Here is a 121,896-nt window from a genome sequence, read left to right on the forward strand (position 1 = left end):
TGAAGGAAGGATCAGATCATGGTAGATGTTTTAAAGATAAATGCAGGGAAGGAGATTGAGAGTGTTTGGACATTGAAAATAGAGAAGGAGCAGGGATGATGTTGGTAAAAGAATGTTTAGTTTGGAGCAATCAGGAAAGAGGGGAGAAAAAAGACCAAAGAGGAGAATCACCAATGAAATGAAGGAAGACATGAGGATGGTTGGTTGGTTTGAGTGAGGAGGATTCAGATGATGGGATCAGATGGAGGCAGGTGATTTACTCCTAAAAGGAGTTTTAAAATAGACTACAGCTTGAGAGCATCCATTATTTTGAACAGGAGATGGACGCAGAGCTGCCCTTTCTCATGCTCTGCATCTCTTTAATGAGTTTTTTTTCCCCCAATCTGCCATGTTGATTCCTTAGCTTCTCAGACTTCCTTCTTTTCGTTTCAGTAAATGTTTCACTTTCTCTACTTTTGTAACATTTATTTTATAGTCAACACCTCTAAGGCTGAATCCGAATTTCCCCCTACCTCTATGGCTTTTCCCTACCCCTCCAATTGTTGGGGGATTTGGAGGCGTAGGGCTGTCCAAAATAGTTTTTTTGAGGGCCAAAGGATGCTGAGCCCTCCGCCGCGAGAGTTGTTTCGCATTGCGCTGTGCCGCGGAGGAGGAGAAGAAGCGCTTTCTTCACATGGATGTCCTCTGATGCACAGAAGTTTACATGTAAATGTGAATAATGACTTTTTGTTTAGACATGACTTTTTAAAAGTTATAATGTATTTCCGAGCACAAGCTGCTCTGCGCTAACGTAGCTGACCCGCGACTATTGATAACGTCATCAAGTGGAAGCAATGTCTCAATTTGAAGACACAATTTTTGCACAACTCTCCATTTGGAGGGCTAAATGTAGGGGAAGGGAGAAGCCGTAGGGGTAGGGGAAAAAATTGGATTCTGCCTAATTCCCATCTATTCTTTCAGCCATCTCAATCTACCTTTCTTGGCTGGTCTAACGCTCCTTTTTTCTCTGCTGTCCTGAATTTTTCCTGGATCCAGACAAAAGAAAGCTCTGAGAGGTGTTTGTGATCACTGCCCTCCCCACAAATACACAAAGGTAAGAAGTAAGACTAGGGGATTGAATGTCGCAGCAAAAATGAGCTTCTTGAATTAACAAAATGTATTTTTTAGTGTGCAATTCCTCTTTTCCGAGTTTTCTTCCCTCAAATTAGTATTCATGCAAAGCGTGACCAATTCAGTGAAGGTTTCTCCAAGAAAAACCTCATAAAACCTGAGGCTTTTGTGGAAAGCTCTGCACTAAAGCCTTTTATCTCAGCCTTTATCCTGACATCTTAAGAAACTAAAAACATTTCATAGGTTTCATCCCTCTGCTTTAGTGGAAAATTACAGATTTTCCCTCATGCTTATGAATATTTAAAACAGTTTTGTGTTGAGGCAAGCTCCAAATGCAAAAGCAGTTTTAGCTTCATCAGGTCATGAGCGCCATGTCTCCAAAAAGGAACAATGCTACCCCTGGTGGAGGTCTGGGCATGATACATGCAGCAGACTCAGCTCATTCACAGCAGGCATCGGGTTTTAACAGAATGAAACCACGAATTAAGATATGAATAAAATCCTCCTCAGACAACCCTCATCAAGTAAAACAGAATGTGTGACCTCAAAAACAACCATGAAAACAATGCCCAGAGTTTAACAGCATGACCTGACCAAGCCAATTCAATCCCATAATCCCGCTTTACACAGAGAGGGCTTGTTACTGAAAATCTAATAGTCGAGAGACAGAGAGAAAATTAGAAGCCAGCAGCAGCCTGCTATATTTTTCGTTGAGCATATACAATAATTAACTTTATATACGTCCCCAAACCCAATCTTTAGTCATCCCCAGCTGCTGTATTTTTAGTGCCAGCGACCAGACTGAGGCCACTGTCATTTCCCAACAAGGATCCAGCCTTATGCTGCCTGGTCTCATACGAATCCTTCCAGCTTTTACTGCCACACTTGTCTCAGTAAACCAAGCCTTAATGACAGGCCTGTCTATAGTTGGAGTCTGTAAAAATGCCCTGGGTACTTCTATGTGTCTGTGTCTATTTCCTATATCTTCTGCTTTAATTTATGTGCACTTTTATTTTACATTTGCAGCTTTTTGCTTCTGGTTATGGGCGAAAATGTTATTTCAGCTGTTTAAAAGAAGAAAGATGAACACTTGTTTTTCTCCCCGTTTCCTGCAAAATTAAAGATGCAGTCTAGGTGCGGTGTATGCAATTAGATTTCTCTAACCAGGAGATTATTTTGAATGAGCCCATTCTACAAAACTCATTAATATCACAGCAGAGTCTCGCTTGCATTCTGAAGCTGAACTTCCTGCAGAAATACAAACAGGACAGAAAGACACAGATGGACTTGTGAGATTTCTCAACGTTTGGCCCCTGCTAGAACAGCAGGTCTGTGTGGAGCCAGGGCTCTGCTTTAAGAAGGTGATCAGTGTTGCTTATTTCACTAAAAAAAAGTCCATCTAAAGGGTTCATTTAGAGATGAAAGGGGAGCCTTTAACTCTTTCCTGTACCTTCAGCTCAACCTCATAGCTGTAATTTGTTTACTATATTATTTGCAAAAATCATCTATAATGCTCCTGTCTTCCTCATTATTAACAGTCAACATTTGATTATTCCACTAAAAAAATAACTGAATGGGTTCTTTTTAGGTACACTTCCTCACATTAGGTCATCTGCACTGAATGTTACTTTCCTTGATGGAGGAAATTTCAGTAAATGTTCCGGTTTTTAAGTAAAGTTTTTGTATAAGGATTTTAAAAAATAATTACAAGGGAAGTATTTTTTCTTATTAGTAAAATGACTCTTTTGAAGTCCCACTCAGAACACCTTTGATCTATTTTAAACCTGTATTGTTTTCTTGGACATAGTTTCTGCAGAGCTAATTAGTTCATTAGAAATATACCTCTAAGCTGTGGGCAGGACTGTTTGCAAGGGGTAAGGCCGTCCCCATTTCCCGTCATCCATCTGTTTACACGCTCCTACAACCCCAACCCAACATTACCGGTGCAACAAAAACTGCCAGAAATATTGGAGCTATCGAGCCACACAGTTTGGAGCCAGATGCCAGCTCGGACGACAAAAAAGAAAATGTACATGAATCTATTTGTCTGCAGGTGGATGCATCAGGATGGAGTGGGGCAGGGAGCTTGTGGCCTCCCCATAGTATTTTCTACACAAAAAATACGATTTCTATTCTAACAGCATTTATTCATGTGCTCCTGATTCCACTGATTTGGATAAAGACACACTCAGAAATGCTATTTTGAGTTTATTTTCATAAAATATGTCTTCTAACGTTAGAAAAATACCACAAAAACATGTTAAATACACCAAAAGCACAACTTTCATTGGAGTGGTTCAATAAAAGTCATCGTTTTGCACCTTTATTAATACAGCAAACTGGTTTTAGCTGCCCCAATGTTTTTTAATCAAGATTTTGCTGAAGCTGCAAGATTAATTTTTTTAAAGAGTCCATTTACCTGGGCTGTCACTTTCACACCACAATTCATTTTTTTAGATACTTAGCAGGTGTGAAAGCACAGCTAACTCTGCTCCAAACTGGACATGCAAGTTCATTCAACCTTACAAAGAGGATCTGCATCATATACAACACAGCTCTGTGGTTTATCCAAAACAAAAACAAGTGATAAAAAAGTACCAATTCCTGTCAATGAGTGTATTTCAATAAGAAGAAGTGGCTGTTAATGTGATTGTCAGATACAGAATCTCATAAAAGTGAGTACACCCCTCACATTTCTGCAGATATTTATTAATAACTTTTCATGGAGCAACACTGTGGAAATGACTTTTTATGTATTTTGACACAATAAACAGGTTTCTTGTGCATCATCTTTAAAGAAGGTTTATTTCTGAGGAGAAAACACATGTTTGAGGGAAAATAAATGAACAGTGCTATACTTTTCATTGTGTCAAAGAGTCATTTCAGCTGTGTTGTCACATGATAAATATCTGCAGAATTATGAGGGGTTTACTCACTTTTAGGAGTTACTGTAAATGACAAAACACTTTGTACTTTGTCCCCATACTTGTCAGTGGTCATTTTGTGGGGAAAATATGGTTTGGCAAAGATGAAAAAAATAATTTTGAAAAGAATCTAAGTAGGGATGATCACCTGACTAAAAAAGATAACCTTGTTCCTATTGCTGCAAAGAAGCGGGGCAGGAAATAAAATACATTTACAGTTGTTGTATTAATGGATGTTACCTTATTCACACATGTACTACATTTGTGTTAGAAGAAAGAACATAAAAGGTGGTTAAACTAAACATGGCTTCGTAGAATAATTCCCAAAACCAGCAAACTGGCACCATGTCCAACAGAATCTGAAACCACGAAAGAACTGCTGAGCACACAAAGTCAGAGCTATCATTACTGAGTCATTTCGTCTAAAAGACAATGTCTGTGACCCTTTTAGCATTGGCATGTTTTGATTTTCTGGCTGTGCTAAGCATAAATGCCCTCCAGTAAAAGTCAAGCTCTCAGTAAAACTAAATTACAGAACAAGTACATTCCTAACACGAGGGGTTAAGTGTATAAAAGCCGTTCCATGATGATATAATACATCGATGACAGATACCAGTTAAGTCCAACCAGCAAAACCTACAAACATTACATTGAAAGTTCTGCAGGCAGCCCTCACAGGAAAAGCAGCTTACTGCAGAAAGTCTCACGTACAACTGGTTGAAAGTCCTTTCTGAAACAAAACCCCATTCAGGTCAGATTAAGATCACTCTGAGGGAGGACAAAGGGACCACTGATCTGGGCCCGCTGGAAATGGAGAAGGTTGCCTTCCTGACTTGAGCATGAGATGCATCTCCCTTCTCATGACTTGAGGCGACTAAAGGAAGAATTACACACACTTAAGAAAATCAATCCAAATGCAGTTTGCCACCATTTCAACAGATGGCAAAAACATAAGATAGAGTTCAGGAATGTAATTTATTACAGCTTTAAAGAGCTATACAGGTTCTGCTGCATATTTCATACATAGGCATCATTTTTTTTAATATCATCTCTAACATCTAGCAACATGTCATCTTAAATGCACATTTTGTTCTTTGGGTACATATGGTACTTATCCATGTACATTTTGTGTTGCAGCTTGAGAGGATGTGATCTTCAGAGATTTAGCATAAATCTTTGAGGTTTCTATCCAGAAATCAATCAAGAAAACCATCAAACCTTAAGATCCCAGAATAGGCATGTCCAAAGTCTGGCCCATGGACCAAATGCAGCCCTAATTTCTACTGGCCACCGGGCCCTGTCAAAAAATCTATAATATTTGGCTAAATTACATTATAACCCATTGCAAACCTTTGGCACTAAACTGTGGCTACTTTACCCTCAGAGCCTGGAGGACCAAATGAAAAGAACAGATTTATTTGTTTCTTCGATCAAAAGCACAGTGGTTTGCACTTCTGAATAATATAAATATTTGTGTTATTTTCCTCTTCAGATTATTTAAATTTAGAAATTTGCAGTGAGTACATACAACATATTTATAATCAAATAAATATGTAACTAAATAATAACATTTTATGTGAACTCAAATTTAATGTTAACAAATAGTTTTCTACAAAAATAGCGTTGTTTTTATTTTATTTCTGGTCCTCAATCATGAATTCAAAGTAGATTTAATACAACTGTTTTTTATCCCATCCAAAAAGGCCATTCAGTGTTATCATAAAGAATGCTGGCTGGATTCACTAAATCTGTCCCTCTTTGCAAAAAGTTTGGACACCCCTGTCCTAAAAGAACCACATAAGTTATTTATGTGTCAAAGTTATTTAAAGACTTTCTGCACAAACCAGTCATGACTTGCACTACAGGAAGGATAGAGGAGGGAGATTTGCTTCCTGACTTGGCTAGAAATGGCAAACAATTTGTCAAAGTGGGGGAGAAAAACACAGCATATTAAAAATACACAATGTTTAGAAATCAAATGTTCTCATCAACAAATTTGCAGCCCCCCGTGTGAATGTGTCCAAACTATAACTAACTGACAAAGTCAGAGAAAACGAGAAGGTTTGGACACGTTCAAGGGAGGGAAAGTGAAAGGATGTTGAGGTTGGAGCTTCCCAGAAGGAAGTCATGAGGAAGACCAAAGAGGATGTTCATGGATGCAGTGATGGAGGATGTGAGGGTGGTTGGTGTGAGTATAGGATACAAAGGAGAGGATTAGATGGAGGCGGATGATTTGCTGCACCCAAAAAGCAAAGAGGATTAGAAGTCAAATAATTTGTCCAATAAATGGAACATGAAAAGGGCACCACATTTATTATTGCACATATCAAATCAAATCAAACTTTATTTATATACCACTTTTTCTATGAAAGCATAATAGTGCTTTACATAAAAACAAAACAAATTAAATAATATAAAAACAAGCACGAAAATTAAATGATGTCAGTTACTATGTCAATGGCACAATTAAAACCTGACAGTGTGTTGACCTAAACTGAACTGTCACTTGTTGGAGATTTGGCCAAGGTGACTAAAAGACCAAAGAAATATGGTCAAAAAACGGACTGAGCAAAAAGGTAAGCTATCTTTATCTTTAAAGATATATCAGACAGATGGTAACAAAAGCCATCTGATTCCCCAAGGACACTCTTAAATACACTTGGTCAGCCAAGCCTTAAAGCAGACGTTTTGTGGCAGTTAGTATGTAAGAAGCTGTTGTATTTTGTAGGAGAGAGTGTTGTTGACACGGGATTATTAATGATAACAATTTTTTATTTATTTTTACATTTGGAGCATGTTTGATATAGAATGAAGAAAGCTACCAAACGTATGCCATAGTAACTGCAACAAATGTAAAATTCCAAGCAGGGGAACTTTTTGTCAGACTAACATGAGATAAAAGGAGATCCGATGATCTCACTAAATGATACCTAAATATCTTATTTTCGGATACAAAAAAACAGAACAAAAACAGAAATCATTTTTTGGTTTGACAGGTTCAAATTTCAAACAAAACCAATCTTTCTGTGCAAACTCCCTGATCTGCAGCTAAAGTCACATCCACCTTACAGCAGACCTCCAGAGAACCTCAACATCTGGTAGAGCACTGGGGGCAAAATGAAGGAGAAGATCTTGCAATGCAAAACCAGAGCCCATCAACAAACAGCACAAGCCTCTAATGACACGCGATGTGATACGCTTCATTACAGGCCCAGTCCCCACCCAGCTCTGCCTCCAAAACTCAAAGGAAAGTCACTATTCCAGTTCTCGGACAAAACCCACTTGTTGCACCGAGCAGCCATGTCGTTTCTTTAAATAATAGAAATTAAGCATGATTAGAGGGAGAAATCAAGAAAGATTTTTTTGGACACAATTAAGATGAAGTTTGTTTATTTTTAGTTCAAAGTGCTTCCTTCTAATTTAATGAAACAAATCTCCCTAAATTTGACATCAGCTCCCGTGTTCTGAAAATTAGGCCTGAAAGCAACCCTGCAGGGATTGACTGGCTGGTTAAAAATACAATTAACCCTTGTGCTATCGTAGATGACCCCACCCTCACTTTGACGTGTTCTCCCTACCATGACAAAGGTGGATCAAGGTGAAAAGATTTCATGAAATCCATGGACACCAGTGAAGATCACAAATCATTGAAGAAAAAAGGTTCAGCGCACTGTCTGGTGGATCTAGATCAGTGTTTTTCAACCAGTGTGCCGCGGGAGATGGTCAAGTGTGCCGTGGGAAATTCCCCTCATTCACTGATCTAAAAACATTTCCCATCATTTCAGCTCTCTGTTCATCCAAACACGCCCTGATAAAACACTGAAGAGTTAAGAATATAAAAGATCGTAAAATACTTTTTCTTTGCGTTTATTTTATTTTATTAAAGACATTATGATAAGAATAACGGTACAGTACCGCGATTCAGCTGCAGCTTCGGCTGTATTTTGGAAAAGTCCCGCCCCTTTAACTGTCTCCACCACTCATTTTTGGGGGGCTTAATCACATGTCATCAGTCTGACCAATCTGAAGTGGTTAAAGTCTTCACTTCCTTGTCCCGATTTAGCTCGTAAAGTCGCTCAGTTCCAACAAAAATACCAGCTAAAGCTCGTCTTTAGCGGTGTAGCTTTCCAAAGAATCCGGTATCAGACCGTGGAACAAGTGAACAAAACATTGAAGCTCAGAGACGCGGTCTCCGGCCGTTTTTTGCACTACATCTCCCATGATGCATTGGGTTGTGAGAGTGACAGCGCACAAGGAGATCTGTTGTTAAACGTCTTGAAACCAACGAACACACATCAAACTGTTTTTAAATCTTCTAACTTAACTTTTATTGCATCTTTTAGAAAAAAACAGATGCAGTTTCCAGCTTTTTCTGCAAAAATTATCTCAAAAATGCATGTGAGATTGTGGAGGGGCTGTAGATCAATACAGACTGTGAGTTTCTCTTTTTTTTTTCAAGTTTTGGATGCTGGTGTGCCGCGGAATTTTTTTTAAGGTTAAAATGTGCCGTGGCTCAAAAAAGGTTGAAAAACACTGATCTAGATGACCCAACTCCCAATGTTAAAGTGCCTAGGATAGCACAATACATGACGCACATTGCATTGTGACTTTTCCACAGATTGATAACCGAATGTCACAAATGACAAAGATGAATAAGAAATGTTATCCTTTTAAGATTTCTCCAATGTTTTCCAAAAGAGACATTAAAATCCACAGATATTACTTGTAGGGAAGGATTTCTCCAATGGCAACGTCTACCTCTGGCTTGACTGATGTGCTGCCTGCAGACCAGATGGTGGGAAATAAAGAAGGGTTTTAAATGTTCATGTGAGCACTGTAGAATTATCAGCAACCCACAAGCAAAACCCTCCCCTCCATTTGTGGTTTTTTTAAACACATTCAAATGAATGCATACAAATTAGAGAAAGCCATAATGCTACATCAATAAAAATGAGGTTTTATTCCATAGAACTAATTCTTTTTAAATGTTTTCAGTCAGCTTTTCTTTGGAAAAAATACAAATGTGGCATTCAGATATAAAACATTCTTATAGTTTATCTCAAAATGTTTTTGAATTCTTCTGTTTTCAACTGATATGTTTCAGTTGTGTAAATATGTACACAAATATTTGTTGACAGCTGTTTTTCGGTGCAAAATTAAACTCCTTTGTGCCTTTTTTTAAGTTGAATTACTTTTTCCCTCAACTTTATTAACTCCTAACCCTGAAATATTGATTACAGCAGGCTTTTTCCTTTTTAATCACTTTAAGTCATTACAATTATTTCAAAAATCTCCCAAATGTTTACATTTGCCCAATTTGTTTGAAACTTTTTTAAACCATTAAATTGTCTCTTTTCTTCTATGATGACTGTCATGTAACTGAAGACTGACAGCTGTAAATTAAATGCTAAAGGGTAAACCTTTCAGAACTTCTAGTGTTCGATTCCCTTCAAGCTGCTCCCTCTTGCGTGGCTGGAACTAACTTGCCCGCTTTGTTAAAAGTCTGCTCCTCTTCTGATAAAAGTCTCCTTTGTATTCTGACATCATTCATGTCACGCAATCTAAGCTACTTTCAGCATCACAGTCAACAAATCTTCAAGATGACGGTCTTGTGCTGAAGCTTTTGTAGTTTACACTCTTTCCTCACTCAACTTGGGGTGAAAAGGATTTTTTAAAAGCCTCTCCAACTCAATGGATTTTTTCTGTCTGAGAACATTTCTCATCAGAGTGCAGGTCTGGGTGCCAACAGTGTTCAATAACATCGCTTTTATTTTGTTGGCCTCCACACTGCAAAAAACAGTCCCCCTTAGAAATACAACAAAACTATCTCAAATTTGACAAATTTGAGGAATTTTTGCAAAATAGCAAAAGAGAAAAATCTGCTAATGGGGTAAGAATCATGTGTAAACTTATTATGGTGCTGGGATTCAGCAGTGTTACAAGCGGTGGGGAAGCCAAATGAGAGATGAGGCACAGGGGCCCCGAAACAGAACGTGATTGTGGACGCAGCATCTGGTTTGGGCAGAATCTGATGAGCTAGACCCTAGGAACCTTAACCTACAGATTCAGAGTGTCAAAGAGCCGCATCCTTCCGCCGGGCCGGTAGGGGGCTCTTAGTAGCCCAGTTAAGACTCTTTACCCAATTTTATACTAAAATTATTTTGCTTTTGAAAAACTTGGATTTCTTTCCCCCCTGCAAGACAGAAAATAAAACGATTTTTTTTAAACAAGTGTCTTTTTTATTTTCTTTAAGATTCAATTGCACAAATCTACTTACCTTTAAAAGGGACCCCAGTTCTCACAGTCTTCCTGCCAGGACTCCATTGTAGCAGCCATGCAGCTGAAAACATTTTTGTTTTTTTGCAAAACTGTACCAGAAAACTGAAAAGGCACAAGCATTTTCTACCCAATGCAGACATTCATCTTCATGGCCATTGGTCAGAATGGAAACCAGGGGCTACTAAGAAAAAACCAAATCAGCCCCCTTGATTTCCAGAAAGAGAGTTATTAGGAAATCAAGATGTGCAGAAACAAAAACATCTATACATCTTTGGCAATTTGGCTCTGAGTCGATGACGTTTTGCATTTGTGTCATACACTGTTGACGAATATTCCTCACAGCCTAGACCACGGATGGGAAACTCCAGGCCTTGAGGGCTGCATTCCTGCATGTTTTCCGACATACCCCGCACTAGCATGTTCCAAATGGCTGGACAACCTTGAACCTGGGTCATGAATAGGGCTTGGATATTTGGACATCATGCAGACACCCATAGCCCCCGAGGCCTGGAGTTGCCCGTTACTAGCCTGGACGCTGGACAAGGACCAGGCCATCCCAAAGTAGAACGGGGGGGGGTGTTTCAAGATAAACATACAGGATTTTAAATGTGGAAATAAGATGCTGATTAGCTGAGAAGAAAAGGCGGGCAATTTAGCCATTGGTTCAGGATGAAGGCGAAATGATGAGCATATAGCGGTTCCCAAATCCAGGCCTCAACGGCCGGCCTCCTGTTAGTTTTACAGAAACCCTTTCTTATCTTCTGTTGATTGCTTGGATCAGGGGTGTTGGAAAACATGTAGGACACTGGCCCTACAAGGCATGGATTTGGGCACCTCTGGCGTAGAGGGAAGTTACAGCAGCAAAGCGTTCCTGGAAGGGAGGTAGATGTTCCTTATTGAAACTCCACCAAATTCCACTAACATCCTGATGCACAACATCTTACTGGATAACAGCTCCAGGTAAAAGTCAAATCTGCCTGATTCAAGACCTTTTGGGCACCTTGGGTAGTCTCTATAGGCCCTGCAGGACAATTCACTAGAACAAAAAACCCTTTTGTGTGGTTCAGCAACAAAGTGAATATAGAAAACCACTCATGGGTGATTATTACAGGAGCAGGACTTGCTACTTTGATTCTTTGTGCCTATCTTGTTGCAACATCTCAAAAGTCCATTGTAACTGTATGATATTTCCACGCTATGAAATTAAAAAAAACCAAACCAGATGAAAGTTAAAGTTATTCTGCATTTAACCAAGTCTGCCAAACTCCTAATGTGGAAGATATTTGCTACTCTGAAGTTCTTTGTCTGACACCATAATCCCTCTTTGAGCCACTGCGCAGAGAAATCCATGCATGTAATACATAAATAATGCATGTAATATCCTCCAGATGGAGGTATTTTTGGCAACAAAAAAATAAAAGGTTTAGCAAAACTTATAGAATCCACAATTAAGAAAAAAACTCAAAAAGCAGCTGCACCAAAAAGCAAAAACTCCTCACTTGGCAGAGCCACTGAAACCCCAAAAAGGAGTTTAGAAAGGGAAAGGAGCAGAAACCACTGAGGTCAAAAAAGAGAAGGTTTGTCCCTGAGGTTGAAGCTCCTACGTAAATGAACGTCGACTGGAGGCCACATGAATGCTGAGCCGCGGCTCTGAACACAAACCTCACAACAGTGTATGTCAGGATTGATTGCCGATGAATAAAAATTAGGCCTGCTCGTTTTCATGGCCAGTGTGTATACACAAATGCAAAATTAAGATGTGAGGCCAACTCCCACTAACCAACCCCCTTAAATCAGCGTCCGTATCTATGCGGTCCCAGTTCTGCAGCAGAAATGATCTAAACAAAATGGTCTTTTCTGGTTTGGTGAAACTTTTTCGTTCTAGGTGCCTCTCTCTGAGCAGAGCTATTCATTAGAGCTCACCACCCACATGTCGTTTACTTGACCTCATATTAACAATCTAAGGAGCTGTCTTCAGAGCATGTGTGTGAACTGTGAGTCTGTGGGCTGCTTGAGGGGGACTGATGCTTTTTTCTGTACCTTTCATTCAGTTTTCACTTTCTCGTGGAAATACCTTCAAACATTTGGAGCAAAATACGTTGAAAAATGAGAAAATACGTTGTTTTTTATTTTGCAACTCTTGACATTTTTAAACACAAATTTTGATTTTAGTTTATTTAGTTTTTTTTTGCTTTTATAAACAAAAATTGAAATCTTTTTAACATGCACAAAAATGTTTGATTCCTACCATGGAGCTATAAATTAAATGGAAATCAATTAATGTTTACTAAACCTGCAATATTTTTAAATGTCATTGATGATTATATTGTATGTGAATGTATTATTAAAAGTAATTCTGCTGCTACACTGACACTAACCTTTTCACAAATTACATGAGTCATGTTTGCAAAAACCCTAAGATAACAAAAACTTTACATTTTTTAATTTCAGATTTTATGCTGTACATTAGCATCAAAGTTACTTACTTCATACAGGGGGTATACCCAGACCCAGACTGGTTTCAGCTCTTTCTTGAGAGTTGGACTAATCTTCAGACCCTTCTGACATGGAGTTCCACAGGGTTCCTTCCTTGTGTCGCTTATTTTCTCCAGTTTTACCAGAACCTTTTTGCACAGACATATTTATTTGCTACTAAAACTGATTTTAGGGCTCTCTATCAAAACTTTGGGGTTAAAAACGTTTTTTAAAAAGATGTTGGTATTGTTTTGAAAAATAAAGACTAAAATGTCATTATTTAGTTTTAGTAGGATAAAAAAAGCTTCAATTCTGCAGTCAAAATCTCAGAACAGTAGGGTAAGCCAAGAGCCAAAAATGAAATGAAAAAAAATCTTCACTGTAATTCAAATATTTTTATTTCCTATTTTAAGTTGTTGGCAAAGGTGAAACCCATCATTTTAAAGATGCATTTTAAGGTAGCCATCAATGCCAATATTACTACCTGTTTTGCGAGTCCTATGTTTGCATAGTTGACCTTTTTCCCCAATACAAACACTGCTGGATTTCCTATTTGACCAAAAAGAATTACTATTATGTGATAGTGGATCAGTGCTTCAGCAATGAACAACTCCCAGTTTTCTTCTTCCTTGCTTCCTGATTTTGTGTGGTGTGTGATGAAATCATAGGTTCACCATGTAGCCACAAGGTGGCAATGTAACCATGCAGTTGTCTAATGCTTTTTATGTGAGGTTTTAAGTTGGATGACATGTGTGTTTTCTCAAAGAATACAGTAGATGTACCTGCAGTGCATTACCCTCTTCTTCCATTTGAAGTCTGGAAACTTTGACAGCTTTCTTCAAATTATTTTTTCCCCCAAGAATATGTCAGAATATAAAACAGAACAATGCTACTCTTTTAGTTCTTGAACTTCTTCAGCTTTGCTGTCACATAGATTCACTAATTCAGCGTCTTTTTAAAAACTTAATAAAAATCAATTATTATTTTAGAGGAACTTAAAGTGTAAAACTAATATGTTGTTAAGATAGTGGACAGGAAGTTGGCAACTATTTGATATTTGGGTTGTATCTTTAGGCTTTGTTTATCGGTTATCATCTTTTAAGATCTGAATGTGTAGCTTCTAATTCAGACCACTAGAGGGCGGCACTGAGCTGCTGCGAAGTCTGCACCAATCAACAAACCACAAGTCCTGTTCCGTGTTCCTGGACCTCCAAACAGTGTCACGTGATTATAAATCTGCTTTAATTACAAGTTAGTGTAAGAAATATTATTTTATTAACAAACATGTATTACAAATAGTAACCAAGAAAACATTGGAGGCTAATGCTAACAAAAATGTGATATCAGCCTTTGGAAATACACCTAACTGAGAAAAGGAGATGCATGTTTTAATTTAGTTTAGTCTAAAATCATGACGGAAACAGAAAAAAAAAGTTGTTAGTCAGAAAAAAAACCATTAACACTGCTTCCTCTCTAAATTATATTTATTTCCAAGTCAAATATTTTCAAACAAATTCCATTAGTCAGCCCACTGGAAAAACATCAAAATATAATATTAATTCATAAAAGCTACAAGCTCAATCTTTATTTATGTAACTTTTCTCAAAGAACGGCTCACAAAATGCTCCACAATTATTAATTAAGATGAAACTAAAGTCTTCTTCCACTTTCGGCTTCTCCCATCAGGGGTCGCCACAGCGAACGAGTCGCATGGTAAATTTGGCAATGTTTTACGCCGGATGCCCTTCCTGACACAACCTTCTCAAACCGGGCATGGAACCGGCAGAGGTAGAGAAGGGAACAGGGAGCAGCCCGGAGTCGAACCCGGGTTTCACGGACGGAAGGCGCCGCAAACCAGCACGAGCTAAACTGGCTCCAAGATGACACTAAAGTAATGACACAAAATAGCACAAGACGCGTAAAGCAGGTAAAGCCCAATAAAACATTCTCAGGCATTTAAGTAAAACACAAGTAAAAGATTAAAAAATGTCAACTAAGCTCTTCCAAATAAAAACATTTCAACTTGAGTTTAAAACACTTGACTGAGTCAAGTTTACTTACCTAAGAAAAGTCTTACTACAAAGCGGACAACATTTTAATCTGTGGATCTCCTTAAGACATGAAGTATCTAAAAATTCCAGTATATAGCTCAAATTTTGGTAGTACATGAACTATTAAACGGTAATTCTATTTTAAATTAAAACATTTAAGAAGAGACGAGATTTAAGGAGATAACAGATGAAATGTTTTTTCAAATTTTCTAATTTTAACGCATTTTAATCTGGTTTCAACAGTTTTCATAACATCTGCAATGCCTCATTTTTCAACCTGAGAATGATATGATTTGGATGTTTATTCATTTACAACCTAATATCATACAAACACCCTTAAAACTAACTCAAACTGCAGAAAAGTTTAATCATACACAGAAAAAAATATTTCAAAAAGGATTATAAATCCTTTCATCATAACAGAATGTTTTACATCCAAATTGAGAAAACGCATCATCTACTTTAATCAAAACTGACATGATTTTATAAATGTCAATTAAAATAAAAACTGAAATAAACTAAAAGAAACTGTAATTCGTGATGTGATTTTCTTTAATACCATTTTGGGTTTTCTTTTAAGTTGTGACTTTCTTTGCTAGGGTTGCTAAACTGGTTTATCTGGTAAGTTTCCAAATGACGAGTGGAGACGTGTTGGATTAGTTTGTCATGAATAGAATTTCCACTGTAGGTTTTAGAAAGTCAAAGCCAACTCAATAAACTAATGCAAAATTCTGCCTGCAGTCTCACGAAAACATAAAATGTCAGCAAGATAAAACAAAAATAAGGTTTGAAAATGTTGCAGTTTAGTTACTAAATGACATATTGTTGTATCAAAAACTTTAATAGATCTTTTTTCAGCAGGTAAAAAAAATAATAATTTCAAAGTGTCAAAATTTGTGACCCTAAAACTTGCTAATTTCATGTCCAAACTTTTTTGGAACACAGAATGAAAATTGCTTTTTGAAAAAAAGAAAAATGAAAAAGGCAGAACAAGTAAAAAGGAGGTAAACAACAACCTTCATTCCATAAAGTCCAAACTTCCTTGACAAAGTGAAGCAGGTAATTTTTTTTCACCTTCAACTCAGATGATGCAGACATACATCACCTGATAAAAGTACAATTACATTATTGAAACTCATTGATCCTATCTATTCTATGTGATTCTTTGTTGTACAATATTCTTGTTAGAAAATTGTATGATTTTTCTTTTTACATATTTCCTGCTTGTTTATTTGTTGAACACCAACATGACAGATGGAAATTAGCCTGAAGCAATTATCTGGAATTTGTTGCTGTTCAAATAGCTTCTCCTCCTACAATTACTACAAAATAAGTCAAAATTGTCAGCACCACGAGAGCTACAGACCAACAATACATCCTATGTGAAATGTAAAATGGACCATTAATACTTTAGTTTTTACCTGTGACGTTTTAACCTTTTTGTTTTTAACACTTGGCCACCCCCACGTTTTTTTTTTTACACGTAGACATCACATGATTCCGCTTACCTGTCAAGGAAGTTGTTGAAATTTTCAGTAATGCGGTGTATTCCAGGATCTAAGCATAAAAACAAGCAGGTTGACAGAAATTCAAACTACAGTATGTGATTTTTTTTACATTTATAAATAAATGTAAAAATTTAATAGGGAGCATCAAACAAAATATAAAAAAAGATATTTTTGGGCTTTAATACTGTCAGATAAATGCATCTAGACATTAAAGAAAAACACAATAAGAAACTACAAACCACAACAAGAATTAAGTTAATTATGCACAAGGGAGAATAGCAAGTGTGATGGAAGAAAGTCCAGCTAAGGACAGTGGTTCGTAAAACCCCCTCATCCTAGCTGGGGTTGAGAAGCAGATGAACAAACACACAACTGTTTTCTAAAAAGGTAAAAAGGTCAGTCTGAGTTAACATTTAAAATACATTTAACCATATACATTTAAACAATGATTATAATAAAACAATGTCCTTCACAAATACTCACTGAGAGACAACAACCAAGATGAGATGCCTGTGATGAAAACAGATTTTGACCACTGCTGCCCCACGAGAAGGAAAGCAGGAACAGTGAGATAAAAGACGAAACATATTCTTTATCTAATCTGGAGACCAAATCTGGAAAAACAAACTGAAATGTCCAAACCAAAATCCACCTATCTTGATAAAAGGAAAATATGTGCTCATCTAATAATGCCGACCTTTTGACTTTTCACTGAAAGCATTAAATGTTTCTTTTTGTTTTGTTGTAAGTTTGATACCAATCAGGTTTGAAGGTTTTAATGCCACATAAATCAATTTTTTTGGAACAATTCTGATCTGGGGGAGTCCAGCGTGAAGAGAACCTACAAAGGTGTTTAGAGGAAGTTAAAGCTTGGATGAACCTAAACTTCCTCTGCTAACATGAAAGTAAAACCGAGGTCCTTCTGTTTGGGAAAACGGACCTCCTGACAGAATGCAGCAGTGCCATTGGGTCGTTAGACTCTAACCGGTCTTTTATTAGGAATCTTGGGGTTACTTTAGATTGTAGTATTCAATTTGACAAACAAGTTAGTGCAGTGGTCCAGTCCAGTTTGTATCATCTTAGATTAATCAGTAAAGTGAAGCCATATCTCCCCCATCACACCCTGGAAAGGGTTGTTCATGCATTCATCTTCTCCAGACTGGACCATTGGAACTCCCTTTATTCCGGGATCGACCAGTCTCTCCTCTGCCGTCTTCAGCTGGTCCAGAATTCAGCTGCCCGACTACTAACGGGGACCAGACGGCGTGATCACGTTACACCAATACTACGCTCTCTGCACTGGCTGCCTGTTTCTTTTAGAATTGATTTTAAAGTTTTACTCTTTGTTTTTCAATGTTTACATGGTCTGGCACCTCCTTATCTTTCTGAGCTCCTGCAGAGCCATCGTCCTCGTAGAGCTCTGTGATCTGTAGACCAGATGCTTTTAGTGGTTCCAAGGACTCGACTTGTGACCAAGGGGGACAGAGCGTTTTCAGTGGCTGCTCCTAAACTGTGGAATTGTCTTCCCCCGTCAGTGAGATCTGCCAGATCCTTAAATGATTTTAAATATCTGCTAAAAACTTGAAATTGGCTTTTAACACCAGAGAGAATGATAATTAGGCAGCTTTTTAGTGTTTTCCTTTATTGATGATTTTACTGTTATCGTTTTACTGTGGTTCTTTGAATTTTACCTATGGTTTTAGTGTATTTATACTTGTGCAGCACTTTGGATGTCTGGCAGATGTTAAAGCGCTATATAAATAAAGATTGATTGATTGATTGATTGATTGATTGATTGATTGATTGATTGATTGATTGATTGATTGATTGATTGATTGATTGATTGATTGATTGATTGATTGATTGATTGATTGATTGATTGATTGATTGATTGATTGATTGATTGATTGATTGAGCTTGTGGAAAGCTCTAAACATCTCACCATAGATACAGTCTATGGCTAAAATAATGTTTTTAAAATGCTGACATGAATAAATTGGAATAATTCACATGTTCGGCTCTTTTTTTAACTTCATAAGTTAGTTTAAATAGTAGGGTTTGTATGAAAGGACATATTATTCTAACCAAAGTGGATTCGACCTACTTTTTAAACATTGTTGTTTGAATATTACAATTAAAAATGACAATATGTACATGCTAAATTCTTTATTTAAAAAATATGTTTTTATAGAGGACAAACAAAAAAACAATGTATTTAAGTTAGATTTCCCAGATTCAGCACTAGGTTGAGTTGAACTCAGACTGGATGAAACATCAGGATGTTTTGTGCAGGTTTCTCCATATTGTATTTATGTTATTTATACTAGTATGATAAATAAAAATGAACTATTGTTTGTCTTTTGGCATAAATAACACACAAATAGCACTTTTATGAAATATGAAATAGTATATAACTTTTGGCAGAGGCTTCCATTCAAAATAAAAGACATCCTGTGTCACACAGGATCATCTCAGTTGCAGTAAATGTAGTAGTAGGTGGTGAAATATCAGGAGTGGTTTAAAAAAAACAGTTATTTTACTGTTTTTATGAAATTCATAAAATAAAAGCTAATTAAGTGAACCTTACAGTATTCTTTGAGCCATAAGGTGCCTTTAAAATCCTTTAATTTTTTCAAAAATATAAAATCGGATTTATAATTTTTTTCTGTTTTAGTATGACTTTAGTAAATGATGGATTCTTGGAGAGTTGCAGCTATCATAGTCAAGAACATCATGGAGTGGTACATACTGTCTTTTAGCTGATAGTAAGTGAGATAAACAAAGTTTGAGTTCGCTTGTTGTTGTTTTCTTTACTTTATTACTTCTTTACTTTAGTTACTTTATCAAACTACAAACTTTTTTTATTTATTTAACCAGAGAGCCACAATGGAGGGGGGTCAAAGGGTCACATGTGGCTCCGGAGCCGTAGGTTGCAGACCCCTGATCTATGACATATATTAAAATAAACCTGCTGAGCTGAATCACCTGACTAAACTGCACATTCCCTAGGACTTCCCTTTATTTTTAGACAAGAGAACCACAAGACAAGTCAGAACGTGTTTGTTCAGTTTTCCTTTGAACACCATCGTCTCTTATGGTATGATTTGAAAGAAACATTTTTAGTGGGCCTAAAACATCTCAGTTAATAATTTTTATGAGTTTGTTTTTTTTGGATAATGACAGAAGGTGTTCAGGACATTGTGTTAAGACAACTTTGCCTATAATCAGTGCGTTATCATTATTATCAGCTGGTCAGGGTGGTAAAATCATGTACAAATACAAACTGCTAAAAAAACACCAACCTAAGACCCTTATAGTCTTCGTGCGGTTGTCCGAGTGTGAGTAGCTAGAATAAACACAACTTGGGAAAAGCCACGACAGTGTGAATCATTACAACTTGTTTGCTTTCACTTTCTTTTCTGCTTGTCAGCTGATTTGGTACGTCTGATTTTCCACAGATCCACTTCTTAATGTCATTTTATGTACTTTTCTGACCGGCTTGGATGTCCACAAGAGATGCCGCAGATTTCTGTACAGTAAAGGTCAGGTTGGATGAGGTCATGTGTTGAGTGATTTTCATATTTGATAAGCGAGCTGGAAAAAACAACGTCATAAAAAAAGGCGGCACTTATCAGAAAAGGAAAGGCTGCATGAAGGGAGGGGAATCCCAACGGCATCTGTTAAATAGGCTAGTCTGGTTGAAAGAACAGGACTATTTTCGAACACCTAAAGCGAGAATCAACTCAAGCTGTGAAGCTCTTTCTTTCCTTCAGTGAAAATGGCCCGCCAGGGTGAGTTTTAAGCTGTTTACATTTACTTTTTACATTTCAAGTAGAACTGTTATCTATGATTTGTTACCCCGTGATGTTTTTTTTAAACTTTATTTTACCTTTAAAGTAAACTTTTTATGGTGAATGCTACATTTTCCTTATTAGACTTTAAAAACATGTTATTTTTTTTGTCTATAAAAGTGCTGTTTTTATCAGTTTACCTGAGTTTTAATAATGATATGTTTTTGATATAGATAAATGACATATATTGATTTACCTACTGGTGAGATTTAGATTTATGTAAATAAAAAGATAAACTAGGACAGGTTTACTGAAAATTCCCATTTTTCTCCTCAGAAATGTCAGCTTCTAAGGCGACTCCTACTACTCCTACAACAGTCGATCTCTGTGCGCTCATGCTGCGACAAACCGGAGATGAACTCTACTGGAGATACAAACTGCTGGAACTGCTGATCAAGCACTATCAAAGCATGAATCAATGTGGATGAAAATTCCTGGCCAAGCGCGGGATGAAGAAAATTCAAAAATGGAAAGCCTTAAAGAAAAATGGCAAAAATGAAAACGGAAACAGAGTCGTCTGTGAGTCCTGGAAAAAGTGGCGTTGCTCCCAGCTGGATGTACAAGGGTTGTGGAAAACACCGAGGGAGTGGCTGCTGTGATGGATGGATTCAAGACAGGACAGGACAAGACAGGATCTCTGTGGAAACCAAAGGTGAAGATTTGTTTCTCTGACAAGTCAGAAACCCCGCAATGGAAAGTCATCTGGAAAGACTGTTAAAAAAAACATATAAAAATGTTTACATTTATTCATGTTGTAGGTTCTGTGTTTGAATATTTATGTTTTCATGCCCAATCATTTTATTTTATCAAATGGAAAAACAGGTACACTGTTGAAACTATTTAAAGTGAGCAATATATGGTTTTTAAACATACCTCTGTGGATTTTAAATTAAAAAATCCATAACATTCATTTAATTGTGTTCCTGCATTTCTTTCCATTTTATGACCAAATGTAAAATCTTTGAAAAACTCGCTCTATAATTATGATTTTAAAAGCCCTTCTCATAAAAATAGAGCAAAATATGTATATTTTTAAAGAAAAGGTTTTAGGAGTGGCATCAGTGTTTGAATGATTTAAGAAGAAAATCAAAAATACTTTAAAAATACTAATCACAGAAATTTGAAAAAATAAAATCTGTGTCAAGATTATTTAACTATCTAAATTTGTTTTCAGTTAGGATGACCCGTGTCAGCTGATTTTTCAGATGACACGCTGTGGTGGAGGGTTGATTTGAAGGGAAAAAAAAAAGAGCTGACTGCCAGGAAGTGCAAAGCAGTTAACACAACCACCCACGAGGGGGCAGTGTGACTGGTGAATAAATCACAAAGAAGAGAAGCTTGTCTTGCTCCTCCCACCAAATAAATTAGAGGCTCTTTTTTTCCAGCCTCTTACTGAAATGGGCTGCTTTAAATTTATGCCCAAACACACACACACAAAGTTTCCTTAGTGATGTGTGTAACTGAGCTGAAAAGCATTTAAATAAAAGAGAAAATAGCATTTTGTTGTAATTATAAAGCTGGTCTATTGAGGCACATAAGAGTTCCTTTGAAAATAAGAAAATAATAATGAATTTAATATTTATTAAAATGTGCTACATCTGTCATCCTTTCCTTTTAATGTTAACCTAAATATAAATGCAACTTCATTGGTTTAAGATCCCCTACAATAGGTAAATAAAGTTCATACTTTTTTGTATGTATTCTAATATTTAATAGAGCTTAAAGAGCATCAAACTTTTTACTAATATATCGCCTAAATTTAGAAATGGCTGCATTCTGGTGGGACAAGGCCTATACAACTTTACAAAGTTTATCATTATATGAGCATTTTATTTTTAATCTTACAAATCTAAAAAACTAACTTTAAAGCAATGATACAATCATTTTCTTCAGCCAGAGAGCCCCAAAGGAGGGGTAAAAGAGCCACCGGAGCCTCGGTTTGCAGACCTTTGGACTAGCTTGTTGCATTCATTTTATTTTTCTTCCCTTTTCTTGTCATTATAGACAATACCATCCTCAATAAATCAGGCTTCAGGCAGTTTATTACATCAGTCCTGGTTCTGCTTTTGAAAGTGCTTTGCCTTAAAGCAATGTTTATCTGAATTTTCTGCCTGACTATATAATGTTTCTGAAAAAACTTCCCAAATGCAAGAAAGCTCATTATAGAGTGAAAGGGATTAAAATAACCCCTCATAAATAACAATAAAATAAAAATAAAAAACATCAAGACAATCTTGCTGAATGACCTGCATTAGCGGTTAATAATTCTTCTTTGAAATAAGTGAACAAACCGTCATAAAAGGCGGTAAAATATCAAATAAAAACATCAGCAAAACGGTGTAAATTCAGGCACTTAAAGGATCCTTACTTTATTTTGTGTTGTAATACAAAAAGCATACAGAATCAGAGGATAGCAGAGAAGATCCCTTTCATCGAATTCCAATAGATCGTACACATTAAAGGACTAATAATTACATACAAGCCTTTTTTTTCTCTGTAGCTACATCCGCAAGTACCCCAGCCCTCCACCAAAAGCATGCATCTCTTCCATGTAAACGGAGCTGACGTTTTTTATACCCCTTGATATTTTTGCAAGTAGAATTAAAAATTAAAAAAAAAAAAAGAGTGTGCAATCAAAGGTTGTAACATCATCCAAAAATATATCAACTGAAAGAGAATTACTTTTTTAATTCATAAATATAGGGTGGAGTTAAATAGAACTGAACTAGACTGTATTTGTTGTTAGTTTGAGCTCCAATGCTTTTATTTAGACTCATTTGGACCCGAGTACCCACCCCCCACCCCCCGCCGCCTCTACATCTGTATGTATAAAAAAATACAAGATGCCCACTGGACTTTCTTTTTTTTTTTCTGACAGAAGAAGCTGATGGGTGAGGAAATGTACAAACAGACTGAGACACACACCAGCAGCAAATAGAAAGGGGGTCGACCCGATTGCACATTTCCACGCTTTCTCCTGGTGAGGATTCACGGACGCCGTTCCCCCTCTACGACGAAAACACGGGTGACTTTTGAGGACCAGTCAAGTGTGAGTTAGTGTGCGAGGCGTGGTCGCTTTGGAATTTTGCAAACCTCCAAAAGGAAATTACAAAGAAGCAAAACTCAAAAGCTCGACCAGACAATTTTGTCTAGACACCACCAGTGTTCATTGGGGGAAATGTTTTTTATTTTTGAAAATAAAACAGAATGGATTGAACTGAAACTAGCCGGTTTGGCTGAAGACTCCCAGCCTTTCGTGTAAGGTTCATAGTTGCTCTCCTACAAGATGGTCACAGACTAACCTGGGGGCTTCTTTGCACATTTATCCACAAATAGAAATGTAAGCAGATGCATTATTAAATGTGGCCAAAGGAATGATTTTAAAATATTCACAGAAACACTTATAGCTTTTTCCATAGCCGCCAGGTTCATCATTTTCAAACACTGCTGCGTGGCGCAACCCCCCCAGAAAATGCCTATAAATACCGCTCACCTGCTGGGCTATTGACTGTGCAAAAACACTTAAGAAATGGGAGGCTACTCCAAGCAACATTGACTAGCAACGTAAATAGAAAAAGGAAGTTATGTTCTTCAAACTCAGAGATAACTCCTGTGAAAACAGCAACATAAAAATTTGTCTTGGACTTGATTCTTCATTTAGGTTTAAGTCTCTCAAGGCCAAATAGGCTCACTTTTTACGCATCGGGAACCGAGCTGATGGTTTTAGTTTTCTTATTTTCTTCTTCTTCAAAAAAAAAAAAAAAAAAACAATGAAGGAGAAAAAAATGGACAAATTGTAGAGAAAAAAGCAGAGAAAACCAGTAAAACATTCAGTAACCAAAAGCATGGTTTCCCAGAGGGGAATGAGAAGGTGGAAGGAGAGGGCGTGTGCCAGCCCAAAGCATCAGTTTGCTCTTTTCTTTCCTCCTCGCATTAGCATGTGAGACGGTACAAAAACCAGTCAGTCTGGCCAGATGTTTAGGAAATGGAGAAATGATGGGGTTTCTGACATTTTTTTTTTACAAGCAAAACTTGGCCCCAGCCAATATCTTCATATTCACCATGACTACTGCTGCCATAAGCCTTTTTTTTTGTATCTGGTGTTATCGTACAGGAACAGGGAGCCACGTGTTCGTAGTGTCGACGTCTTTAGATGCATCCGACGCTGCAGCAGCGCATAACTTACCTCACTTCAGTGAAAGCAGTCCCCCGTTTTTCATTCATTCCATCCAATCAACTCTTAACTTGGTGAAGCCCACCACCGATCAGACTGCACTGTGTTAATATGGTCTACCACCAAAGTAGATGTATAAACAGGCTCCACAACCAGAAAAGATTGTCTCATTAAAGTGAGGTCTGTCTCATGAAGTCCTTCAACCGATTAAATAACAGACCAGAACCGGATCTTTCAGTCCAACCGAATCGGTGTTTTCATTTGGTGAATGCTGCCACGACAGCCCACATTAGTTCATTGACGTTGGGCTTTGTGCTCTCCTTCTCGGGCTCCAGCTCTAGCAGGGAGTGGACTCTCTTCATGCACAGGTCATACTGGTCGTCTTGGAGTGGGGCAAAGGCGTTCTCGAGAACATCGGACGAATGAGCCAGAAGGATCAAGGATAGGACCCTCTTGTCCATGCGATGCGGATCGTTCACCCACTTATCCAAAACGGAGTCCTGGACCTTCTTGATAAGGCGCTGTAGAGAGCACAATGAGTGTGTGGGTTACATCGACGTAAATCCGTTTTAAAAACACCAGATAAAGAAAAAGTGAATCAAAACTCTTCTAATAATTATGTTAAACACTAACCAAAAATCTAAGTGAGGGCTGAAAGTGTAGTTACAATCAGCCAGGTTTGGGACAGTTTTAAAAGCAAAAGTAACAGAAATCAGTCTGACCAATCAGACGTGGTTAACGTCCTCACTTCCTGGTGCCAAAATGGCTCAAAGTTTCTCAGTTCTAACAAACAATAGCACCTCAACATCGTGTTTAGCTGTGTTGCTTCCCACGGGATCTGTTGTCAGACTGTGTAAAAAGTGTATAAAATAATAAAACTTAAAGACGTGTGCCTGTCCAGCTTCAACACCACTGACAGCACTACATCTCCCATGATGCATCGGGTTAAAGTGACAGCATCTCTTACTGCGCTGTTGTTAACTGTCATGAAGCACAACAAACACAAACAGGGACCAAATTTAGTTTCAGACTTTAAGAACTTTTGATAAATTTGAAGTCAAGTTTAAATAAAAGTGATAAGATAAGAAACAGGATTATGGTTAAGAGGCCAAAAGACACATTTGAACTAAATTAAAAAGAAGTTATTTAATCCAAAAACCTTTTTTTAATTAGAAAAAAAAAACCTGAATGGACTTGAATATCATAATGCTGGTCTTTCTTGTGTAAAATTTATCAAGCATGTTATAATTATATAAGGGAATATTCTTTTCTTTTTTTATAATCTCAATGCAGATATTCACGGAGATCAAAATGAAGAAAACCCATATGTGTCTGCCAATGTCCAGACGTTAACCCCACTGAGAACTTCAAGGTCATGCTGAAGAAAACTAGAAATTATGTCGCAATCAAAGCTGAAGAAAACTAGAAATTATGTCGCAATCAAAGCTGAAGAAAACTAGAAATTATGTCGCAATCAAAGCTTAAGGTGGACTGACAAAACAACCATAGGCTAACATCGAATCTTTGGCTTTAAAACAACCTCATCTGGGTTTCTATAACAGTCTGTCCCGCCTTTACGCCCACCTTTGGAAAAGATTATGGCTCAGTGGTATAAGAATGCAAACAAACCCCAGATCGGAAAAACTTGCTTCAAATGGGCTCAAAACAAACCAACAGATAAGATCAAAAAGCGATCTGTGCAGCAATTTCCTGTCACTGCTTAGAATTTCAAAGAGAGAATTCCTTTAACATCAGAGATGTCATGTCCCACAAGTTATCAGGTAAACTTAATTACATGACAAGAGTTTTGGAAGCTGCCAATGTTGCTTGTTTAAGGCCATGTCACACAGCCACTACGTATATTTTGTGCATATAGCACGGATGAGAATTGGTCGTACGTCAATATGTGAGAAAAGTTATGGAAACTACGAGACATTTTCATAGATTTATCAAGAATGAAACATTAAAACCATGGAAAAAGTATGAAAAAAAGCAACAACACAAAGGACACGTAAATCAGTGTAGAACATGAACCATCCGTGATTATTGCACTGCTTATATGCAATTAGTTTGTGATTAATACGGCAATTACATAATTTTAATGAAATATGTACGCCGTACACGCAATATAGAAGTTATACATCTGTGGTACATGCGTGAAAACTCCATTAAGCATTTGTGGACATATATGGAACGGTTGTGGAAAGCCACAAATTTGCCACAAATATCTAGCAAAGATCACGCATAATTGCGTATGATTTATGTAATAATTTCATATAATCTATGTAAAGTATGCGTAACTTGCATGATTCTTAACCGGCCTATAATTTTGAACAGCTGAAAACTATATTTACATAAAGTTGGCAGGTGGACTTGACACGTGAAGAAAGAACTTTATGTAAACGTCAAACACTCAAGTCCACCTATTTTATGACATCTTGTCATTTTATAAGCCTGGCTGGTAGTTACACATTAACATCTCCAAGGAGATAAATCCTGTTTTGGTTTCCTTCTTAGAATTAATAAACCAAACTACGGGTTTTTTACAGTTAGGGCTGGGGTTAAAAAAAAGGATAAATGTGTCAACTTGAGAGACAAATTATGGCACAATAATCCTTAGATCAATTTTCTGTATCAGTACTTTTTCTGCACTTAGGCCACATTTGCTAAAAATAACATATAGCTCTTTATAGAAAAGCTAATGTCTCAAAAATAAATGGTATTTCTTCAAAAGGCATATAATAAGTGTGTAATTCATAACCCATCAACTCCATAATTCTGAGTTGTAATAATCAAAAAGGTTTAATTGAAAAGATGGTCATGGTTACAATATAATTCAAATAGAACAACTTTATCTACAGCTTTATATGTTGTTGGATATAAATTTCTTTGCTAGAAAAAGTATAAATGTGTAATCTAGTTAGCTCTTTAGCTCATCCAAATAAGTAATCAAATACGAAACAACCCTGCGACAGACTGGCGACCTGTCCAGGATGTCCCCTGCCTTTGCCCATAAGTGGCCAGGATAAGCTCCAGCAGCCCCGTTACCCCGAAAGGGAAAATATGGATGAAAATGAATGAATGAATACGAAACAAATAAAAATAATAACATCCACTCAAAGAGAACCTAACAGGAAATGCGAGTTTGAGAGCTATCATGCGCATACTACTATCCTTTCAGAAAACACCAGTGTTTAAAGAAGAGGTCAAACCGGTTAAAAATAGAAGTAGGGCGTGATGGTTCATTTTCCTAAATGTTTACCTACTCTTAATTGTGTTATTTGTTACTCTTTTTCTATCTAAAATAGTTTTTAGATTAACTCTGCCAATTGAAAAAGCTGAGTGCTCACTTGTCGTACCTGCTTAATGGTGCTATTGGTGAGCGGATGCGTGGTCATGTCGAAGAGCAGGAAGTTCTGTTTCTCTGTGGTCAGGACCCCTTTCTCAACTAAGTTCTTCGCCAGGCGTTCTCTGACATTTCTCAGCTGGTAGTGCAGCTTCAGGGGATTCCAGGTCTCTCCTAGAAAACACCAGACAGTTTTAGTGAAAGGCCAAATCCAAGGTATAAAGTTACCATCGAAACACCTTCGAAAACTACACAGTTATCATCAGTGAACTCTTAGGCTAATCTGTTCTAAATACACCAAGAACATGGTGTATTTAACACCACGTAACAAGAACAGCACAGCGTATGCAAATAATAATAGCAGATTACAGAAGGTTTTTGCTTCGCAAAAGCAGAAGAGCTTATCTCACCACTCAGCAGCTCTATCCAGCTCTGGACAGTTTCTGGAGGCTGGGTTTCTTTAATGTGCTTCAGGGCCTCGTCCAACAGCACGTCTCCCGTTGGAGCATCAGACTTGCAGATTACCTTCCCGAAAAAAAAAAAAAAAAAAGACAAAGGAAGATACCCGTTAGTCACACCCTAGAAAACGTACGCAAAACAAATAGTGAGAAGTAGGGCTATTCCTGGTTAGGATTTTCCATTTCATTTATTTATTCAGTTATATTTAAACAGGTCAATTCTCAACACGTGTTTGCTCAAGGCGCTACACAAAAGGAAACATCAATTATTTACTATTATTATATAGGTTATAATATTTATTCATTTTGAATATTTCAACAGCTATAGTCAAATTCAACACAGATAAGTCAAACAAAAAAAAGAGGAAGGAAGGATAAAGGGACGGAGAGGAGTTTCCTAAAAAAAAAAATTAAAAAAATAGAAGCCCGAGGGCAACAATCTGCCATAAACAGTCAGAAGGATAACAAAGAAAAACAGAAACAGAAAATCCAACTATCCTGAAATAATTTAAATTAATGTCATTTAAAGTACATTTAAAGTTCCAATCATCTTTTGATGTGTTGTTTCTGGTACTCCTTTAATTGTTATGCAGTTTCTAGCCCAAACCCCAAAACCTGTTGTTTTCCAGGACATAGTTTCTGCAGAGCGGCAGTATTCATTAGAAATCCGCCTCTGAGTTATGGGCGGGGCCATTGCTATGGAGCACCCCCCCCTTCCCAATTACCGACAGCTTTCTGTTTACGTGCTTTCCCACTAGCTTACAGCCCCTCATATCCCCCAACCAAACATGACAGGTGCAACAAAAATGGTGAGCAATAGCCGACATCCAGCCAGACTCCAGCTCTGACGAGGGAAAAACACAGACGTACACTGATCTAGTCGTCCACAAGTGATAATGTCATAATAATGCATCAGAAAGGAGGTCTTTTTTAAACCATATTTTTTCATCTGCTCCTGATTCACAATGATTTTAGGAAAGAAATACTCAGAAATGCAATTTTAAGCCTATTTTTTTCTTTATAAATGCCCTCCATTGTCAGAAAAATGTCACAAGAACATGTTTAAAAACAACAACACAATTTTCTTTATCAGAGTAGGTTTTGAAAACACAGAAACATCATTTAGTTACAGTTCAGGAGGAAATCCTGAAAGATTTGACGCTGATTTCATAATTTATCTTTACCTTTCTGGCAAGAAGGCTTTTCCTCCTGACCCCACAGGGCTCCAGATGTAGCCTCCCCCTGAGGGCCAGCTCCACCAGCATACACCCACGGAGACCGGAAGAAATACAGTCGTTCCAGAAAGACGTGTAACCCTGAAGGAGAGGAGGAAGAGGACAAAACACGACTTCCTTGTTAACAAACGTGTTAAGCAAGTTGAGATACATACTGTCAGGTTGTGGCAAAAAAAGAACACAGTCGGTTTGCTCAAACCCAAAGACCCAAGCAACTCAGTGAAGTTGTCAATCAGCGGGAAATAACTTTTGATCCGCGGAATCTAGTTTATCCAGACAAAAAGTAGAGCCAAACGGCCGCGGTGAGATTAAAGCCACCTACTACTAGCCGATTGACACGTTGCACTGTGACATCATAAATAAATACGAGATGCCCGTAAAACATTTTCCGAAAAACAATTTCAAAATCAAGCTTAAAAACACAAATGGAAGTCGGCGGCACTGACATTTATGCTTGGGGAACCAAAGTAAACACTGGTGGTGTTCTACGGTTATGTTAAACTAATTGGTGACTAGCTAGCTTAGTCGGCGAACAACACAAACAACCGTCACCTCTCTATCCTTGAGGCCCAGGAGCAACACTTCCTCCATTAACGTAAGTCTGGTTTCCTTGGAGTCCCCTTTGTCGTCGTCTTCCTCCTCCCCGCGGCGGGCCTCGTCGTCCTCGTCGCCAGACCCCTTCTCCTTGTCGGCGGCGGCATTGCGACTAGCCTCGGTCTTCCGTTGGACGAGGCCCGAGGTTCTCTGCGTTAGAGAAGTCATCCCTAAAAGACGGCAGCTTGTTCGGATTCGAAGACAAACAACGGATGCAAACAGAGGTAGGCGCGAGCCGCATGTAACTTCACTCTGTAAGGTGGGTTTAAGGGGGAAACAGTGAGTCGGATCGAGCCGAAACGGCCGCTGACGTTAAGCTCGGCTCGGGATTCCTGCAGAAACTCTGCCTACTTCCTGATCCAACATGGCGGCGAATGCAGTGACGTCAAAGTATGAGCCGTGAATGCGTCTCCGGTGTTACCTTCATGGTCATCGGGATTTCTTTTGAACGATATATGTTGCCAGGTAGGTGAGTGGTGAAATTATCCATAAAACACAACAGGATAATACACTTATGATTAAGCAACATTCTTTGTTTGTTTCATAAAAAGCATCGCAGGATAAAAAAATAATATTTTTTTATTGTAAAATTGTTTTCAGCTTTTAATAAAGAAAAACTATACTTTTTACAAGTTCAGACTGATTCCAGTATACAATCAATGTGTGCAGATGCAGATACCATGACATTAAAGGTGTTCATAATACAATTACCTTGATATTTCAGGGTTTACTCAGAGTTTTGTGGACTCTCAATGTAGCTGAGGTTACTCCAGTACATTGATAATTGTGTTTTTGTGCCATTTCTTTTATCAATTGATGCGAATAAGGAGAAGATGAGAAAAAGCAGTTGGAAACAACCTGTAGCAGTGACTGTGTTACAGTTGGCAGGCTACAACGTCCCTGCGCCGCTCCCTTCGGATGCATCTATACTTGCAAACAAAAAGATGTATGTACATCTTCCTCATCTGAGCTGGCGTCTGGCTCCAAACTGTAAAGCTGGATAGATCCAATATTGCTTGCCATTCTTTTACACCATGAATGTTAGGTTGGGGTTGTGAGGGTCTGTATGTTAACAGGATAGAGTATAAAGTAAGGGATAATGGGAAATGAGCGAAGGCTCACTCTGCACCAACAGTCCTGCCCACAACTGAGAGGTGAATTTTTGATTTACTACTGCTACTCTGCAGAAACTATGTGTAAGAAAACATAAATATATATTTTCACTGTGGCTAAAAATTGCATAATAACAATTAAAGGACTACCGGGAACGCTTTGACAACATATCAAAAGATGATTGGAGAGGGACTTTAAGTGACGTTAACTTATTTCAGTTGTATTATTGGTTTTACTGCAACAATCCAGGGTTTTTCCTGGTTGGAAAAATAACCAGTGAATTTCTGCCATTGTTAAAAGGTAAACAGTAAACAATTACTACAGAAAGTTTTACATTTGCTTGTTTTTCTGAAGATTATGTAATACAATTGCACTGGAGTTTTTTCCCCTCACAGCATGACACGTCAATATACATTATCAACACTAGGTGGCAGGACTTGATTGTGAAATATGACCAGGCATCTCCTCTGTCTTTGTTTTTATTATCAGTGTTACCAAGGAAACCTAAATTATGTCTACTTTACTTTGATAGAATATCACAACCATTAAGCCCTTCGGAACATTTGAATTCAGCAACAATCTTTTATGATTCACGCCAAAGTCATCTCCTGTTTTCTTGTTTTCTTAGAACATAAACTTTGCTCATGGACGGTCCACAATGAGCCAAAAGGTTATGTTGTTGTACTGTTAGACAGTCTTTTCATTGGCAGACGTCTGTCAGAGATACACACTGTGCAAATAAAATCCTATATTTCTCCTAATTGCAGTTTTTTTTTCTATGTTTGTCATGCATAAATCACTTGTGCAAGCTAATGCAAGGTAAATGATGTCTTTCTTGTATTATTTTATTTAATTTGTAGTTACTTTTTTATTACAGCAAAATGAACACAGGAAATTCGTTTTTTAAGAAACATTGATGATTCAAGTAGCGCATTTCTGTTCTCATAAAGTTTGTCATTCAAGAGTTTAAAGTTTAAGTTACTTTAGATTTTTTTGGTTATCATTAATACTGTTTATTACACGCTAAATTGGTTGTTAGGCAGTAAACTGGGGCATACTATCTGGCCTGCACATCTGGGATCAATTTTCCAGCTCAGTCTACTCTGAACACCCATACCGTGGAGCTGGTTATCCAATATAAATCTGTGCAAGTTATTCAAACCACAACCACATTCGATAGAGGTGACCCCCCAACCTTCCTTTTTTATTTTTATTTTTTTTTACTGAGGTACGGTCAACACCAGAAGATGCTGAAATGCTTTTTATTAGAGGCATTTATTACTAAAAAAGTCAACAAGCAAAAGTTACTCAATCAGTTTTGAAAACAAGCACATCTTGCCTCAAACAGTGACAGCTCAAGTATTTGTTAGTCATATTTTGAGTTCATTGATGTTAATTTATAAAAGAATACTTTTATTGTTATGATGGGAATTGAGGCTATAAGGATGTCTGTTGAGATAAATAGTGCCTTCGAACAGAAGTCTTGACTGACTTTAGCACAACTTTTCTGTGAAAGTCAAGTAAGCTTCGGTTTCGTTTGTAATTTTAGACATAACTGATCATCGGGAAGTGAACATATACTGATATAAAGTCTAAAGTTTAATATGCAGAGCTGCTGATGCTTGATTGTACTAGTTTTTCTGTGGCTCGATGTAGTCATGTTAAAGCTAGCTTTACTAGTTGTGAATGCCCAGGCGCAATAAGTGTCTACAGCCTTGTATTTAAGAGGAAATACTTTGCTGGAGCTTGCTAAGCTATTATGAAGTGACTCAGTCACATTTTAAACAATTTACAATATCATGAACATTGTAATATCTAAGCTTTTCTTTTTGGTAGTCTTGTGTGTTGTTAAAAATGCATGGCGTTCATTGATGACACGCAGAGGGTTAAACATAAAGCAGATTATGAGTGCAATGTTTCTTAGTTTCAAGTCTTTTGCAACCGACAGCTGTGAGATTAAGGGATTTGAAGATGAATCCGGAGGGAGTTACATGTGTATGGAACTGCAGCAGCAGGTGAGTGTGTGGCTGTGATACTCCAAGATTTCCTGAATAGAAGCAGAGTGGGGAACAAGCTCCAAGAGACTGCCCATAACCTCTTCCTGAAACACAATGAAAGCATGTCAATCTGGAAGCTAGTTTATGAGTCCCCCCAATGACCTGCAGGTGTGATAGAATCTGGAGAAATCCAGCTGGGATCAGCACTCTCAACCACCTACTCAGACTGAGAACACAGTCTGGTCTGGGGTGCCATGCCACCTTTTTACTGGTTGACAGTTGTGATAATCACCACATAACCAGGGTTAGTAAGTAAGCTAACTTCAAGTTAGTGATGTATTTAACATGATTTAACACACACAACTGTATACAAAAAGACTCACAGTAACTGAAATGAAAACGCAACAATGGGGCCTTTCTGTCAGCCTTGATTCTATGTGCAGACAACTTGTCATCCATCCATCCATCCATCCATCCATCCATCCATCCATCCATCCATCCATCCATCCATCCATCCATCCATCCATCCATCCATCCATCCATCCTCTACAGTCTCCTCTCGATAGAGCAAGCCCAAAATACTTCTCCAGTGAGGCATCAGGGCCAGCATAATTATATTCTCTTGATGTGAAAGAGCAATAGCTCTACTCTGAGCTCCTCACCCTATCACTAATGCTACCCTTTGGCAACATGTGTTCAAGTGGCCACTTCCAATCTAAAGTCTGTGTAAACGTATGTAAACGCGTGTTTTGGGCTTCTGCGTTTTAAACTGTGTTGCTCATATATAGCTACGCGAGTTTTTACAACAGTTTTTACGTACAAAATGTGTAGCCATTGAATGGGTGTTGAGAGTTAAACCAGCTGAATTTTGATCAGTAAGGGACTCGGATTTGGTTGTGACGTAAGGGTAAGGTCCTTTCATATAGTCCTTTCATATGTGAAATTTAAAAAAAACCTGGAGCAAGATTTGCTAGGTTTGCACCACTTTGACATTTTGTTCCAAGCCTTTTCCAACTGGAGGTACATGCACTAGTATCGGGTAAGCAACAAGTCCAGTGTGAACACTGTATGCTAAAAGCGCGTTCAAGAACCCGGCTTTAGCCCGGTGTGCACGTAGCGTAAGGGAGGACCCAGCCGCCCTGCAGAGGAAACTCATTTCAGCCACTTATATCCAGGACCTTATCCTTTCAAACATAACCCAGAGCTAATGATCATAAGTGAGGCTAGGAACACAGACTGACTAGTAAATTAAAATTGTTGCTTTTCAGCTCAGCTCCTTCTTCACTACAATCTAGCAGCTGTACCTGTCGCAAGCCTTTCCTCACTTGTTACCGGTTACTTTAACTCCTCCATCTGGTACAGCAGCTCTCCACCTCCCCAGCAAAAGCAAACTACTCCCTGTCAGACTCCAACATTCATTGGAAATGGATCTGACTTACAAAGCAAGGTCCTGCTCAAGTTGTATTGAGAATAGATAGCCCTTAGTAACCCAACTATTCAAAAATTTTTGTAAACTAAAGATGCTTGTATAAATGCACTTCTATGGTTTCTAGTTTGTTTATCTTTCTTTAAAATATGAAGACAGTAAATCATGTGGAGTTTCCATCTAACAAACATATTCTGCTTTCCTGACACAGTGGAGTAGCACTGTGATTTTTATAGAGATGATCCTCCAGACATTTGGAAATCTTCTAAATGTAAACAATAATCATTTAGCTTTAAAGCCATGACAGTTAGGGTAAATACAGCATTTATTCTGAATATCTGTACACAGTCCAGGCCACAATGACAGAATCCAGAAGCAGTAGGATCGTGTAGAAAAAGTCTCATGCGTAACCTACTTGTGCTGACGTCTTGGAATACTGTACAATAAAAGAATTCCTTTTCTGAGCTGTCATAAAATACTATCAAACAAACATGTAAATCATATTTATATGGTCGAATGACCTAAATGTTTTTTGGCGTATCAGCTCATTGCCTGCTGCCACTTTGACACGGTTAATAAACCTTTTGTTCCCTGCGAGGCCTGTCAGAGACCTATGGTTTCAAATGGCTAGAACAAAACATCTGTACCTTTCACTTTGGACATTTTTACCCACTGATCTTGGCGTTCTGGTCTTGACACAGAGCTCAAATCACTCCCCAGAGCTTTAAAAGAAGCCACACTCAGGTCCATATTGGAGCTATTTCCTGTCTCTGGAGTGGGCAAAAGAGTGACCCTTAGTGACCTTCCCATATAAATGCACATGGATGCACTCTCTTAAACATATGTGCCCACTCATTTGGGAAAACACCCCCACAAAGAGTTAGCCGAGGAAGTCCCTCAGATTTGCGCTGCAGCCAGTGAGTTATAGATGCACTTAGTTGTCTGGTGCACAACATCTCATAGGAGAATAACGACTGGAAAAATATAATTATGTTTAAAAGCTTGTAATTGTCAAAAGATTTCCTTAGAAGCCTGACACAAAGCAGAATCACAATTTAGGAGTAACATGTGGAGGACTTTGAGAATGAAGGTCAGAGTAGATTTTCATCAGGTTTTTGCCATGATGTATAAAAAAGAGAACTTTCTGTGTGGAAATAATTCGAGATTAAAAGGTCACATCTGCAAACTTCTCTGTGGTGAACATTGTTTTTCTCTTCTGGGGTGGTATACGCTAAAACGAGGAAACAGAAGCTCACTGCAAAGAAGTGGAGGACAGCAATTCCAAGGACGCGACGCACAGGCCTTTATGGCCAAGATTTGTCTGTGTACCATTGAGTAGTAATGATGATAGTAATGGAGAAAGAATAATGGAGTGAAACAGAAGCACAATAATGTCTGTGAGAACATCTGCTCCTGTTCTGCACAATCACAGGAAGGGCTTTGCTTTTGCCCCATTCACTGTGACATGAGCAGAAAGCACAACAATGAGGTCATGCTTTGACAATCTTTAATGCAACTATCCAGAGAAACTTTGCTGCAGAGCAAAGTACTGAATACACGTATTGAAAGATTTGAATCGGCTATAGTCCCTGGACTAAGGAAGTGTTTTATCACATGCCTGTAACTGAATAAAGCTGTTGTTTACGGATAAGCCAGAAACAAAATAGCATGACACTTCAAAGAGATTTTTTTTTTTGCTATTTTGAGTACATTTCTGTTATAGTTTTTAAAAGAGCAATAACTAAAGTTGGTTTGTTTTAAGATGTGCTTAATAAAAAAGAAAAAAAGTGAAATTCTATTATTTCTTGTGGCAAGTATTATTTGTAATTGTCTTTTAGCAAAAGAAATCCTTAATGTAGTTACAACTGAAAACCCCCCAAAATTAGAATCAAACTAAGGTTTTAAATTAACATTTTGCATAAATTAAAAACTAAAAAAGACAATGAACAAAAAATGCTGGTACATGCAACCTGAAAGGCTATTGCACACCCTGTTGAGGTAATCTTTGCAATCATACAATCTCTGGACCTGAAAGTGAGATTTTTGCAATTATTTTGCGTCACATCTCATGAGCAAAAATGCTCCAGTTGTCTCATGCTGGAGGGGGCCTTCTTTAGACACCGTCTTTTAGAAATCCTTTTATGGATTTTTAGTTTAGATTAGGGGTTGTAGAACAACATGAACTGAACTCCTGTCTGTCTCCAGCAAATAACCTTTTTATGTTAAACTGTTCAAGTGAAAATGTATAATTGTTAATATGAACATTAACACAAGGACAAAACAAACTTTTACACTTGTTTTATACTGTAGATTTTGGTTGAAAACATCTTAGAAACTCAAAACAGTGTTTTTCTTCTTTTCTTTTAGCCTCTTAAAGATGACCCTCCTTTTCCTGTTCGGCCCCTTCTAAGTTTCTGCAGGAAGCCTCAAACAATGGTTCTGAAACTTAGCTGTGAGACACACATTTGCAACGTGCGCAGACAAACTCAACATTAAGTCACACGTTCTCATATACAGTAAAGACAAGCCTTTGTTGTTTGTCTGGCAAAAACTGTGTTAAAAAGAATCCCTTGTGGTTTAATGAGGCTTCACATTTGTGGTGACAGAGAAGTCCACGACTAAGCAGTGCAGCTGACCCAGCTTTACTTACCGTACTATTTACTGCATATTGAGATGAAACTAATTACTCAATTAAATTATTGTGGTGCCTCGATCACAGAAAGACAAAAGACATTCTTCATTTTCTACTTTTGAAGTAGAAATGTAATTTAGGCGTAATTGTCTGTGTCTCTGAAAGTCTAAAAGATAAGCCTATTGGCTATTATGGAAGCCCCTTGGCCTCTATGAAAAATAATTTTGGTCCCAAATTTCACCAGGGCATATATTTTTAATGTACAAGTCCCGAGCTTTGTTTTTATTGCTAGAAGAAAAGGGGAGAAAGTGAATCTTATATTAAAAATAAGCTAAATACTGATAATGCATTTCTTTAGTCAAAGCCAACACATTTTAACAAGGTTTCTTCACAGCTTATCAAAATGCTATGGCCAGGGTACAGTGAAGACACACCCTTCTTATTGGAGAAACTTGTTTTTATATTAAGAAGCTCCTGGTGTTAAACATTCTGTAATCAGCTAACAGTTTCCAGAAAGTTCTTTCACATTGGCAGGACTCTAGTGTTCTGGTTGTTCTGGATGAAGACAGCTTGGTACTGTCCTGAACAAATACTGGCCAGGAAGGAAAGAAAAACCCCAAAAATGTGTCTGTTGCTGCCGGTCTTCTGGCTATGACATACTGATAAGGCCCTTCACGCCGCTAAACTAGGTTTGGAAATGAGACGTTTCATGACCTTTTCGTGTTTCACGCTTCCTCAGAGTGACCTGTTTTGTTTACTGGATATTTTTATGCCTTTTATAGTCAACAATATTCATATGTATTCATTTATTTTTGACTGTTTTATCCCTTTCGGGGTCACAGGGCTGCTGGAGCTTATCCCGCCCACTTGTGGGCAAAGGCAGGGGATACCCTGGACTGGTCGCCAGCTGCAGGGCTACAATCATACATCCATTCACTCTCACACTCAGACTCACACCTAGGGACAATTTAGAGTTGCCAATTTACCTATGAACATGTTTTTGGATGGTGAGAGGAAGCAGGAGGCCCCGGAGGGAACCCATGAATGCATAGGGAGAACATGCAAACTCCTCACAGAAAGGTCCCCCATTGATGTTCTGTTCCAGGTCCCCCAGCCGGGTCTTGAACCGGGGGCCTTCTTGCTGTGATGGCAACAGCGCTAACCACCGCGCCACCGTGCAGCCCAACAATATTCATATATATATGATAATAAATTATCTTTGGTATGCAAAAGAAAGAAACATTTTTTTTTTAAATGAGTTATTTTTGCGAGCTATCTTCCTACCCTGAAGGAAGACGACTGGATCTCTGAGGCACCGGCTTTCGCTCCTTGTGGGTGTGGCCCCTTTCATGACATCAGGCCCTTTTAATTTTTTGTGAATGATGGAAGGTTTGCTAGAGATTATCAAAGTTCTGAGCATCCTGAGCCAAATCAGATCAAGCATCATGTTAGGCGACAACAAATAAAGCAACAATTGTTTAGGTTCAGAAGTGGCGGCAAGGCCATTGGTTTCCCCAAAAGCAGAGGAATAGCATTGAAATAAGCAAATCAAAATTAACTGCTACAAAACAAAAACCTGAAACACGATGTGATCTGGCAATGTACATCTGAAACTGCAGTCAAATTTACAGAGCATTAACAAACAAAAAACAGACACAGCTGGTTGGTTGCAAACTTAAACCTACTGTTCTGTGACTGAGGGAGAAAACAAATTCTAAAAACAGAACATAACTGAACAAAAGCACAACTATAGACAAGAAAATTAACGGTATAAACAACCTGCAATGAATTCTAATGTTTTATTGTTGAGTTTCACAGGCTCATGTCAGGCCATCAATACTGAGCTGACAGAATTCTAATTATAACGTTCTAAACATGTTTTCAAAGTAAGGTGTGAACGATTTCCTCACCAGTAAAAAGGGAAAGGTGCTAAAAGAGTCAAATGTAAAACCCTTTACTGCAAATCTGAGCAACTAATAATCCTGACCAGATGACTGCTCACGCTGCTCTCCTGTTGTGGTCAAAGGCCAAACCACGTTCACCCCAAAACACGAGATTTGTGGCTAAAGAAGTCAAGTGAAAACGAACGTGATGAGGGTGAATAGAGACCTCATGATCTCAATCATCATGGTTGCACAGCAGGAGCTCAGCCACAGCTGGGTTAAACGCGCACACATGCACACGCTGAGCAGAAGCTTGGGGCCTGAACTAGACTTTTAGAGTCCCTTAGAGTTCTTGAACTCATCAAAACTAGTCTGTCAGTGCCAGTGTTCAGGCTGAGGTCTCTCATTGTTTTGTCACGAGAATTCATCAACAAAAAGCCAACTTGCAGTAAAGTCAAAGCCCCTCTGCCTTTTCTTTGATTGAAGCATGATGTTCATGCAGGATGTCATCGAATATGCAGTTCTCCATTTCACTGTTGCTACATGTAGGGTCGTGTTTCTGATACGGGTGTGTTATCAATTTTGCTGACGCTGTTGACTTTACTGTGTCTGACAGAATGCCAATAAAAACACCCAGCAGTTCCAGGGGACTCCACTTTGAAGGGTAAGGTTAAGCCTTTAAAAAAAAACATGTTCGGTGTCATGGCATCCATTTAAAACAGCAACTGTCTCACTGCACTAAAACCAGGCGATGGATAATGAACTCACCGTTTAATAGTTACAACACTAGACAGCCCATATCACTGTGAGACAGTCAGACCTAAACTTTATTTCCTGAAATAACATGGGTTTCAACAAAGACGTGTCATTTCGTTGATGAACGTGAAATATGAGCAAAATACTGCTTACAATAGTCTTTTGTAAGTTTTTTTGTATATCCACCCGTCCATTTTCAGAACCGCTTTCGGGGTCACAGTGTTGTTGGAGCCCATCCTAAATTGTTTGGCAACGGTGAGATACACCCTGGATAGGTCACCAGTCTGTGGCAGGTGTTTTGTACATCAACAATTTAACAAGTTTGTTCAAAAAGTAGAAATTCTTTTTAAAAAGTCCAAATAGCCAATTTTGTGTCGAGAACGTTTTTAAAATACTTTAAAATTCATAGGGGATGGATAAAAGGCAACCTTTTTAAGAATCTGGTAAAACAAAAACAAAAATTCAAAAACCCATTGGGAGGTTAGCAGGGATTACTTTAAACCAAAAAAAAATACTAGACAAAACAAACTCATCTGAAATTCTAAAAGGTATGTTTTTATCAATGCTGCATATGAAGATTTGCAACTAAAGACACTGATTGTAGTATCTCACAAAATAAAACATTTGAATGAATTTTCTTTGTCTGTAGGGATGTGGTGTCATTACTTGAAAGTAAAAAGTGCATTTGGCTCTGTCTTCAGTTTGTGGGTGGGCTCCTGGGAAGCTGAAAATGTCAAGATGCATGCTGTTTTACACATGGAGCATGGACAACTATGTCTTGTTTGAAAGTATGAACATCCTGTGTCTGCACTGTCAGATGTCACACAAGAAAAATGTCCAAATAAATCATTAAGGCATTGAAGATGTTAAACTATTAACAGAATATCTTCCAATCCTTTAGCAGGCCAAAAGAAATCCAATGATATTAAACCAAATTTCCTGTGCACGACACTATTGTCTGGGGAACATTTTGGATAGATATCACATTCCTGTCATTGTTAGCCAGTCTGAATTTAAAAAATGGGTTCAAACTTTGGACTTCATCAACAATGCAGCTTTTTAGGGGACAGAGGAAAACAAATAATCCAGAGGCAAGTTAGCTGCTCTGTGGGGGTGAGAACTAAATCTCAACGTCAACATGACTCCACAGCTGAATTACAAGTATGGAACGTTTGACAGGAAATATGGCTATGGAGTTTTATTATTTTGTAAATAGTAAAAAATAATATTGAAAAGTAATTTTAAGGAGTTAATGTCTGCTTTTCCTTCTGCTTTGGGAAAATGCAAATAATTGAAAAATTAATTGGCTGATTTTAAAACAGTGTTTCACCACTGTTGTTAGATATGTCTGTTTATCCGAGAAAACCTGGATTTTTAAAAAGAAAAACACACTTTTTTATACTTGAGATTGACATTAACCAAGATTAAGGGTAGATTAACTATTTATCCACAAAATCCTGAATATTACCTATTTACTAAGCGTGTCTCAGTAAACCAGGAAGTGCTGTCCTTGCAGTCATTGTCCATCATCAGAAAGTTGTTTGCTGTTGTTGTTTCCAGCTTTTGCCACAAATAATTATTTTGCAAAAAGCAGATTTTTCTGTCAGAATTGGGATTTTCCTAATCCTCTACTGTGTTGTCAAAAGCAATGTTTTTGATAAGTGTGGACTTTACTCCAGTTTTCTCCAGAAAGCAGATCATAACTCAGCTGCTTCAGCACATGCAAATGCACCCATTGAATGCATATAAAAATGTCCATCTTTACAACAAAAACAAACCCCCTCTCAGCCTGGTTTAAGTCTGTTTCTCTGAAGATGAGGGCTATTACCATGAGGGGTCTTTAGTCTGGGAAAAGCTGGGCTATGTGTGTCAGAGTGGCCTTCACATCAACAAATTACTCAACAGAACGTTACCTTGCCATGATTGTTATTTTTTTCCGTCAAGGTGGTGAACAATGGCAGAAAACCACAGACGTCCGGAGATCTGAATGCAAACATGTGTAAAAACATATAAAGTCTCAGTGTTGCATGACCGTTCTCAACAAGATGAATTAACTATCCTTATAACGGGAGAGCAGGGGACTCTGGTGGGTCTTTGACTGAAAACCAGTGGTCGAACTGCAACTGAAACTGCATTGCTGTTGACAGAGTCAGAGGGTCCCGACCCCACAGTGAACTTCAGTGAAGCAAGGCAGCAGATTCTGTCTGACACTCTGAAACAAGATACTGATGACACCTCCAATTACTGCTCACATGCTTTAGATTGATGTTTTCATCTGACCAGGTAGTGATAGCTGGGGTACTTTGAAGATAAGACACTGGGCTCACCACTGGTTCAAACTTTGCAGTCTTTACATCCCACTCCAATCATCTTTGATCTATTTAAAAAGCGTTCACTGTTTTTTTAAAATCATGATTATGCTGATATTAGCCCAAATCAAAAACCCAGATCATTTTCTAAGACAGTTTCTGCAGAGCGACACTGGTTCAAAAGAAATTCACCTCTAAGGTGTGGGTGGAACTGCTGGCATGGAGAAAGCCTGCCCCATTTCCCATCATCCCTCTGTTTACACATTCTTTTGATAGCTTGCAGAAGGAGTGGGCGATCCTGGGGATTTGGGTATTGATCCTATACCAAATAATTACAAGTACAACCCATTTAAGATCATCTAGATATAATTTAATGTACACCCTTTTTTTTTTACTGAGCCAATAAGACAGAATTCTTTTTCAAGTAATGCAGAGAAACATGACAAATTAACATGTTGTCACTAAAGAAAAATCTGAAAAGAAGGATCTGCTTTGTTTCACTGATCTGTCACAGGACTCAGTCTTTTCTCCCTGGAATGCAACCTAAGTGGCTTTGATGTGATTCCTCCAAGCAGCCTATTTGCTACTAGCGCCAAGAGGGGACTTTCCAGGACTAAGGTGCCCATTTTCTGTAACACAACAGAACCAGAACGTCTCTATTTAGCTATAAAGTAATCAGCAGCTCTGGAATATAAATCCTGACAGCATACATAGAAAGGACTGCCAACTGTTGTGTTCTTTAAAGACCCTCCTCACTGAAAATGATGTTTTTGGTGTTTTTCACATTTTCTTGCAACATTTTTCTGATGATGGAGGACATATAATAGTAACATTAAATTCAAAATTGCACTCCTGAATTCCTCTTTATTCAAATTGTTCTGAATCAGGAGCAGACGAAAAAACAAAAAAAAGAACACTTTTGTGATGTTTAAATACACTGGGTGGGCCACAAGCCACAAGGGGGGCAGGGTTGCATCAACAGTCCCGCCCACAACTCATAGTTCCGATGAACTACGACCACTCTGCAGAAACTGTGTCATAGAAAATGACCTGTGTTTTTAAATTTGGCTAAAAACGGCAAAATCACAATTAAAAGACTATGGGAAACACTTTTAAAAATAAATTAAAGATAATTGGAGTGGAACTTTAACTTGAAGACTTAATAGATTTTACACTCTTAAACTGTAAATATGCTTCTTTTTAATTAACTTGTATATTATAATATATCAAAAATAAGCCTGATATGCAAAGTTACCTGGGTTTTTTGGAAGAAAAATATTTGTAAAATGCTTGGTCCTTTTAATTGAAATGTGTTACATTTTGAGAGTAAAGAAGGCTTGTTCATTCTTTTCTTTTCTTTTTTTTGCCTTATTTAGTTCTTACAACATGCAGAGTAAACTTTTCATGTCTTCATGTGAGCTCTTTATAAAGAAGGAAAGGTCTGACGTCTCAGTTGTTTATCTTCATTATCTGGTAACGGAGTAGGTGATCTCAGTTTAAGGACATAATTTATACAAAACTTTATTTATTGTCATAAACTCCATAGATGGTGACCACAAATGCTTAGACAACACTGTTTTGCAAACTGCTACATAAAAGAACTTCAGAGTAAACTTTGAGCAATCTCAAGCCTAAGATGGCCATATTTGGTTGAGAAGGTGGAGCGTGAGAGTGTGTACTCTTAAATATTCTAAACTAAACTACATAGTTTGGATTAGAGGACTGAATCTGGTTTATGACACAAAAACAGACATTTATATATACATATATATATATATATAAAAAATGCACAGACATTGCTTTCCATCTAAATCTGATGTAGTTCTCCCATTTTCTTAGGTCTTTATGGGAAGTATTTGTTATTGGAAAATGACTTGTGTAAGTTTACACAGGTACACTTCACAGGAAATCAAAGACTTTCCTCAAGAATAAAAAATCAAAACTGACTAGTGCTTCACATTTGAAGCTCTTTCTGTTGTTGTTTTTCTTCACCAATAAAACTGTGTCTGCTTTAATGACTATCCACTTATTAGATTAAGAATGATTTACCATTTAAGGTTGTCAATTTTGTCCCCAGTACCACTCAGAGTGTATTTTCCTCATAGTGATGTGAACTCTACACAGTCCTATAACATCCTTACAGTAAATGGCTTTCGCTAAATATGATGGATTGTTATTAGTGGAGGAGAAACGATGCTTAATACTCAACCTTCGCATAAAAATACTGTCTGTTTTAATGTAATTACCAGGCGCACTTATAAGGAATTCAATGAAATAAATTGCTCTTGGTAATTTTTTTTGCCATTTGTCACTCTTTACAAATAGTGGTGCTTTCTGCAGACTGTTGTCTTTAAAGGCGTTTCCTTTACAAACCTAAGTGTTTTTTTGTTTCCTGGTATTTTTTGATAAAGTTAGACAAATCTAATAAATAAGTCTTAAAGATGCAGTGAGCTTTAGCTATTTGTGCATTGCAGTCCATAATCTATATTTCACGGAGAAGATTAAGGAGACAGAACAGAAAAACGCATTAGCATAGACCTACATGGTCTAATAGAGGAATATAGCATGTCAAAGTGAAAGGCGATGCGAGACGGAAGGATCAAACATGAAAACATAGATTGCCATTAGTGCTCCACATTGTTATCAGCAGAAAAACAGGAGTGGACTGAGGCATTTTGGAGGATGAGGAAAGGGGGTAGATGGGTGGGGAGGTGCATTTAGTGCATTGAAACTAATCAGAGTCTTCCTGAGTCTCAGCTGGGGATGTCTGTACGGTTGAAGACAGGAAAGACTCCTGTAAACTGTCTCATTTGATGGGTGTTTCTGAGATCCAGTTCTGGGCAGATGGGCTCCTCTGTTGACATTAAAAGTGTAGCTGTGTTGTGTTTGCTGATTCCATGTTCTGTTTAATCTTCATTTTCTTCCTAATGATATGTCCCCAAAGACATTTAAATAGGTTGTACTGTCATTTTGCACAGAAGCTTTTTATTTTGCCTCTCATGTTCAGTAGTAAGATGTACACATAATAATAATTCAATAAAAATAACCACTTTAAGAAATGGACATAAGTTTTTCTTTTTTACTCAAACAACCCAAGGCCAGCAATCAACATGGTTATTTAAGAAAGTCAACAAATTAAAACCCAGCTAAGAAAAAAAGCCTCTTGGACCTTACAAAGGAATAGAACAAGACTAGTGGTTGTTCGTTTAAAACAATATGAAGGAAGAAATCAAGTTTTATCATTGATTTTATGAAAGCACTTCAGTGGCTCTTGTGAAGCGTTATACAAATAAAGTTTGATTGATTCAGGTTTTTCCATACAGACAAAAGAAACCTCCCTAAAGGAAGCCTGTCTTTATTTTTTTCTGATATTTTAGCTAAATATCTTGCTAAAGTGTTAGATTTTTATTTTAAAAAAGAAAAAAGTTTGGCGGGAAGATCAGAATTTCAAAAGGTTTTTATCATGACCTTACAATTGTTGCTCACCCCCTCAAAATAACAATGGTACAGTTTAAGGCAAATCAAAACATGGTTCTCTTTTGTAGGACTTGTTAAAAAAATCTGTGGTATAACTCTCAAAATGCAGGAACCCATACTTGGTGGCAGAAACGTAAACATTTAAATTCCCATGCTGATCTTTTGATTTATTTTCCCAGTGGTAATTTAGTCACGATTGTCGTTTTAAGGCAAACCTGCTTTGTTTTCGGGACATCAATTCTGCAGAGCTGCAGCAGTACATTAGATTTACCTCTGAGTTGTGGGCGGGGCTGTTGGCTCGGAGCAACTCCGCCCTCAGAGCGGAGCAGAGAGCTTGTGGCCAGCCCAGCATATTCTCTACGACACAAATGAGCTCTTTTGCAAACGGCATTTTTTCATTTGCTCCCAAAAAGCATACTCACAACAGCCATTTTTAGCTTAATTTTCTTTATGTCCTCCATCATAAAAAAATATCACAAGAGCATGTTAAAAACACAATTTTCATCAGTGTGGGTCTTAAAAAATAAACTTATGGTAAGCTAAAACCTATGGAGCAAAAAATGGGATGACAACACAGATGACCTCTTAATAAAAAAACCGAAAACCCAGACACTTAAATACACTGAGGGTCATTATCACAAATAAAGACAGCTGTGGGTGATTTACAACCTGAACTGAGTATGACTGACACGGGAAAACAGAACATGTCAAAAACTAAAGAAACCTTCACTGAAAATCCAAACTAGAGTGCACAATCCTCACAGGTCTACTATTCAGCTGCGGCCTGTTTTTTCTTCTCTCTAGAAAATGACCAATAATGAGAATACCAGCCAAGACAGAGCAAAAGTGTCCATAGTTAGTCAATGACTTCTGTGTTTGAGGGTGAGTACTTTTATTGGAGGATTATGGGTAAATCTGTGCAAATACCGCAGGGGTGTAGTAAAAGTGAGCAGGCTTACTGAGTGAATGTTCATTGGGAAAGCTGCTCTTTGCATCAGGTACTATTACACTCACATCTATGATTGGAATCAATGATCTAACTTCAGGTGTGGTGAATATTATCCGCTATCCTCCTGTCATAATACCCAAGTGATCCTTCCTGGATTTTTGTGATCACGCTCCAGATGTCTGGATGTGACTGACCGGTCTCAGAAGAACGTGTGTTGTCAACTTGCAAAACCTCAAAAATTGCCTGATATGTCAAAGTAATGCATCTGTACAGCAACTCTCTCTTGATTTAGAGAAGCATTATAGAATTTAGGATGGGAGAAGCCAAGTATTGTTGAAGACAATGTGGCAAAACCTTTACTAATCTAGCATTCATATGTCATATCACCATACAGATCCACAGTAAATTCAATGAAAATCAGTTTAATATAGCATAATTACTCAAATTTTAATTGTCACTGGTTTAAGTTTCAGGTGGTTTCTGTGGTTGGAATTGAAGTTTTCCTTAATGGTCCCAACATGGGCAGCAATCTTACTTTCTTTTGTAAACAAGAAGTTTGAAGAAAAAAAATCAAGCACCAATCCAGAGACATGAGGTCATTATAGTCCCAGAAAAACATTTTTGGCATATTTTATGGCACTTTGGTTTATTAACTCCTAAAGAAGACGTTTTGCCCAAATTTGTCTTCTACTTTTTGTGTGTGGAACTGGAATGACAAATAAGAAACATTCTTTAAATGTGACAGCTTGCACGGATGTTGAAAGTCTGTGACATATTACACTGAGTGACCCCAACTCTCAACACCAAACCCCAGCTGCTGAGTGAACCTGCTCCCCGGAGGGAAATTTCAATGGATGGTTGAGTGCCAAAGGGTAATTTGACTAATTTTATCAGGGAGCATGAACAGCACTGTTGATGTTTACAAAAAAGTAACATTTCTTTCCTCAGGGAAATGTTTTTTTTTTTTTTTTAAATGTTCTCAGTCACTACATGTCTGCCTGAAGTTCAGCACTAAAGTTAAATTTTGATCATTTGTTTCATTTACTTATGTAACTTTTCGGGTAAGAAAGTATACCAGTTATATTGCACCATACTACTTTTTCTAGAAGAAAAACAACTATGAAAATATATGAGAAGAAACATAACGTGTACTTGATTGTATTAATTTTAAGATTTTTTTAAAAGTTCTATTGAACGTTGTTTTAATGAATCATATTTCCTTCTTTTAAGAAATTATATAAAGTGAAAACATTACATTTATAAATTTTTCAAAATAAAATGTCCTAAAGTGGGATTTTTGTTTGTATTTATAATTTTTTTCTGAAAAACTTCAGAAAAGTAAATGATTGCATTCATGTATTCTTATTACTTAAACTTTTTAAAAAATGTGGTATTTATGGTGCGTTTTTATTTATGAAGAACATAATGCTGCTTTTATCTCATTATAGGTTCCTGTAACGTTTGAATAAACCATTTGTGATTTGTTTGAAAAGACAGCAATAAATAAAACACATTTAAGGAAGTACATCCCAGTTTTATAGAATTTTTTTCATTTTTATACATTTCATTTAAAAATATTTTAACTTATATGAGTATTATTTTGTTTGAGAGTATTTCTATATCCCTATGTGCGTTTGTGATATGTGAACACCCCTGTTCAGTGCACAGCTCTAAGCAAGTCCTCTGTAAGTAAGATGCGACCCTTTTACGCAGTGATTGTCTGCGTTCGTCTCCAGACGTCCTTCTCATTTTCTGAATGTTACATTTCACCCCCCTCCGGCGGACCCTCCCCTGGAACTTATATGGTCTTGTGAGCTGTGAAGTTCTGCAGCCCGCCCCCCTCACATCAGATCTTAATGTCAGTGCGCTGTGCTGAGCGGGCGCGACGTGGAGCAGCATCGGGACTTTGGTTTCTACAGCGCGGATGCTGAAGCTCTGGAGATGTCTTTTGTCCTTGCAGATCTTTTAACAAACTCCTAGAGGATCCGCGTTTTAGGCTGACAGCGGCTTCATAAAATCTGTGGAATTAATACGACGCGAGAGGGAAAGGCAGCGCGCGTCAGTCAGGATGCTCCGGTTCAGCCCGCGTCTCACGTTGACAGCAGTCATACATTTGGGTAAGTAGAGTCTTAGAGGGAGCTGGTCGATTTTATTTGACAGGAGGGCAACTTTGCGCATGCAGCCTGAATCGATCAGGCAGCTAAAAGCATCCTGCATCTTTTAGATGTCATCCCGGCTGCCTGCGCGCACATCAACAGTCGGTGGCACCGCAGTCGTCCGTCAAACTGTCTCTAACTGTCTGAGGCAAACAGCAGTTTGGTGTTTAGAAAGTCTGCATCACAAAAACTCACATTACAGGAGCTCAGGCGTGAAATTATCTTAAAATTTGTTTGAAACTACATGGATGTGTATGGATGAGGAAACCCCATCATCTGTTCTGCTTCCAGATGACGAAAAGTGCTCCATTCACTTTGATAAAAACACGAAATAAAAGTTTGTTTTTTGGCAAAGACAAAGCAGATGGAGGAAGCAGGCTCCCTTAATTCTTAGATTCCTTTGCTTACATGTGATTCTGGCTTGTGATGGTCATTAGAAAATTGAGTTAAAGATAAATGGAGTGAGTCTGTGTGACCTTATCATTCAAGGATCATCCACACTTTTAATGATGAATCAGCAGTGAAAGATTGTTGGATTTACTCTAAAAAAGTACTTTAATAATAATATATGACTGACATGGAGACAGGTACAGGGAGATCCAACTGATGTGTACATTTTGCACAAAGCCAGTGCAAAAACTGAGCCGTTTTGTTTCTCTGCATCACGGCTGTACACAAAACAGTTGTCTCTTTTAAAAAAGGTCTTTGGTGGGCTATTGTTCACTTTCCATACGTTAATTAGTGGTGCAATTTAGCTTAAAATGTCAATGGCAATTTAATGTTTTAGATAAAACTGGTTATAACCAACATTTTGCTGGTACCATGTGCAAATTGTATTGACAGCCCTTATTCTCGGGAAAATCTGACAGAAGATGGGGCAACAGGTGGTTTGAGTTTGGCATTGCATAGGATAGAAGGACATCTGGCTTCAATAAGTATGTGCTTGACTGGAGTAGCAGTAACTAGAATGGCAGTGAACATGTGATACTATGGGCACTTACACAATTAAGGTTGTTTAGTGCGAACTTGATTTTGATTCTTTTAAGTGATATGCTTTTTTTTGGTCAGGTGTGAAAACTCAGTTGAACTCTGTTGTTGTTACGGCTGGTCAGAGAGGATAAACCCAGAAGCAGGAAGACTCAAACAAATCCATAAAGTTTTAAGCTTTTACTTGGCCCAAACAAGACCCAAACAGAGAAGATGCTCCAACACAAAACACAGAGAGAACAAAACTTAAATAGGAAGCAACATGATTGCAGGCAGCTGTGATCAATTAGTGAGGGACCACAGCTAACCTGCCAGAAATGCAACCAAAAGAAACACCACTAGAGGGCAACCATAACATAACCCCCCACACTAAGTCCGGCTTCTAGACGGACGACATGGTTGATCAGGATGGTCCCGATGAAAGCGATCAATTAGATCCGGGTCCAGAACATGACGTCCCGGAACCCACTGTCGATCGGCAGGACCGTACCCCTCCCAATCCACGAGGTATTGGATTCCCCGACCAACCCTTCTAGAGGCGAGAAGACTGCTGATGGTATAGACTGGTCCCCCATCCACAAAACGGGGGGCTGGAGGAGACGGAACAGTGGAGTGGAGGGAACTGTCTCTCACAGGTTTCAGCTTGCTCACGTGGAAGACCGGGTGGATCCGCAAGCTGCTCGGAAGGTCCAGTTTGACTGCCACAGGGTTGACGATCCGGGTGATGGGGAAAGGACCAATGTACCGGGGATGTAATTTCCGAGCTCCCCCTTTCAACGGCACATCGGATGAAGAAAGCCATAGGCAGCTTGAAAAGGGGAAAAACCAGAGGAATCTTGAAGGGTGTTGTGTGAATACTCAGCCCAGGGCAGCTGAGAAGACCAAGTGCTTTGGTTCTTGGCACACATGGCTTGTAAGGTTGTTTCCAAGTCCTGGTTGTAACGCTCTACCTGGCCGTTGGTTTGGGGGTGGAAACCTGAACTTAGGCTGACCTTGATCCCAAGGAGTTTGCAGAATTCTTTCCAGAAGGCGGCAACAAACTGCGGTCCTCGATCAGAAGTAATGTTCTGCGGAAGGCCATGTAAACGAAACACATGCTTGGAGACAATAACAGCCAACTCCTTGGCTGACGGCAACTTCCGCAGAGGCACAGCATGGACCAGTTTGGAGAACCTGTCAATGATGGTGAGTATGACAACATTACCCTTAGAATTGGGTAACCCAGTAATGAAGTCCATAGAGATGTGGGACCAAGGTCTGGAGGGCACAGGTAGAGGTTGTAGGAAACCGGCGGGTGGTTTTCTGGGTACCTTGACGCTGGCACACACAGGACATGAGGATACGAAAGCCCGAATGTCTGAGGACACTGTGGGCCACCAGAAACGCAGTCCTTGTGACTCCAGGATGGCAAGCCAACCGGGAGGAGTGCCCCCACTTGAGAACTGCTGGGCGAAGAGAGGGAGGAACAAACAGGCAGTTAGCAGGACATCCAGTAGGAATGGTAGTCACATCAGGGACTGAAGATTTGACCCTGCGCTCCAAGGCCCATCGAGACGCTCCCAGCACTAGATGCGGAGGAACAATAGTGGCAGCTGGCGTAGAACCCTCGGATTCCTCCTCCCGCTGAAATTGGCGTGAAAGAGCGTCCGCCTTGATGTTCTTACTGCCAGGCCGATAGGAGATGGAGAAATTGAATCTGTCAAAAAACAGGGCCCATCTGGCCTGGCGTGGGTTAAGTCTTTTGGCTGCTCGAATGTACTCCAGGTTTTTATGATCTGTAATCTCGGTGAGTGAGGAAAAAAAAAAAGAATAGGTAGCATAATGCCTTAGTACAATTGCGCTTACGGGTGGTGTGCGGGTGAAAAATGGACAAACCTACGACGCAGGTGGTCCACACGACATATCAAGGCCGTTGACCGTTCGATGAGCCCATAGGGCGAAAATGTTTATGCACATTTTTTCTAGAGACATGTTGTGGGTGACAGGTCATAGAGAACACTTATACGACATTTAAGTGTAAGGGGGAAGTAGGTGAGACAGAGGGGTGTCGCATGATAACCACGTGCTTTTCTGTGTAACCTGACTGTTAGAAATAAAAAATGAGACAGTCAGAGCATTGATTGTGTGGGCGCACTACGGCCACTTATGTATCGCGTGAATACCTCGTACGTGCAGCATTTGCACAAAGTCAATAAGGAGTGCATGCACCTTACCAACAACTGGAGTGTGACGTGAGGGCATCGTACAACAGCCTTACTCATATCGTAAATGCCTATAACTTACATTAACCTTACAAATACTTCACAATACATTCAGCACACGCATGACAATGGTATGTTTCATTTTCTTCACGTTCCTTAAGGTGGCCACATGAGCCAAAAGGGACTTGCAAGACACACCTGTGCCCCCTTTAGGATGTGGCAGCACTTCACGGGCTTGGTATCCCAGATACCCACAGCTGGTTTTGGCTTTAACATTAAGTCATTAAGTTTATCATTTTTCATGACAGTTAACTAAATACTTTACCTTACTGCTTTGTTAAAAATGACAATACGATGTGATGAAGCTGAATCAATGATATCTTTCCTTCATATCTTTGATATGATGATGTTTTAGTACAAAGATATGACTGTCAGGTTGGGAGTGCTGGTGATCATGAAAGACCCAAAATGCAGAGACAGTAGGCACAAGGTCCCAGGGCAAGGGGTTTATTCACAACTAGAAAGCGCTGCTAAGCAGGGAAACAAAACTAAGGTAAACAGGTAAACAGGGCAGAAGACAGCCATGGACATGACATGACAGCCAGGGAAGAGACGTTAATGGACCAGCGCAAGAGGAAGGCAGAGACAAGACTTAAATACAAACAGCACTGACAAGACACAGGTGAACTTGATCAGGAGAGTTTGGGACTAGGGAAGTAAAACTCAAAACCATGATATAACAGTAAACCTTTCAAAATAAAACAAGATGGAAAGCAAAAACCAATACAAAGAAACCCAAACCATGACAATGACAGTAAGACAATTAAGAGATCCTATGTTGGTTCATCACGTATCATATTTTTTCTGGGTTTTGGTTTAATTCTGCAGTTGTCCATTAAGAGAAAACAGTTTAATCTTAATCTGTGTTTGCACTCCCGACTTGACAGGGGTCTGCTAGCACACTCTAACAGATGTTCAGGTCCTGCTTTTGTTTGTCTGGAGAGAAAAGGTGAAGGGTTAGTCAACCACAGCCCGATTTAGAACATAACAGTACTTTCTAGCCTTTTTTTCCTCTGAACATTCTCACATCTCAGTTCCTGGAATTTTACTTCTCCACCCACAGTATGTTCCCTGCAGAACATGGACTGTTAAATCAGGTAATCAGAGGAGAAAACTTAATCCGGGGACAGTAATCTGCTCAGAACTGAATCTATGTGTTTCGCATTAATATATTTTAATGATTCTCGTCTTCTTCATCATCAATATGCCTTTTATTTGGTCTTGATTTCATATCTTGACTGTGACTCAGCTGCACTGCTGAGATTGCAGCAGCCGGCATTAATCTGACACAATCTGTCTTCTGACACCAGCCAAAAGATTCTCTGGAATGCTGAGTAAAGAGGTCACTCGTGCCAACTCACTTAACCTTCCCTTAAATGTGAAAAAGTTATTAAAACGTAAGAATATTTACTCAAGAAAAAAGAAAAAATGGAAAGTGATGTGTCAAATAATAAATGTGTTTGTGAGTAACTATAGGCTTAATATGAAGAAACAGTAGACATTTTCTACGCTTAGAGCTCATTTCAGGATCAGAAGTAACAACTACTCCCCTGATATTGCAAACATAGATCAGAGTTATCTAGAATTTTTCCAACTTGTCGGGGGGTTTATAAGCTAAGCATCTCTGTATTTGTTTATGGTGGGTGTATTCATGCCTAATTGTGGTGTTGGTGAAGGAGCTGTCTTATCTGGATGTACTGTTAGCTCACTTTAATAAAGCACACCTTGCAGCACTGGAAAACAAACCACGTCGTGCCAAATCTCATAATAACAATGCTGCCACCCTAAGCAGGCTGGTAAATCAGGGAGTCAGTAGAGATACCATTTAGCCAAATGATCAGGGGGCTTAAAAAAGAGCAGTATTTTACATTTAGGAAAGCTTTTGTACTTGTACCACTGCACATTTTGTTGTGCACTTGGTGCATACAAAGAGAAATGCCTTAAAATCTGGCACTTTTCCCGTTTGGCATCATGGGAATCTTCACAGCTGTTGGAGTCTGTAACCATCTAAAAGGACGACCATTATTTTGGTTGAGTTTTCTTTTCTGTTCACTGCTGGCTTCATGCAATCAGAGTTTGTTAATTGTTTGGCCTTTTCACTATTTTTCTGCGTGTCATTTGAAAAGTTTGAGGTTTTAAAACAGCGTGGGTACATCTCTAAGGAAGGTTTAAAAAAACTTTTAACTATTATTAACATTTTTTTACAAAGTGCAATATTTTGTCAAGGAAATTGTTGTCAATAGCAAAGTCAAATACACTTCCTTTAGAGATGTAGAAGCAAATCAGTGACAAAAACACTGTACTGGAATGTTATACATCGAATGGAAAGAAAAGCAGAGCCCTGCAAGAAAGAAGTGGAGGGTCTCACTTACTATTGCGATTAAAAGCACATAATAGATATTTTACGAAACTTAGTCAAATTTTGTCAGAAGACGATGTTTTAACTCCTCAAGCTTCATGTGTAAATGTAAATATATATTGTAAATATATTAGGATTAGCTCTTCCTTTTTATCTATTTTCTCATTTCATTAGCTTTATTAAACACATAAGAATTATGTAAAACAAAATTTGATCTTTTTATTATTAGTAGTAGTAATATTATTTGGTAGTTATTATGGATGCAATGATTCCCTTTCCCCACGATTTGGTTCAAACCTTGATTTTGGGGTCATGTTTTGTTTGGTTTTGATATATATTCTGTGTACTACAAAAAAAACAAAAAAATTCTGAAAAGTTTTATTAATGAAGAAAACCCTTTCAGTTGGCTTTTACTGAGGCCAGAAAAATAATGTTAAGTTTAGCACGCCACATGTGTTTCAAACGGATGCAGTGGGGATTCACTTTACCCACAATTCGGTTAACTGGTGTAAAATTTGGTTTGGTTTTAAACCAAGAATTGTGGCATCCGTCGTACAGTGTTTATATATGAGTTTCCAATGAACATGAATGCAAACTAAAACCTCATTATTTGCATTTCCCGCTAGCAACACATGTCTGCATCATTTTACCGCCCTGCAGTTTTCTCTGTAACTACTATGCCACCTGTTTATTTTAAAAGGATCATATATTTTATATGAAAGTATTTGTATTTAGTATTTTTGGTTGTGTTGTTATGGAATCTTCATTTTTGTGTACTTTCAGTGGGAGATGGTTATCCTCAGAACTGCTTACATGGAGATTCCTGTAGCGCGTTGTCTGTTATGTCTAAATGGCTTGATAACACTTGCAAACTTCAAAAAATTCAACCTTGTTTTTCTTGAAGTAAAAGCAGAAAGATTAGTGGATTTCTAGAGGAATCAGAGCAAACATTCCCACAGACGTTCTCACAAACCATGCATCAGAACAGTCAGAGAAACTTTGCATCTTCTGTCAGTTTTTGAAGAAGTCCAGTTTTTTAAAAGAAATTCATCAGATTTTAGATACCATTTGTGTAATAACTTGTGAAATATGTGTTCATCTTAACACAACAGTGATCACACAGGAACTGAAAGTGCGGTTTGCCAACAGCAGATAAGTGTAAAAGTCTTGAGGTGGACTGATGATCGCGACGAAGCAGCAGAAACGGTTCAATGCCAGCATGAACAGCTCACATCTGTTTGTGGAAAATACTGCTGTTTGTGATGAATTATGTGCTGCAGCAGTTCTAAATTTAGGTATTTGGGGAAAAATTAAACAGTTAAAGACTGAAAATGTTGATGGTATCAAAGAAGTTTCTGTTGGCTAACAAAAATAAGATAAACGGAAATGCTATTTTTAGGTCAATATATGTTCTCTGTCATCAGAAAAATGCCACAAAAAACATGTTAAAAACACAAAAAACAAAATTTTCACCGAAGTGGGTCTTTAGGCACATCAACAAATCTCTAATGGTATGTCTGTAAAACAAAAGATTCAAGGTAGTGCCTCAGTCCAGTTCTGCACCAAAGTTCACTTTTGAGATATTCCGCTTTGTAAGTGCTAAAGAAACCAGGGATCTCTGTTTTGTTGCAAGTGAATCCTGACATGGTTTACTACAGTGTAAACACAGAACAACTTTTCTGTGTAAGTAAGTCAACAAGATTGAATGACTTAAGTATAGTGCATTTTGAACAGTCACAACTGCCATTAGGGCTAGATATGGGTTGTCTGCGGGTGAAAAATTGGCAAACCTGTATGGGGCATGCAAATGGCCCGGAAAAAATATAAAGGTCAAAGGTCACTCGGTGAACCCATAGAGTGAAAATGTTTTTTCTACAGACTTGCTGCGAGCGCCAGGTTGTAGTGAACGCTTATATAACATGCAAGGCTATGTAAGGGTGTAGTAGGCGAAATGTTGGTCCATATTTTTCTGTTTTTTCAAAATCCTACGGATGGCACATTGCTGTTCACGTGATAAGTGCGTGCTCCTTCCAGGCTCCTTGCATGGAGCTTGTCTGTTAGAAATGAGGAAATTAAACAATCCATGCAGCATTCATGTGCGGTCAATAGGGGGCCAGTGCTCACATCTTAGAATTGACTGCAGTGGTGTAAGGGCTGAGTACATCACCATCACTCACACTTCATAAATGGGAGCTACTTACATTAGCCCTACAAATATTTCACAATACAGTTACAACGCACACAACAATTGTACTTTCCATTTTCCTGACAGCCGTGGAGGTGACGCAAAACACACCTGCGCTCCCCTTAATGCGTCTTCTCCTGTCAACAACCCTCCACGGGTCCAGACTACCCAAAAACCTACAGCCTTGTACGAGTCCATCTGACTAGTGCTTAAGGTGATGGAGAAAAATTGATTCGACTTTTGCAGGTGCTTTAAATCTTTAGTGTACACAACTTCTTAATGCTACAGTAGAGTCTCCTATTGTCGATTAAATTATTGACATTAAAAACATTATGTTCAAAATTTCAAACGAAATTGAAATTTAAACACATTTTTCTGTGTTTTCATCATGCTGTCATGTGACGGTTTTTCCGATTTCACATTTGAGCATCTTGTGCTCGCACACTTGACTGGTACCAGAAAGTGGCTAATGTGGCATGAACTTGCCCTCTGTGGGTAAACAAGGCAGCATATCTGTCCTCAATGAACTGTGATGTTAACAGAGAAGTTCAAAAAGATGTAGCCTCAAGAATGAAGCCACAAAGGCCACCCACATGACTTTGTTTCAAGCTACTTGAATTGCTTTCTGATGAACTTCACTTGCCTGTGCAGCACATGGTAGCCATGAAATCTGGAAGAGAAAAATGCACCAGTTGCAGGTAAACTGAAGTTTTTACCTCTGCCAGAAATTATGTTATAGGGACTGCTTACACACAAACATATGTGTTTTTACCGAAATATAATCTAAGGAACATATTTTGCTTATATTTTGGTTTTTCATGGCCACAAGCACATCTTTTTTAACAGTTTGGCTCTTTCCATGGCTCATTGATTCTGTCAAGGCAAGTACATCTCATTTAACTGTAGATACATTTTATATTGTAAATTCCAAGATACAACTGCTTTGTTTAATTTGCAAGTGTGCCAAGAAAAAGACCATACAGCTGTTATGTTACAGCATAATAGAAAGGAACAGATAAGTTCTGGAGCCAATCCCATCATCTTTTTCCTGAGAATCCTGATGAACTTTGGAAATATATCCCAGAAACACAATGGACAAACACTTCTTGTTGAACCACAGAAAATTGGAGACAATCATCTGCTTTGAATGCAGAAAATGCTTTGCTGACTGAGGAGATGTTAGACACAGAAAACCTCTGCGGAAGATAAATTGGCTCCTTAATAGAGTTGATGAGGGGATGTAAAAGTGACTTTTGCCATCAGCTTGGCCAAAAACCATTTGTGTTACCACTTTAATTTCCCATAGCTGCAGAGAGGTGTTGCAACTGTAATGTTCTAACAGCAAAGAACGAGGACTCCAGTTTCCTGTCTCTAACCACAGTCAAACCTTCAGGCCTTTCTGTTCTGCAAACATCCATCATTGGACCTGAACTGAATAATTCAGAGGTCTGCAACCTATAACAATAAAATAGCCTTTTTGGATAAATATAATACTTCTTTGCATTCATAACATCTCTTTTTTAAAATGAATATAAATTATATTTCTTTGTTTGGCAGGAATGAAAACAAAAATATAAAGAGAAAATCCCATGTTCTCATAATGTGAAATAGTTTTTTTACTTTTGACAGAAGCTTCTTTTTAGAATACAATTTAGGATCATCCCAGTGCAGCTTATGTACGCCCATGAAAAGTTTTATACATAAAAGTAAAGGTTGACTGCTGTTAACCTGAACCTATAATCCTGTATGCTAACTGATGTGGGCAGCATGAGATAAGATGCTTTGAATTTAAAAAATAAACAGTGATCAGAAAGGGTCAGACTTCTTGCCAAAGTTTTGCTTAGTGTATGAAATATGTGAATTCTGGAGGAATGGTTGAGCGGACACGACCTATTTTCATGAGAGCTGGGGTGTAAAAACATTTCCACTAATCAAAATAGGTGGACCTTAGCTATGAATTCATAAACTTAGCTTATCTAAATGAAATTAAATTTAACTTTGTAACTCTTTTTTTTTTTAAAAAGTGTAACTGTTTTATTTTACTTCAGCCAAAAAGCTACCATGGAAGGGTAAAAGAGCCACATGTGGTTCCGGATCCTCAGGTTGCAGTCTGCTTAGGGTGGCGATCTCCTCTCTGGGCTTGTTTGCCTTAAGTAGGGAATCTGTTTTCTGTTATTTTTGACCTTGACTTCTAGAAGTAACGTGAACTGCACATAAAATATTAACTTACTTCCTGAGTTTGTTGTTCTTCTGGATTGTCTATCTGCAATTTACTTAATAAAAGGATAAATAATTGAATCAAATTGAATTAAAAATCAAATCGATTTGTGAACTTGAATTGAATTGAATTAGTTGTTTGGCAGTGACACCCGTACCTAATTCTTTAGGTATGAAGGTATGAAGGTAGTAATTCAAATCGCAAAAAAGAAACACCAAGGGGATTTATTTACAAGTTCGGAGTTTTCTTGCCAGGGTCATTTCCCACTATTGTCACGGGCAAAATGTCTGGTTTAGAGCATTAGGAAAGTGACAGCCATAACATCTGCGTTAAATAGAATCTTTAAAAACCATGGAGACTGAGGAAGAGGAGTGTCATTGGTGGTCGTCTATTCCTGTGCTGTGCTGACTGGTAAATTCTAAGGGGACGTACTTGAGTCACCAAAGGAGGTCTTCAGTTATCATAAACAAACCAGTTTCTTGAAGGTTTTCAAGGATTTATCATTAATATTTCACTGATGGGAATGACAGAGAGAATCACAGCTAAGAAACAAGAAGGAGCATCTAAGGGCAGTGACGCCCAGTTTAGTTTAGTCTGTTAAGTTGTTGTATTTTATAACTTATTTTATGTTTTATAGAATTAGTGAAGCCCCCTGAGACAAGTGTGTTTTAATATTCGGCTATATAAATAAAACTGAAATTGAAATAAAGAACAGAGATTGAACAAAATTGTGTGTTGATAGTGTGTTTGCTGCAGTTAAGGACAAAAACTCTGTGATCTGAGGCCTCAAAAGGGTCTAGATGCATTAAAAACCAACAACACACAACAGTGCTTTGTTGTTTTCTAAGCAGATTTATCTGACTAAAAATCACAATCACAGCCACATGTATCATTGTTGGATCCCAGCAGAGTGGTTTGCAGTTTTATGGACAACAATATTAGTAAATTATTAAGTAAAATGTGAAGTTTTCAGTGTTTAGGTCCCTAATAGAAGCCCAGTGTGTGCAGCAAATCTGACTACCACGTCCTTTTGCTACTGCAGAAGTGAGTCACAGAAGTGTCTGCACTATAGCTGTAGAACAAGAAGACGTAGACTGATAAAAAGCAAATTGACTATTGCCAAAGCAAATATGATTTCAGACGGGAAGTTATCAGCAGAGGTCACACATTGACATGTTCAACTTTTCTCTGATAATTCTGAGAGGAGGTTAGACAAAATATTAAAGGGCTTGTGTGCCAAAGTTTCCAGCAAACAGCTAGTACACTATTCACAATAAGTTAGGGAAATTGATACTTATATTATTTTTTTCCCCATTTACTCTGAACTTTAATGAATACATACACATTCTCTTTGATATTACAAATTATAAATAAGACAAAACACAATTTTTATTAGTTTGATATTTATTACCCCCCAAATTTAGACGACAATAACTATAGCTCCAAATAACACAAGTTGACCATGTCAGTAGCGGTTATGTCCACCATTTGCTGCAATGACAGCTTTACAGTGACATCTTTGCTCCTCACTAGACTCATGATGTTGTTCTGAGGCAGGGGTGTCAAACTCAAATTCACAGTGGGGCCAAAGTTAAGCAGTGAAGTAAAGTCACGGGCCAAAGTCAATCTTCACTGAAAAATGAACTGCAACTGATATGTCATGTTTAACCTTTTCATATAGTGCCTTCTTATGTTATATTCTTTCATTACAGCCAAAGTAGCTCCGCACACAAGACAAACACTTCTGTCCTTTATATTCGTGAACAGATAATCTGCCTCCCACCTGAAAGCTCCTGTTGTCCACCTTTTGTTTGGAGGCTGAAATTGATTTGTACGATGTGACTGGAGCATGGTTGTCAATGACTGTCAACAGAAAAAGGGAGCGCTTGCCGGTTTCGACGGCGAGCCAGCATACTAGTAAAGCATTGTGGGATTTGTAGTATTTGCGGTCCAGAACATACCGCGGGCCAACTCTAATGCACATATGATATGATATCGCGGGCCAATTATAATTACAATGTGGGCCAGAGTTTGACACACGTGTTCTGAGGCAATGTGTTCCACTCTTCTTCAAATGCAGTTCTGCCAGGCCACCTTGGGGTAGGGTACAATCATCTAGTCTCTGCTCCAGCTGGTCCCAGACGTGGCAGTGGTTCCCAATCCCCGGGCCGCGGACTGGCACCAGGCCACAGACACAAAAAAAAATGCATACACTAACTTCAATTATTTCTGTTTTGTTTATTTGCTGATACTAAAGGAAGTTTTGTTTTGGAAGACTACGGGAATCAGTTTCCTACATCCATCTGTCTTGACGTGACTTTAAGCAGCTGCTATGATCGCAAAGTTGGTAACTCAACCGTCAAAGCTAACAAAAACCAAACAATAACGTATTTGAAAAGTTTCTTTGGGGAGAAAAGTGTCAATAAAGTAACCGAAGAAGAGTCTCCAACTTCAAAGAAAAAGCTGCTATTTACCGACAAAACCAGGAGTCTTCCTCCAAATACGGATTTATGATTTGTATGGGGCATTTATTGAGTACCAGAAACCAGTCTGCCTAAAATGCGGCAACTGACTCTTGAATGTTACACACACACAGATAATTGCAGACACCGTGAATTCATGTTTATTATTATATAATAGAAATATCAGTTTTACAGCGGTTGTGTCACACAAGATCTCTCCTAAATAGTTGAAAAATAATTATCTTTTTTAGGAAGCAAAATATAAACAGATTGTTTGACGATAAAAATACACAGGTTTTAGAAAAACGCACGCTTTTGTGAACAATCAGCTAAATATGTTTGAAGGTGTGAAACCAAGGTTACCAGGAACACCAGAATAAAGACATGGTGTAAAAACATGTGGCTTGTTTTTACACCTCGTCAGCTCTTCTGCTCCGGATGTCACCAGTTCAACAAATTCAGAGCTTCCTTTTCCCCCATCATAAGAAGCGGTAGATTTGTTTCTCCACTGAACAAGTGCACAGCTTTTTTTTATATAGAAAAAGGAACAGGTTTTATCTATAAACTTCTCAGAATTTTCTTTTTTTCTCCTACTGCGCCAAAGCATGCTGAGGCATTTTGAAATCGTGTGTGGAAGCAGTAGGGCAGGTGAGGAGGCGCAAAGGGTAACAGAGGAGGGGAAAAAACGGCAACAGAAATGACAGGGCAGTCCATTAGGGAGAATTAGTGGTGGGAGGAGAGTGCATTATCTTCAGTTTGAACAAAAACAAGGATCTGAAAAAGCCAGGCACAGAAAATTCTTTGGCTTGGCCATTTATGAAATCTCCATCTAGAAAACACTCCTTTTGTGAGTTCCTTCCTAAATATATAGACATTAGGAGTTACATGATGATTTTTGAGGGCAGATAAGACTTGTTAACATATGAATTGTTAAGACCTTTGTCATAAACTCTCTTGTTTCCTACAATTGAAATTGATTTAAAGGGATATTTTGTTTTGGGTGTGAGTGATTTTTATCAGTACAAGTCTGAGGTCAATCCAGGGTAACACACTTTTTTATGCCACTTAAAAAAGTTCCTGAAAATCTTTTTGAGCCACAAGAATTCATACCCCCCTATAGACAAAGCATCTGCTCACCAGGCTTGTCTGCCGCCTTTCATATATCTTTCTTAAGCCAGATGTGGACCAGAACCCTGTCCCATTGGCAGACATTGGAGAATCTGCAGCGTCTGCCAGGAACGGTGTGTTCACGTTAAGAGAGGCCAACACGGATGGTCTTCCTGGTCATGGTGGTGTTCAACCAGACAAAAGTTTAAAGAAGTGGGGAAGGGCAGCCGGTATTCATGGAAGCTTTTATGGTTTCAATGGATGAAAAAAAAATTCAAACCATGAAAGAGAGGTGTGCAGTAGTTAAAATGTAAGCAAATTTTCCCCCAAATCTCTCATTTACTCTGTAAATTTTGCTAACTGCTGTAGTAGGAAATTGTTAGTAAGCAAATAATAAAGTATACTGTTGAACAGAATCATAAAATTGACATTTTTAGCCAACATTCAAACATGATTCAATGATTCTGTACTTGACTTGTACAGATGCTGAGGGTTTCTAGGTTGTTCGGGTCCCTGGAGGGCAGTGCAGGTATGTCATGTGGTTCCTTGATGCTTGTGGAGCCACTTCAAGTTTGTCGTAAAGTATTTGTAAAGTATTTATTACACATGGGTGATGCTATCATATGGTACTCTTACACCAAACTTTAGCATGGAGCGCATACCGGCCCTTTACTGACCACATGCAAATGTTGCACGCACGTCGTGTGTGATAAGTAAGTCCCCATAGGATGCCCTCACAAACTACACCCTGATTCCTTAATTTCCTAAACTCTAATTGTCAGTTGCTCACAAGGAGGGCACACCTATCACATGAACAACACTGATGAGGTTTGTGGGGAATTAAAAAAGAAAAATCCGTACTACATGTCTGTGTCTCACCTACTTCAGCCTTACTTGTCCTTGCATATTGCATGTCGACTGCAGTATGCCAGTAGAAAAAATGTGCATTAACATTTACACTGTACGGGGTCATCGAGCGGTCAACGGCCTTTATATTTTGTGCTGGCCACCTGTGTACCCTGTACAGGTTTATCACCCACAGACAACCCGTTGTGACTTTGCTGGAGAGCTTTGGCATCATGAAGATAAGGAGAATCAACTTATGCAGGATTCCCTCCTCCTGTCTGTACTCAAAGTCCAGCCGGGTTATCAGCATCAAAGGGCAACACAGACATGCTAATCCATCAGTCAACAACAGCTTCATTAACTCTCAATTAAGGTCATAGTTCTTTAAGTCCACGTAGCATCCCGGTGTCCTCGTGTCAGACATGAAACACCATCATTTATACCAAACATGTAAGCAAAACACCTTAACTGGTTAAGTTGAATTGGAAACACCCTAACAGCACTAGAACTAAGATTTTTGTGTATTAAGGATTAATTTAAAGCTATTTATAAATAGAAAGGAATTTCTACAAAGTCACTTTTACTGTGATAGTAATATAATTCATTTTGGGTGCAAATTGAATGCAAGTTTTTTAATTCTGCAAGAATTGATACCTTACAGAAAAATTGTCAACATTGATGCATGTGTTTTTCCTAACCTTGTGTTGGATGGTGTTTGATTTCTTGGTTATCTCTTAGTAAGATCATTTTATCATACGATTTGCTGATTGTAGGTGTGCTGTACCTGATGGAGTAAGCAGACATTGTTAACAACAGCCTGCGCTTTGACTCCAGCATATCATTATTCCTGCTGTGTATGCTTTTCCTTTCAGACTGTTTAGTAAATGATGGGCTTTTCAAAACGCACCCCACCCACCACTTACGTTTAGCTACTGTTGTCTTTCACGGCAAACAAGCATGGGATTAAATGAGGATGGGTGTTTTTTTTCCTTATCCCAATGCTGCAGAACGGTTGTATCAAACTGCTCAAGAGTCAAACACAAAGAATACTTTACCAAATGACATATTTTAATAATAGATCAAATGCAGGACAATGAGACGACAATAGTATTGGAGCACCAAGAACTGAAGGGATAACATCTTTACATAGATACTTGCAAAGAACCTTTTTCTTTCATCTTTTACTAAGGCTTGAAATTAGTGGCTTTGGATTTTTTTTCCCCATTTTCATGCATCCTCTTGTAGACAAATAGATCCATGTGCATCTTTGTTTTTTTCATCTAAGCTGACCTATGGCTCAAAACTGTACGACTGGGTAGTTCAAATAGGGCTCCCAGTTTGGCTAAAAACAGCATCATTCTGATGAAAACACCACTGAGATCTGAGTGGGTCTTTAAAGTAGGTATCAAACTCACTCAACGCGACATGGTTTCTGCCCTTATTTGAGGTACTTCTGTCTTGGGCACTTACACTCTGAATTACATTAAACCTTTCCTTAGGTGCTAATAATGATGAAAATTAAGGCAATCCAAACTGTTTATAAATTGCAGAATTTATTTTATTGTTACAAATGTATTCTAAACTATTGCACCCAGCTCAAATCCTTTGGCTGTATCTTGTTTTTATCCAGCTGTACTTTGGTTGTTTTTAGTTTTTGTAGTCTGTAAGACAATCAACTCCTGGCTCTATTCTCATGACTGAGTAAACACAATATACCGCAAATGTATCCTTGTCGCAATATCCAGCTCTGCAATATGCATATCACAAAAAACAGCAAAAATCACAATAAATCGTAAACCTTAAATGTGTTAAAACAATCTTATGGCAGCTTGAATCATTTAACGCATCAATTAAATCCCTTTGTGCATTTGACCAATCGGATGGACGCCTTCAAGTTGTTGACCAATCAGATGGCCTATTATGTTAGATGTTTGTCACCTATGTTGAGGATGGTCATTTGGAGTATAATTTTTAAATTGTTGTAATGGAATGGGAATGATCTTTTTGATTATTTTGCTATTTGTTTATATGCCGCAAATTATATCGTTATCCTAATATTAATCTTTAATATCACATATGGTGTTTTCCTCATATCGGGCAGCCCTACACAATACCAATAATTTTTCCATAAAGAGTCATTGCTTACTAATGCTTGCATCTGCACAGCATGGATGGTGCTCTAAAGCGACGACACTAGCAGACAGGAAGACACTCCTCCAAAATTCAAACAGCAAAATGCAGATCAGCGTGTTGGTGGCTGGGTACAAGTTTGAAGTCACTTCCTTTTTAGAATTAAGCATGAAGGAGAGCTCAGCTTCTCTGTAGTTGTTGCTTCTATCTCATCTCTGATTTCCTACCAAGTTTCTATTTACTTTGATTGACTGTAAGTTTACAGTTCACTCGAAAGCTTGAGGTTGATATAATTCCCCCTCTCTGATCCTTCCCTCTGATTATTTTTTTCATGGTGTTTATTGCTTCTGGAAGAAGGTCATTCTTTGGCCTCTGGCCATGTGTATTTTTAGCTTGATAAAATCCAGAAGCGCCCCTCCTTCCTGCTGCTTCCTTTACAATAAAATGGTTAAAACTGCAGATTTAGCAGACAGCATAGTCATGTTTGCTGTTAGGATCGGACTGGGAAGCTGTCAGACTCTCAGAAAAAAAGGGAATTTGGGAGGATGAAAGCTGTGATAGCAGTTTGGGGGGATGATATCATGTGTGGTTCTCAGCCTGGGTGTTTTCTGCACCAGTGAGAAGGAAACAGAGCTCTGGAGAATACATGTGGAAGTTACCAAGGCTGTAATTTGACACCACCAGACCAATGATGAGGAAGGGACTCATGCTGATAAATGCTCGGCAGGCTGGAAGAATAAATGGACAAAGTAGGAAGACCTGGCAAAAAAAAAAATGATACAGTGAATGAACACAGTTTTTCTCAGTCGCTTTAGTACAATTATCAGATCAGAATGAAATTCCCAAAACTATTTGTTCAATCTTCACATCATGATGTCACTTGTGCACATCACATAAGCAGTTTCTCACTTCTTTGAACAAGTTGCAATTGCTTTGGTACATCCATGCAAATGATTATGTACAATTCTCTGCTCTTTGCTACATTATCAATTGTTTATGTCATGTTGATCAAAATGTATTATATAGTTCACTGTGCAATAGTCTTAGTCCTCAAAACACCTAGTCATTAGTTCATCGTAAAATGGTTGACCAAGTTGTCATAATATGACAAACATATTTCGCTGCATTGCAAGAGAGGATATTCGCTGTGATGTGGATGATAGTTTGTGGCCTAACATATAGGAACAACAAGAGGTGTAGGAAGACCACACCAATTCCTACTGCACTGCCTGTACTGTTGTGCAGAATATTGTCCTATCTTTTTTTTCCCTTTGTGTTACTGTTTGCAGTGAGTTTTTTTCTCTGTTGGTATGACATGGTCTGTAAACAAATTACAATATGAACAATAAAAGTGTAAATGTGAATCTTGTCCAGTCTCTTGCAATCAAACAAAAAAGGTGTAACTTACATTTTACAATAATTTTCATCAAAACTTTAGCCATAGTTTACATCGGAACCTCCCTCTAAAGTACACAGTTATATTGACAACATGACTAAGTAATTTGACCGTCTTGTTCGTAGACAATGACACAAGGACTTGACATTCTGATGGCACTGACATGTTCAATGACATAAAGACTTAGTTTTGAGAGATGAACTAAAGATTTTGAGCAAGTTACAGGCTTTTGCAAGAAATCCATAGTGTTTTGCTGTTTGTACAAACTGTTTTGAGAAATGCACACACGAATTTGCAAACTTCAATTCTGATCTGAGAATTGTATTAAAGCGACTGAGAAAAACTGTAAAAGGTTACGTAAAATGGTCATTATGAGTAAAATATTTTAGCCAAACTAGCAAGGTGCATGCTGGGATAGCGGTGGGTTTTGCTTATGTATTAGCAATTAAAAAATGGGTTGCCAGGTATTTGTGAAAAGAGTAAAATACCTTATCAAATGGGTAACCTAAATGGGCATTAAAAAACATGAAACGAATGAATTTAGAATAATTTTTTTAATGATAGAAAGAGGATGATGTGAGGATGTCAGAGTAAGATAAACTTATCTGGGCACAGAAAAAAATTGTTTTGGGGGGTTGTTTTGGGGAACTAAGACTTTTGGGAAGCATTCTGTCTTTCTGAGAATTGTTGATGCAAGCTGTACACGCTATTGGTTACGACCACAAACTAATGAGACGTAAAAATTATTACATCTCGTTGTCTCAGTGTGAGAAAGGAACGCTACAATATTAACATGCACCGATGAAATATATCAAAGTAACCATTTATGATGGCCTGAGACTTGACTCTGCTTCTGAGAACGGTGACACGTTCCCTGTCAGATCTCTAGATTACATCTAATAGACGTTCTAATAAACTTCCAAACCTCCAATTGTTGTAGAGCTGTGCCAAAATGCTTCACTTGATCAGGTTTTGTGAAAAAGACAGTTCCAGTAGATAAAAAGGTGGAATCAGCTCAGCTCCTCAGTGTCTACAGAGCAAATATACAAGTAGCTCAATGGTGTTTCCTGGTATGGAAGGTTTTCTTTATAAAACATGGGGCTCTTTGAACTCCTGTTGTTTTCAGCCATGGGTTGGGTTATAGATTCAACTCTTCTCTGTAAAGACATAGTCTCAGAGACTCAAAGGAACAGAGCCCCTTGCTCTAAAAAGCACACTCGGACCCAAACGCACCCTCCTCTGTGACCTCCTACACACCCACGAACATGCATCTGCCAAGAATGAGGTTGAGGCCGAGCACGAGTCCGATGAGAGAAGGAAGTCAAAGTAAGAGAAGCTGAAATCTTTCAGACGTCCAAATTCCCGGCGTGATTGGGGAGGAAACAGTGTTGAAGGGCAAAACAATGGCACGACAGGCTGTAGGGGCGAGAAAAATGTGAAGAAGTGAGAGTGAAAAGATAACAAAGCGATTAAGACACAAGATTAATGAGAAAATGTGCAAAAATGTAAGAGTCAGAACTCCAGGACCAATGCCAGATCTGAAGCCTTTCACCTGCCAGGGTGACAACTGCATGTGTTTCAGAAAAGATTCACATCACAACAGAACTGCTGGTGAAACTATAGTAGTTCTATCCATTCTTCAGACCTGCTTAATCCATGTTGCAGTCACTGGAGTCAATCTCTGCTACTGTTGGGGAAAAGTTGGGAAACTCCCTTTGAACACTCATATTCACACCTAGGAACAAGTTAGAGTGCCAATCTGGCCTACAATGCATCATTTTGCACTGTAGGAGGAACCTGGAGTCCCTGCATGCACAGGGAGAACATGCAGATGCAGCATGGAAAGGATCCCAGCTGGGATTTGAACCAGGGCCTTCTTGCTGTGACGCAAGAGAGGGTTAACCACTACACCCCCCTTGCAGCCTGCTTTAGAATCAACAAAAGCAAATCAATTTTCAGTAAGTGTTGTCTTAAAAGATGTCCTTAGGTTTGAATTTGAGCCACTCCAATGACAATTTTTGGTGTTCCTGTGAAATTTTTCTGATGATGGGGCACATTTATAAAGAAAACTAAGCTTAAAATTGCATTTCTGAGTATTATTTTACCTAAATTGTTGTAAATGAGTAGCAGATTAAAAATGTTGCTTGAAAAAGACTGTGGCTGATGTATAAGCTACAATCGACAGGTCACAACCTCCCTACTTTGCTCCATTATGATGCATCCACTTGCAAATAGATCCATGTACATCTTTGTTTTCCTCAGTTTTTGATGGCTCAAAACTTTACCGCTGGAAATCTCCAAAATTGCTTGCCATTTTATGTTACTCGATAATAATTAAAAGACCACTGGGAATGCTTTTAAAACAGCTCAGAAGATGATTGGAGTAGGAATTAAAAGGCTTGCTTTTTTTAGCTGGTTTATCCTCAAACTTATGTCTTGATGTCTCGTAAATGGAAATGGTTACGTCTTGTGATTACTGCATCCCAGAGTCAGGCCAGAGTTTTAATGTAGGTTGGTGTGGTTGACAGACTGCCAACTTCAATCAGGACTGCATGGGGTTTAAACGATAACAGAAACCTAGCAGCCCTCAGGAGATTTTATTTGAATTCATTTAGATCAGAAAATTGGACTGATCCAAATGGATATTTTTCTTGCAATAAACAAAAGGATACACATTTATTTAGTATTGCACATTATCAGCAGGATGCTCTTAGGCACAACTGTGGGTTTCTGAAGTTTCGACAGCACTAAAAGCTCAATGATATAAATCATTATGAGCACAAAGGAAAAAACAGATTTGTGGATAAAAATGTTTGGCAATGTCCATTTTGTTATTTTTAAAGCAAAGATGAAATCAATTAAACTGTGTTGCTGGATTGATTAACATGTTTGGTTTTGAAACATTTGACATCTCAATAGCTTTTAGATTAATGCTAACATCTGCCCACAAGCATGAATTCAATTTGTAGTTGGCACATGACAAATTCAAGTACAAAATCCCAAGAACATCAATAATTGGGTCTGTTCATCTGCTTCCTCTTCCCTGAATTTACAAATTTGGCTGTTTTTACCAAAGATGTTCCTGTATTTTTATTTTTAAACTTTGTTTTAGAATGATTTTTGCTCTCCGCTGGTGCCTCTTGCTTGCTAAAAACCCTTTAATGTAATCTGCTAGTTATTTCTTCAGACCATTATTACGTAACAAGTCAAGATAATCTGGATTTGTTAGAATCATCTGGATTGAATTACAGATGTTTTATGGCAGTAAAACTCCTCACTGCACACACTTTTCTCAGATAATATGAACCTTTTCACACTTTTGTCTCTTGTTTAAACTCTCAAAATTCAAAACTTCATAAAAAAATTAGTTATTATAGAATCAGAACAAAGATCTGTTCTCGATCTAATATCTTTGTCAATGTGGCGAGCCAATCGCATTCTGCCCAGGAGATGCCGCACGGAAGAGCTTGATTGTCAACGTCATCAGCCAATCAGGCCGCAGAACACAGTGCCGTAAAAACAGAAAAAGCATGAAAAACTGTACCTAAAAAAATCTACTAAACAGTGATACCACGAATGGTGAACTGCAACACAGCGATCAAAATTATTAAACCTCTGCCAGGATTTTATTTGCTTTTCTTATTGCAATTTTAAGAACTTTTGAACTGGAATTTTATAATTTTTTGAAATAGTCAAAAATTGTGATTTATGTAAAATACAGTTTTTCTCAGTTGCTTTAGTAAAATTCTCAGATCAGAATTGAAGTTTGCAAATTCGTGTGTGCATTTCTCAAAACAGTTTGTACAAACAGCAAAACACTATGGATTTCTTGCAAAAGCCTGTAACTTGCTCAAAATCTTTAGTTCATCTCTCAAAACTAAGTCTTTATGTCATTGAACATGTCAGTGCCATCAGAATGTCAAGTCCTTGTGTCATTGTCTACGAACAAGACAGTCAAATTACTTAGTCATGTTGTCAATATAACTGTGTACTTTAGAGGGAGGTTCCGATGTAAACTATGGCTAAAGTTTTGATGACAATTATTGTAAAATGTAAGTTACACCTTTTTTGTTTGATTGCAAGAGACTGGACAAGATTCACATTTACACTTTTATTGTTCATATTGTAATTTGTTTACAGACCATGTCATACCAACAGAGAAAAAAACTCACTGCAAACAGTAACACAAAGGGAAAAAAAGATAGGACAATATTCTGCACAACAGTACAGGCAGTGCAGTAGGAATTGGTGTGGTCTTCCTACACCTCTTGTTGTTCCTGTATGTTAGGCCACAAACTCTCATCCACATCACAGCGAATATCCTCTCTTGCAATGCAGCGAAATATGTTTGTCATATTATGACAACTTGGTCAACCATTTTACGATGAACTAATGACTAGGTGTTTTGAGGACTAAGACTATTGCACAGTGAACTATATAATACATTTTGATCAACATGACATAAACAATTGATAATGTAGCAAAGAGCAGAGAATTGTACATAATCATTTGCATGTATGTACCAAAGCAATTGCAACTTGTTCAAAGAAGTGAGAAACTGCTTATGTGGTGTGCACAAGTGACATCATGATGTGAAGATTGAACAAATAGTTTTGGGAATTTCATTCTGATCTGAGAATTGTACTAAAGCGACTGAGAAAAACTGTAATATTTATCATATATAATTTTGTAATCAAAATTGTTTTAACCCAGCAATGCTTTTCCCAAACTTTTGACTGTTCAGTTTTTCATTTGTATTTTACTTCCTTATAAAGAATGTCTCCTACATTCTTAAAATGGTTTGTGTTCTTGAAAACTTCTGCAAACCCCTGAGTTGAGAGACGAAACAGAAACATTTGCTTGTGGAAAAACCTCCAGTAGTCTGGACAGAAAGCATCTGCATAGCATAAACCTTCCACTCTTCTCTGCTTAACATTGTTTAACACACATAGAACAGATAGATCCACACGGTGAAGAATGACATACCGGTATACACCAATCCCTCAGGGAGTTTGGCCATTTCCTTTCAGCAAAGACAGCAGTCCAGTCTTAAGCAGAGGGAATGACATTTTTGTAACTTTTTTGGCATTTTCAATTTGAGTAGAATCAGGACACCCCAAAGGCTGCACTGTGAGAGTGGTGTGTAGTTTGTGTCAGAGGGCATTTTGCTATAATTTAGAGCCACTCTGACTCTGAAATGTACTTGAGCTCAGGCTGCTATAAATGGAAAGATTGGACTGGCCTGAAGCCATCTTGAATTAACTAAATTAACTTTGGGTCTACAGATGTGTGGGTGTGGGTGTGTGTTCGTACACCTGTGGATTTCAAGTGGTGCTAGTAAGGAAGTTAACAAACTTCTATATAAGATGGAATACTATAGATTCTGTGTTTAGACAGGGTGGAAAGCAGAATTACGCCGTTTGGTGGAGTCTTCTTTATATTTTATATATTTTTATATTAAAAATACCAATAAAAATATTGGGTTAAAAGGAAACAACTACACTCTAAAAATTTGTATTGCTCCAAAAAACAAATAAACCACAAAAGTATTTCCCAACATGAATAGCGCAAGATACGGTTGAAAAGCAAAAATCAGAAATTTTAATTTGCTCTTGACCTCAACTGTCAACTTCCTGATGGATGGATGGATGGATGGATGGATGGATGGATGGATGGATGGATGGATGGATGGATAGATAGATAGATAGATAGATAGATAGATAGATAGATAGATAGATAGATAGATAGATAGATAGATAGATAGATAGATAGATAGATAGATAGATAGATAGATAGATAGATAGATAGATAGATAGATAGATAGATAGATAGATAGATAGATAGATAGATAGATAGATAGATAGATAGATAGATAGATAGATAGATAGATAGATAGATAGATAGATGTCACAGGTAATTACTCTTGCATCTTCAGTGTACAACAGCAAGAGTTGTAACTTTTAAATTAAAAATTTAAATAGAATTTTTAGATCTATTTTTAGCCCTCATCTCTCTATGTCCTTATTTTATCATGCATTTTAATCTAAAGATCTACAGATTTCCCAAGAATGATTTAAAATATGACCTCGCAATACAAAACGTTTTACTATTTGGGACGTTTAATTCCCAAATGTTTACTTTCTGACATTTTTTCTCAAATCAAGTCTGTAGGTTTTAGCCTCAAATGTCCAGTTTAGCAGCATTGCCCTGATTGCATTTGACATAATACATTAATAATTTTCATGTTTTGTGTCTTAAACAGGCAGTGCTGCTAAAAAACATGTTCCTCCAGCTGCTCGTGCAGCGTTGACTGTATTTACTTCAGTCTAGACTTCTCATAATGGTTCTTTATTGTGACAGTGCCAAATGGATTACCAGCAAAGCATAGTCCACAATGAACAACTTGTGTGTGCCTCCATGTATGTGGTCAGTTTTTGAATGTTCTGTTTTAAGTCCCACTGTTCCTGCGCTTCTCCGCTCCCTCACAAGTCCAGAAATTGAATCAATTCTGCTGGAGGAATTTGGTGGCACGGTGGATATAAAGAGCGCCGTTGTAGAGTGGCCACAATGAGGCACGGATGGATTTATGTCGAGCCACTGTGATATATTCAGCTCAGTGACAGACGGAGGCAGACTGTGAGGAGCGCAGAGAAGAAGGCATTGTCCTGCCACTCAGGCTGAACTCTGACCAATGTGCTTCATACTGACATTCGAAATTCCTCCTGCATCCCCCAGAATGTGACGTATTATGTGTGCTTTATTTGTGTGGCATTTGTTAAACTCCTCTGATGTCACTGTACACACTCAGTGGCCAAGTTAACCAAAAACCCCTTCATTTATTACATTAAGATATTGTTTGTTTGTTTTTAATTTCCGTGTTCAGTCACCAGTAATTTTTAGATATTTCCTGAGAATGTTTATGACTTTTTAAATAGAGAAAATTGATAGACGCTGCTTTTGTTTGAGGACATTACACTCAACTAAAATAACTGCTCAGCTCTTCACAGGCCCATCATGATTGACCTTTTCTCCTCCTTTGCCCTTGCAGTGCTTCTGGCATGCGTGTCGTCCTTCAACGTGGACCAGAAGAACGGTTTGTCCTTCAGCGGCCCTTTGGAAGACTTGTTTGGCTACACTGTCCAGCAGTTTGAGAACAGCGAAGGAAAGTGGTGAGTTAAAATTCAAAGTACATAATACGAACGATTTCAAGTCGCAAAGTTTCAAACAAAAAAGGCTCCAGATGCAGTTCAACATTTTCATGAAGCCCGGTATTGTGCATCTCTAAACAGGATGTAGTCCAATTGTTCCAAAAGATCTAAAAGAAACAAGAAAAGAGCACCGTATAACAAAGAAACTTCTGTACTAAAAAAGTCTGAGAGAACAATAACATTTGAAATCCTAAATTGAACCCTGTAATAATTCAATCTTTAATATCTCTCAAGTAAAACTGAAGTATGTATTTCGAAATGAAAATTATCTATAAACACAGTCGAAAACAGAATATTTGTTGGGTTACTTCAGAAGGATCTTCCCAGTAAAGAAACATTTGGAAAGTTTATTCAAAGTGAGAAAAAATGTTAACATTGATTTTAAAGGAAACAAACTATAACCTGTTGAAAATAATTACTGATTTCTAGATACGCCTGTTTCATTTCTAGACCTTACAATGTAGAAAGACAAGTTATTTTTGTAGCAGTAAGTTCATTTGGAGTTTTCATGTGCTTAATAGTAATACAGAAAGAAATTTGTGTTATGGCTGGACTAACAGGAGGAAACCCAGGAGCGGGGAGGTACACAACTAAGGCCAAAACATTGGTGCAATGAATTTAGTGGCTACTCAGACAAAACTCCAAAAACAGAAAAGAACAAACAGAAAGTCCACATGAGCTGTGTTTTCATTACGCATTGCACAAAACTTTATTGAAATTTTAGAAATGTCATAAAGACACAATTTCACAATTACACCATTTCCAATAAAACATACGGTAATTATGCGAAGAAACGAAAGTCAACTCACATGATAAGTCATTCAAAAACATGGCGACGGTTGTGAACAACACTTTGATTTACAGCTGATGCATTTAAATTTCTACCGTGGCTCTGGCACTCATCATCTGTCAATGGAGGCGTCGGCGTCTTATTCCGTCATGGAGCGGTGAGCTCCTTACACTTGGGAGTGGCTACGGATAAAGGAGTTTTGGGAAATTGCGGTTGGTGATTTTACAGAGGAGCTGTGGATCCGACACTTTCAACAAACATGCCTCAGCTCTTCTGCCTTCCTGTCAAAGAAGCGTGGTATCCGGTTGTTGGTCACATGATTCATTTAATTCAAATAAAGTGCTTCCATTGCAGTTTTGCGAAATATGGCCATTTCGATATGCCTCAGAAACCACCTCCTCCAAGCGCAACATTTTTTTTTCCAACAAACAGGATTTTTTTTGAGGAAAAATCAAACAAACAAAGCAAACCTTGAAATATCTCAAAATGCGATACCTGTAAACAAAGTCTATCTGTTTTTTCTAGAAAGAGCTTCACATAGATCCACTCATACATAGTCCTTGTGTTTCTTTTAAACAAACACAAATGGAGTTGGTAACTTTCCGCCCTAAAAACTCTGTAGACCCTTTTCCTGCTCCTTTGGGGTAAATTTTACTTTTTGTTTTCTAATATCATCTGGTTTCAGTGCTTAAAAAATCTAATGTAAACAAGATAGTCTCTATATAAACACACTGCAATGCAGATAATAAGCTTGCTAATAGACTTTCGTTATACCGTACACCACAAAGCGTCAGCACCGTAAAATCTCTACACTTTATGGCCCCACCCAGCAGAAATGAACATTTGATTGGTTAATTTAGCTCTTAATTGCTTAACAAACTCATTTCACTGTGGAAGTCTGACTCCACAACAAAAATCTTGCCAACAAATGTGCCATTTGTAGCCTCTGGATGCTTAGAAACAACAACAAATATTCAAATATTTCATTTGATGGATCCAATTTGAATGTTTTGATCTGTTCAATTTGTCTGAAAAAGTGTCTAAAATAAGATTTAAAGTTTTGGGTTTTGTAAAATCAGTTCATTGTTAACTAACTACCAGTGGCAAATCGTAAAAAAAGCAATCGTCTTGTTTCAGGTCCATATTTCACCCAAACTGCAGCATCGTAAATGCAAAGATTATTTAGGTATCCTTATTGTAGAACATTCACAACTGTTTGTTCATTTGAATGATGTATGTTTCTGATAGCATGTACGTCACACAAAAACACAGATTACATTACTTGCTAAAGTGGTAGATGGTTATTTGAGGAATCATCACTAGCAGAATTATGAGGTCAATAATAGAGATTTTCACAAGGAAAAATTGAGAAATAACCATCATACACAAGGCAGAAAATAACTGTACAATAACTGTATTCAGCAGACGATGATCCCAAACTGTTGTTTTGTTTGCAAAAGTGTTTTAATTTAAGATTACTTTTGCTGGGGTTTAAATTGAAAAGCCTTACTTTACCTTTAAAAAAAATAATAAAGGGGCACACACCAGTTGCGGCTGTAACAAGGACCTGTCTTTACTACTAGCAGTTAACTGTAAACTGCCCACCCAAAGTACCCAAACCCAGCCCGTAAATACACCGACACCAAGCATCCGTAACTTACTGCCAAAGCAGTCTGGGAAACCATATTTTAAAGCCTTGTTAAATGCTGGTTAGGCGTTGTAAATTGACCTCATTTTTTCTACAATTATCTTTCAGTTACTCCAGTTTTTCTGGGGTTTATTTTTACGCAACATGTTCCGCTCGACATTTGAGGTGACTGTACTTAAGTGGAGCTGCTCTGCTGTAGGAATCACTCATGTGAGATCAGTTACAGTAATTTACCCACTGATAACAGGAGACATATGTGACTCCACCTCTGCAGTTCTTTCTCTAGGTCAGAGAAAAGAATCATTGTTAAAGATCTACCCCAATGAAAATCATGTTTTTGGTGAACATATATGTTTATATGTTCCTTGTGGCATTTTTCTGATGATGGAGGACATACATTAAGAAAATTAAGCTTAAAATTGCATTTCTGAGTATTTTTTTATTCAAATTGTTGTGAATCAGACAGAAAACACAGTTTTAAAAAAGGTTATGTAGAGAATATGCTGAGCTCCCTGCTCTGCTCCATTCTGATGCCTCCACTTCGAAGATGACTAGATCCGTGTACGTCTATGTTTTCCTCCTCTAAGCAGGCATCTGGCTCAAAATTGTACAGCTTCATGGCTCAAATATTGTTATGTTAGGTAATGTTAGATTGGGGGTGTAAGTAACTGTAAGCTAGCAGGAGAGATTGTAAACAGAGAACTCTCAGCACCCACAACTCAGAGGTGAATTTCTAAAGAACTACTGCTGCTCCACAGAAACTATGTCCTAAAAACAACACGTTTTTATTTTATTTTAGAAAAAGATGGCATACACATAACTATAAGAACACTAGGAACACTTTTACAATAGATCAAAAGATGATCAAAGTGGGACTTTTGGCCAGTAAAAAAGTTAAAGCTCAGTGGATCAACAGAGGAATTTAGTGAGTTTTGAGACATGATCCCGAGTGGTACTGATGGATTCGACCGATGGATCTCTGAGAGAAAAGTGAGGCAAAAAAAACGGAACAAACAGCCTTCAGACATTGATGTGTGACTGACTTAAGTGACTGATGAATTGCAGATGTCCCCGCCAGGCCTCCACCCTCAGCAGTGTTGAAAGGTTAATCAGCAGCACAACAAAAAATGTGGCGCAAACACTCCATGATTTGGTTCCTTGTCACTTCCATTCTCTGTTTTCTCTAATGATATTGCAAAACTGCTCATAAATTTAAAAATTGTTGATTCAACCACTTAAGTTGCGAAAATTTCCAAAAATCTAATTTGTGTTAGGACTTAAGGGAATTTGGTACCACTGAATTCATGTTAGTGTCAATATAAATGATATAATAACAACAAAACATGTTCTGATTTGAGAAATGGTTTGGAAAATATCCTTTATGATGCAATATTTGCTTATTTATCATATGTTAGCATGAATGTCTAATTGGTGTGGTAAATTATGTTGGTTTTCTTACAGGCAGCGAACAGCCAGCCAAGTCTGTTGTTGTTGCACTCTGCCTCTGCTTTCAAATGGCCAGGCCTCATTAGGCTGGAAGAATGTTAATAAGCCTGAGTGTTCAGAGGAAAGCAGATGACCGCCTGCATTCAGCACTGGATAGACACTGTGTTATCAAAGGCACACATGGATGTGTGACACCATCATGACCCTACAAGGCCACTGAAATTAAAGACATTTTTGTAAAGCAGGTGTAGTTTGCCCAGAAGAACTTGGTGCGGTACAGAATAAAAAGATAATTCTTACAGTCTTTATTGTGTCTGGAAGACATTGCTAAGGGCAGCCACAAGAGCCAACCATAAGCAGCCAAAACAGCTTTCTCAGTCAATCTTAACCAGTGGTTAACGCTTCATTTAACCTTGTAACTGCGATTACGCTAAGATCTTAATTGCTTCGGACCTCAGAGGTGGGCCTCACAGTCCCTGCTATCAACCTATCAACGCTTAATTTTTATTGAAGAACTACATTTTGTGCTTATTATCATAATTGTCTAACCACCGTGCTGTTTTGTGGGTTTTGGCTACATATCCAATCTAATGCTAGTTCCAACTTTTCTCTGTTTCTGCAGGGTTCTGATTGGATCGCCACTGTCAGGCCAACCTGCAACACGAACCGGGGATGTATACAAATGTCCTGTGGGCAGGGAAGGGAACAAGTGTGTAAAACTGGACCTGCCAAGTAAGAATAAACAAGATAATAGTTGTTGTAACATTTAAAAAGTGCAATATAATATGCCTTTACATTAGAAAATTTGTATTTTTGGATAAACTTTTCAAAAAACAATGAGTTAGCTTCTTTAGGTTCTCACAAAAGCATTGATTTTAAACCCTTTGTGATAAATTACTCTTTAGTTTGAGTTCAAACCATCAAAATTACTAAAGAAATATTGTTTCAAATAAACTGAGCAGTACTGGAGATTTTGCTAGATATTAAAACATAGCTAAGTTGCTAAATCATAAGGTCCCACTACTCAATAATATTTTGATCTATTTTAATAACAATTCCAGTGGTCTTTTAATTATGATTATGCAGATCTTTTGCCATTTTTAAAGTGTTGTTTTCAAGGACATACTTTCTGCAGAGCAGCAGTAGTTTATCAGAAATTCACCTCCCCACTCGGGCTGCGTGGGTCCCGTCGCTGGGATGCTCCTGGTCCGGGGGTCTCCCCCTCACTCCTGGTCTGGTTGGTCAGGCTGGGTAGGATCTGGTTCCCCTAACGATCACATGGTTCACTTTGGCAGCGTGCATGTAGCTCCACCCCCACGTTTACGAGCACACTGGCACACTGCTCCATGTCCGCTTTATCCCTCCTCCTAACCCACAGTGTATCTATGGACAGATACTTTCCGCTTATCTTAGTGTCAGAATTTCATGTTTGGATGTAATATTTGCCTTTTTGCAGAACTAGCATAAATGTTTCACAGCTTAAAATAATAACCTATTGAAATTAGCAACTCAGCACTTGTATATATACCCCTCTCCCTCCCCTTTAATAAAAATAATTTGTATATATACTTAAAACACAAAATGTAACAAACAATTTAAAAAAAATTTAAAAAACAACAACAACAAAAACCGGAAAGGGGTTGATACAAATTTACACCCTGGCTATCCGAAGATTCATAACCCCTTTTTGTAACAGTAAAACCTGTCCAACACAAAAGGCCTTCAGTGCTCATATGTTTGCTCAGTTGTTGGACAGAACAAGTACAACAAAAAGAGAAAGAGAGAGAAAAGTTATATTGTTGTTTCTCAGTTACCCATAACTAAGCTCTTTGTTTTACGCATTCTCCCGCCAGCTTACAGCTCCTCCCATCCCCAACCCAACATTACTGGTGCAACAAAAATGGCGAGCAGTTTTGGACCTATCCAGCCGTACTGTTTTGAGCTAGATGACAAAACAAAATGTACCTGAATCTAGTCGACTACAATGGGATGCATCAGAACAGAGCTGTGCAAGAGGAGCTTGTGGCACACCCAAAGTATTGAATCTCAATCTAGCTCAATCTTTAAGAAATTATTTTTGAACAGATAATTTGACCCAGAAAAAAATTACAGAAAATTATCAAAATATTAAACACATGAAAAAGTGTGATAAAACTCCAAGATTGGTTTACAGCAATAGCTGTAGTAAGCTGGAGACAAATTCTTGACAATAAACTTTTTTGTGTCATTACAGCGGAGTGCGCTTTGAATTGGACATGTTTTAGTTTAGCAGTAAGGAAGTTTTAACTGAATTATGTTGAATCAGGCCTGTTTTTTCCATTCTATAATAAAAAAAAAAAAGTAATCATAATAACTGTGTAGTTGGAAAAACAATCGTCTCAGGAAATTCATACCTTGTTTAGACTCTTTGTCTTTTCGGATATTATCAGATAGCTGAACACAAACTAAAAGTCGTTTTTTTGTCTTTTAATTTATTTAATTTTAGTCAACTTTGAAATGGTTAAAGATCAGCCAATTTCACTTTTAACTGGTTTTGCTCAGCAAAACTTCAAAATGCGTGCCTAGCAGCAACTTCTGCTCCAGTCTCCTGGGGAGGAAGTCTGGTTCATCTGAGCAGGAAGACAGTAAATAAACAATGTTTTTGTGTTTCATCCTTCCAATTTATCTTAATTAAAAAGATAAACAAAGCTTAGCTCCCAGTCAGCAGCCTGCCAGGCCCCAATTAGTACTCTGTTTGTCTCTGCACTGGGCAAGTGGGAACAAATGTGTACCTCAGACCCTTCAGATTGATGCTAAAATGCCACATCCCAGCTGTTCACACCTCAAATGTATCAAACAGTGGAAGCCATAGTTTCCTGCTGTTGGTGAATTATCAAATAGGAGAGGATTTGTTTTTTATCTCAGATGAGTTAAACAAATGCAAGATTTTAGAAGCTCAAGTTTAGCCTGGAAAACATTCACGGAGAGTTGACTCAGCTTCGCATTTGGAGCCAGACGACTGGAAGTTGGTTACATTATTAAAACAGCAGGAACGGAGAATGTTTCCTAAATTTAGGATGCAAAAAAGCTTGACCAGATACAGTAAATATTCCATGAGTGTTTATGAACACTGGCTCATCAGGATGTGTTCATGTCTGTATTGAATTAAAGGAAGGTTTTTGCCAATCTTCTGTTATTTTTGATTTATTTAACGTCAACACCCAATCACAACAGCCCTCTCATGGATTGCACCAACCATCTCCTTGCAGAGCTTTCACACAAGTACGCACAAGCAAAACCATAAGAAGCAACACTTAATTGTGTGGTTGTGGTCCTGAAATACTGAAACCCCTCCAAACTATAAAGTAAAGAGTTGTTATGCCATGAGCATTACGTGTGACGAAACGCTGGGAAAAGTCCAACACCCATGATTTTTGGGGATGTCTACAGCATGGTTACATTCTGTTTAGAAATAAAAATCCATGTTACAAAAACTGCAGTTTGTTGGCTGAACCACTGCACTCTCAGGCTTCAGGCTTATAAAATAGGGAATCATAACTCTGGAAATCTCTCAAATTGCACCATTTAATCCACCCCACATTTGCTGAAAAGTTTGCGATATAAGAAAATTTATTGTGTCTCGTTTTTAAACATTTCTGTGAATTATTTTAGCTTTTTAGTTATTTTTTAATTTTTTTATGGAAACCAGAAAAGGTAGCTACACGGGACATCCCTAATTGGATGATGCAGTTTGTCCATCATTTTAAACAATCGTTATTTGGTATGAAGCGATACTGGATACCATCACCCAGTCCGCGATCACCCATGGTCCTACCTTTTCAGGTTTCTTATTGTTTTTCGTTTTTTAACTTTTCATTCTGATTTCTGCAAATGACTTTTTTTTGTAAAATGTAAAGCTGTTTTTTTTTTAATACTAGTTTTGCTTTTTAATTTAATCTTTGCGATGTTTTGAATCGAGTGACTTGTTGATGGGATTTGCACTTTAGGGTCAAAATTCTCACACTAACATGTAGCTACGCAAGTTTTTATCAGGCCCTACGCACCAAATGCGTGGCCCATCAACGCACGTTGAAATTTAAACCAGGTCGAACTTTGACCAATCAGGGTCTCCGATTTGGTAGTGATGTAAGCATGCCGTCCGTTTTCATTTAGAAAAGACCCAACCGTTTGCAAGTTGCTCATGGAGGAGAAATGATTTATTGTGCTTTGTGCCTGGCTGTATTTATGACACCAAGTCTTTTATATCATGTGCCCGGTCTGAGCGCACAATAACATTTGCCAAAACAATGGGCATGAAATCATCTTTGAATCAAGAACAACTATCACATTTTGTGAAAGATTATATGGCTCACTATTATCTACAGAAGAACACAAACTTGGTTCTACAAACCAAAAGTGAGATCATTCAGGCTTTATTCTACAGATGCACCGTTCAAGCAGAGGAGTATATTTGAATTTTAAAAGGCAACACCTAGAATTCTGAGTTATTTTAGGAGGATAATGCCCAATTATACTCTGGATATGACTGTGTGGGTTTGAGACAGTGTATGTAAACCCAATTAAACACACAAAAAAATAAAGCAATAACAACCCAAGGGCTAACATGCAAAAGGAAGTTTTTACCTCTCAAGAATGCACAGATCAGCAGAAGACATCAGCAGTTCATTTACTTAGTTTCTAAATAATCAAAAGAGAGTTTTTGGTCACACAACTAAAGTCTTCCTTGTAACCAGTAACAAAGCTTGGACATTTTAGCTCAGAATATTTCACATGACAACTTTCTATAGCTGTTTATTGTTAAAGATAGCCAAGAAGATTTGGTCCAATTTGTTATGATATCTATCAGGCGCCGCTGGAGACAAAGCATGCATTTGTTCCTGCTCACAGTCCCATAATGAGTCCACGGTATCCCGATGCTTATCACGTATGTCCCCAGATACTGAAATAATAATCAACAGTAGCTAAACGTCTCAATTTTTCTGTTCGTTCTTGTGATTTCTTTTTATTTTAGTTAAAGGTCAGCGCAAGGTCTAAAATCATACATATTTGGCTTTTTCAAAGAACTGAAGTAACATTTTGGAGAAATTTTTTGGTAAAACTGGGATGTGTAAAAACAATGGTAAGAGGGAACTTTTCAGCTTTTAAAAGCCCCTTTTGAGATGAGTTCATTTAAAGATTGATACCATTTTCAATGGTTTAGTGAGAACATGTGGATCCGTCCAAAAGAGAGTTTAAATGACATCCAGAGCATTCCCAACACATTAGACGGTGCTAATTTTAGCCACATGTTTGGATTACTTAATGATTTGATTCCCCTCGTTCATTTCCTCACATGATCTGCGGCTAACGGCTTTGAGCCGCGCTCAGAGAAAGAGCACTGTAAAGTCGTAAAACAAACCACGCTGGATTACATGTCAGTGGTTATTACATCTTCTGGACGGACGGAAGTTAAAAGGAGGGCGAGCAGCACTCTTCCTGTGGGAAAATAAAGGAGAAGAATTTCTCCAGCTGTTTGTCTTCTCTGCTACTTTCTGTTGGTCTCACTCTGTTTATTCATCTTTTTTTTTCTTCTTTAGAAAACACAACGATTCCCAAGTTACGTGAGGTCAAAGAGAACATGACCATGGGAACCACATTGGTGACCAATCCCAGAGGAGGATTTCTGGTAAAGAGTTCTATATTTTCTATAAAAAGAGGAAAAAGAAGACTTGCATTTACTTATTTCCCTTAAGAAATTTGGCTCCAATGAGCACATCCATTGAACCTTTGGGCCCTGTGGACACGGTGTGCTTGGCTTGTCATTTTCTATAATTAGTCCTCATGTCATGGGAATGTAATGCTGTGAATCAATGATGAAGATAAAGTTTAGTCTTTGATAAAAATCGGAAAATGCTTGATTTTACTAAGAATGCTGACAAGAATAAAAATGAAAGAACTGTATTTATGCAGCTTGTTAAGTGTCAAACGAAACTTAGTCTAAGCAGCTGTTGATGTAACTGAAGCCAAAACCCTTAACATGATGTGCTAACGTAACTCTAACATTTTTCCAGCCAGAATTGTCCCCTTTCACTGTTCGCACAAACACAACTGAAACGTTTCAAGTGGGGCCTTTGACTGAGTGACCTTCCATTCTGTAAAATCACTAGCAGCCAGACTGTTTGGAATTTGTATCTTATTTGCAAGAATATTATCTTCCTTACTTCATGATATTATGTGTCTTTAACACTCAATTCTGAAAGTCCCATGTTAAATGTAGATTTGCTTAATTTATGTGCTGTCATTCACCTAAGTTAAATGTAGAACTAGATTTCTTTAGGGCTTATTTGGAGATCCACCTGGTAACAAAATGTTGTTTTTGGTGATGTTGTGACATTTTTGCTCATTATGGTTGAAATATATAAAGAAAAGTAGGCTTAAAATGCATTTCTGAGTATTTCTTTATACAGATTGTTGTGAATTAGAAGCAGATGAAAAAATACTGTTGGAAAAAACTTGTAGTTGTGACGTAGGCGCTACAGTCATCGGACCAGAACATCCCTGCTCTGCTCCGTTCTGATGCATCTACTTGTAGTGAAAAGGACCCATGTACGTTTTCCTTGCCTGAGCTGGCATTTGGCTCACAACTGTACAGCTGGACAATCCCAATATTGCTTGTCATGTTTGTTGCACCGGTAATGTTAGGTTGGGGTTGTGAGGGGCTGTAAGCTAGTGAGAGAGAGTGTAAACTAAGGGATGATGGGAAGTAAAGGCTTACTCTGCGCCAAAAATCCCACCCACAACTCGGAGGCAAATTTTTAATAAACTGTTGCTCTCCAGAGACTATGTCCAAGGAAACGGCAGGTTTTAAATTTTGACTAAGAATGTCATCATCTTTATTAAAAGACAACGGGGAACACTTTTACAACTGATCATAAGAAACAGTTCTTCTATCAAATGCATCTACTTGCAGCCAATTCAAGCTGCTAAAGCTTCCAGTGAGCATCACAGTATAAAAGAAGGTGGAGTTGTTTAAAAGATGACAAATGTTGGTACCAGACAAATGGAAAATATGGAAAAACTGTCGAGAACAGTTGACAGACGCAGCAATGTGTTAGCAATGGAACCAGATACATTTATATAAACAGAACATTCCAAACGGCTGCACAGTAGTGTAGTCGGTAGCACTCTCACCTCACAGCAAGAATATCCTGGTCCAAAACCCGGCTGGGTCCTTTCTGAGTGGAGTTTGCATGTTCTCCCTGTGTATAGATGGGTTTTCTCAGGGCTCTCTGGCTTCCTCCCACAGTCCAAAATCATGTTTCATTGGTTAATTGGTATCTATAATTCATCCTTAAGTGTGTGTGAACCTGCAACAGGCTGGCTCCAGCAACCCCATGACCCTGAAATGGATTTAGTGGGTTCTGAAGATGAATGTGCAGATGGAGAACCTTGCAAACTGGAAGTCTGCCATAACAAAAAGAAAGAGAATAAAGAGAACTGGATTGGTCTTTCAGTATCTGCATGTTACCTTCAGGTACACTTGTCAAAATGAACATGCTCCCTGCTGGATAAATTAGGATAAAACCATCAAGTGGATACAATTCACTGTGTGTCTGGGCCTTAGGAGAAAAGACCCAAAGCTAGAGCTAAAAAACTGAAAATTGAATAAACAATTGAGAGAGTTTCAGAAAAATTAAATAGAAGAATGAATAACTAAATCCTGCTAGAGCTACACAAATTTACTATCTTTTAATGCTTTTTCTCTCTATTCTATTATTTTAAGCTACAAGACCCACTCCAATCATCATTTTTTGTATTGTAGAAGTGTTCCTAGTGGTCTTTGTAATTATGATTATGCCATCCTTAGCCAAAATAAAATAAACTTGTATCATTTTCAAGGACATAGTTTCTGTAGAGCGGAGTTCATTCGAAATTTGCCCCAGCCCCCCTTTCCCTCTCCTTTGCTGAGAGCTCCGATTGTGGCCTCGCCGAGTGTATTTTCTACGTCACAAATAAGCTGTTTTTAAAATTAAATCTTTTCATCTGCTCCCGATTCACAACAAATTGAATAAAGAAGTTCTCAAATATGCAATGTTAAGCTTAATTTTTATTTACATATGTCCTCCACCAACAGGAAAACGCCACAAGAACATGTAAAAAACACCAAAACACAATTTTCATCGTAGTGGGTCTTTCAACAGTTTTTTTTACCCTTTCTAGCTGCTTTCATGTGACTTGCCAACTTCATATTTGCATCAATGCAGTTAAACGAGCTTAACTAATGTTGTGGTTTGAAATTGTGAGCATTTAGCATGAGGCAGCGCTGTAAAAATTCATAGTGTTGTTGCAGAATGTTGGATGCCACATGATTTGACCTCCATGGTTCTGAAGCATTTTGGAGACGAAAATAGGCCAAAAAGTAATTTTCGGCTTATTGTGTGTTCTTTAAAAGTTTACCTCTTAAAGAACACGCACTAAGCCAAAGGTGCAAGGCACCTTTTTTCTCTGAAGATCTTTTGACATTTCAAGACATTTTTTGTTTTTGTTTCTCCTCTTGGGCCCCTCCAATAGCCCTAACCCCACCCTTGACCTCCTGTTTGTTGAAAGCGAAGCAGTTGCAGCCTTGTCTGTGTCTCGTCTGCGCAGGCATGCGGTCCTCAGTACGGCTACATGTGCGGCCAGCAGCAGTACATCTCAGGGGTCTGTGCCAACGTCAGCTCCTCCTTCCAGATCCTCAACTCCGTGGCTCCAGCAGTGCAAGGTACGCAGCCGGCCAGCCAAAGGTGCAGAAGCTCTGTACAGGAAGTGACAGCATTTCCAAAGATAAGAGATTATCGTCTACCCGTCAAAGCGGAACCACCCAAGACCCTGCTCACCCTCCCTTCATAGAACAAGCATATACGAAAGTTCTTCTTAATGTAAACTTGTCTGCCACCCCCTCACTGCTCCCACCTCCCATTCCTTAAATCATCGCTGACCGGGCCCAGCCCAGTCCTGCTGTGTTGTATGCCCAAGTTAGGAGACAGTTTACTGGGCTTGCACTCAGTTTCCCTTGAAGGAAACAGCTCAGAAAGTAAACAGTCAATGGTCATTGTTTCTTTCTGTTTCTTTTCTGCTTTCTCTGTCTTTTCTTCTCTTCCTACACCACCAGCAGACCGCTCATATCATCTAACAATGCTCCAGAGCGTGCAAAACTGCTCCAGCAACACTCCATGAAAATAAATTGCTGAATCAACAAATTTACGGACTGAAACTTTTACACAACTGAACTTTTTCTAAGAGTCTAGATTCAATTAAATGTAATTGCTGCCCCAATTTCCTTTAATGCTACAGTTAGATAATAATCCAAAGCACCAGACCAGTGGTTCCCAACTTTTTTCAGGCAACAGACCGGTTTAATGTCAGACAGAATTTCCACTGACAACCCTGGACGAAGGGTACAAGTGAAGTGGATGTTTTTATTTTATTTTTAGCTTCCAGTTGAAATTTATAGGGTAAAGTTTATTTTATTCATCTGCAAAATACCTACAGCTGGTTAAACTTTATTTTCGCTTTGAATTTTGTGTTGAAACCATTGAAATGTGATATAGATTATTTTCTTAACCCATAACTGTTAAAGTGTCAGCCTCATCAAGCATAAAAAGAAAAACTGTTACAAAAACTGGTATTTTCTAAACATAATAATAAACGTGAATCCGCTGGTAGACCAACCTTAGTAGCGGAATTCCTCATAAAATAAGACAGCTGGTTGCTAAAAAATATTATTAAGCTTTGTGGGAACAACAGTTTGGAATCAAAACTCCTTGTTTTTGTCAGTTGAGTGCAGCTTTCTTTTATCTTGAAGTTTAAAACTCTTATTCTGTTTCTTTTCTCTTTTCTGCAGAAATACACTTTTTTCAATTTATCCGTCGGAGCAGCCACTTACAGAAAGCAGCAGTTAGATTTTCGACAAGTGGCCAAGCGACTTCACATGTGCCAAGAATGAGTTGGATATTGTGGAGAGAATCCAGTAGTTTTCCAAAATAAAACTTCTTTCAGGTTCTGATTGTGAAAAAATAAATAAAAAATCTAGGCAACCCAGAAACAAGCGTTGGGGATCACTGCACTAAGTTTCACACTAATGTTGACATTGATTTAAAATCCATCAATTTCAGTTTTTTTGCTTTTAACCTTAAATATCAAACTACAAAATAGCTGAAATTTGTTAGAATATTCCTAGTGAGTTTTTTCTACAACCAATTTAATGAGGACCTGTCAATCCAATGACCAAACACCAAATTTGGTAACTTTAATATAAAATTTTTAGCTTTAATCTTTGGTAAATGGATGCATTGACTTTAAGTACACATTTGACTTGAACCGGTACTTTGTAATATATATGTTTAATATATATATATATATATATATATATATATATATATATATATATATATATATATATATATATATATATATATATATATATATATATATATATATATATATATATATATATATATATATATATATATATACACACATACATATATATATATATATATATATATATATATATATATATATATATATATATATATATATATATATATATATATATATGTATAAATATTGAATTTCTTGGAAAAACTGCAAATTACCTTTGAATAAGAATTTTAATGACTGTTAGGTCATCAAATAAAAAAAAACAGTCCTATCTTAATAATGTCACATTGGTTATTTACTGTTAAATGGATTAATTAAACTTTTACTATTTTATTTCTGCGGTCCAAGAGTGTGCCAGGAATCTGGACATCGTCATCGTCCTAGATGGATCCAACAGCATCTACCCGTGGACCAGCATCGTTGATTTTTTGGTCAGCTTTATTCAGAACACCACCATCGGGCCACACTTCTCACAAGTGAGTGATGTGACTGAATCCTGGGACACAATGAGTGTCAAATTGCTGTAATAAACTGCATAAATATTTTGCCATCTACTCTTGCTGTCTTTACAGTTTTTGTAAGACAATACTTTTGGCAATATGCAAAACTTTGCTTTTTGTTTTGTTTGTTTTGAATTTGATAGAATTTGAATTTAAACACATTTCAGTACCACCAAAGATGCATAATACTGTATAAATGAAATTTAAATCATAATAATAAAAATAAAAAAAGAGAAAAATCGTTAATAAAAAAGGCAAGAAAAAAAGCAGTCACACAAAACAGTGTTCTTGGAGGACTCCAGGAATAAATGACTACCGGTAATTATTTTTATTTTAGCAATGCTGGGTTGGCAAATGGTGCAAAGGGTTTTCCACAGGGCAACACTGGACAGTCTCTTGGCTACAGAGAGCAGTGGTTTGAAATCCATGGCTGCTGGATAAAGAACTTTGTGTCATTTCAACCCTGGTTGGATCCAGCCACATCCTCTGCAGTCAATCCGGGGGGAGGCGGGTTGGGGAGTGAGGGCAGACATTTAAAAGAGTGAAAAGAAAAATATTTTTTTACAGGACAAATGTTTATCTTCCAGGTGGGCATAGTGTCTTATGGAGAAAATGTGAGTCACCTCGTCAACCTGAGCCAGTTTGACAACACTGGAAAGATGGTGGAATTTGTCTCGCATCTTCCTCAGCACACTGGCACAAAGACCAACACTTTCCTGGCCATTGAAACTGCCAGGTGTGCAACACCGCCACAGATTTGACATTCTCTCACAAGATGATCTTAACTAGCTCCTTACAGCTGTTGACTGTGGGTTTGTTTTTTCAACAATCAGGAAGGAAGCCTTCCTTCCAGAGCGGGGTGCTCGGCCCGAGGCTAAGAAGGTTATGGTGATTGTGACTGATGGGGAGTCACATGACTTCCATAAGCTTGAAAGTGTCATCGCCAAATGTGAAAAAGATGGTATCGAAAGGTTTGGCATTGCTGTAGGTATATATTTATTTATGTTAATGCACATTCGGGAACATTTGTTTACACTACTGGCTTAATGCAGAGGAAAGACAGTTTTTCCACATCTGTTGATATCTTCAAACATTAATGTTGGCTTTTTAAATTTGGGATTTGTCCAAGTCACTAGGTAGTTATTGAACTTAGAATGTGTAAATCATTTTTAAAAGGCCACTCTGATTAAGATTGTGTTTTTGGTGTTTTTAACATGTTATTGTGGCATTTTCTCAAAGTGGAGGACATATATAAAGAAAATTAAGATTAAAATTGCATTTCTGAGTTTTTTATTTAGTTAATTGTAAATGAGGAGCAAACAAAAGAATGCCGTTTGAAAAAGAGCGTATTTGTGACGTAGAAAATTACCTGGATGAGCCACAAGCTTCCTTCTCCGCTTCACTTGCATCCACTTGTAGCCGATTAGATACGTTAACGTCTTAGTTTTCCTCGTCTGAGCATCTGGCTCAACACTGTACAGCTGGATAGCTCTAATATCGCTCGCCATTTTTGTTGCACTTCTAATGTTAGGTTGGGGATGTGAAGGGCTGTAAGCTGGCGGGAGAGAATGTTAACAAATAACTCTCAGTTCAGATTGATGGGAAGTGGGACGGAATTGCTTTTCACTAACAACTCTGAGGCAAATTTCTGATAAAAATACTTCTACTCTGCAAAAACTATGTTCTAGAAAACAATCGTTTTTTTCTATTTTAGCTAGAAATGGCAAAATCATAGTTAAAAGATCACCAAGAACACTTTTACAATGGATCACAAGATGATCATAGTAGGGCTTTGATGGATTTTAGGGTCACATCATTTACCTAAGTGTACAAAAGTGTCATACGGTTAACTTTTTTTTTTTTTTTTACTTTTTAAGGTTTTAGGAGACTACAACCGTCAGAACAAAAGTCCAGAAGAAGTAAAAAAGTTTATCAAAGAGATTGAGGGGATTTCCAGCAAGCCCCTGAAAGATCACTTCTTCAACGTTTCTGATGAGGTTGCCTTGCTGAGCATAGTGGACACTCTGGGAAGCAAGATTTTTGCCTTGGAAGGTAAACACAAAAATAGCCTCAACATTCATAAAAGCCTTCACATACTTTTCAGGGCAGACACTGTTACAGGCAATAATTAGAGACAATTCCTAAAAGATTACATTTAAACCCCATGTTTAAAGCACAGGAGGTTGAATGATCAAATTGTAGATAATTGACTCAAAAGGGAAAGTTTGCCAAGTTTGCCACGATTCTCTGTTTAAAACTGAACCGTATGACCGGTGGCCCTGAAGTGCAAATCACATCAAATAATCTCTTGAAGCAAAAACGTTATTTTAATCAAGACTGTTAAAAAGGCAAAATAATTAATAAAAAAAACAGCATTGCATTTTAGAAAACAAGACAAAATTCAAGAAACTAAATGTAAAAACCAAAAAAGGACATGTCAAAAAACGAAACCGGAAAAACAGCTGATTGGATGATGAGACCCAGTACAGCTTCAACCCAAATAACATCCCAAATGACATCATGCTGTCAGCAATTGTACCTACCTTTTCCTGTTTCTCATTGTGTTACATTTTTTTAACATTTTGTTTTGATTTTGGTTGATTACTTTTGCTTTCAGAAATGTTTTTTTCCGTTTTCACGGAAACCAGAAATGCTATAAAATGTAGGAAAAGAAGGGTTGTCTTTGTCAGCACATCCTCAAACAGAACACGGTACGACCTGCTCCCCATTGAACAAAATCTATATCAAATTCTGTACCAAACATACAATACTAACACAAAACATAAAATGTTTCTCTCAAAAAACGTTGAAGAATCTGGACTGTGAGATATTTTTTTACATCTCTGGCTTAGAGGAAACACTTTTGCACTCTGTTATGTTATGGAATTGCTGTTTAAAAAAAAAAGATCATAAACATAGACTTAAAAGTTTAAACTCCATTTAGTTACAGATTGAAACATACAGTATGTTTTGATTAGTATTGAAGTTCATTTATTAACCAAATCTATTCTTTTTCTAGCTACAACTGGTAACTTCACCTCTTCCTTTGAAATGGAGATGTCCCAAACTGGCTTCAGCGTACATCCTATTAAGGTACGCATATTTTCAGTCACTTATTTGTAGCTGAACAACGATATGTGCAAAGTGAGTGTCTGTTTTTTTTTAACAAACAAGAAATAAATTACTATTAGAGAGCAAAGTTTTCAAAAGACAACTCTTCAAGAAAAAGTTTTCTCATTGTAATAAAAGCCAAGGCTTAGAAATGTTACATTTCTATATATGTTACATGTTATATTTGGAATACATTTTTTCTGTTTCATATTTGTATTTTGTACATTGTCTCTACCTCTGTTTTATATTCCTAAGTGTAGTTTTTTTCCTCTGAAAATCTGATTTTTTTCTTCAATAACATCGACCTGCAGATGGAAATTAGCACATGGCTTAAATCTGTCACATTTACATTTGTTTTTTAAAGTTCATGCAATGTCACTCTCTTAATAATAAATACATTTTAATAAATGTTCAAGTAAAGTAATCATATCCTCATATTGGAGTTGAAATGTTTGCAAGGAGAAAATGAGGATCTTCTATGCATGTGGGCAACAAAACTAGAACATTTTAACAGAAAATGAGAACGCAGACAGTGCTATCTGTGGATCTAAAGCCTCTTGGGTGATTGCGTGTTATTAGACTCAGATTGCTTTTAGAGACAGAAAGAGACGCAAACTCATAAAGCTTAAGAAATGGCTGTGCGGCTGAATCAGGGAGCTGCTGATTCTGCCCACTCACAGCCTGTGGGGGGTCATTCAAAGGCTGCTTCCTGTTTCTGCCTAAAAGCAAACAGGATTCTTTCTTACGCCTTTCTTCCTGCTCCTGACTCATGTTTATCACTTCCATCATTGTGTCATCTAAATTTAACATGATGGGGAGCAAAAGTCCAATTAAAAAAGCCTCGCTTGACTTTGATTGTGTTATGGCTAATTAACCAGGCGGTATCCTGTGTGACTAAACTCCTTCACTGATTAAAAATGGCAAGCTTTTTACTGAATTGGGATATGAGTCACAATGACATTGTTTTACAATTTCCTAAAAGCTTATTGAAATTATTTTTTAGGAATTCCACTAAAACTTGTTAATATATGGTATGTTAGTTCGGCATAATAATCATTTTTACAGCTGTTTGCAATATTTTTTCTCAAATTCTAGGATAAATTTGATTTTCTTCCTTAAAAATAAAGCTTTCAAATTCATTTGAAATAAATAAATAATATGAATATTATAAAATAAAAATATATCAATTTGTTAATACACATTCAATTCAAACAATGAATTTGATGTGAAATTTAAAAAGGATACATGAACACACATATTCCTAGTATTGTTGCTGAGATATTTCTCGTCAACTTGTATTGTTTACTTACATTGATAGGAAGTATCCATTCAACTATAAACCACCTTACAAGTACTTACAAGACCTTTCATGTCAAACCCATAGGCTTAGAAGAATCTCATACATTTCTTAAATGAGATTTAAAAAGTTTGACGTTTTGGTAGCACCATAAGGTACGTCGAAATGTAAAGATGAAGTACCCAAGTACTATTTTTGTTTTAAATCAAATCAAAATATATGAATGTTCAATTTTTATTTATTTCAAGAAATAGTCACTTAAAAGATTTACCTAACAGTTATTATTTTTCAAACTTCATGATTTCTTGTGTTAAAAAAATAGTTTTGCCATTATGGAGATGCTTATACATTTTTACAGATTTGTATTGTTTTAACAACAGTTTTAACTTTTAAGGTTAGACACAGCATAAGGTAAATATTGGGGCTCATTTTTTCATTTTGCTTTTTTTTGATAAACTGGTCCTTTTTTTTTTTGATTAATTAAAACAGGAAGAAAACGATTATTATTTTTTGATAATAAAATTTCTTATTTACAATTAGTTAAATCTATTGGGGCCAAGTTCCTGTTTGGTTGAATGAGTTCAAACAATATTTCTTTGCAGTTTATCTGAGCTTTTAATCAAGTAATCTGACCCCACTAATTTAATGATCGCATTTATTTTGATTTTTTTTAGATTAATGTTAACTCCCATTTGTAAAAATTAATAAAGTCTGTGGGCTTTTAATCTATCTTGTTCTTCTCCCACAGGACGGCATGTTAATGGGAGCAGTGGGAGCGTATGACTGGAATGGAACAGTGGTGATGCAAACTGCCAAAGAATCTCTCATTCCAGGGAAAACTCAGTTTTACGACCCAAAATCTGAGGCTGGATATGAAGGCTTGGCTGGATACCTGGGTGAGTGGACCTCCTGATCCCCGTTGGTGCTGTGTTTTAGGACTGTTTTGACAAACAGACATAAAAACTCTTTAACGGATACAGGCGGATAAATATTAGTTTGCAGCCACATTCCAAGCCTGAATGTTGTTTTTTGCTCATCTACGTCACAAAGAAGCACATTTATAGCTGAACTGAGCTGAACTGATAAATTCAGAGTTTGTGCTGTTTGGAGGAAGAAGAAGGAGAATTTGTTGAACTCTGCCTGCAGATGCTCCCATCTCCTTTGCCTCGTGTCTCATAAATATTGTGCGCACGCTCCCCTCTCCTTGCCGTTGCCTTTTATGGCGTTTCAACCAGCCACCGCATCTTAATATTGAGTTATTTAATCAACATGTCATTGAATGGAAAACTGGTGGGTCTAGGCTTCCGTACTGTAAACTCAGCTGTTGGCACATCCTGAAGGCCAGACTGCAGCTTGCTGAGTGGTTTCATGCTTTTCTGAGAGGGTGTGTGTGTGTTTCTGCCAGTTTCCATCCACGTTTTACAGTTTCTTTGTGACAACCAGTATAAGCAGAGGTGTTAAAACACTGATGGATGTTTTGGCTCGGTGCGCTTGGTGTAACAATGGGGGGAATGCATGTATGTGCAGGATATGATGTCAAGTCAGCGACCACCCGTGATGGGGAGCTGTACATCACAGGGGCTCCACGATTCAACCACACGGGGCGAGTGGTCATCTACAGTCTAAATGGGTCAGACCTGGTCATTTCACAGACTCTGAAGGGAGAACAGGTGAGTTGACATCCCAGCCTCCACCCATAGTTCCTAATGATTCATTCAGATTACGGAATGTATAGTGGATAGTGAATTAATGTGATAAATGTGTAGGTTCATTTTGGCTCGCCATTTCTGCTTGTAAAATTTAAAAAAGAAAGTAATTAATTGTCAAAAACAAAAACTGATATACCCTATGTATATTCTATCCCACAATATCATATAACATGAGTCATATATTGAAAAAGGCATTATATATTTATATAGATTTTATAATATACCCAGACTTATATGATGTCAGTCACAAATACATAGCAATAGCCATGACTCAAAAACATTTTTTCCTTTTTTTTGGTGATGTAAATAATCATTTAGTGTTACAGTCAAAAACATTTAAGTTATAAAAATTATTATATTGCTCTATGTGGTCCATCCGTCTCTTTATAATCTGATTTGAAGTTCCGGCCTGACACCCAAGAAAACAAACGATTTCAACAGAGATCCAAGCAATTATGAAATGGTGTTTGCTTGCACACCAATGGATTAGAACTGCCGTATGAATAAAACAATAAAATAGTTTACACCAAACATTAGTGATCTGGAAAAGCATTTAAAAAATAAAAAAGAAAAACTATAGTATACTTGCTACAATAAATAGTTTATTTTTGAATACTGAAAAAAATGACGCCAACAAAAAAAGGTAAGCGTGGCTTGAAAAGGGTTGAATGTCAACGTAACTTTCTTATATTTAGGGTTTAAGAAGGAGGGAGTGGGAAATTATGAAAGGGTGGATGTTAAAAAAATAGTGTTTTGCTAAAAACACAAAGTGTGGATAACCGAAGGATGGAAATTAGGTTGAGATTATCTCTGTTTATTAAAATGTATCTTCAGATTTTTGTCACCTAATAGTAAGTAACCCTCAAATAAGTGACTTAATAGTTTTTTTGGTCTGTCTTTAAAGGATTACAAACATTCATTTATTGCAATTAGGTCTTATTAACTTCTATAGTTGTATGATCAAAAACTGGTTTATTTGTTTTCAACACATAGAGAAATGGTCAGAAAATGATTACTTTTACCTGATGCTGTGGGCAAAGATATTTTGTTTACAGTTTATACAGCAACAATAAAAGAAAATGTTAAAGTAACGTGTCTAAAATAACGTCCGAGCCTTAATGATCAAATCAAAATGCAGCTTCTGTTTTTTTTTTATTACAGATTGGTTCATACTTTGGTAGCGTCTTGCAGACCATCGACATTGACAAGGATGGCTACACTGACCTCCTTTTGGTTGGAGCCCCAATGTTTATGGGCCCAGAAAGAGACGAACAGGGACAAGTCTACGTCTATAAACTAAACCAGGTATGCAACAATCAAAAGATTGTTAACCAAAAATCACATTATGTAATAACATGTACGGGGTCATTTTGAATGTTGCTCTTTAATCAGAACGGTCTGTTTGAGCACGAGTTCACTTTGAAGCCCAAAAACCAGTCGTGCTGCCCCGAGGGCTCGAGCGATTGCAACGAGCCGTGCGGGGCTCGCTTTGGTACTGCCATCGCAGCAGTGTTGGACCTCAACCTCGATGGGTTCAACGATGTGGCCATCGGGGCTCCTCTGGAGAACAACCACATGGGAGCCGCCTACATCTATCATGGAGATAAGACATCATTGAAAGAGAAGTTTGTGCAGGTGAGAACTCCAAAATAGTCTGAGATTACTGAAATAGGTTATTTTTTTTTTAATCTGGCAATTAATTGTGGATCTACTGCATGTGGACCAAAAGATACATTCAGAGCAAAAAGATGTGTCATATGTAACAGATGTCATCCAAGGAAGTTTGTGTGTTAGGTATAAAGAAAAGGTTTCAATAAAGCTTAGACGTAATTTATTCTTCCACTTTCAAAGGAATTAAGACAAATTCTGACGAAACGAGACTAGAAATGAAGGCTCTCATTCATCCACGATGGCTTCATAGCAAAGAAATTTCAAGAAGGCTCATCTGGATTTAGTTATTTGGGTTGACGAGGCTTCGCTTCTCATCAAAGAGCCTTTCTCAGTTCGGATGAGAAACGAGCAAAACGAGTCGTTATATTTACCACCATAAAGGTGTCACGTTATTCAGACATATGGATTCAGGGCTTTGAAGTGAAGGAAATGTAAATATTTTAATCCCCTCATGGAAGAGCTCAGAAGGCATAAAAAAAACGTCATGGCAAAAAAGGCTGGAAATATTAAAATAATTAAACTAAAATAATGTGGAGCTGTATCTTTGTTGGTTTGTCGGTTGTATTTTTAAAACGCTAAAGGGCGCTTGGGCCGTTATGCTTCTTCCAAGTGAGCTTCTGTCACTACATGGAATAAAAAACGGAATTTGCAGTTTTTTTTGCAGAAGATTTTTGTCGTATGTTGAATATTTCTGGTTCTATTTGGTAAAATTAACTAAAGCTTCAGCCCTGTTGTCTCCAAAGTTATAGAAATAAGATTTATGTGAATGTGTCATGAAGAGCTGTGAAAATTGAGCTTTTTAAAAAAAATGCTTTTTTCAATAATTCATTTCTTTCACAAGCTGATTAAAGTCACATTTTGAAACCTTTTTAACATTTTAGTAAATGAAACAGACTATCACAGAGGCTTTGTCGTTTTTGTTTTTGTTGGTGAATGGAAAATATGAGAACAAACCTCCAATTTTTGTATAACAATTCTAAAATTTCTTGAAATAATTACCTTAATTGCTCTGCTGGTTAAGAGGCACCAGCCCACGTTTGAGCTCTACAAACTTTGTTTAAATTTAAATAACAGATTTTGATGAAATTTAAAATCTACGTTTTAAAAGATATCGTCTAGAGATGTCCAATAAAAACTAACTTTCTTTTTCGAGAAATATGCATCACCTGGTTCTTTAACTTGATCTTCATGATTTATTTTCTTTCTGTGCAAATACAATCTATTTTTTCATAATCTTATTAAAATAAAGCGTTAAATAAGAGTTAATAAAGAGTTTGTAATTCTCTTCAATAAGTTCATATCTGTTACAGAACTGCCCAAGTTAAAGGTGGTCTTTTAGAAGAGAACAAGCTTTTACTTTTACTCTCTAGAGTTCAAGAGCAGCATCTTAGGTTCTGGTGTTGGTTTTTTCTTTATGTAGAACCTATATTTTATTTAAAAATGAAGTCCAGCTATAGGTGATATGACCATGAGTCGTCTGAAGCAAAGGATAAGTTATATGACCTGTTAATAAAAGGAGAAAAAAATGTCTAAGTAGGATGTTTGGGTCATTTCAAATTATTGCTAGTTGTGTCAGATGATACTAACTACCTTATGGTTTGAAGCTGTGCATACATTTTACAAACATCAAAAACCCCTGTTGCCCACTTTGCTTTGTTCTCTGTGGTCTCCACAGCACATCCCTGCAGGCGGCAGCGGGACAAAATTCTTCGGCCAGTCCATACATGGAGTCATGGACCTAAACGGAGACGGGATCACAGATGTTACCATAGGAGGTCTCGGAGGAGCTTCACTGTTCTGGTGAGAAACAACCCATCCTTGCATGTAAACACTCACTCCTTATTCTACACATTCCACCTTCATCTTCAGCAGGGTTTTTTGTGCAGACTAATCCATCATCCATGTCAACTTTCCATTGTCTTATTTGGGTTTAGACAGCTGTGTTAAGTCCCACCGGGCTCAGAGGCTGGAGACTTCCTCGCTATCTCTGTGTTAAAACCTCCGCCTACACTTCCCTGTTGGACGCCATCATGCAGACTTTAGTTGCTTCCCAGGCTCGAAGCTCAACTAATCTGTGTGAAAACTCTGTTTCCCAAGTGGCTCAGAGTTTAAAAAGGATTTGGCAGCAGGCGACTCCTCTTTCTGTGCTGCTGCAGTGTAACTGTAAACTGGAAAAGGTTGAAGCCAAGTGTTATCCAGACAGTAAAGCACATCCGTGGTTCTAGTGACAGACGTTTTGTCTGATGACGCACTGCTCTAGTTAGTGCTCCTCAGTGTGACTAAATTGTAGTTGTTTTTTTAATAAATATCGGTATGTCTGTGTCCTTTCACCAGGTCCAGAGATGTTGCAGAGCTTCATGCAAACATGTCTTTCAACCCTGGTAAAATCAACCTGCAGCAGCCTCAGAACAAGTGCGAACACAGGGGCCGGGAGTCTGTGTGTGTGGTGACCACAGTCTGCTTTTACTACAGGGTCAAATCTGATAACCAGAACTTAGAGTCTAATGCAAGTGAGTTAATCAGGACCATATTTTATCCTGGCTTGTTCTTCTTTTTTGATGCCCCACAAACCTTTTTTTTAATAATACATATATATCCGTGTTTGTTGCATCCTGCAGATATCATTTATACCTTAATTCTGGATGCCCCACGGGCAATAGCCAGGGCTTCGTTCCTCAATGACAGCGAAAAAAGTAACCGCACGATCACCGAGACCTTCCTCATCAAAGACAGAGAAGCAAAATGCATGACCAAGACCTTCATCATGTCGGCAAGTACTCTACTCTCACCAGGCTGTGACCAGTTATGGTTTCCTTCTGAACACACGATGACCTCAGATCTATTCTGAAGATTCCTCAGAGAACGTATCTAGGTGAACTGGAGCCCTCAAACCTCACTGTTCTTCCGTGCAGGTTTTGTTCACAGCTTATGGAAGATGTTAATGGCGTTTGAGGGCTGTTAGTCAAAGGGAAGACAGGACAATGCAAAGCAGGAGGTTCTAACATGAAACAGAGCCGCCGTGATCAAAGCCTCCAGAGTTCAGAGCCGAGCTCCTTAGAGAGATAAATCATCTGGAGTTACATGTTTAGCATGTGCACAAAAAAGCAAAGGGAATCACATAGGGAAGTTGGTGCATTTTGTATCTGACAAAGTGACATTTGACATTCAAAACATGCTGCACCTAATAGAAGAGTTCGAAGTCACAAGGGGCTTTCTCTTTGCTCACCCTCTGCAGGAGTTCACGGGTATCTGGCCTTAAGCAGAGACAGAGGAGCTAATCAGCGGTAACAGCTGGTGGTGTGTTTGCTGCACATGAATGCAGTGTCTGTTCTACTGTGCCAGTATCAGCAGGATTATGCCATCTATTCCAATACGGAAGCTGAAAAATGTCGTAGAATCTGTTGCAGCCATAAAACCTTTGCCTGCAGCGTTACTGGATGGATTATGGTTAGTGGTGGACTGCGGTCCAGGTCAGCAGACACGGGTTGAGAAGGGAAGGGAAGGGGAGAAACTCAGGAGAGATGGCACACAAGTTTATGAACAACGGTATTTAGTTGATGAGGAGAAACCAAGTGAATCAAGGGAGTATGGAAAATTATAAAAAAACGCTTCTTTACATTTTTGATGCTTTAATGCTGCTTATGTTTTGATTCCCATCAGGGATAAGCTTCAGAAAGACCTCTGACTGTCTCTTTAACACAAAATCCTGTCTCATCCAGTCAAAAAGTTCACCTTGAAACAGTAGAGCTTCCAGTTCATGATTCACTGTATGTCTTGTCCTACAGCTTTAACTCAGGGCTAGTCACATACACCCGCACAGGTCAACCCCCTGCAGGTTTTTGGCCTGTCCAGGCCCGTGGAGGGCTGTATACAGGAGCAGTTGCATCTCACGGGGTGGGCCTTGCAGCTCCCTTTTGATTTGTATGGCCACCTTAAGGGAGGTCATAAAAATGGAACAGACCATTGTTGTGTGTGTGGTAAGCGGTGTTCACACTAGACCATTGCTACTCGATATTAGCACATGTCCTACACCTATTGTGGAAAAGGCTTTGAGCAAAGTGTTGAACCGGACCATTTAAAATTGATCATGTATATATATATATATATATATATAAATTACTCCTCCATGATCAATTTTAAATGGTTGGCACTTCAGTGAATTGAAAGGAGCGCCATCCAAACTTCACTACCAAATCCGTGTCCCTGATCGGTTAAAGTTTTACTGATATAACTGGCGCGTTCAATTGCTGCGCGGAAACGGACGTAAAAACTAGCGTAGCCACACATAAACATGAGAGTTTTCAACGCTGAAGCCCCTTTGCCATGTGTAGCTTTAGGCCTTAATTTGTGATTAAAACTTTAAAATTTAGCAGCAAAATTAACAACAAATAGAAGCATAAAAAGACAAAGTAAACGTATGACTCAACCAGAAAGTAAATTGATTTTTAACCATTTTAACCTTTAACCTTTAGATCAGGTAACTTTTTGATTCCCAGAGGATGAAACTTTCCCCTTTAATCATAACTCATAACACTGGATGTTATGCAGTTTCTTTGGTTGCAGTCTCCCCCGTAGTGAACAAACAATGGAAAAACTTGCCCCAATACCCCACACATTTTAGCCTTCATGATAGGAAAAAGGGATTTAAACAAAAAGAGATTCAGGTTGATTTTATAGGTCAGTGCTGTCACATAGCTTATTTTTTCTTCCTCTCCTCACTGTGTTTCTATGCCCCCCACTGTCCAAACCAGTAAATACGTCACCCCAGCATCTGCTCAAAGGAGCGACACATAAATTTGTGATGACATTCATGGTTCCCAGTGGATGATTCCTGCTGGCTGCTGATTATCTGCCCTTTGCTCTGCCATCAGGTTGATCTTTTTTTGTTTAGATGGTTGGAGGTGAGATGGTTCACCTCTATCGGTTGGTACATAAACTAAGTTGAAAGATTGTAGCAGCATCCTGTTAAACATAGAGACACTGTTTGCTCTCATAATACTCATAAACCTTTGCATAACAGATTTCAAAAGGAGTCTGAAACCTTCCTTGAAGATGTCTGTCTCCCATAGAAACCCCCAGAGGGATATTTAGCGGAGGTGGAAGGCTCTACTCCTCGAGGATCTTTTTTGACATCTTTGACCTTTCAACTGTTGATGACATAGATCACAGGTGTCAAACTCCAAGCCTCGAGGACCATTGTCCAAATGGTTTCCATGTAGGACACTGGCCTAACCTGTCATTTCAGTTCCTTTTTGGCTAAACACACCTGATCTAGGCAATCAGAAACATTTCTTAGAAAGAATTTCTTAAAAAACAAGCAGGATACCGGCCTCCAAAGAATGGAGTCTCACACCCCATAGGGGTTGCCGAACCCTGGTCCTCAAGAGCTACGGCCCTGTCTGTTTTCCAGCTCTTCCTGGACAGTTTGATGCTGACTAACTAAATCTGGTGTATTTAGTCAATCAAGATTTGGAATCCCTTGGGTCAGCAATAAAAAACAAGCTGGGAAGAGCTGGAAAACAGGCAGGGTTGTGGCTCTTGAGGACCAGGATGAATGGTGGAGTTTTTAAAAGATCACAGCCAGAACATTTATATTTGACATACATTTTACTACAGGAAAAAATTAGTAAGTATTTTATTATTTATGCTGTGATTTATGTTACAAATGACAACTGGGGTAAAAACCCACCTACGCTGTATAAATGAAATGTCGATAAAACATTGTCTTGAACACTTACAAATTAGAGTACCCTGAAACCTCATGAGTTTGAGATGATTTTGACTTAAAATATTTGTGCAACCAGTTGCTTTGTTGAGTTTTTTCAGCATTTTTACAGCAGTGGATACTGACTACCTTACTCCAGTTATTTTTATTTTTAAACATGCTTCAAACAGGAACTCAACGGTCTACCTTATGCTCTGAGCTTTTTCACTGCAATGGGAGAAGTCCTTCTGCACTAAATTTCCTTTATTAACCTTTCAAAAGCTTTCTGTTCAATAGAAAGAACCGTGTTGTGAAACTTTAGTTTTACTTGTTCTTTCCTCTTTCTTTTCATTCAGTCCCGGTTGGACTTCCGGGATCCTCTATTTGTGTCTTTGGAGTTTAAACTGAAAGAGGAAGACCAAGGTCCTGTTCTGGATGAAAATCTTCCCAGATTCATCAACAAAACAGTAAGATATTAAAATTACATGCAAACCTCTTTCAGAAAACAACTTTGAAATGATGGATTGGAAAATCTGAAGGTCATCTTGATCATCTTCCAAGAAGTGAGGTTTTTCCTTTCTCCCTGAATGCTGCTGCTGCAGTAAATCACCAGCTGCAACAGCTGACTGCCATCCTTCTGCTTCCCTAAAGTCCACATGAATGTTTCAGCACCAACAGCCAGAGCTATGTTCCCACACTCCTACAAGCATGTTCCTTCCAACAAGAGACTTTCAAGTGTTTCAGATATTTTCCAGAGTTTGTGATAAAAACGGAAGACAACTTCATTAAGCTGCTGTGAAAACCTACCTGTGAGGAAAACATTGAATTCAGTAACTAATCTAGTTTCTCACTCTGATTTTAAACCTTGTTATTGCTCCAACACAGGCTGTTTGTACACATCCTAGCATTAACATTAATGCAGCCTCGACCCTATTGGACGAGCCTGCGGTAATGAAGAAGAGGAGGCTTTACCTTTTGTTGTTGTGCTGGATGTGAGGATTTTGTGTCTATTAGTCATCCAATGGCCTGCAATTTACATTTAAAATGCAAGTTACTTCAATTATTATCAAAATTCATTTTTCTTTTTTTTTCTGTTTTGGTCTAGTCTAGGCATTTCCCTTAGCAAAAGTAGTACACTTGAAGTTTATTTTATGAAGTATACTTGAGTATAAATATAGCAAGTATACCATAGAAAATGTACGTTTAGTATAACAAGTAAAATAATTTTTCAGACTAAAGTAGAACATTTCTAGTTTGGATGTCGAGTATATAAAATGTACACTTCAGGTATACTCCGTCACTTTTAGTATAGACTAATAAGTATGTGTGTAGTACATTAAAAATATACTGCTTTTTGCTAAGTGTAGGCTCTAAATTGTATTCTAAGGATACTTTTTGTTTAGTCCTTTTTTGTTAGAATATTTGAACTTGTTCAAATGAAAACATTTGCACTAAAGAGAAAAGTCATTTGCTTTGAGAAGAAATGATAACTTAATGATAAATGATTGTTGTTCTGCTTGTATAGTGGTAAATCCATTTTAAAAACACTGAGTAGATAAAATTCAAACCCATTTTTAAAAAGCTGTTGTTAAAATGATTTCTAAGATTCTTCCCTCAGCCAGAACCGAAGATGTAGCTCTTAGTTATTTATTCCTATTTTCCCAAATATCAGACTCATTACAAACAAACGTTTCCTTTTTTTTCCTCATAGATTCCACTGATGGAGTGTGGAAATGAGGCTGAAAGGTGCATCACTGACCTTGTCCTCAAAGCTAAAGCCAGTGTGAAAAGGTGAGCAGACACCTGAGGTCAGGATCAGAATAACATTTTACCTACAGGAACTGAAAGGAGAACGAAGGTTTGCCTAAGCAACGTTCTTCTCAAAAATATAAAACTCTTTAAAAAAAAGATATAATTCAAATATGCTGATGCTTACAGTGCATATTTATAAGTTAGCTGTTGTTTAATAAAATATTTTACCTTGTTTTTGTTAATTCCATTTACATAATAGCTTCACACAAAGGGCAACACAGTGAATGTTTCCCAGCAAGATGAGGGCCCCTGGTGGCTAAATTTGACTGTGAATTACCATTTAATTATTTTTAAAATAAAATTATTCTCTCTATACTCACATTTACTTTTAATCATTTAGCATTTTGCTAAAGCCATCAAAACAGGAGCTTAATTTCCTTAAATTTGTTACTTTAAGGATTTTCAGGACAAGTTTATATAATAAATAGTTTTTGGAAAACAGCTTTTATTCTTCTGAACCTTTTCAGCTTTTTGTTGCTCTTTTGACTTTTATTTTGAAATTCAACATTGCAAATGTAGTTTTATTTTTTACCCCGTGACGTCTAATCACTAATCACTAAAAATCACGAATCACGAATAACTAAAAATATGCATTTGCTCCAAATTTACCTTAATTTAACATCTACGTTAAAGCAAAAACATAATTGATTTACTTTCAAGGGGTTAAAATGACACCTATAGGGGATGTAAACTTAGACCTACATGTATGGATTATTTGACTGGTAGATTTTTTTAGTTATAAAAGATATGTTGATTGCTGTAAATGTTGGTCCTGGGTCCACAAATCCTGTTAAAGCACCACTGATTTGAACCAATTTGGCAGATTGGTAGCCTTAGTATCCATTGGGTAACTTTTATTTTTCAAAATAAAAGTGTATTTCTAATGGCATTTGTTGATCATGAACAGTGCATTAGCATAACAGTGTGACCTGCAGTTATAGATTTACTCCGATGTAAGTCATTTGGAACAAGACTACACCCTCCTTGTGAGACGTGCACAACACAGCCACATCTGACAGCTTTATTGACTTCTCCCAGCATGGTGGTCAAAGGCCGTGCCAAGATGGATGTCCAGGTCACCGTCAAGAACAAAGGAGACAACGCGTACAACACCAAAGTCCTGGTCACTTTTACCCCGAACATCAACTACGTCAAAGTTGAGGTGAGCTGCCTGTGTTCCCTTTTTGCATCATACAACTATGCACACTGCAGAGCTGTGTGCTGATGAATGATTTGTTATTCTCAGCCGGAGATGACATGCAACCCAAACAGAAGTAGTTTGGAGTGTGCTGTTGGATACCCCTTCCTGGGCAGCAGAGTAGAGGTTGGTATGCACAACAAACCTTTGGGTTTATTAAACTTGATTTTACAGCCGGTGATGAATTTCATTGTGTTTTAATATTCACAGGAAACGTTTAAACTGATCTTTGAGACAAATCCTGAACATATTGCGAAGAATATTCAGATCAATGTGACAGTCACAAGGTGAGTTTGACTGGGAGTTGGAGGGCTTTTGTTCTACTTTTTTTTTTTTAAGTTTTATATTTTTCTATATATCCTGTTGCTTTTTTACATTTCTCACAGTGACAGTGAGGAGCGACCTGAAACCCTGATTGACAACAGCGTACACATCTCCATTCCTGTGAGATATGAAGCAGGAATCACATTTGAAGCGTGAGTTTTGGTGTACCCCCAGATTTCTGTTGTCAATAGCTTCATGGACTTTTTGGGCACTAAAAAATAAACATAATAATGAATCTTAATCCCTGTAAAAGTATTACTATTTTAAATAAAATGAATGTATATTTTTTCTTCTTTTAATTGATTTAATGTTTACTTTAATAGAAAAATGTTGTTTTTTGTGATTTGCGTCCCACAGGATTCCTTTGTATGAACACATAATAGTGAAATATGGTGAAGATTATCCTCCAAAAATCAACGACACCAAGATGCTAGGCGAGGAAATCAGCATCAGCTACACGGTAATATCTTACATAGTTTTGGATGTTGCATTGATGGAAAATGAATTCAAATGTTTTTTTGTGTGTGTGTCATTGCTCCTCAGGTGGAGAAAACAGATGGTACCATAAATCTGCCACTTGAGCTTTATGTGAAATATCCACAGAAGTCTCCTCTGAGCAACAATTTGTTGTATCTGACACACGTCAAGCCCAGTTCGAAGGTATCAACACACACACATGCTTAGAAGTGCTGGTTTGTTTCTATTCATTTGCTAAAACAAATCCTGATAACTACCATTTCTAACCTTACTTTGGCTTCAAATTCACACGATAGAAGTTTTGATTGAATCAGAAAAAAAAAAGAAAAAGTCTAAACACACCCTATTGTGCATGCTATAAGTATCTGATTCACCTTCTGTTTTTTGGCAGGTAAAATGTAAGGTAGGAGATCTAATCAACCCGCAAGAAATCAATCCAAAGCAAATCAAGCCAAACCCCAAAGAGGAAACCCTCAGCAACTTCCTCTTGGTGAGTTTTTTTTAACATCTCTGCTTCAATGATGCTGAGCTCTGCCTGCCTATGTGCCCTAATGCCCTATTCTCTCTGTAGCAATGTGAACAATCCAGCTGTGCATCATTCAGCTGCTCCATTGGTGACGTCAAGAGGAGCCAAGTCAACGTTACCTTCAGGGTGTGGAAACCTACGTTCATAAAGGTAAAGTTACATACACCAGTGCATTTCTAACAAATGAATATTAGCTTTTGATTGTCAAACTTCTATAGCTAGGTAATCCAAAAATTCTGATTGTGTACAAAACTTAACAGAGTGAGTTCTCCAGTCTCTACATGAAAGTAAATGCTACTCTAGAAGTGGAGTCCCAGCTGTTTGAACTGGGCAGAAACAGGGGTCCCAGAGAGGTAAGACAGGAGGTTTTTTGGTACAAAAAGCTTCTACTCACTATCTGTCAAAAAAACGTGTGTAAAAAGACATTCGGAGTCTAATTGTATGTGTGCTCTTCAGGTGACAATCCAGGTTTCTAAAGAGACGGTGGGAGGAATTCCTATTTGGATTATAATCGTCAGCATTCTGATAGGACTCTTGATTTTAGCGCTTGTCATCTTCATTCTCTGGAAGGTACTTTTTTTTCCTGACTTTGGGGATTTGGCATTATTGTTGAAGAGTAAAGAGATTTTTTTTAAAGAAAATAGTATTTTCTGCTAACTGGAGCTAAATTAATTGGTATTAGAAAGACATATATATCCAGATTTAATTTCAGATTAATTGTGCATATTTTAATTCAGGTTTGTTTTCATTCCTTTTGTGTGTGTGTGTGTGTGTGTGTGTGTGTTTTTTCTTCATTCTGCTCTCCTTCATTTTCTCTGCATAAGATATCTTGTATTCTTCTAATGCAAATAAATAAATAAATAAATAAATAAATAAATAAATAAATAAATAAATAAATAAATAAATAAATAAATAAATAAATAAATAAATAAAAATGAGAGAACGATCTAAATACAGCCTCCACTTACCAGGATGAGAGTAAAAAGTATCGGTCAATTATTCTGCAAGGTGTCCCACTGAAAAGATGACAGATTGTTCATCTTAGATGCATTCTAACTGTGAAAAACAGAATGTACAGAAAAAAAGACTCCAGGAAATTGCGTTTTCTAATTTTCTAAAATTGGTTCAAATGGAGCAAAAAACAAGTACCAAAGATGTTGTTCCTCACAGACCTGTTACTTCTTATTTAACATACAAAATACAAAGACGTATATTCTGATTCTTTATTGTGGTTTGGTCTTAGATTACTCTGGACATTAACAGCATAAAATTTAAGGCAATATAATTTCAGAAAGTAATGCTTTTTGAAATATAAGAAAAATGCAAATTGGTCCAAATCCCTGTGGAAGACACAATGAACAAGAACAGACCTAGATTTGTAAGAAAGCTAGGACCTAAACTTGTCAAAACTACTTAATGTAAAGCCCCACTCTTTTTTCCGATGAGGTTGGACATATATTAAGAAAATTAAACTCGAAATAGCACATCTGAGAATTTCTGTATTCAGGTTACATTTTGGCTAAAAACGGCACAATCATAATATATAAAAAACACTGGGAAACCTTTTAAAATCGATCAAAAGATTGTCAATGTAAGACTTAGAACTAGTTCAAACCACCCAAATGAATGTTCTATTTTACATCAAAAACATGACTTATATATTATACGTACAATTAAACCTTTTTTTCTGTTTTTTTTTCCCAGTTTGGCTTTTTCAAAAGAAAAACCCAGGATATGTCGGAGAAAGAGAAGGATGGAGGCAAGGACACATCCACCATTTAGGTTACAAGGGGAAGCGGCCCCAGCCAGCCAAAAAGATGTGGGAGATGCGATCCGACCCACAGACACCTCAGTGCTTTTACACATCAACTACCTGGAAAATGCGTTTGTACTATCACCACTTGTCTGGTTTGGTATGTTAGATAGCTTTTGCAAATACTTCAATTTTTTCCTTTATTTTGCCATTTTTAACAAAAGATTTAAAGTCTTTAGGGGGAAAGTATGCTTCACTTTTACTCCACAAGAGGGGTGGTCTAAACTCACTGCAGCTTCATCACCAAATAAGAGCAGTCTGTCTCATTCTTTTGGCTTTTATATTGAAACCAAGTTGTTTGAAACACTGTATGTTTAAGTATTTCATAACCTTTTTATTGTTGCTACTAGATGAACATTTTAACATGGCACATCTTTTGTTTGTTTTTTCATCGAAGAAACTAAATGCAATATTTCACATATTAACAAAGCTGCAGCATTGAGAGCAGCACCTTCACAATCCAAAGCCGTGGTTGTATTGTACATAGACGTGCTTGCAGATGTAAAGCTTCAAACTGTACAGAATTATGTTTGCAATTTATTTAAGTTCTTGTTTTTTATGGTCATGTATGAATTTGCTCAGGTGCAACAACTATAAGAAATGATATACATTTCGTTTGACACAAAATAGTTTTGGTTCTCGCCACAAGCAGATATGTAAATAGTGTTATATTTTGAATAAAAAAATAAGAGGAAAGTTTAATGATTCTATACAGAAATATAAGCAGAGATGATTGTAGCCACTATTTTGGTTTTGCTCCATTCAAAAAAAATTTCCTTGAATTGCTTTGAACAATGAGCTTTCGATTTGAAATTGAGGTGTCTGTTTTTCTGATTTCTCAGCAGGAAGAATAAATGTTTTCTATATTTTGAATCTCTTGGCTGTCACCATCCACTGTTACTATAAAGCACATGTTATAAATTGTATATACAGGTTTTTTTTAGCATTGTGTGGCCACACTGCATTCATGCACGATAGATAGGAAGTGAAAGGGCAGGAAGTGAGCTGTGTGCCTTTGACACTGCTGTGAAGCCTTCGTTAAAATGCACTGGTTTGTCAATTTGTACGTGTCCTTGTCAGCACAGAAATGAACAGAAAACCTAAGAAATAAAGACAATTTGCAGAAAATGTATGGACTTTTGTATTTTACAGTTCACACGAATTTGATTGATCATTTGCTGACTGCAAATTTCTTATTCGTTTTTTTTACATCTTCTGCAGCAGATGTTGTTTTTCTATGCCCAACATTTGTTTTTCTGCTTCAATCTATTTTTGACTGAATGGAAACCTTTTTTAATATATTTCTCAGCCTTCGTACTGAACAAATTATGGACAAAAAGGAAGGTAACCAATAAAAATGGACCATTAGTTCTTCTCTTTACTAAATGAAAAGCAGAAAATTTTTCGACATGTTTGGATTTAACAACAGCTGTCTTTGAATAATTTTTTTTTTATTTAACTTTTATTTACCTAAGAAATTTCTTATGAGATTAAGAATCTATTTTTCAAGGAAATCCTGGCTGGGAGGAAACACTGAATTACATTTACAATACAAATTTAAACATTTAAAACATAAAATAAATAAAAATGACAGCTTATGTAAAACAGGTACAGTTAAAAGTGACTTTCTCCTTCATTCTCAGCCTGGAAAAAAGGTTTTTATATGAAGCTCTACATTAAAAACTCTAACAGTTGTAATGCTGATCTTTCATTTATGGTAACAACAATGTATGCCTAATCCATTATTAATTATATGGGAGAGCAGCTTCACCTAAGATGCAATAAAAATGTAATTATTTAAATCAAATTAAACTATCGAATGTGCTTTTTGTTATTTTTGAGAGAAAGTCTTTTCATTTTCATTCATTTCATTTTCATAAAGTGGAAAAAAATATATAGCTAGAGAACACACTTTAAAGTTTTTTTGTTTTTATTAAAAAATGTGTTAGTGTCATGTTTTGTTGCACTCTGAAATGAAAGGATTGTACAGAATAACAACGGGAATCACAAAAAATAAGTCTGAATTTAAGTCTAAGATCAAAATATTGGTTAAATTCAGCCTTTTACAGATGTGAACATGTTACAAGAATGGGATTCAAGTCTGAAGACAGTGCTGTGGCTCACTGGGATACTATTAATAATAATAATAATAATAATAATAGTAAATTAAAAATTGTTCGTCAAACCCAAAGTTGCTGTGAAAAAATAGGAACACCTACAAAAATACAAACAAACAAAAAAACACCCTAGATAGACTGGATAGGTTTGGACATGTGTAAGTTTATCCTTTAAGGCTTGATTAACCTCTGTTAGGCACAAAATACTTTTAAAGGTTAATCAATTTTTGATTCCCTGGAAACTGCCTTTTTGTGTAATCTTTAACCCCTTGACCCCATTGATGGAAATGTGCATCAAACCCTTGAGCTAAAAAGTTAACTTAATTTAACCGCTACTTAAAAGCAAAAACACAAGTGATTTTTTTTGTTGTTGTTATAATTGGATATAAACTCAGAGGTTAAGGGGTTACACAAGCTTAAAGGAAAGGAAAGGTGTACAAAGTTGTGGTAAGACCAGCCATGTTGTTCGGCCTAGAGACAGTTGCACTGAGGAAAAAAACAGGAAACAGAGCTGGAGGAAGCAGAGATGAAGATGCTGAGGGTCTCTTTGGGAGTGACCAGGATGGATAGGATAAGGAATGGGGACAGAGGGACAGCACATGTTAAAGGTTTTGGAGATAAAGTCAGAGAGGCCAGAATAGGAATATATTGGTAGAAGAATGTTGAGTCTAGAGCTGCCAGGAAGGACGTCTAGAGGAAGACCAAAGAGGAGGTTTATGGATGCAGTAAACAAAGACATGAAGGTAGCTGGTGTCACAGTAGAGGATGCAGAAGACATTTAGATGGAAGCTGATTTGCTAAAGGGAAAAGCCGGAAAGGAAAAAAAAATAATATTTACACACATTTTTTGTTGATGGGTGTTACGCTGTTTAGTATTGGTAGATACCAGCAAACCAGCAAAACAACATGCCTGTTATGGTACAAATGAAAAAGATATTATATATTTTTAAAATAATTTAAAAAAATTTTTAAAAATACATATTTCTGTACTTAGGCCAAACTGGCCTGATATATATTTCTTTTTGGGATCTTAAGTAAGTGAGGGGGAAATCAAACATTAAAAATCCATTTGTGAATTTCTATTATTATTATTATTATTATTATTATTATTATTATTATTATTATTATTATTATTATTATTATTATTATTATTATTATTATTAATGTAATTGGTGGTGCGTTTTGGTAACAGATGTTTCATATTGCATGGCGCCCTCTAGTGGCCACCGCTGGCACCCGTTCATAAGTGTCACTTAGGGAGGGGAGGCAGAACAAAACTGTAAGCTGCTGGGGATCCATCTTGCCCGAAAAAGAAACGAGGGTGAATGATTTTTGGGTCTTAAAGTCTTCAAAACTGTGTGGTCCCCCGTCGTGTGAGCTGGGGAGCTCGAGTAAGGGCTGTGCCGCTGTTTATAGGATGTCCCGACATGAGGGTGAGTTGATCTGCGGATCCACAGAGCCTGGCATGGTGTCCACTTTACCTGATCAGCTAGCTCCTCGGATAGCTTCGCTAACTGCTTTTTTTCAAGTCAAGAGGGGGTTCTGTGGTCTTCATTCGGACGTTTCCCTTACTGTCATCAATATTCGTTTGCGTGTATAGTCAAAGTTGAGTAATTTAAAGTAAGTAGGTGCCGTTTTACTCTACATGTTCGCAATAGTACGACAGTAGAGTGGAGTTTAGCAGTTAGCCGTTGCTAGGTGCTGCGTTACCTTACGTTAGCCGGGGCTAGCAAGTAAGCTAATGTATGCTAACATGAGGAGTCATTGGTGTAGTTCTGAGTTAGCGACGACGACTTATTACGGGGTTTATTCTACATGTTTACAAACCAACGAAACCTTTACAATCTGTATATTTCATGCCGGCTGTATGGTAGCTTTAGAGCCTCTAGTAATTCAATTATCACCACACTGACCCGTCTAGTCGCATGCTGTTGTTAGCCAATGGCCTGTCATTAACTTGAAGTCAGAAAGTTGAGGCCTTTGATCATAAATCAGTGACTAAGTTAGTTTGCTTCCATGTTAGCAGCTAGTTAATGGTAATTTATGGCGTGCTTTACTATAGGTTTCTCATGTTGGGTCACATAAGAAGTTTTAAAAAAAAAGTAGTTTGGCTACAGTGGGGTCAGCAGGCAGAATTTTAATTTTCTTCCTTACTTTACAGACAACATAAGCCTGCAGCTGTCTTTATATAATCCTAACGATCTGTACTTTTAGCCATTATTAATGAACTATCTGACCAAATAAATCAATAATCAAGACTAGACTATTCTTTTTGGTTGTTTGTTTGGCACTTAAACAAATAACCAAATAGAATATAAACAAGGTTTTTTGTTTTATAGCTGAAGCTATTGCTTCAAGGAGTTTTTATTAACACTCTTACAACAATGTGCTTGTCTGAGAAGGAACTTTCAAATTAAAAGCCTAATTTTGTGTATATTTTGTAGTTAAAGTCCTACTCTGGTCATCTTTTGATCTGTTTTTTTAAAATCATTCCCAGGGCTCTTTTAATTAGGATTATGCCGTTTATAACCAAAATCTAAAAACGTGTGTCAATTTCTAGGACAGATTCTGCAGAGCAGTAAGAGTTCATCAGAAATTTGCCTGTAATTTGTGGACAGGGCTGGCGTGAAGTAATCCTGCCATGACTTCCTGTCATCCTTTTGTTTACATGCTCTCCCACTAGCTAACAGCACCTCACACCTCAACCTAACATAATTGGTGCAGCAAAAATGATGAGCAATAATGAAACTATCCAGCCATACAGCTTTGAGCCAAATGCCATCTTGGAAAAGGAAAATACAGATGTTCATGGATCTATTTGTCTTCAAGTGAATGCATCAGAATGGAACAGAGCAGTGAGCTTGTGGCCCCTATGACTGTAGCACCTAATTCACAGCTACAAGCTTTTTCAAATGGCATTTTTTTGTTTGATCATGATTCACAATGATAATACTACAAACGTATTTTTACACTTATTTTCTTTGTACCCGTACATGTTGTCCAACATGAGAAAAATTCCTCACGACTATGCTAACAAGACATTTTTCATCGGAGTGGATCTATAAGGTAGCATGGCACATGCTTTATTCTAAAAGAAAAATAAAAGCTGATGCGATAAACCCATTCTCAGATATAGTGGCTGTTGAAGCGCTTGTCATCTGGAATGCCAGGCTTCTCATGTTTCACTGCTGGCACTCGCAGGCTGGTGAAACTCCCAAACACATGCTTGTGTACGCAAGCGACGCTGGCCTTCCGAAAAAATAGAGCTTTCTTCGTCTCAGAATCACGGTTGTAAGGAATTTGTAGCTCAATTGTTAGCGACTTGAGCTCAGTTTCATTTACCTTTCTGCTGTTTCTTTTTTTTTTCCACAGGTGTGAGCTGTGATGCATGTTTGAAGGGCAACTTCAGAGGACGACGGTTTAAGTGCTTAATTTGCTACGACTACGATCTGTGCGCATCGTGCTACGAGAGCGGCGCCACAACAACACGGCACACCACAGAACACCCCATGCAGTGTATATTAACTAGAGTAGACTATGGTAAGGACCTTCCGTAGTGCATTCTCATGACCGGACAGCAATAACCCTGTGACTGATTATGTGGCGTGTTAAACATAAATGGTTTCCTGACTCCTTCTTGCAGACTTGTATTATGGAGGAGACACTTTCTCGGTAGAGCAACCCCAGTCGTTCACATGTCCTTACTGTGGCAAAATGGGTTTCACAGAGACATCCCTACAGGAGCATGTCACCTCTGAGCATGCAGAGACCTCCACAGAGGTGGTGAGTACACTTTCTAACTTTTTGAGGCCTTTCTGGGATTGCCCCTTTCATGCAGGTTCTCACGCTGGTTCTAATTGACAGTTCAGACACAGGTGGTGTATATTACCTGTTGTTCACTTCTTAACAAGGCAATCCAACAATGTAGTCTAGAGGGCTATCATTGTTGAGTTTCGCTGCTAAAGAAAACAGAGATATGCATCTACTGGTTTCTATTGTGGCTTGGTTGCGGATAAAAGCCTGATAGAACTCATTACCTCAGAGTCCTAATGTTGAATTATGACTCTACCCTCCAAATTTCACAGCAGAAATTCAGCTTTTCTGCACAATCACTTGATGAGCGGTGAAATCCACGTTTACTCCAGCGTATGTGAAAACGGAGATGCAGCGCAGAGTGTCAGACATGGAAATAAAGCATCTTAGGCACATTCAAGTGCTCTCCTTCAACCCAGTGACAAATAAAATTGGTGTGTTTTTTGGATTTCTGTAGCAGCGATTCAAAAACCTTTTAGGCACTAGAAACCGTTTCATACGAAATGGTTTGGCACCGGCTCCAGATAAAATCCAAACAGTCCCCATCCCTACTCATACTAAATGTTTTCCTGCTCTAACCTGACAATATCAGCACTAAATAACGTGATGTACTAAAACTTCTCCTTATAATCTAAATTCTAAATGAATTGTTGAATTCTCATTTTAATCATCAAAGTGAAGATTAAGTTTTTTAGGTGAAGTTTGGTTTCTACTTCTCTGGATAATTTAGATGCCCAGTATATTAGTTAGTTGTGAAGATCCTAGTTAAAAATGTTGCCCCACAACTCCATACTAGCTAAGCTGAAGATGCAAACTGTAAACTAATTGATGCAAAATGTAGAGTCTTAGGGTGTATTCAGACTGGACACATTTGGTCCGCTTAAAGTGAACCAAAGTTTGTTTCTCCTGATAATCCGGAACAAATTTTCAGCCTGAATACACCAGAGTCTCAGATCCCTCTGTCGAGGTGGTCTCAGTTCATCTCCGATTGGACTGAGCTTCGGTTTGATCCGAGATTCCTCAGTCCGATTTGTCCTCGGAGTGGAACAACTAGACCAACGTCACGTGATCTAAACACAGTCAGAATGAAGAAACGGATGAGCCCTGGACAAATGTAAAGCAGCGATTGTTGTGTTATCAAATATTACGTTTATTTTAACACAAGTAAAAATGCTTCTTACATGCTCGTGTGTGTTTTGTTACACGGTACACGCTGCTGTGACGCCATCCTAAAAGCTACTTTGTAGTTCCGTAACAGATTTCTCTTTAAAACAATGCCATGACACCACAGTAACTCATTGAAATGTGGTCGGATGAATGCAGGCTAAACGCGTACCAGCACACCTTCTTAGCTGTCGTCTTGCCAGTAACCGCCCTGCAGCATGCCTCCGCTGGACCAAAAAAGTGTTGAGCCTGACGTTGATACAGGTGTTTAAAATCGGTCTGCAGCATATAACGTTGGAATGAACCCGACAAGGACTGCAAAGTACACGACTTCCATCATTCCTGTCTCCAGTTGCTTAGCTCCGCCCTCATGATTCCCGACCAATGAGTGAAGACATTTTTATTCACAAGGTTTTGTTTACTAGCTTTGGTTCGAATCAGGAAAATCCCCTTGACGGCTGGAAACAGACCAAGCAAAGTTCAGAGCTCTGGAATACACACTTAGTTGTCCTGCTGGTGTTTTTCTACATTTGTTTTCCTTTTTTGTTAAAGTTAAGGAATCTCAAGATCTGAGTTTAAATCTAAATCTGATATGAAATAGATCTAGAAAACCAAACTAAATATAGGGACTTGATGAATTAATAAAGATTCCTGTTGGAAGATCAGTTATGACACAGCGTGAACAGTTTTTGTTTTGGTGATGCTGACTTTGTTATTAGGACAGTGTGGTGGATGGGCCCACAGTGCCAATCCAAGGAAGTGTGGATTTCTGTAGTTTGCAAAAGATTTTTTCACCGGCTCATGTTTAAAGTGAATTGTCTGCAGAGCATGCTGGGAAACTGCCTGAACAACTGTACTTTCTGCATCAAAGGTGTTCAACATTAAACAGTGTTTTTAGTGCATGCTACTGAACTTAAGCAAACATTTGTGAGAAGAAAAAAGGAAAATACCCTATGAGCAAGGCACCTTGAAAGTTAATAGTGTTTGATTCCTCTGTATCCAGTCCTGAGAGAAACTGGGTTATGTTGGCCTGTCTTTTAAGTAAAAACGTGCAGTTTTTGTTGTTTGTAATATGTTAAAACTTTAAAAAGTCAAATGCAGTAGGATTTAGTTGTTGGTAATTTTATGAAATAAAATGTTAACCTTGTGATTGTAGTTTACAGTAGTTTATTGTGATGTACACTCACACTATTGGTGTTGTCTTTTCATATACAACTAAAAAAATTTTTTAAATGATTGACAAATTAGGAGTAGAAAAAGGACTTTTCCAGATGAAGATTTTCTTTTGGTATTACTTTTTTGAGCAGATTTCACAGATCCGTGTTTTTCTGCTTTTATTTTTTGGTTTTCGTCATGATCTTAAAACTGAGACCACCATCTATAAAGGGTTCCTCTTTTTTTCTTTGCGCCTGCATTAGTTTTATACACACAAAGTAGCTCTTCCTCCTTGTGACTTTTTGATGCAAACGTTGTTCTCTCCCTGTCCTTTAATAAAGAATGTGTCGTGTTTAGTGATGGAAAAAAGATTCTTTTTAAATGTATGTTAATGTTGTTTTAAGAACATTGAAGGTTTTTCACAAAGTTCCCACAAATGTTCTTTTTTTTTCAGATCTGTCCAATATGTGCTGCTCTGCCAGGAGGAGACCCCAACCATGTCACAGATGACTTCACGGCTCACCTTACCCTCGAACACAGAGCGCCAAGAGATTTAATATCCTTTGATCCACCGCAGTTTCATAATTACTAATCTTCATTTTTCAGTTGTAACCTTAACGATGCGCTCACGATGAATCCAGCAGCGTGCGGCATGTACGCAGGATGTTCCACCCCGGAAGAGGTCTGGGAGGCCCCAGAGCACGGCGGACCAATATGCACTTTACTAGCGGCTCCACAGGAGGACTTTCATCCTCCTCATCACAGAGCTCCACATACACCCCCAGTAACAGGGAAGCAATGGACCCCATCGCAGGTGAGGCATCCAGCCCTGCGTTCAGTGAGTAAAAGAGGATGTTGATGCACCAAAGAGTGAAAGACAGCCAGCAGCCACAGTGAAAACTGTTTTAGCTTCCAAAAATGCAGTCACAGGGAGGGAGAACAATTAAGTGTGCAACTTTTACAATGTAAACTTTTTTCATTAAAAAAGCAAAATGGCATTCTGTGATTTTCGAGCAATTATTTACCAGAATTCTGTTCAGTGTTGCTTAAAGATTTTTCCTTAGACTATCTACAACTGGGAGAAGATGCATCATGGGTTTTTGTTTATTCTAATAAAAAGACACATGTTTGCATCAAAAGTTAGGATGGTGTTAAAATGTTCAACTTGTAAACAAAAAGGAAAGTATTGTAATATATTCAGAAGTATTGACGACGAGAACAATTTTACCTAACTTGGTTTTTAACTACTGTATTATTTGGTGCAGAAGATTTTAAGGCACGATATCAATAAATGATCAATCGAATTTGAAAAGAAGAATCAGAGATTTCTTTTTCTGGCCATTTCACCCAGCTCTAATTCATATTGATAATTCAAAGTGATTTAATGCTTTTTTTATGTTTCAAAGGTTTGTAAGCGTCATATAATCCCATAATACCATAATGTTCTCTTGCAGAGTTGTTGTCTCAGCTGTCAGGTGTGCGACGTGCAGCCGGCGGTCAAATAAACTCCTCGGGCCCTTCGGCCTCCCAGCTTCAGCAGCTTCAGATGCAGCTGCAGCTGGAACGGCAGCAGGCGCAGGCGGCACGGCAGCAGGTGGAGAGTGGCAGGCACGCAGCCCGGCGCGGCAACAATCCAAGCAACAGTGGCACCGCCATCCCTCCACCCAGCACGGCAACCGTCACCACAACCAATGTGGGGGAAATGAATCCCCCATCCTCCTCCCACAGCTCCCAGTTCCTATTATCACGGTAAGTCAAGCCATTTAAGTGCTAAAGATGAATGAAAGAAAAGGTTTCTTTCTCATGAGGAATTTTAGAGACCCACTCAAATGAGAGTCATGGTTTGAGTGTCGGTATCATGTTCTTGTAGCCTTTTTACTATGACGGAGGGCTTTTATAGAGAAAATTGGGATTTAAATTACATTTCTGAATATTTCTTTATTCAAATTGGTGAATTAGGAGCAGAAGAAAAAATGTCGTGTGAAAAAGAGCTTATTTGTTACGAAGAAAATACTCTGAGCAGGTCACAGGCTCTCTGCTCTGCTCCATTCTGATGCATCCACATGCAGACAAATAGATTCATGTACATCTTTGTTTTCCTGATCTGAGCTGGCATCTGGATCAAAACTGTACGGCTAGATAGTCCATTGTTGCACCACTAATGTTACGTTGAGGTTGTGAGGGGCTGTAGCGCCTGTAGTGGGGCTGTAGTGGGGCTGTGGAGGGACTGTAGTGGGGTTGTCGGGGCTGTTAGAGGGGCTGTAGTGGGGCTGTAGCGGCTGTAAGAGGGGCTGTAGAGGGGTTGTACGCACTGTAGCAGCTGTAGAGGGGTTGTAGTTGGGTTGTAAGGGCTATGGCGGCTGTAGAGGGGTTGTAGGTGCTGTAGCAGCTGTAAGAGAGGCTGTAGAGGGGTTGTACGGACTGTAGAGGGGTTGTAAGGGCTTTGGCGGCTGTAGCGGGGTTGTAGTTGGGTTTTAAGGGCTTTGGCGGCTGTAGAGGGGCTGTAGTGGGGTTGTAGGGGCTATAGCTGCTGTTAGAGGGGCTGTAGTGGAGTTGTAGGGGCTGTAGCAGCTGTAAGAGGGACTGTAGAGGGGCTGTACGGGCTGTAGCAGCTGTAGAGGGGTTGTAGTTGGGTTTTAAGGGCTGTGGCGGCTGTAGAGGGGCTGTAGTGGGGTTGTAGGGGCTATAGCTGCTGTTAGAGGGGCTGTAGAGGGGTTGTACGGCTGTAGATGTAGATATGTAAAAGCAATTTCGGAAAGCAATTAAAAGTTGATTTTGTTTATTTTTTGTAAGTTTAAAATGGCCTAGGCCTTCATGTAATGAAGTTTTAACTGATGTGGCCCATCCTTCAGATTGAACGAACCGAAGATGTCTGAAGCAGAGCGGCAGCTTCTAGAAGGAGAGCGGGCCGACCACAGCCTGTTTGTCCAGGAGCTGCTTTTGTCCACCCTGATGCGAGAAGAAAGCTCCTCCTCGGACGAAGAGGAGCGCCGAGACTTCGCCGACTTCGGAGCCATGGGCTGCGTGGATATCATGCCTTTAGATGTGGCGCTGGAGAACCTGCAGCTCCGGGAGAGCAGCTCTTCGGGGAAGGAGCCTCCGCCGCCTCCTCTTTGATGTCCGAGCATCGAGCAGACTGTGTCCTCTGTGCTGCAACTGCCAGTGACAGACAGCAGCAGCAGCAGCAGTGAACCTCCCTGGCCTTGTCCTCCTTTCTCCTTGCTTTCTTTCAGAGTTTTTGGGTGATTGTAATTTCAGGCCTGTCACCACATTTGTTACATTGTAAGCAAAAAAAAAAGAAAAAATCAAATCAAATGTGAGCAAGTACGATAAAAATGTGAGAGTGAATGAGCAAACGAGACAACAGAAATATATAAATATATATATATATATATATAAATCTATATGAAGCTGATAATCAATTCACCTACCGTTCCTTGATCAGGTAAATGTTACAGGCAGCTGTGGCAGACATTCGCTTCCCGTGGCATCCAAACGGCTCTCCATATAAATACTCATACACATTTAAAGGTTAAGAGGGCGCGGGCCCCTCTGATGAAGCTGCTGTGTTCATGATTAAGAAATAAAAATTGCTTGGTTGGGTTACCATAACTACTGCATGCAGTTATTTGCAGCGTGCATGACCTTTGATGACCCCCGTCATTAAATCTATATCTAACCCCCCCCCCCCCCCCCCATTTTTTTTTTCTTTTTTTTTAAACGTTTTTTCTGTTTAATCTACTTCCAGATCTAGTTTGTCTTATTTTGAAAACAGTTTGATTTTGTGTTCTGGACTTGCAGTGCTCCACAGCGCCCCCCTTACAGATGATTGCAGAACTGCGGCTTCAAAAAAAAAAAAAACCCAAAGAAAATAATATAGTTTGCTCTCTAGATGTCTTAGGTCTAAGTTGTTTAAACACGGTTTACGTTTTAATTTATAGCTGACTCGGTGTGGTGCATCTGTGCACTTGTGTCGGATCACATGCTTTTTCATGGCTTGTTTGAATCAATTTGCTGGACATAAAAAAAGCTTGAGACTTTCCTCGCTGCAGTTTTGACATTATTTTTCTTTTCTCTGCTAAAGCTAGCACTTTCTATTTATTTGTTTGTGTTTATTTTCCAAATTCAACACCTTCATGCCTTCACCTTTACCTTCTGTACAAAAAGATGTATATTTGTTCATTAACTTTCATTATGATAATATATGGGCAGACTTTTTTTTAATGTAAACTTAGAATATAATAAATATCAACTGCACACAACTTCTAAGTGAATTTAAGAGATGCTCACACCTTTCTAACAGTTTATCATTTTTATGATAAAAAATGTAACAGTGGCATAAATGAATTTGGCAATATGGACTTTTTAGTCAGTTGAAGTAGTTTGCTCTCCCCTGATTAAGACCTGGGCTAAATAAGGATATTTAAAATATTTCACAACTGTAACCAACTGCCAAAAGAAACTAAGTTTGTCTGGGATACAAATGAAAACTGAGTCAGCAACCATTAAAATCTGGATGGATCTATGGAGAGCTGTTTATGCTATAGTTGTATGTAAACCAGCTGATAATGTGTCACCCATAGGGATCTATAGGGAAGTCCTCACACTGCAGTAATTGGGTGATTAGGGTAGAAAAAAAGTCAAAAAACATACTTCTAATGTTGCAAAATATTATGATATAAATTCTAAACACTGATTCAATAAAAAAAAAAATTCAATTATGAATGGAAAATGATTCAATAAACAGTTTTTGACACTGTCCTGTATTTAGGTTCATTTTTAGTCTAGAGTTTAACTTTTTAACGCAGGAGCAAATGAAAAATGTCTCCTGAAACCATTGACTGTAAAAAGAAACTGGACCGAGGGACCCCCTCCCCCCTAGCGTTCCAAACAGGAAGTACCAGCTGACTCCAAGAAGCCAAAATCCCACAGATTTCTATTGAGAAATAAACAGCTATTTCCCAGTCAATCTGTTTATCAGAATGACCTTTCTTGCTCGGATACCTTTATCTTATTATCTAAACCCGATTTGTTCCTTTTGGGGGCTGTAGGAGCCCAACCCGGCCACTTGTGGGCGAAGGCAGAGTACACCCTGGACAGGTCACCAGTCTGACGCACCCAGAAACACTTGTAGTCATACCGGGGGACAATTTAGAGAAACCAATTCATTTTAGACGGTGAGAGGAAGCCGGAAATCCTTGGAGAAAACCCACGCATGCACGGGGAGAACAAGCAAACTCCACACACCACATTGGGGGTTCGGTTTACGTCCCCCAGCCAGGACTTGAACCGGGCCACAAGAGTGCTAACCACTGTGCAACATTTTCTTGCTAATTCTAATTTTTTTAACATGTTTTC

The 121,896-nt window shown here is 38.0% G+C and overlaps 3 protein-coding genes and 1 long non-coding RNA gene across 5 annotated transcripts; 3 read left to right on the forward strand and 1 right to left on the reverse strand.

Moving 5' to 3' along the window:
• Window positions 1-19,789: 19,789 nt before the first annotated feature.
• Window positions 19,790-21,108, forward strand: LOC105355201. Its single transcript, XR_909681.3, has 2 exons — window positions 19,790-20,138; window positions 20,475-21,108. It is a non-coding gene; the product is annotated as an uncharacterized LOC105355201 (long non-coding RNA).
• A 1,430-nt stretch (window positions 21,109-22,538) lies between these two features.
• Window positions 22,539-30,405, reverse strand: LOC101166973 (Golgi phosphoprotein 3). Its single transcript, XM_004074555.4, has 5 exons — window positions 29,964-30,405; window positions 29,361-29,492; window positions 28,129-28,243; window positions 27,732-27,892; window positions 22,539-24,893 (listed from the first exon to the last, which is right to left on the reverse strand). Exons 1-5 carry the CDS (start codon window positions 30,171-30,173, stop codon window positions 24,630-24,632), a joined length of 882 nt encoding a protein of 293 aa, XP_004074603.1. The 5' UTR covers window positions 30,174-30,405; the 3' UTR covers window positions 22,539-24,629.
• A 17,991-nt stretch (window positions 30,406-48,396) lies between these two features.
• On the forward strand, window positions 48,397-109,417 carry itga1 (integrin subunit alpha 1). 2 transcript variants are annotated; one of them, XM_023960678.1, is made up of 30 exons: window positions 48,397-48,664; window positions 73,703-73,823; window positions 78,369-78,478; window positions 83,323-83,411; window positions 86,372-86,486; window positions 88,496-88,623; window positions 89,235-89,383; window positions 89,481-89,631; window positions 90,525-90,699; window positions 91,667-91,740; window positions 93,804-93,951; window positions 94,583-94,725; window positions 95,926-96,069; window positions 96,157-96,399; window positions 98,111-98,235; window positions 98,770-98,945; window positions 99,054-99,205; window positions 102,496-102,606; window positions 103,851-103,930; window positions 104,990-105,113; window positions 105,198-105,275; window positions 105,360-105,436; window positions 105,536-105,625; window positions 105,831-105,933; window positions 106,017-106,133; window positions 106,342-106,440; window positions 106,522-106,626; window positions 106,737-106,829; window positions 106,933-107,046; window positions 108,181-109,417. In XM_023960678.1, exons 1-30 carry the CDS (start codon window positions 48,616-48,618, stop codon window positions 108,256-108,258), a joined length of 3,561 nt encoding a protein of 1,186 aa, XP_023816446.1. In that variant the 5' UTR covers window positions 48,397-48,615; the 3' UTR covers window positions 108,259-109,417. The 2 variants fall into 2 exon arrangements, with proteins under 2 accessions (XP_023816446.1, XP_023816447.1); XM_023960679.1 differs by lacking the exons at window positions 48,397-48,664; window positions 73,703-73,823; window positions 78,369-78,478 and adding an exon at window positions 83,095-83,205.
• A 2,207-nt stretch (window positions 109,418-111,624) lies between these two features.
• On the forward strand, window positions 111,625-121,297 carry kcmf1 (potassium channel modulatory factor 1). The gene is made up of 7 exons (XM_023960603.1): window positions 111,625-111,839; window positions 113,779-113,946; window positions 114,050-114,189; window positions 116,993-117,094; window positions 117,169-117,352; window positions 117,993-118,287; window positions 119,391-121,297. The coding sequence occupies exons 1-7, from the start codon at window positions 111,824-111,826 to the stop codon at window positions 119,653-119,655; spliced, it is 1,170 nt and encodes a 389-aa protein (XP_023816371.1). The 5' UTR covers window positions 111,625-111,823; the 3' UTR covers window positions 119,656-121,297.
• Window positions 121,298-121,896: the final 599 nt, after the last annotated feature.

This window comes from Oryzias latipes, chromosome 12 (genome assembly GCF_002234675.1).
Source record: "Oryzias latipes chromosome 12, ASM223467v1".
Classification (NCBI taxonomy): domain Eukaryota; kingdom Metazoa; phylum Chordata; class Actinopteri; order Beloniformes; family Adrianichthyidae; genus Oryzias; species Oryzias latipes.

Bases quoted from the DNA above. Each gene is read 5' to 3' on its own strand.
- LOC101166973 (XM_004074555.4), bottom strand. From the start codon at position 30,173: ATGACTTCTCTAACGCAGAGAACCTCGGGCCTCGTCCAACGGAAGACC. The intron at 28,244-29,360 runs GTAAAGATAAAT...TTTTTCGGGAAG, and splicing joins AAAGCCTTCTTGCCAGAAAG to GTAATCTGCAAGTCTGATGC. The intron at 27,893-28,128 runs GTGAGATAAGCT...GGTGTTTTCTAG, and splicing joins CTGGATAGAGCTGCTGAGTG to GAGAGACCTGGAATCCCCTG.
- kcmf1 (XM_023960603.1), top strand. The intron at 117,353-117,992 runs GTGAGGCATCCA...GTTCTCTTGCAG, and splicing joins AGCAATGGACCCCATCGCAG to AGTTGTTGTCTCAGCTGTCA. The intron at 118,288-119,390 runs GTAAGTCAAGCC...CCCATCCTTCAG, and splicing joins TCCCAGTTCCTATTATCACG to ATTGAACGAACCGAAGATGT.
- itga1 (XM_023960678.1), top strand. From the start codon at position 48,616: ATGCTCCGGTTCAGCCCGCGTCTCACGTTGACAGCAGTCATACATTTG. The intron at 98,946-99,053 runs GTGAGTTAATCA...TGCATCCTGCAG, and splicing joins GAACTTAGAGTCTAATGCAA to ATATCATTTATACCTTAATT. The intron at 106,830-106,932 runs GTAAGACAGGAG...TGTGCTCTTCAG, and splicing joins GAAACAGGGGTCCCAGAGAG to GTGACAATCCAGGTTTCTAA.